The 127,819-nt window shown below is 37.0% G+C and overlaps 1 protein-coding gene across 4 annotated transcripts; it reads right to left on the bottom strand.

The window, feature by feature from the left end:
• Positions 1-6,719: 6,719 nt before the first annotated feature.
• Positions 6,720-85,859, bottom strand: LOC143037022 (uncharacterized). Of its 4 annotated transcripts, none has more exons than XM_076205128.1 (7): positions 85,611-85,859; positions 77,826-77,888; positions 38,314-43,302; positions 37,866-37,961; positions 24,697-24,774; positions 24,488-24,550; positions 6,720-16,903 (listed from the first exon to the last, which is right to left on the bottom strand). In XM_076205128.1, exons 2-7 carry the CDS (start codon positions 77,832-77,834, stop codon positions 7,172-7,174), a joined length of 14,967 nt encoding a protein of 4,988 aa, XP_076061243.1. In that variant the 5' UTR covers positions 77,835-77,888; positions 85,611-85,859; the 3' UTR covers positions 6,720-7,171. The 4 variants fall into 4 exon arrangements, with proteins under 4 accessions (XP_076061243.1, XP_076061255.1, XP_076061249.1 ...); XM_076205140.1 differs by lacking the exon at positions 85,611-85,859 and adding an exon at positions 85,266-85,283; XM_076205134.1 differs by lacking the exon at positions 85,611-85,859 and adding an exon at positions 84,731-85,235.
• Positions 85,860-127,819: the final 41,960 nt, after the last annotated feature.

The following is a 127,819-nucleotide window of genomic DNA, read 5'->3' as shown; positions in this document are numbered from 1 at the left end:
AATCTCCGTATGTCATGTTGTGGAATAACATACATAATCTATAAATAAGCCAAAACGCGTTTTCACACCTCTTGGTGCTTCCTCAGTGGCAGGTACGAATCTAAGGGCTGGGCTGGTGCGTGTGGGTATATATGGGACAGGCTGTGGGATTTTGTCTAGTCGTCGGTGTGGGATTTTGTCTGGTCGTTGGTGTGGGATTTTGTCTGGTTGGCGTCGCCGGAGCTCCGTGTCGTTCTGTAGGTTGGAGGGTGGCGTGCATCTGTGTTTTTTGTCTCATTTTCACTGGGGAAATGATCTTCTCACACTTGGTAGGATTTTTAAGTCCTCGAGTTGGGTATTCATTCCGGGGATAGATCCTTGATATACAAAGCCTCTAATATAAGGTAAACGTCGTTGGGTCTTTGTTGTGATCTATAATCTCCGTATTCTGGGTTAGGTCTTCTCTTCTTAATTTTGCTTGATGGGACTTCGCGATGATGATTTTTAGGTGCTCCTGAGTTTAGGTGATATGACAGACGACGCGAGAGCCTCATGGTGGTCATGCCGATATAGGTAGTAGGGATGGGTTTCACAAGTTTCCCATATTTGCAGGTGTACCTATATACGACATGAGATTTTTTGAAGCTCATCGACGATCTGCCTGGTGTTGTTCCTTAGGAGTAGGTTCGATGTTTTTTTTGTTTTGATAGTAAATAATGAAATTAATTTTGGAGCTTGATTCAGTGGGCTTGATGTTTCTCTTTATGATTTGTTGCATCAACTCTCTCATCCTCCTTGTATGCAGTGGAGAAGAAGGATTTGTAATATATATTTATAAACGTTCTGCGCTGGATTGTCTGATGCATTTGCTGATTTAATTTCCTCGTACCAATTTTCCATTATTTTTCTTGGTCACTTTTTTCAATGTCTCTATTGCTAAAACCGTTGTTGATTATGACTTGTGATGGTTTTAGCAATAGAGACATTGAAAAAGTGACCAAGAAAATAATGGAAAATTGGTACGAGGAAATTAAATCAGCAAATGCATCAGACAATCCAGCGCAGAAGAACGTTTTAAATATATATTACAAATCCTTCTTCTCCACTGCATACAAGGATGAGAGAGTGATGCAACAAATCATAAAGAGAAACATCAAGCCCACAGAATCAAGCTCCAAAATAAATTTCATAATTTACTATCAAAAAAAAAAAAAATCTAACATACTCCTAAGGAACAACACCAGGCAGATCGTCGATGAGCTTCAAAAATCTCATGTCGTATATAGGTACACCTGCAAATATGGGAACTGTTGAAACCCATCCTACTACCTATATCGGCATGACCACCATGAGGCTCTCGCGTCGTCTGTCATATCACCTAAACTCAGGAGCACCTAAAAATCATCATCGCGAAGTCCATCAAGCAAAATTAAGAAGAGAAGACCTAACCCAGAATACGGAGATTATAGATCACAACAAAGACCCACGACGTTTACCTATATTAGAGGCTTTGTATATCAAGGATCTATCCCCGGGAATGAATACCCAACTCGAGGACTTAAAAATCCTACCAAGTGTGAGAAGATCATTCCCCAGTTGAAAATGAGACAAAAAACACAGATGCCACGCCACCCTCCAACCTACAGAACGACACGGAGCTCCGGCGACGCCAACCAGACAAAATCCCACACCAACGACCAGACAAAAATCCCACACCGACGACTAGACAAAATCCCACAGCCTGTCCCATATATACCCACACGCACCAGCCCAGCCCTTAGATTCGTACCTGCCACTGAGGAAGCACCAAGAGGTGTGAAAACGCGTTTTGGCTTATTTATAGATTATGTATGTTATTCCACAACATGACATACGGAGATTTAATTAAGGTTACTGCCTACAGAAGGCAAGATCACTCTAAGAAAGAGAGAAAAATACGACAAGAAGCTCTGTCATAACAAGCTTGCCATTCATTTTAATGAAGTATGCTTGAGGGAAAACCTCCTGCCCATTTACACTATGAATATATATATATATATATATATACATATACATATATATATATATATATATTATATATATTTATTTATCCATGGCGAGAACGTGCGTGTGGATGCAATGTTTTCTGAATGCAGTGTGGGGGCGTGGCCAGAGAAGGGATAGAGTGGCAACGTCGCTCTCTCCCGCACATATGCCATGTCCACGAATCGAGGAAACGAAACCTTTGTATAGAAAACATTGCTTTGATTTATACCTCAGTGGTGGTGTGTGACAAAAAAAATATAATATAATTATATGTGGCAACATTATAAAATCATAAAATAAAGTTTAAAATAAAATAGAATTATAAGATAATTATATGTGGCAACACAGGGGGAATCTCCGTGCTCCGCCCTAATGGCCAGTTTTCGATGCACCGAGTATAGGCAGCTCCATATCTATAACCACCTGTCATCCCCATTCATAAAGTAGTCTATTCCATTCGTTGACCACCCTATTAGTAAACCAATTCTTGCCTATTTCCTTCTTAAATCTAAATTTGTCCAGTGTAAATCAATTACTGCGAGTCCTACCCTGTTGCTTTAATATGATGACCTTGTTTGCATCACCCTTGTTAAAGAACTTCGATCCACTTGAACACCTCTATTAGATCATCCCGCACTCTGCGTCTTTCCAGAGAGTGTAATTTAAGGTGCCTAAGCCTCCCTTCGTAAGGTAAATTTCCGAGTCCATGTATCATTTTGGCCATTCTTCTCTGTACCGATTCTAGTGAATTGATGTTCATTCTATAGGACGGAGACCAAAACTGTACCGCATAGTCAAAGATGGGTCTAACTATAGCTAGTTTGATAATTACCTCTGTACTTCTATTCGTTACCGCCCTAGCAATGAAACCTAATGCTCTGTTAGCTTTATTGCTGGCGCTAATGCACTGTCTCCTGGTTTTAAGGTCCGAGCTCACTAGAACTCCCAAGTCTCTCTCGCACCCAGTTTTCTCTAATAGCGTGTTATCTAAGCTGTATCTATTTATGGGATTGTGTAGCCCTACGTTTAACACACTACACTTAGAGATATTGAAGTTCATTTGCCATTTCACCGATCATATGAACAATTTGTTAAGATCATCCTGCAGAATCTCTGCGTCGTCTCCTGACCTAATTAGGCGTCCTATTTTAGTGTCGTCCGCAAACTTACTAACATCACTATTTATCCCATCGTCTAAGTCGTTTATGTACATAATTAACAACAAGGGACCCAAAACCTAGCCCTGGGGAATCCCACTAGTAACATTGCCCCACCTGGATTTTATTCCATTTATGGTGACCCTCTGTTTTCTGTTACTGATCCAAGCTCTAATCCATTCTAACACTTTTCCTCGTATGCCATGGGCTTTGATTTTATTTAGTAGTCTCTGGTGGGGCACCTTGTCGAACGCTTTGCTAAAGTCAAAGTAAATAACATTGTAATTAACATTTTTTATCTGACGCCTTATATACTTTAGTGTAAAAGGATAGATTAGTCACACATGACTTACCCTTGGAGAAACCATGCTGTGTGTCACAAATCAAATTATGTCTCTCGATGTGGTCTCAGAGTACCTTTACTATTATTGATTCAAGCATTTTACCTATAACCGATGTCAAACTGATTTACCTGTAGTTGCATATACAGTACACGATTTATCTCCCTTCTTAAAAACAGGAACAACGTTTGCCTGTCCCCAAGTAGTAGGCACAAAACCAGTGTCTACCGATTTATTAAATATTTCTGTTAACTGGTCTTAGATTTCAAATTTACACTCCTTAAGTACTCTCGGAAAAAATTCGTCTGGACCCGGGGATTTTGTAGCTTTAAGTCTTTCAATCTGCTTGACTACTTCTACCTTACAAATGCTGATATTAGTCTACTTTCTACATCCCCACTGAAAATCAGATCGCAGTCACTCTAACCTCTCATTAGTAAACATCGAGAAAATATTTGTAAAACTCCTCACTCATTTTTTCCTCCGATTCTATCATGAAATTTTCATCGTTTTTAATTGGGCCCATTCTTTCTTTATTTTCTATTCTGTAGAGATGAAAGAAACCCTCTGGGTGGATCTTGCTTGACTGGCAACCTAAATTTCAGTTACGTTTCGCTGCACGTGTATTCTTATTAACCAGCTTTGTCATTTCGTTATATCTTGATCTTAGCTGTGATTCCCCGTTTTTTTTTTTGTTTTTTTTTTTTTTACGTAAAGTCCTCTTTTCATTCCGATCTCATGTTGCATCCTGTCCGTCATCCATTTGGGAGTAATACTACTCTTCCGTATTGACTTCAGGGGGATAAATATATTTTGTGCATTAATAATTAACTCAGATTGCAATACATTTCATCTAAATCGCTGACCTGGCTGATTATCCCCCACCACCATGTGGCCTGACCCAAGGTATGCATATTACCTTCCGTGACCCGACCCTTGGTCATGACCTGACCCATGGTCATGACCTAACCCCTGGTCATGTTCCGAGCCCTGGCCGCGTCGATTATGTCTGAACCATCCGTATTGCATTACATATTCGTCGCCTGTCCCACTGCGGTGAGGAGGTAGCGGTGTCTCTCTTCCGGTACGGGGGAGAGAGGGGTCCTACGAGGTCCACGGAGAATGAGGAGAAAGGCTCGGTAGTGGAGTATGTAGGGGATGGAATGGGTGGGAGTGGTTTCTATGCCTTTTTCTTTTTGGCTACCTCCAGTGTAAGGGGAAAAAAAGCCTTTGGTATATATAAGGAGTAAATAGGCAAGAACTGGTTTACCAATAGTGTGGACAATGACTTAGTAACCATGTAGCGAGTGCTGAAACTATCGGTTGTTTTAACTAAAGGTTAGACAACTTTATGAATGGGGATGACAGGTGGTAATGAACACAGAACTTCCTAATGTAAACCTTATGGTCTCCTGCAGTCTCCTTCATTCTTATTGTACATAATTATACATACCAACAAGACAACATATATCCTATAGCAATTTATGGTAAAAGCCTGTTCCAGCCATGGCATTCCTCAGGGAGACGGAACTACTATGCCAGACAACCTAGGGAGGCAGCCAGCCACCCACCCCTTCAGGTTGCATCAATTTATCATCCATTCACAACTATTCTTTACCTTCTCTTTTCCATGCTCAACAGACAATCTTCTTTTACTCAAGGCCTCCTTCACTCCATCTCATTCTTGGTCTTCCCTCAAGTTCAGTCCATCCACCTCTATTCTCCATACTTTTTTTGTGGTCTTTCTTCACTCATTCTTTCCATATGCTCAAACCATTCCCATATTCTTTCATTACCCCTATCTGCTAATTCCTCTTTCCAACCCTCCTCTCTACACTCCATTTCTCACTCTCTTCATCCTTGTAACCCCTACCAAACCTTTCATCTCACACTCTTTTAACTTTTTTCCCTCTGCCTCCTAAAATTCCAAGTCTCCACCCCATACTATGTTGCAGGTACTATTACCTTTTCATTTAATCCCTGAATACTTTCCCTGATTATTTCTCATGATACTTTTCATTTCCCCCTTGACATTTACTACTACGCCCTACAGTTAACCTCCATTCACTGCTGGATTTGACCCTAGACCAGTGGTTCTTAACCTTTTTTCAGTGCCCGTACCCCTTGATATCTCGGAAAATTTCCTCATACCCCCTTCCAATACAAATACAATGCAAACATATGAAAAGGATGAGTGATACAAACCTTATTTGCTTTCTCACTGTAAATACACAGTACCATTGCACTGGCTATCATGTATCGTACCCCCAGGTTCAAGGTTTCATACCCCTTGGGGGTACAGGTACCCCAGGTTAACCCATTCAACTCCGATGACAAGATGTCTTGTCATTTGGTCAAATAAAACAAAAAATCATAATAAAACAACAAAATGTTTGATGATCAAACAGCACCAGAAAAATATGACGTCATCAGTCCTCCTCGAGGAGGACTGATGACGTCATATTTTTCTGGTGCTGTTTGATCATCAAACATTTTGTTGTTTTATTATGATTTTTTGTTTTATTTGACCAAATGACAAGACATCTTGTCATCGGAGTTGAATGGGTTAAGAACCACTGACCTAGACACTTGAAACTATCCACTTCCTCTAACCTCTCTCCTTTAAGACTTCCCTCCAACTTATTTCTCCCCACCCTCGCACATCTTAAAACCTTAATTTTGTCTCATTTACCTCTTGTACTTGCCCCATTCATGTACACATTGAACAGTCATGCCAACACTCCCACCATTTTCAACTTCAACATAAGTTCTCTCATGAAAAAAAAAAATTGACTGCCCTTAACAGATTTTCCCCTACCTCATATATCTGCAATATCTACCACATTCTCTTCCTGTCTACCATGACAAAACCCTTTTCCATATTCATAATGCCCACCCACCCACAAAAATATCAATCAATCAATACATCCACACTTTTCCTCACAATCCCTGTTCCTCTTCTGATCCTCTCATCATCCTCCCACATGTCTTCTCAAATACACTCAACATGCTGACCCCTCTAAAACTACATTCCCAAATGTCCCCATTTCCTTTGTAAAGTGGAATTATAAAGCCCTCCTCCAGAAGAGTTTCCTCTCTTAGGTACAGATTAAATAATCTCACTAGCCAATCCACAACTGCTCCTCCCTTTGTCAGGCACTCCACATGACACACATCCAACCCAAGTGAAGAAATAAGATAAGGACTAAAAAACAAATTTTGCATACACTTCAGGTTTATTATCTACTCTAGTATTAATATTGGGAAAAATTTTAATTTCACCTCGATATGTCTTCTTACCTATTTCAAGTCATATCATTAACAGTCAAACTGTCAAAAGGCATGCCTATACCACTAAATTTGTTAAATATTCTAGAAATCTATGTACAAAGAAAAATATATGGATACAAGACTTTTTGTGTATGTTTAAGTATGAAACAATTACACAGATGTAAATGAACAGCAATTTTGTTTGGTGCTGCCACAGTGAGGGAAACATTGTAAGACACTTTGGCACAGTCTTAGTCAACTCCAGGAAAAATCCTTATATTGTATGAACAATTACATTTCCAAAAGCCAACTGCATCTTCCACTTTTCTAACTCGACCTGCACTTTTTTCTCACATAAAATACTAAAACATAACCCTGAAGTCTTGTACTCTTTTAAAGTTATTCATAAAAGTGAATCACAACTTCATTTCTCGATTCATCAGTATCACCAAACATGACTATGTCCTTCATAACATCTTTATTATCATCTACCTCGTGATGCAAAGTGGCATCTTGTCTACTATGTGTCAAATGATGTCTTCTTTCCTTGTACACCTGTGACCTCTCCACAGAGGTTGTTGGAGTTGCACACACACTAGAAGTAGAAATCTCTCCCTGCTTGCCAACCTGCACACTATTTATAGGGTAACAGTACTCATGTGGATGAATCAAAGTGGGGTCCTCCTTTGCGAAACTATGCTCCTCACCTAATAGATTTGTTCTTTCTCTGGATGTATAAGCCACTTCTTGATGTACAGACTGAAGTGATGTTACTGGATGTTGTGTCTGGGTAACCTCTTCTGCTGCTACTTCAATTTTAACAGAAAGTTTTTCTCCATGGCCTTCAGATTCTCTTGTCTCTTCAACATGGCTCAATTTTTCTCTAGGAGAGACAACACCTTTGATACTGAGCACCTCCCTATGAGAGGGGCATTTGTTATGAGCACGCATTAACAGGTGTTTCTTGACGTCTTCCTTGCTTTTAAAACTCTCTTTACAATGAGCACATTTATAGTCCTGGTGAGCTGCAGCATGAGCTTGTAGCTCTGACTGGTGCGTGAAGGAAGAATCACACCGAGAACACTGGTGCGGATGCAGGTTTGAGTGCAATCTCTTATGTGCTCGTACCTGATCTAAAGTGTGCAGAGTTTCATGGCAATGCAAACATTGGTGGGGCACCTTGTGGTGTATTCTCTCATGATCCTTAAGCTCTTGTTGAGATGCAAAATATTCTAAACATTCTGAGCACTGAAATGGATTCATGCTACACTCCTGCTGTGGCTTGTCCCTATGCACAAGAAGGTGATGCTTGAGGTCACTCAATCCAACCAAACTCTTTGGACAGTGAGGACATTTGATGGACTGCTGACTTTGCTGGCTTCTATGTTCAATCATGTGTATTTTTAAATCCCACAGAGATAAGCATTCTTGTTTGCACTGTAAACAATGAAATGGTCTCTCCTCAGCATGACCAACTATGTGACCCTGAAAAATGTTCACATCCTCAAATGTTAATTGGCAGGAAAGGCACTTGTGTGGATGTTCTCCAATGTGGTACATCTTGTGCCGATTTAAATTTGCCAGATCATTAAAAGATGCATCACAATCCACACAGAGGTACTCCTGCTTCTCTTCATGAATCATATGATGGTCTCGAAGCTGATAAAAGGATGCAAATGTTCTAGTACACTGAGAACAGTGATGTGGATTACTAATTTTATGAACCAATTCAAGATGCCTTTTAAGTTGACTCGTTAAGTGAAAAGCTTCACTACATTCACAACATTCATGTGGATGATCTCCACTATGAAGCAGAACATGCTGTGGAAGATTATCAATCTTAACTAATTTATTACACTGTGGACATTTGATGGATTCTCCAATATGCTCCTCCATCATGGGCTCATCGTCATACGACGCTGCCATTGTTTCACTTTGACTATGTTGTGTGCTTTGGTTTGGTTCGTGAATAGCGACATGAGCCTCAATGCTATTTGCTTGACTGAAAAGTTTATCACATATGGCACATTGATATAAACTGGTTGTGGGATGGATCTGCAAGTGTGCACAGAGCGCTGCCAATTCATGAAACACAGCACCACAACTGGAGCACTTAAAGCACCCTTTGTGTACCGCCTGGTGTGCCTTCAGTTCGGTTCGCGAGATAAAAGAGGAGCTGCACAATACACATTTAAAGGATTGTCCACTTAATGACCTTTTGCTGTCCCAGCCCTGTATAGAGGTTACATTCTCACTCTGACCACTATCTGAAGGTTCTTCCATTTGATGAGTAGTCATATGAGTCTTGAGCTCCTCTGGATGGGAAAAGCTCTGTTCACATTTTATACACTGGTAAAGTTTTCCGACAATATGAGACTGTACATGCGCATTAAAAGAATGAAGTTCTATGTCCACAGATGCACAGTAAGGGCATATATAAAGTTCCTTGTGCATTGACATATGTGCCTTCAGGTCTGACAATAAAGAGAAACTGCTCTCACACTTAGGGCACTGATGCTGCTGATCAGAAAGATTTTGTTCATGCATTTCTAGCTTTGGAGTGGAGAACCCTGTATCACGTTGATCACCCTTAAGATGACCTTCTCTGTGAGTTCTAAAATGTTCTTTCATCTTGAATCTGGAAACAAAATACTCAGAACATTCTGGACATTGATGAAGACTTGATGTCTTATGAACTTGTGTCAAGTGTTTTTTTAACTGCTGGGGTAGGCGGTAAGCCTTATTACAATATGGGCACTTACATGGACACTTACCTTCATGTGTCCGTAAATGGTATCTCAGGGCAGAAATGTTTCTGACTGACTTTTCACAATGTGGACATTTAACTGGTCTTTCTCCAGTATGTTCCATGATGTGTAGCCGTAACTCCTTGGTCTTTGAGTACGATTTGTCACAAAGAGAACATTTATATGGCTTGATTGTTGTGTGAGTTATAATGTGAGACTGCAACACACTATGACTCTGGAAAGACAGGTGACAAGTGGCACACTTATGTGGCCGTTCTCCGTTATGGTACAACTTATGTTTCTTCAAACTGCTGCGCATACGAAACGTTGCATTACACTCTGTGCAAGAGAAATTCTGCTTTTTTCTGTGAACTATCATGTGTTCCTTCAACTGGTAAATAGACACAAATGCCTCTGAACACTCAGAACAGTAAAAGGGGTCTTTCATTCTGTGGATCACTCCAAGGTGCTTCCTTAGCTCATCCGGAAACCTGAAGGCTTTGTCACACTGACAGCACTGATGTGGTTTTCTACCATCATGTGTTGAAATGTGATACAAGAGATCAGCAGCATCTTTCAACACTTTGTCACACTGAGGGCACTGCACCGATACATCCTCTGGTTTCGCTGTGGGTTGGTCATCTGGGTCATCAGAGGATAAGAAAGATTCACTTCCCTGTGAACGCACATCATAAGTCGGACGCACCACACTACGACTGGTCAAGTTGAACTCATCCTTTCTAGCATGGATCAACATGTGTGTTTTTAACAGATTTGCAGAATAAAAGGCCTTGCCACACTGCAAACACTTATGATTTCTTTTCCCTTTGTGATGTTGCATGTGCTCAGTCAGGTCTCGCTGTTTGGTGAAGCTTATGTCACACTGGGAACACCTGTACAAATTTTCAACATGAATGACCTCATGAGTCTTCAAGGCTGCTTCAGTTGAGAACTTAGCCTGACACTGACTGCAAGAATATAATCTATGCACTTCTTTTTGGACAGCCTGGTTTGCAAATACAGCATCACGCTCATGATACTGAAATTCAGAAACATTATGAACATTATCAGTTGGGTTCCCTTCATGAGTTGCAACCTGCGATTTTAAGGCAGTGACATGGCTAAACTCCATGTTGTCCTCTTTAGGTTTGACATCTTCACCTTTATTCTTAATCACTTCCACAGAAATCTTCTCCCTTCTCTCATGACAGAATCTTTTATGTCTTAAATCCATTCTTGTTGCATCTTCATCTAACAAAGCATCAGCACTCATTCGTTTCATAGTCAGGCTTCTACTCGACTTCTCCTCTCCATGAAATTCTAAATCAAGTGGCTCCTGTGATACTTGTGGCAAGTTGGTTTGCACCACAACATTCGCTCCCTGTGACGGAATACCAGTATCACTGGCAATGCTAGCAAGAGTAGCAGCAGCATCCGACATTTCAATGGCAGCCTGAACCACATCCCCTTCTGCAGAAATCACAGCAACATTAAGATTAGTCATATGAGGGTTGAAGATGTCTTCGCTATCTGCATGTCCAGATGAAACTTGGCTACTGTCAACATAAGTACTTGGAACATCCACAGATCCAGCTGGGACCACATTTTTATTTTCGCTTGATCTATATGTAGTGTCGTAACCAAGAATGCCACCTTGGCCTGAACAACCTCCTGGGACTTTCATATCAACTGGACTAGACAAGACTTTGATGTCACTTCCATGGGTGGTAGCCTTGCCATCCTTAACCAAGGTTTCCATGATCTTGCCATCATTTACTTGGCTATTTTCAGGGCAGTTGAATGAACTCTTCACCTCACTGACATAGCCAGTTGGGAGTTCATCAATGTTTTCATGGCTTGTTAAAACTTTCTCATCAACATTTCTACTTACGTCCTTTCCGCTGACTTTTCCTTCAGTTATATGGCTAACTGAGACCCTATCTTTATTTGCATGACCAGTTATCTTTACATCAGTGCAGCTTGCTGGTACCTTCCTTTCACTTCTGTAACAAGCTTGTAGTGTATCAGCTCTGTTATCTGACTCAGCATCACTGCTAGTACGGCTGGCAGGGATTTTATTTAAAGTCTGTGGGTTGCTTGGCATTGCATTAACACTTGTTCTGTTAGTTTGGGTCTCATTGCCATCATCTTGATTAAATGTGATCAAAGCAGCTTCTGAATATGAAAGTGTGACATCTGCGTGGGATGATGAAGGTACATCTATGTGACTAGTTGACACCAAATCAGTGTAATTGTCAAGAACAACATTCTCACAATTGTCAGGCATGGCTTGGCTTACACTATTCTGGCCAGGAATTGATTCAGGCATGCTAGTTGTATGGGTGGATTGCTCTTCCTTACTTTCAAATGTGGCCAAGTCTTTGACTTCAACCAAATGGACCGCAAAATGGTCCTCTAGCTCATTATCTGTTGAAAATTCAGCCTTACATAGACCACATGGATGAGTTTTCTTTTGCATTTCCTTGAGACCAATGACTGGTACAGTCACTATCTCTTGCTGAGAGCTCTGGGATGCACATGGCACAAGAATTACACTTTCCAGACACTTTCCATCTGGATTCATAATCTTGACCTTGATTTCCTTGAAGGATGCCACATCCCTTTGTTTTTGCTTGGATTCTTTTGCCTGTTTTGCTTCCTCCTTATTCATTAAGTCTTGATTAGCACTGTAATGTGCTTCTTCATCTCCTCCAGTACCAGGATTCTCAATACTACCACTCTCCCTCTCAGCTTCATTATCTATGACACTCTGGTCTTCCAAGGGTTTCTTTTTCATTTCACTCCTACTGTAACTCTTTAGACTAACTGGAGTTGCTGTCTTTGTTGGAGTACTTGGCTGGGCCAAGGATACGGTTGACTCTATTACCACATTGCTACCAAGAGCATTCCTTAGAATACCACCATCACTAATTTCATCCACACAATCATCATTTGAATGGCCAGCTGTGCCAGTTAAAAGTGCATTCTCGTCTGTGGTACAAACTTGAACTTGCACACTATCAACATCTGAACTTGCTATAGCTACCTCATCACCTCTGTTTACATCTACAACTGGTGCATTATCACTGTGAACAACTGGAATCATGCCATTATCTTCATATGAAACACCATCTGTGACCACAGTTTCAATGTGACTTGTTGTAAGCAAAGAACTAATAGGACTTCCTGCTATGACATCTATGGGGCCTGCGTGATCTTCTACATAAGTGGGAGGGCCAAGATGGTCAATAATGTCAGAAGCTCGAGTTCCGCTCATTTCTGAATGTGAATCAGTAGCCACGTCTTCACCTTCATGTTTGACTGATATACTGACCTCATCTGATGCTGCTCTATGATCATCTCCAGCCCCCCGGGATACCGTTTCCACTCTCTGGCCGCCATTGGCCTTGGAGACCAGTTCTACAGAGTGCAGTGCGGAAATTGTCTGTGCAGCTTTATCTCCCTCCTGCATTATATTGTAATCTGCTATGGTCTCACCTACTCTGGCATTGTGCTCTTTGGTCACAGCTGATGGGCAGAAAAACCCTGGCTTGTGTCCTTTGACGTGATCTTTCAGATCGGCATGGTCCAGGAAAGTTGCCCCACAATACCGGCATGGGACTGGTGACCTGATTCCATGAGTCCTTGTCAAGTGTCTCTTCAAGGACTTTTCAAGTGTAAAAGCCTTGTGGCAATGAGTGCATTTAAACGGAAGGTCTTGCATATGCGTCTTCATGTGAAGCTTCAAGTCCTTCTTGTACAAAAAGTCTGCAGAACACTTTGTGCATTTGTGAGACCGCTCTTTCAGGTGAGTATTCAGGTGGCTAGTGAGGTAACTGGCAGTGGAAAACTGCTTTTCACAATGGGTGCATTTGAAGGGAAGAGGTTTGCTGTGGAGCATCATGTGGTTCTTGAGTGCAAATTCAGATGAAAAGCTTTTGGGACACTGAGGACACTTGTGCGTCTTAACTTCCTTGTGAGTCTGCATGTGCCTCTTCAATGATGCCGTGGAACTCAAAATCTTACCACAGTGTGGACATTTATTCTCATCATCCTCATCAGAACAATGAATTGCCCAATGCGACACTAAATCATTTTTAGTCGAAAACACTTCTGCACACTGGGGACACCTGTAGTTTACACAGACATAACGGCTAATAGATGAAGAGTAGTCAGCCTTGACAACAATATTAGTATCTCCTGCATCTTTGTGAATCAACATGTGGCCCTTTAGCTCTTCCTGACTACTAACGAATGCAAAGCACTCCATGCACTTGTAACGGCCCTTTGAATCCTGCTGCTCTATCCCCTTAACTGGAATTCCTACGTTCTCTGAATCCGTTTTATTGTCTTTAACACTTACGTTATCTACAGTTGAGGAAGCAGCATCTGACTGTTCTGTAGCTGTAAATTGATCCTTTGTTTTAGAACCATCATTTTTGGGCTGCTCAACACACTTGAAAACAGTCTTGCTGGAATCTTCATAAAGCTTCGAAAGAATGTAGCCTTTCTGTTCAATGGGCCTGAACACAGTCACATTTGGGTTATCACGCATTTTGGAAACTGCCGAGTCATTAGGTGAGGCACATCTAAATACTGTCATATGTTCTAGGTGTTTGACAGCCCCCGCATCTTTTTTATCAATACGTCTAAAGACTGTCTTTTCTTGTTTATGTTTGGAATCCGTCTGATCAGACTGCTCTAAAGGCTTGGAAATTGTAGGTTTTGTAGAATGTTCAAGACCTTCAGACTCTATCTGCTGAACAGGTGGCTGTGAGGGAGTTTGTGTCTTCTCATTATGATTGGAATCTGTGGTCTTAGGAACTTCACCCTCTGATACTAAGGTGTCCTCTTTCTTTTCTTTTAACAGGGGTTCACTGCAAGCCTTAACATCAGTAGAACTATTCTTTTTGATAAGAGGCTTCACAGCAGCACCTGGGACATTATCTACATTGTCTTTTGTAACCAATCCACTTTCATGAGATGCTACATGATTCCTTAACATTTCAACGTCTGGGAGCTTTTCACCACACAAATGACAAATTAGATATTCTGCTCCCACGTGCATAAGGATGTGCTCATCCAATTCCTTGGTCAAGATGAAAGGGGCATCACAGTGAAAGCAAGCAAGCAATGGTCCTGAAGTATGTGTCATTAAATGATCCTTAAGTAAAAAGGCATAGGAAAACTTGGCTTCACATCGAAGGCAGGAGAAGGGCATTTCTGATGCATGTTCCAACATGTGTTTTTTCATAAGGCTCCTAAATTTGAAGGAAGTACTGCAAATGCTGCAATTAAATTTGTGTAAATCCTTATGAGTCATTAGATGTTGTGTGAATATGGCATACTGATTAAAAACGGCATCACACTTCGGACATTCAAATAATGCTGTCTTCACTTGCAACTCAACATGATCCTTGTCACTGGATGCCTCTTCTGACACAACTTTCCTTCCTGCTTCACTCAACTTGCCTGGGTTGTCAATTGCTTCAACAGAATAAGCTGTTACACTGCAATCATTAGCTAGAGACTTTTGTACCTTCTCATTTTTAACTACAAATTTTTTACTTTCTGTATCACATACTTTTTCTGAACTACTTGGTAACTTTTTAGGAGAAGAATCTGCAGTCCTTCTCGGTAACTTTTTAGGAGTAGAATCTCGACTCCTACTCCGTAACTTTTTAGGAGTAGAATCTCGACTCCTACTTGGCAACTTTTTAGGAGAAGAATCTCGACTCCTACTTGGCAATTTCTTAGGAGATGGATGACTCTGGTCTACTTCATCTTTACTCCTGGATGAATGATCTCCTTTCAGATGCATCCCTTGTTCTTTACGAGAGTCATCAAGTGAAATATTTTCCGTTTTACTTTCCCTGCCTTTTGTTAATGTTGACTTAGTAGTATCATCAGCAGTACATTCCTTAAAAGCATCAACTGATGCACTTACATTTTCATTGTCTCCATCTATCTGTGATTTATTTTTCCTTAGAGCTGACACTATTACAATGGGTGAATCTGTTACTTCATCTTTAAACTGTGATGGGTCAATGTTGAAATCAACATTTGGATGATCATTCGGTTTGATACGCTTAAGACAGATCTGTACTTCTCGTAGGCACCGTGGATCCACGTCTATCGAGTGCTTCTCTGGTTTGGGCCTCGTCCCAATAACAGGACTTTTTGGTCGGGTATCAGCAGAATGTATCTGCAAGTGTTTGGTTAGATGTCTCATTGTATTGAACTCTTCTCCACACAAATAACAAGTATGGAGTTTCGCATTATGAGCTGCCTCATGCCATCGCAGCTGACGTTTTGATGGGAAGAATTTTTCACAGCTGGGGCAACGATAGGAGAGGCTATAATGAGTGGAGTTATGTCTTTTCAGTCCCACAGTGGTCCAGAATGACGCATCACAATGAGCACATTTGTATGGTTTTTCGTTGTGCATTTGTCTGTGCTCCTTCAGTAATTTCATGGTTGCAAAACTGGCACTACATACCAAGCAAAAAAGTTCCTGATGGCGTGTCTTCGTCGGATGAGCACCAAGTTTTGCTTTTTTATCTTTTGAATGCAACAACTTGTGTTTCATAAGTCCTCTCTTAGTTCTGAAAGACATTGGGCAAAATCCACATTTGTAACGCATGTCAGAATGTTTATTCCAGTAATGTCTGGCAAGGTCAACCCTTGCCTTGTAGAAGGTATTACATATTTTACATCTCATGAGCCCTTGGCCATCTTGTGTCAATTTATGGCTACTTGGACTCTTTGGGTTAACCTTGTGCTTGGGTATTTTATTGCAAACGGGACAAATGAATAGCTGTCTACTACTATGCCTAAAGGTGTTCTTACAAACTGGACATGTGAAGGGTTTTTCGTTACTGTGTACGACCTCATGTTCTGAAAGTTTATCACTACTTTCAAATATGGCATCACACTTAGAGCACTTAAAGCTGCCTACTGAGATATGTACCAACTTATGACTCTCCAATTCTACCAGTGAGGAGAATTTAACCTGACACGTTTCACATTCATGTTCAACTTCTGATTTGTGTGTCTTTCTGTGGTTATTCAAAGCCAAAGGACTACCACAAAATCGTCCGCATTCAATGCATTTGTACTTAGCCTTTCGCATTGGGTGCTTTCTCATGTGTCCTTTCATGATATGAAGCTTTGAGAAAGTCCTCCAACAATACTTGCATTTAAACGGCTTTTCACCAGAGTGAATCAGTACGTGTGATTTCAGATCATCATCATCATCTAAGTTTTCGTCCTCTTGAGAACACGAATCGGCAGCTCCAGTCCCGTGGAACTCCTCTGGCAGCTCTTGTTGCTTAGATGATCCTAAACAGCTTTCACTATTGCCACTTCCTTCCTGCACATCCATCTGAAAAAGTGATTAAAGAAGTCAAATAACAACTACATTACAAGTCATCACTGTATACAATACCGATACAATATTCAACATCTTTATTCTCAACATAACTCCTATATAACAACTTGTAACAGGGGTGGCCAAATCAAAATCTACATCCACCTTACACCCATACCACACTCATCTGAAAAATATGTTCATTGTCCCTCCTATCCTGTTTCTCATGGATTAAGGATCATCCCCTCTCCAAATACACACACAATCTAGGAATGAATATACAAGAATTCACAGGGAGAAAGAAATCAATTTTGAAAGAGGTGTGATAGATAAATGAAAAGATGAACCAAAACTGTTATATAGGTTTATCAATAGTAAATTGAGACACGGGGAACTGATCACCAAGTTAATAGGATGGTGAGATCTCTGAAGAAGCCTCAGCTCAGGCAGAAAGAATGAATGAAGGTTTTCCAATCGGTCTTCATGAACGAGAAAATTTTTTTTGGAGGAAAGTGAGGGGAGCTAAAAACCAGGTTTAGAAGATGCAGGGATGACCCGTCATCCAGGAGGTGCCAAGATAAGAGGGAGGGAGGAGGGTGGAGGGGAGTGGAATATATAGGAAATGGAATGGGTGGGAGTGGTTTCTATGCCTTTTTCTTTTTGGCTAGCCCCCATGTAGGGGGAAAAAGCCTTTGGTATATGTATGTAGAAGATATAAATGTAGAAGTGAGGAAAGTGCTCAGCCTCCTGGTATCATTGGATGTGACAAAAGCTTCAGGGCCTGACAAGACCTCAAACTGGATACTCAAAGAATGTAGGGAGCTAGCGGACATTATCCACAGTCTTATTACATGTTCATTGTAAGAAGGTATTGTGCTGCTTGGTTGGAAAAGGGCAAATGTGGTGCCAATTCACAATGTGGAAATTAGGAGACATCACTAAATTATAGGCCACTATCACTGACCAGCACAATAGTGAAATTATGTGAAAAGATTGTGAAATATTGATGGATCAAATATCTTGAAAAAGAAGAACATTCTGACAGACAGATCTGGAGGGCCACGTGTGTTGATCCTTAAAGTTTTCATGAGAGATCAATCAATATACTGCTGAAGAGGAATAGGTAGATGGACTGTGTATCTCAACCAAGAGACAACATTTGATTAAGTACCTCACAGTCAACTTGTGTGGAAATTGGAGCACGTTGGAGGACTGAGAGGCAAACAACTAGAATGGATGAAAGATTTTTTGAAGGAAAGATACAAGAGGGCAGTAGTGAAGGATAAGATGTAAAAACGGAGAGTAGTAACTAGTGGAGTTCCACACGGTTCAGTGCTTGCACCAATAATGTTTTTTGTCTATACCAATGACATGATGGAAAGAACAAGCTATACATATTTGCAGGTGATGCAAAAATCATGAAAAGAGTGAAAAATGAGGAGGACAGTAGACTATTTGAATAAGATCTAGACACTATTTTTGCGCACGAAGTCAAGAATGGGAATTAAGTTCAATACCAAAAAATTCAAAGTACTGGAAATGGGAATTAGTGGCAAAAGACCATCCTTAACCACTTCGGTACAAAGATTCCTACATAGGCATCATGAGGCACAAGTGGGTACACAAGGATGCAGGCATCGTCATCTTGATTATATTTTTTGTAGTTTTACATGAGTTAATCCTGGGCAGTGGACAGGGTGCAGGGATGACCCATCATCTAGGAGGTGCTAAGATGGGAGGGAGGGTGGAGGGGTGTGGAGTGTTTTCGGGGATGAAATGGGTGGGAATGTTTTTGTGCCTTGTCCTTTTTGGCTACCCCCCTGGTAAGGGGGAAAAAAGCCTTGGTATATGTATGTATGTACCCCTGGATTCTGCAAACTGGTTTGATCACATTAACTGTGTTCATTATTGCTCAAAGTAAAAGAGAATGAGTAATACAGCAGTGACTTTATATTTTATAATCCGAGTGGTGTGATGCAAATTACATATGGCAGCCAATCCTGCACACAAGGATTTGAGTCATACTGAAGTGATTAAACTATTCCTTGTGAAGTGAATCCATAACAAAACCAAAAGAGGAGAAATATCTAGGAGTGTTGATAAAAGACAACCTGTCACTTGTCAGACATATCAGTAGGATTGTGGGAAAGACATATAGACTACTGCAGAAGATTAAAGTGGCATTTCACTATGTAGATGAAGAGATGATGAAAAAACTCATAGAAACCCTGATCCATCCAAGACTGCTATGTGTCAGTAGTATGGTCCCCACACAGAGTGAAGGATATAAGCAAGACTGAGAGAATACAAATGACCAGCCAAACTGGTTCCTAGCTTGGGAGATAAAGAGTATCAGGAAATATGCACTGGGTCTGCCAACTTTGAAAGATTAAAAAGAAAGAGGTGATATAATTACAGTGGTCAATAAATGTGACAGATTTCACTGACAGAAGAGATCTGATTAAAGATGGGGGAGGGGTTTTAAGAGGTTGTGGAAACAAATTAAGAAAGACCACATGTAGGTTGTGATGAAATACATTTTCCATAAAGATGCATAAATACTTGGAATGGCTTAGGAAGTAATATAGCCCAAGTTCAAACAATACAAGAGTTCAAATATAAATATGATAATTGGAAATCAAGGACATAGATTAGTTTGGAATTGTACATGAATCTAAGATTAGGTATGATAAAAAATTAGAGAAAAAGGAGAGGGGACCCAATAAAAGTTGCTCCTTTCCTTTATACTACAATTAGGTAAATACACACACACACATGTCAAGGGAACACAGAATACAGAGGATATAGAAATGGCTGAAATTATAAACAAACATTTCAAATCTGTATTCACAAATGAAAACATACACAATTGGGTTGAAGGAAGGGTATTCCCCCCCCCCCTAACGGGAGGCTAGGATGGTGCCCCACACAGAGGGCTTTGTAGCATGGAATTTAATGAACCATGCCCTTGGTTCAACTTTGCCAGTGGCAGGATTAGAACCACCATCGCCTCGAATTTCGTCGCAAGTTACGATGCCCTAACCCTCTCAGCCACCAAGCTTCAGAAAGAAATAAGGGACTAAATAATGAACCTTGATGTCAGAAAATCACACGGCCTGGAGAGAATTGCAAACTGGATACTAAAAGAATGTATAGATGAACTAATGGACAAAATATGTAATGAAGGAAAGGTACTGCAAGGCTGGAAAAATGCCTATATGTAAAGGTGGAGACAAGGAAGACCCAACAAACTATAGACTAAATCTGAAACAAATCGGTTTTAAACCGGGAAGATCATGTGCCACAAATTTTATTTGTTTCTATTCAAGGTCAATAGATATTATGCAAGAAAGAGACAGATGGGCAGACTGTGCTTTCCTGGACTTACAAAAGGCATTTGATAAAGTACCACACAAAAAACTATTAAGAAAACTTGAAACAACAGGAGGTATACATGGAAAACTATTGAAATGGATGGAAGATTTCTTGCATGGGAGAAAAATGAGAGTGGTGTTCAGAGATAAAAACTCTACTTGGGAAGAAATGATAAGTGGAGTCCCACAGGGTTCAGTATTGGCTCCGATAATGTTTGCTATATATGTAAATGACATGGATGGTGTAGAATATTACATGAACTTCTTTGCAGATGACACAAAACAACTAAAGAAAGTACATAAAAAGATTGTGAATCACTACAGAGAGACCTGAACAAGGTCTGAATGAACCCCTGGTCCAGAGATATCTATTAAAAGGTGCTGGTTGGCATGAAACCAACTTAAACCTCCCATCCATTTTTACTTTCCACATTTTAGCAAGATCATGAGCATAAAAAAAAAGGGCAGGGGAGATGTACCACAATCAAAATCAAATTAATGCTCTATATTTGCAAACACAAGATTTTGACAGCTATTTACATCTATATACCAAAGGCTTCTTCCCTCTTGTAAGGGAGGTACCCCCACCTAATCCCACTCTATCCATCCCCCATTTGATTCCCTTTTTACTTAGCTCCTCATGGATGTGGGGTCATCTCTGTTTCCCATCCACTGCCCAAGTCAGAAGCAATACAACAAGACACAGCATGTTCACGGCAAAGCCCCACAGATTCATTTACACAGCAACCCTCCCTCCTTGTCCCCCCATAAGGAAATTGTGAAGACATGGGGAAACCCCTCTGGGCCACATCAATTTATCATCCACTCAAGTCCATTCTACACTCACACATATCTCTTGCCTTCTCTCTTCCCTGCCAAGACATTTCCCATTTATTCAAAGCCCCTTTCACTCTATCCATCGCATTCTTGGTCTACCTATCAGGATCACTCCATCCTCCTTAACCTTCCATACTTTTTTCTTCCAAGTCTTCTTCATTCATTCTTTCCATGTGCCCAAAATATCCCAATATTCCTTCGTATACCTCATTTACCAGTTCCCTTTCCACCCTTGCTCTCCTAATCACCTCATTTCTCACTCTATCCATTCTTATAACACCCACCAAACTTCTCGAACATTTTATCTCAAATACTTTTAAATTTCTCCTTTCTGTCTCCTTTAAAGTCCAAGTCTCCATCCCATATAGTGATACAGGCACAATTACTCCATATAATCCCCTCTAAACATTCCTCCAAGACATTTATTTACTTTCCTCACTCTACAGTTTACCTACACCCCTACTCCTACATTCTCTGCTGCATGTGACTCTAAATACTTAAAACTATTTCCTCTAACCTCTCAATCTTCTAAAAATTACCTCAAACTTTCAACCACCCTAATCTCTTGCACATCTCATCAACTTGCTTTTACCTACATTTACTTTCAACTTCCTCCAATCACATGCCTACCCAAACTCCATCAATAACTACCTTAGAAACTCCTCTGATCCAGCCACAAAAAAGTGTCATCAGTAAACAACTGGTTCACTACCTTCCCTTCACTCTCTTTATCATCTCCAATCCTCTGGCCATCACCCTCACATTTACCTTCCATTCACTGTTTGCACTGAACAGCCATGGTTACATATCACAACCCTAGTGTAGCCCCACCTTCACCTGTAACCACTCACTCTCACCTTTCCTAACCCTACCACAAGCTCAACTACTCATGCAAAAGCTTTAGACTGCCCTTAACAGCTTTTCCAAAACATTCATGTCCATTGTCATAAGCCTTCTCGAAATCCATAAAGGCCCAAAAGATATCCGCCTTACTAAAAACTTTTCACAAATCTGCCTTACCTCAAAAATTTTATCTGTGCACCTTCTACCTTCCCTAAATCCATACTATTCCTCACCAATTATTTCCTCTGTTTCTCTCCTAATCCTCTTGGCTAACACCCATATGCCTTTCCAAATATGGTCAACCAATGGATTCTTCTAAAATTGCTACATTCACATTTGTTACCTTTTCCTTTACAATGTGGACCTATACATGCACTCTTCCAGTCCTCCAACATACTCCCCTCCCTTGCTAATCAATCCACTATAACTATTCTTCTCTTTCTCAGACATTATACATGACACCCATCTAACCAAGGTGCTTTACCAGCTTTCATAATTTTCAATGCTTTTGTACCTCATCTTTTCCTATAGCCCTCTCATTTTCCTCTCCCATTACAATTTTCTAGCTTCTCCCACTTCTACAATCAATTGCTCCCTAACCTCTTCCACATTCAACAATTCTCTAAAATATCCTATTAACTTCCTATTACCACTTTCTCTTCCATTATCATCTGTCCTCTTTACCTTATCAACTCCTCCTCACTCTCTTCATTCCTTCCAGAACATAATTTTATTTTTTAAATGTTCTGTCAAACTCCTACCCCATTTTAGATCTGCTCTCCTCTTTACCTCCTTTACCCTACATTTTCGTTTTTCCTCTATTCTTCTTGTACCACTCATATGCTTTCCTAATTTTTTTTTCCTTGCAACCAATCCACATATGCTTGCTTCTATTCTATTAGTACCTTCACCTCTTCATCCCATCGATCATTACCCTTTCTTTTATTTTTTTCCCTCCTCTTCCTCCCACATACCATCTTTGCACATCTTGTCATTTCCTCCTTGAAACATATTCATTCTTCTTCTACTCCTCTCATTTATCCTTCACCACATTCCACACTTCAATCAGCTTCTGGTTTTCTTTATTTTTCCTTCTCATTAAATTCACTAACTCTCCGCACCTCTCTACTTCCCATGTTTTTCCTCCTTTAGACAACAAAAGCATTAATTAAAATGTATGTGTTTGAGATGAGGTGTCTGAGAAGTATGGTGGGGGTTACTAGGCTAGATAGAGTGAGAAATGAGGAGGTGAGGAGGAGAACAGGGGTGAAAAAGGATTTGGGTGAGAGGGTTGATGAAAGAATATTAGGATGGTTTGGACACATGGAAAGAATGAGTGAAGAAAGACTAGTAAAAGAGGTATGGAAGGCAGATGTGGAGGGAGTGAACATGAGGGGACGTCCTAGGATGAGGTGGATGGATGGGGTGAAGGGGGCTTTGGGGAAGAGGGGAATGTCTGTTGAGGAAGGAAGGGAGAGGACGGAAGACAGAGGTGAGTGGAGAATGGTTGTATATGGATGATGTTGTGACTGCATGAGGAGGAATGGGCGGGGGGGTGGGGGGTGGGGTAGTATGTGTGAGTAAATTTTGATGCAGCCCGAAGGGATTTCTCCCCGTCCTCTCCTTATATGCAAAGGGGGACGGAGAGGGGGGGTCGCCGATTAAATGAAGCGGCCTTGCTGTGGATGTACAGTGTCTTGCGACACTGCTTCTGACCCAGGGCGGTGGGCAGGGTGTAGGGATGACCCGTCATCCGGGAGGTGCTCAGATGAGAGGAAGGGTGGGAGGGGTGTGGAGTGTATTTAGGGATGAAATGGGTGGGAGTGTTTTTATACCTTTCCCTTTTTGGCTACCTCCCTTGGAAGGGGGAAAAAGCCTTGGTATATGTATGTATGTATGTATGTATGAAGGACTCTTATGAAAAAAAATCAATATGAAGCCTAAAGTGTGCTGGGTGGATTAAAACAATGCCAGAAGAACATCTAATTCAACCCGAAATCTTCCTCATACAGCAGCTGGGAATAACAGGCACAGAATTCTATGCCCTCACCTCACACAAAAAAAAGCTCCCCAAATGCAACACATAAACAATTACAGTAGCATTTTCCTCAAACATCTACAACAACCTCCCCTCAATATTTCCATACAAAAACAAATGTACACTCAGATCACAAAACATACATTCCTTATCAAACAACCAAACTTCACAAAACACCCAAAGAAGTCAACCCAACAGAGAAATCATTTCCCAAGACGAGCAAGAATTAAGATTGCCCCAGATACAACCACCACATGGAAGTAACAGTCGACATCGTGCTACAGTGTCCGACATTCACTCTTTTCAGACAGCTCCACAAACTCTCTTCAAGTGATCTATGGGCTGAAACAGTGACCATAGACAGTTTCTGTAGGCTGCAGGTCTCATCTAAGAGAAAACTGGGGGCAGTAATCTAATTGAAATTTAACTACACTTAAAAACACTCTCTTGGTTCAATTCTAGTACCAGAAAGAGTAACGACAATTGTAAGTAGCCCTAAGTACTTACGTTTACAACTGACTTCTTGTTCACATCTTGTGCCATTTCTCCTTCGAATTCCCCCTCACTACACTAAAAATGAGAAAAATACCAGATATATATAAAGTATATTAGTAATCAAACAATTTCCACATTGAATAATTCAACAGAGTAACAACCATCAACTATACCAAAGACTCTTTACCAAGACCTTACAAACAACCTAAATCAGAACTTACAGTGGACAATGTAGGCTCCTCGTTGACAGAACTTTCTACGGGTCCTGCACCACACTTTGTCTGCTCTCCAGAACTTTGCTGCAAATAGAAAATAATTAAATGAAGAAATGCAGTGATAAAAAGTTATACAAAATTTTGGTTAACTATGCAACAATAACAAACTGTCACATACTCACTGAATTCACAAAAGAAGAGAGGAAAGGGGAATTGTAGTTAGACGGCATGAGAGTGTAAGGGAGGTTAGATAAGGTAGAACAATGAATGTCGAGATGGTTTGGCCATATAAAAATAATGACCAAGGAAAAACAAACAAATCTATAGAGTGCAATAGTGGATAGAATAATCTTGTTAGGAAGACAGAGTATGTGATGGATGGATGGAGGGAAGAGGGCTTTGAATGCACATGGAATGTCTACTCAACAGGTATCAGCCCTTCCACTCTTCTTTAACACATGTAAAGAAACAAAAAACGCTAACAGACAACAGTGATATAATGATAGTCCAAACATAGGTAAAGAAAGCAATTTACATTACACATACAGTAGAGGCCCAATTGAGCAAACAAATTTAGCCAAAGGAGTGTTTGCCAAATCAATTTTTCTGTTCATTACTGATAATGGCTTTTTCAGTTACAGTATATTGAGTCTTTACACTAAATACCATTGGCCCTTAGAATAAGAAAATGGTAAGAAAAACATATTATAGCAACAGTGTACTGTACACAATTACATTAATGTATATAAATCTACTGTACAGTACCATTATGGGCTGCATTATAATGATCCCACCTGCACTGCCAGATACCAGAAAAGTGCCCCATTTAATGAAGATGTTTCTGCTAAACCAGAATATCCTACTATTGATTTAAAACTTCTATTAAATCAGGCTTCCACTAAATAAGGATTCATTAAATCAGGCTTCTACTGTACTGTGGAACTTAAATTTTTCAAAATTTGATTAAACAAAATGTGCAATATCTGAAGGGTTTTACATTCTGGTTCAAAATCAAATTATCTGAAAGAAATGACAGATAAGATATTGTAAGTTTGTTGGTGCAGGCACTCCATAGTAGTTGCCTATCTCCTCACTAAAGTGGCAAGCTATATGATTATGACTTTTGTTCACTGCTGTCTATGACAGACAAGTGAGCATTTGTTGATAGTTATTTACCTTAATGAATTACTTAGTATTAATCAGTATGTTGATCCTGATCTCTCTTGCAAAGACCAGCCCTCAGGTAAGCAATGACCTCCAGGTGGATCCACAAGCCACTCAAAGAAAACATATTATGTTGTTGTCAAGGGACTGTTAGTGTAGGGCACTGTGGTATAAAGTGTACTATGTCCTCTGTGTGGTGGCTGAATCTGGGATATTTTCAATCTGTGGCCAGGCCTATTATGTGTTGGTACAGTTTCAATGATGAATGGTATACCAAGTGCAAATGTGCCAATGTGATTCTCACAAAATGTGAGAGGGTTTTTTTCTGGGGATGTATATGTCTGGGGCATGTTTTCAGTTTGGTGATCTGTCTTGAAGGGCTCATTTAGTGATCTGAATGTGTGTGTGTCTTTATGTGGATATTTTGTGTGGTACAGGTGGTACATTCTTATAAATGTTTGAGTATTATGCTGCTGGTGTAATTCTTTTGTTGCATTCTATTGGTGGTGCTTGTGAAATGAAGTGTGAAGGGTTCTGATGTAAAATTGGGTTGTCATTTTCATGTGGTGTATTTGGGGAGGGCTTTGAGTTCGGTATGCAGGTTACAATTGGGTTGGTTTTGTTACATCCTAATATTACCCTCAGTGCTCCGATATGTCTTTCTATCTACATATGGCTTCTTCCCCATAATAAGGTCACACACCCACTCCCACCCATTCCACTCCTGTCCACCACCTTTGTCTAATTCTTGCCAAACTCCTCATGGATGGTCATCCCCGTTTCCTGCCCAATGCCCAGTTTGGAAGTACAGTACTACCTCTCATTAACAGACGTTAATTGGCTGTGTATGCTGTGTTTTTGCTGTGTTTTCGGTGTTTTTGGTGCTGTTGTTTAGTGCTGTGCAATCACTATGCCACCCAAAAACCACTCCAAATCAATGGATTATTCACATCAACGGACACAGTTACCCCCCTTTTAGTCCATTAATGAGAGGTCATTCTGTAATGCAATAAGACACAGTACATTCACAACACAGCTGCTTCACTTACACAGCAACTGCCCCCCCCCTCTCCCCATCCCCTCATGCAGAAAATAGAAATGGAGAGAAATACCTTTGGGCTGCATCAAAATATCATCCATACACAACCATACTCCACTCACCCTATATCCTGCCTTCTCCTTTCTTTGCTCAACTGACATTCCCTCTTGCTCAAAGCCCCTTTCACCCTATCCATCTAATCCTTGGTCATCCCCACATGTTCACTCAATCCACCTGCCTTCCACACCTCTTTTGTCAATTTTTCTTCTCATTCTTTCCATGTTTTCCAACCATCACAATACTCTTTCATTAGCCTTATCTGCCAATTCACTTTCCACCCCTGCTCTCCTCCTTACCTCCTCGTTTCTCACTCTATTCAACCTTGTAACCCCTACCATAACTCTCAGACACTTCATCTCAAACACATTTAAACTTTTCCTTTCTACCACTCTTAAATTCCAAAGCTACACCCTATACAGTGTCTTTGGCACTATCCTCCCTTCTTACAATCTTCTTTTTATACCCATTCCCAGATGCCCCTATTTCTCAAAAAACTTTTCAAAAACCCCCAAGATATTTACTTACTTCACTCAATCTACAGTTCATCTCCACCCCAACTCCTCCTTTTCCTGCCACATGCATCTCCTAATACTTAAAACAGTCCACTTCCTCTAGCCTCTCTCCTTTAAGACTTGCTTTCTACTCACTGCCATCCTTTCCCCTTGAACATCTCACCACCTTACATTTACCCACATTTACTCTTAACTTTTTCCCACTGCATACTTTCCCAAATTCCATCACCAACTGCCTTAATCCTCTGACCCTACTACAAGCACAGTGTCATCCACAAACAACTAGCTCACCTCCTATTTCTCACTACTATCTTCAACCACTTCCAATCCCCTACTCCCATTTCCCTTGCATGCACCTCCCATACCATCCCATTCATGAACACACTGAACGGCCATGGTGACATGCCACACTTCTGACATAACCCCACCTTTACCTTAAACCACTTGTTCTCTCCATTTCCAATCCTTACACAGGCATTACTGTTCATGTAAACATTATTGACTGCCCTCAACAACTTTCTCCCAATCCCATATATCTGCAATACTTCCAATAGTGCCTTCCTGTCTATCCTGTCATAAACCTTCTCCAAGTCCATAAGCCCAAAAAACATCATTACCTTGTGCCAAAGCCTCCTCATAAATCTGCCTTAGCACAAAAATCTGATCCACACATCCTCTACCTTTCCTACACACTAAAATCCTCACCAATTACTGTTCCTCTCACAATCCTCTCAATTAAAACCCTCCCAAAAGCCTTTCCAACTACAATCAACAAAATCCATCTAAAACTACTACAATCACATTTTCCTTTATCCCCATTTCCTTTGCAAAGCAGATCTATATAGGCACTACTCCAGTCCTCCAATACTTTCCCTCCCCTTGGACACACATTAAACAACCTCACTGGCTAGTCCATTATCATTGTACCTCCCTTCTTCAGATACTCCACATGATACCCATCTAACACAGGTGGCTTACCAGCTCCCATCATTTTCAACGCTCCCTGTATATCTTCTTTCCTTACATCTCTTCCATTTTCCTCTTCAATCTCCATCATATTCTTAATCACTTCAGTACAACTCTAACTCTTGCGCGCAGCATCGGCTGCCATATGTTATTTGCATTACACTATTCACATTATAAATTATAAAGTCACTGCTGTATTACTTATTCTCTTTCACTCTGAGTAATAATAAACATAGAAAACATGATCAAAACAATTCACAGAATCTGGGGGTAACTTATGTACAGCTACAAAAAAATATATGATCAAGACGCCGATGCTGGCATCTTTGTGTACCCACTCACACCTCATGATGCCTAAGTAGACGTTCTCGAATTGAAGTGGTTAATGCCTCCCGTTACCACAATCAATCCCTATCCTCCTCCACATTTAACAGCTCTCTAAAATGCTCTACCCTTACTGCTTTCACTTCCATTAATATCTAATTGCACCTTTTACCTTCCTCTCTACCTGACTCACCCCCTTCCTCTCTAACCTCAAAAAATATATACTGTATATACATTTTTATTCTTTTAATTTCTTTTTTCCTGTTATACTCCTACCCCAATCTACATCTGCTCTTCTCTTTGCCACCTTTATCTAATGTTTTGCTTACCTTCTTTTTTCTTTGAACCTCTTATGTGCTTCATAAGTCCTACTTTGTAACCAATCTCAAAATGCTTGCTTCTTCTCTTCTACTACTTTCTTCACTTCATCCCAATACTCACTACCCATCCACCCTCCTTGTTCCACATACCATCTTTGCACACTCTGACATTTTCTCCTTGAAATACACCCATTCCACATCTCTATTCTTCAACACCTCCCATTCTTCTCTCAGCTTCTACTGCTATTCCTACTCCTTTTCTTTCTCATTTGAAATACTGACTCTAAGCACCTCTCTACCTTTTTCCTCTTTCTCCACTTATCCTCCACTCTCAACTTACCTTCCCCCAGAAAATTATCTGACTTTCTCCAATTCTCTGCCCTAATAACAAGGACATCCAGAACTCTTTATATCCTTCCTTTGGATACCACTACATAGTCCATTAATGCCTCATCAACCACTTTTCATCCACCACCCTTTCCCATGTGTACTTACACTTGACTTTCTTCAACACTGTGTTGGCTATCATGAACTCTCCACCATGATTTTTACCAAGCACTCCAAAATTCCCAACCACTCCATCCCCTACTCTAGCACTAAGATCTCCCAGCACTACTACACTGACATTCCTCCCAAAACTCTATAAAGCACTCATTTAAATCTATCCAAAAAATCTTTCTTCTACACTCTTCTCACTACCAAACCCATATGCACAAAAAGAGCACATCTCCCTTCTCAGTTTCATCTTCATTCACATAAACCTTCCCATATGATACCAACTGCGTGTGTGTGCTCACACAGGCCTATCAAATTTTTCCCTCCCAGCTCCCCTGTCTTATTCTCCATCTCACTCTCTATCAATCCCTCTCTGTGTCAACCCTTTGGTTGCTGTAGTAATATGAGGCAGGAGTTGGCCTTTTCAGGTATTACATGGTAAGGAAGCTTTGTTTATCAAGTGACCAAAATGATATAATAATTTCACTTACTGGTTAAAATATAAAATGGATGATGACGATGAAGATAGACAAAAATATAGTAAACCAGCAGAAAAGACTGGATGTAAGGAGGGTTGAATCTAACTTATGTCATAAAAAAAGTTGCACCATGGAAACACAGAAGACAAACCAAAGGTATGAAAGTGTAACACTTTCAGGGTTTGTAAAAAGAAAGTGGAATACTAGGTAGAAATATAGATTTGGAAAGTGAAACATGGTATAAAAATATTCTAAGAAATCAGGATATTTCAGAACTAATAAATTAAATTATAGATCTGAAAGCTGAATACAGGGCAACGTATAAAGAAGTGATTGATCTGAAAAGAAGAAATGTTTAAACAAACAGGTAGCTTAATGATATAAAAAAGGAATTAAACATAGTCAAAAGTGAGAGAAGAATGAAAAATGAAGATACAAACAAAAACAAGGCTTTGAAAAAGGAAATAAAAGAACAAATACAAGCAGTGACCGAGAATGGAGAAACAATAAAATGACAGTTTTCCAAGAAATAGAAAATCAATGGATAGTGGAACAAGCAAACAAAAAATTAACTTTTAAAGGAATTGTACAAGTGGAAGAAAATGCAAAAGAAACAGTCATTAAAGTAATTAAAGACAAAGAAAATTGGGTCAGACACAAAAAAAACTGTATAGAAGTTTATGGTATTAAAGAAAAACACAATGTAGCTAGATATGAGAAAAAGAGAAAGAAATTGCAAAAGAAATTCTGAAAGAGATACAAGAGGATGGGCAAGAAATGGAAAAGGAAATAGAGGAAGTGCATAGAATGGGACTCTATTCTAAAAGGAAAAAAATAGACCACTAAAAATTAAACTAAGGTCTCAAATGACAGCAGTACTAACAAAAACAACAAAGTTGGTAAAGAGCAAAAATTACAAAAATATACAACTAAAAAAAAGAAATGAGCAATGAAGAAAAAGAGATGAAAAAGACAATAAGAAATGAAGCAAATGAAAAAAAAACTAGAGAACAGACCAAAAAGAAGGATTTTTTTTTTAGTACTGGGCCTGAGGCTGAGAAAATTGTATATATATTTAATATATATGTATATACATTTATATTTATATATATATATATATATATATATATATATATATATACACATATATATATATATATATATATATATATATATGGGAAACACAGGAAACAAAAAAGAAAAAGGAAAAAAATAAAAAATTATGTATACCAACATAGATGGCTTGATTTCAGGACTGAATTAACTAAACTATCTGGCAAAAATGAAATCAGATATACTGGGAATTGTGGAGATACAATTAAAAGGTCCACTACCACCTAATACTGTGGGACACAGTTTATATAATTACTGGATAAAAAATAGAGAGGAGAAACAGTGTGGAAGAGTCATGTTTTTTACTAAGAAAGGCTTAAATATGATCAAGATAACAGAAGGAAATAATAATGTGGAATTGATTATGATAAAAGTTAAAAACAAGTGACATGAAAAGTAGAAAATTTGTAGTGATATATGTGCCCCCACTAATATATTCTTGGACAGAGAGTGACCATTCCAAAATGTTGGAAGACACAAGGCATGCATTAAATGAAATTCTGGAAGAAACTTAGTAATTATGGGTGACCTTAACTCTAAAGAAATATATTGGGAAGAGATGACAGTGAAAGGTGGAGAGGACCTTTAGGGAAATATACTACTGGACATGACCATTGAATACACAATGACTCAACAGGTAAAAGAAAATACCAGATACAGAAATAATGAAGTACCATCAAGATCAAAATTAATATTTACATCAGAGCCTGAAATTGTGGATAAAATGAAATACATGACACCAGTTGGGAAAAGTGAGCATATACTAATTGAGTTCAAACTAAAAGAGGAGGTTTATTTGGGAAGAAATGAGAAAAACAGAAAGGTAAGACTAATGTTCAACAAAAAGTGAATTGGGAAAACAAAGATGAAAGAGAAATGGACAATAATAGAAGAAACCTATAATGAAGGAATAGATAAATATGTACCAAAGCAAAAACAGAAAAAGGCGTACATTAAATGCTGGTACAACAAAAAATATGAGGCAAAAGATAGAAACAAAGCTTGGAAAAGATAGAATATAGACAAAAAAATGGCTAAGTGGCAAATATATATCAAACTAAGAAATGAATATGTAAAAATATCAAGGGAAGAAAAAATAAACTATATAAAAATAAACATAATAGACAAATGTAAGGATCAACCTAAATTATTCTACAGATATGTAAATGGTAAGTTAAAAAAATAAACAGGAAATAGAGAAACTGCGGCAAGGGAATGTGGAATATATAGATGCAGAAATGGCTGAAATTATAAACATTCTAAATCTGTATTCACAAAGGAAAATACACAAAATTGGGATGAAGGAAAGGGAGAAAGATCCCCCAATAAAAGAAATAATTGTGACATAGAATGAAATAAGGGACCTAATAATAAACCTTGATGTCAGAAAATCACATGACCTGGACGGAATTACAAATTGGATACTAAAAGAATGTATAGATGAACTAACAGACAAAATATTTAAGATAATAGACTGCTCACTCAAAGAAGAAAAGGTACCACAAAATTAGAAAAATGGAAATATTGTACCAATATATAAAGGGGGAAATAAAGAAGATCCAACAAACTATAGACCAGTCTCCCTTACAAGCACAATAGCTAAAATATGTGAAAAAGTTATCAAAATTAGATGGATTAAACATCTGAAAGAAAATATACTGAATCCAAAACAATCTGGCTTTAGACAAGGAAGATCATGTGCCACAAACTTTATTTATTTTTATTCAAGGTTAGATATATTGCAAGAAAGGAGTGGATGGGCAGATTGTGCTTTACTGGATTTACAAAAGGCATTTGATAAAGTACCACACAAAAAACTATTACAAAAACTCAAAATAACAGATGTACAATGAAATTTATGGAAATGGAAGATTTCTTGCATGGGAGAAAAATGAGGGTGGTACTTAGAGATAAAAACTCAACCTGTATTAGCTCCAAAAATGTTTGCCATATATATAAATGACATTTATGAATGTGTGGAATGTTATATGAACTTCTTTGCAGATGACACAAAACTAATAAAGAAAGTACTGTACAGAAAAAGACTGAATCACTGCACCTGGACAAAGTCTGGGAATGGAATCAAAAGTGTGAAGTGAACTTCAACATCAAGAAATGTAGTATAATGGAATTTGAAGTATATAAAAAAAAAAAAAAAAAAAAAAAAAAAAAAAAAAAATAAAACGACAATATAAATTTGGTACAAAGGAGGTAAAAAAAAAAAAGTCAGTTCTGAAAAGGACCTAGGAGTAATTATCAACAAAGACATGTCACCAAACGTATATATAAACAAAATAGCGAAACCTACAATTTACTAAGATCAATAAAGGTGGCTTTAAATTACATGGATAAAGTAATAGTAAAAAAATGTTAGTCACACTGATAACACCAAGATTGGAGTACACTGCAACACTATGGACACCCAGCACTAAAAATAATATAAAGAAATTAGAAAGAATCCAAAGAGAAACAACAAAGATGGCACCAACACTTTCAAAATTGACATACAAAGACTGTCTAAACTGGAACTACCAACCCTGGAACAAAGAGGAGAAAGTGGAGATCTGTTGGCAATTTACAGAATCATGACAGGCATGGAAGTCCTTGACAGAGAAGACTTATTAAGTGGGATAAAAGAAAAATAAGAGGACATGAAAAGAAACTCAAAAAGGAGAGTTATAGAAGAGATCTGAAAAAGAATGTTTTTTCACACTGAGTGGTGGATGTCTGGAACAAATTGGACAAAATAATAGTGTGTGCAAAAACCATACAAGAATTAAGAACAAACTAGATGCTGAGAGATACAAAGACGGGTCACTATGGGCATAGCTCCCCTTCCCATATAATATAATTGGGTAAATACAACCTGTCATATGAGGAGAGACTGGCTAAATTGAAATTACCGACTTTTGAACAAAGAAGAGAAGGAGGCGACCTAGTGACCATCTACAGAATCACGAAAGGCACGGAAGTCTTTGATAGTAAGGACTTACTAAACTAGGACAAGAGAAATACAAGGAATAAAAAAATTAAAAAAATTAAAAAGGCCAGTTATAGATGAGATCAGAGAAAAAAAAAATTCACACAGAGTGGTTGACATTTGGAACAAACTGGACAAAACAATAGTGTGTGCAAAAACCATACAAGAATTTAAGAGCAAACTAGACACTGCAAAATACAATGACGGGACACCACGAGCATAGCTCCCCTTCCTGTAAGATACAACTATGTAAATACATGCAGCGTAGAGATTATGGTTTACTTATGCAAGCTTGTCATAAAAAGCATTTCTCAGTAAAAGCTGATTATTACTACATGAATGAATAAAGGAGATAGGACTGCTATAAATAGTCACGGTGAAATGTTCATAAATCATCACACACACACACACACACATTTTCTCCTTTCATTGCCTTGTCTTTTCATAACACGTATATTGTGATGCATCACTGAATCATCATACATCAGGCAGCCTAACACTTGCACATGAATATTCGACTCATATTAAAGAGGTTAAGAGAGAACAGCATAATGGAGGCATAGTTGCACTACAAAAGCACCATTCCTCTTTTTGATATTTCACTCTAACATAGAAAAAATTATGCATGACTCTAGTCTGTAAGGGCAACCCTTACTATACTATTGTGCAATTATAATACTGCACAATAACATGCAGTCAATAGCCCAGTCTGGGGATTGGATATCTATAAATGTAATATAATAATAACTGTGATCTTTGTGCTGATTGTTAGAAACCATGCTGTGGAGGCATACCCAAGGTTATGAATTGCTTGATGATTTATCTGTGATATTCTTGCTGTCTGTTAGAAACCATGCTGTGGAAGCATAGCCAAGATTAAGAATTGCAGTGATGATTTATTAGTTTCTGTTGTCAAGTCAGTGCTTGCATTAGTTTAGAATAGGCTAGTTTTCTTGTTGATTCTTGCTGTCAGGTGTTCGATATGTAGGCTGAAATTCATACAAGTATCAAATGTGAGGCCCAGAAATTAAGGGTTCTTTTCCAATGGAAGGATAAGGCCATTTCATTTTACTATATGGTGCATTATTTTTTCATTTATTATTATTATTATTTTAATTCATAGTTATCTGGTGTGAGCAACACCCCTTTTGATTTCTTGGGTAGGCTTCCATTCTGTTATTGTTGAACCATTGTTCCAGTTTGTTCAAGTACGCTTGGGTGTTCTTGACTGCTTTTTGTATTTACTGCAAGGTTGTTATTGTCAGGTCATCTGGATATGAGAGAACATTGGTCTTTAGTTCTGGTTTTGGAGTTGGGAGATCACTCATGAGGAGGCTGAACAGTAAAAGTAATGCACCTTCAGGGTCTGCACCGTACTGCATTTTTATTCCTGAGATTTGGTTGTTTAGAGTTATTCTGCACTGCTTTCCTATGGGCAAAAGGTGATGAGTATACAAGCAATGATGACAGTGGTGGGTTGCAGGTGAAAGGCTGGATGAAATGAAGATTTTTAACTATTTGGGGTCACATGTGGGAGTGAGTAGTGGTGGTGAATTACTGAGCAAGAGAAGCAAGGCATTGTGTGAGGTAGTGCAAGTATAAGCAATAGAAAGAAAGCTGTTTAGGGCAGTCAAAAGCTCCTACACGAGCAGTAAAGCTTGTGTTAGGGTAGGGAATAATGAGAGTGAGCAGTTCAATGTGAAGGATGGGCTGCACCTTGGTTGTAAAATGTGTACATAGATATGGTAGTATAGGAGGTAAGAGATGGTTAGAGAGAGAGGATGAAAGTAGATGAGCCATTCATTGCTTGTAGTTAATCATAAAGTTTGTGAAGGTATGTGATAGAAAGTTGACAGTGGATGTGGGTGAAAATAAGGTGATGAGATGTACGAGTGGTGAGGGTAGCATTAAGTTGGAGGTAAATCTTAAAGGAGAAAGGTGAGAGGAAGTGGATAGTTTCAAGTGTTTTGAGTCATATGTAGCAGGGAATGGAGGAATGAGGGTGGAGGTAAACTGTAGAGTGATGGAAGCAAGTATATGTCTTGGGGCAAAGAAATAGGCATATGATGACGGATGTAATGAGATTATATGAAGGGGTGATTGTGCCTACAACACTGTACAGGACAGACTTTTAAAGGAGGCAGAAAGAGAACTCTAAATGTGTTTTAGATGAAGTCTTTGAGAAGTGGGAGTTACATGGATGAATGAGTGAGGAATTAGGTGCTTGACAAAAATAGTGCCTTTGAGAGCTACTGTGTGACCTTGAGGTTTTCAAATGCACTGGGCCCAAGGTGATCCAGAAGGACAGTGCCCCTGTGTCAGTGGCTTAATAACTGCCAGGTAACTTTTTATATAGGACCTTCCAGGAACAGTCCTGATTTAAACACAACAGAAAATCTCTGACCATCAAGAGAAAGAGGAAGGATGTCAGCTCTGTACCCAAACTGCAGGTAGCCATCCAAAAATCCTCGGACAATCTAAACTGCCAGCACATTGAAAACCTTGCCCCATTCTACCAAGATGTTTACAGATGATAAAGAAAAGAAAAGGCCTCCCTACCATGTATTAAATATACTGTCATGAATTAATTATCATTATTTGAATTGATTATTTACATTTCTTTTGGGTGGGCACAGGGAGCAGGTACTTCTTTTGTTGAATACTGGACATTCACTGACTCGATTACTTGAGTTTCTTGTTGGAATCATCCTTCAAGAACCCCCCCTTTCAGCAAAACTTCTTACAAAATAAAAAAGGGGCCTGCCAGTCTCATCATTATACCCCCATTTAATTGCCCTTCAACCATAATGTTATGGTTCTGCTGCCACAGCAATACTATACAAGGAAGATAAAGAGGTGGAGTCCATGGTGTGGTGCTGGGGTGAAGGAAATTTAATAAGGGCAGCAGAAAAGAATGGCAACAATGTTAAAAGTATTTCAGCATTCCTCTACGAGGGCAGATTAGTCACCTAACATAACCGAATACTGTGACAGATCTACAAGGATATGATGAAAATCCTTGAAGTGAGTTGATATAACCTGTACAATGGGAGCAACAATGAGTACCTCCAAGAGATGGTCCAGCAAAGTGAACCACCACCTCCTATCCATCTTCAAAATTTGTCAACAGCCTTGTTTCACTTTGGGGCACAACCCCAAGAGGCTGATGTTCAATCTCTGGACTAGGCCCAAGACCTGTCTCTATCAACTGTGATCATGTTTTGTCCATTTCACAACTGGCAAATATTCCCTCCTACTACTAGTTATATAGTGAAATATATTTGAGATATACACTACCATGATATAGAAACAGCCCCACACTTATACAACACCGACCCACCCCAGAAATGTATGGAAGGGCCCAAAGTCTGTTGCTGGCTACTGTGAGGATGTGCACTTCCAATAAGTGAAACTGAAGGTGACAATTATGACCAATGTTATCATAACTTACACAATCACCCAACACAGGGTGATTGTAGACAAACATAATTTTAGCCATATGGACAGTTCTGCTTTAATTTACTGATATATCAGTGTTAATTTTCTACATGCATTACAGTGGAATACATTACACACAAGCCTTTGATAAAAACAAATGACAAAGCTTTTATGAGGAATCTAAAGAAAAATGTCAACTATAATGCACCATTACTATAAAAAATCAATTGCAAGTTCTATGTAGTATACATCACATACAGGGAGAAAACATTCATCTGTGCTCACCTTAGTGCCTTCAGCTTGCTGATGCTCAGGTGAGTCCTCTGACTTAAAGGCATTGTGACTCTGACTATTTACAACTGACACTTCAGGTCCAACCTTCTGCATAGAAAAGAAGAAAGTCTGGATTTTTTCTTCCTGTTGGTCTTGCAGGTTTAGTGATATAACACTCTTCTGGCACAACTACTTCATGTTAGGGCAATTTTATACACATCCTCACCCCACCCCCTCTAATTTCTGTTATCAATTTTATCAGTGCAAAAAAATGACTGGGACAATCTAAGACCTGATTATTGTAATGTTTCCATATTTCTAAGGGGAATTGTATAATCAAATATAATTAAAAATTAATTAATTCTCTAGCTACATTGATAGATCAGTAACAAAGCTGGTTTTGAAATCCAAATGGCCAATCCATCAATAATACTTCTTTATCATTTTCCACCTCACATACCTTAATCTCCTGTGAATCCACCTGAACCATGTTTAATCTTGCTGCAGCAGATGGACTTTCAGGTAAAGCCTCTGGGTTTTGCTGCTGCCTCAACTCATCCTGTATTTCTACCGTGCCACTATTTTCTCCTTTCATGCAGCCTCCATTCTGTTCCCTTATATCACCACTCTGAACACTCGTATCAATGTTATGTGCACCTGCATCATTTTCAACATGAGCCACTGGATCAGTGCCACTCTGTATTACCAGACTGCTCTTATTCTGTTTCACCAAATTTTCACTTTTCTGTACACATACATTCCTTGTCTTGCTTTCTGTTTGGTCACTACTCTTTGTTCTTGGATGCACTGGACTTGTCACATTCTTTACCTTAACACTTGTTGCCATCTTCCTATTACTTTCTACTTTTTCCTTTCCTTCTCCCTCCATCTCTGAGTTATCCTTAGCTTCCACTTTTACATTACTACTAGTCACCTCTTTCAGGTTATCATCACAAGACATTTCTATGTTACTATCACAGTCAATCCCAGCTTTAGGATTATCCCCATCATGTACCTTCGCTTTACTACAGCTCTGGGTATCCTTCAAGATAACAGAACTCTGTACCTTTGGGCTATTAAGCTTCTTTGGTCCATTACTTTGTGCTTTTGTGCTATTACAATTATGACTTTTTGCATTCTCACTATTTTCTATTTGAGGATTTTTTGGACTTGGTGTCCTTGGGTTACCATCGCCACTAGTTTCCAGACCTTCAGAATGTGCTTTTGGATTCTCTTTCTCCTCTTTATCTTCAGAATGAGCTTTTAGGTTCTCTCTCTCCTCTTTTTTTGGGTTCCTATCATTTGAGAGCTTTGATGAGCCACTATCCTGTAATCTGAGGTTTGTACTACAGATCTTGTCCTCTTCCTTCTCAACCCTGGGATTGTCACCTGTCTGTTCTTTTGAATAATCACCTCTTTCCCCTTCAAGATTATTGCCAGTGTATCCCTTCTGGTTGCAATCACTTTGAATTGCTGAGTCATCACTCAGCCCTTTTTCATTAGCTTCCCTCTCTGTCTTTGGGATGTCTTTTAGGCTACAATTACTTTGCACATTAGAATCCCCTGCAACAAGCTTTTCTGGATTACTACCACTCGGCATTTGCTGGTTCCCTTCATTCTTATCTTCGTCTGGCACTTCCAGATTAGGATGAGCTTCTGCATTCCCCTCACTCAAAGTTCGTACTTTATGATTACCCTCTGGCTTGTGCTTGACACCATTTTTGGCCTTAATGTCATTAGACTTTGATTTTCTACTACTTGATACATCCAGTTTATTGTCACCCTGTGCATCTGGAATTTTGTTGATCTGTACCTCTGAATTATCACCACTTTGACATTTGTGAGTCTTCTTTTTATCATCATTCTGAGTCTTAGCGTTACCAACACTCTGGGCCTTAGATTTGCCGCCGCTCTTTTTCTTAGAATTACCGTAAGTATGACTCTTAGCATTATCATCACTCTGGCTTTGTGATTTATCGCCATTTTTATCTTTAAGGTTATCACAACTCTTGCCCTTAGAATTATCACTACTTTGACTTTTAGAGTTATCACTTCTGCTAGTCTTATGGTTTTCATCCCTATTTACCTTTGGATACTCACCACCCAAATTCTTTGGATTATCCCTGTCATTTGACTTTGAATTATCACTCTTGTTAGACTTTTGTTTGTCACTACTTGGAGTATTTTTGGTGCTATTCCTCTCTGCTTTCTTATTATCATTACTTGAAGCAATTTTGGTGCTACTCTTTTCTGCTTTCATATTATCACTACTTGTAGCAATTTTGGTGCTACTCTTTTCTGCTTTCACATTATCACTACTTGAAGCAATTTTGGTGCTACTCTTTTCTGCTTTCACATTATCACTACTTGAAGCAATTTTGGTGCTATTCCTTTCTACTTTCATACTATCCTTATGCTGTGTGCATGGGTTATCACCTATCTCTAACTTCTGGTTATCCCCATGCTGCTTTTTCGAGCAATCACCATTTGGAATTTCTATATTTCCTTCACTAGCTATCATTGACTCACTCTTATTCAAATTTTTCTGGTTACCTTGATTATGTGCTTTCATGCCTTCATGGCTCTGTCCTACCTTCGGACTCTTGTCACGTTGTCCACGTCTGGTACTCTGCGACTTTGGGCTGCTCGTGTCACTTGTCTTTGACCTCTTACCAGATGCCTTTGGGTTCCTCTCTCCATGTATCTTAGAGGTCTTTTCATCAGTGACTTTCAAATTTCCTTTGTCAAGATCTTTGGTTGAAGCTTTCGAGTTCTCATCACCTACAGTATTTGGACCACCCTCGTTATTGCTCTTCAGGCTTCCTTTTCTATGAATTTTGGATTTCTCATCTTTGCAGGGTGCTTCACTGTGGATTTCTGGGCTCCCTTCATCGGAGGCTGCAGAGTTTTTCTGATCAACTGCTTTTGTGCTTCCCACTCCAAACACCTTTGTGTTCTCACCATGCAACATCAGATTCCCTTCGCTACTCTTGAAATTTATGTCAACATAAGCTTTAGGGTTTTCTGAACCATGGACCTTTAATGTTTCTTTACTGGATCCCTTACTATGACGGTCTTTCTGGCTCCCCTTACCAGAATGAGCTGGGCTCCCCTTACCGAGTACCTTCAACTTTCCCTCCTTTGGGTTCCCCTTATGGACATTTGGCCTCCCATCACTTGGTGATACTGACTTCCCCATACTATGAGGCTCAGATCTGCCCACATCAGGTGCTTTCTGATGTCCCTCACTGTGTATTTTGGCATGTTGCTGAAGGACACTGGCATCGGCAAATGAAGCTCTACATATGGAACACTGGTGCAAAGTTTTGATGATATAATGATCATGTGCTAACTTTATGACATTCTCTTCCTTAGAAGATATACTTGATTTGCCTGGACTTTGTACAATAACCAGAGTTTTCACTCCAGGGGGAGGGGTATGCTGTACTTTTATGTGCTCCTTCAAAGATACGTCATCCTTGAACAATGACAAGCATAGCTGACACTGATGCAAAGTAAGCACACCTACCTCATTGAAATGTTTCCCTACAAATTCTTCTTTTTGATTTTCTAGTTGAGTTTTAGAGAGCTGTTGTGCAGCAGCCAGAGCTTGTGTAGCAATGTGCATTTCTTGATGCAACTGCAATTCTGTTTCATCCTTGAAGAACTGATTGCACAAGGAGCACAGGTGCATCACACTATAGACTACCTCTTCCTGTAATGTGGATTTCACCTCACTTTCTTCCACGACATCCTGTTTAGAATTAGAAGGATTTTGGTCGTGTGGTGCAGCAACTGAATTCCCTGAAGGATGAGTAATTGCCTGAGATGTTGCATGAACTTTCATGTGTTCCTTCAACTTGGTATGATCCTTGCATAAAGCATGGCACTGAGAACACTGAAGTGGATTCATATTGTGATTTTGAATCAAGTGACGACTAAGGGTCCCTTCTTTCATAAAGGCTCTCTTACAGTGAGGGCATTTGTGAGGAGGTGGTTCCCGAGAATGAGTTTCCTTTTTGTGCTTCCTCAAATCTTTCTTAAAAATGAATTCAGCATCACATTCCCCACACTTATGAGGGCTCTTCTTGTTGTGAATAGATTCATGATGTTTTAAGGATTTGCTATTTTTAAATCCTTTCTGGCAGACTTCACATTTAAATGGTAAGTCCTCATTATGGTTCATCATGTGGGCATTTAACATGACATCCGAGTCAAAAGAACTGGAACATCGAGTACACTTAAATGGTTTACAGGCACTATGAATCATCATGTGTCTTTTCAATGAAGATGCAGAACACAGAATCTTTAAGCAATATGGACATTTGTGCTCTTTTTTCTCTTCTGAGCAGTGCGAAGCCCAGTGTGATGCTATCTCCTCTTTACTAGTAAATACATCTCCACACTGGGGACACCTGTAAGATAGAATGAACTCCTTGTCTGATGCCTCTGAGGCTCCGTCCTCGAAACTTCCGTCACCTTCCTCTCTGTGGCTTAAAATATGGTCATTTAGTTCATTATGGTTATGGAAATCTTGACTGCATTGAACACAGCGCAGCATACGACCCCCTTTTACTTCAGCAGACTCCGACTCTTCTTTGGTTGCATCTTCATCAGTTAAAGCCTCTTCTAGGTCTGCTGATGACGGACTATTAGGCAAAATATTTAGGGCCGGGTCTTTGTGAGTCAATAAGTGTTCTTTCAACACTTCCAGTTCAACAAACCTTGCATCACATCTATTACACCCATACGATGCTTCACCCACATGTTGCAACAAATGTTCTTCTAGTTCATCACGCCCAATAAAGGGTGATAAGCATACAAAGCAGACCAAGGGTTGCTGTTTGGAATGTAACAAGAGATGGTCTTTTAGGAGAAATGGGAAAGAAAAACCTGTACCACAACGCACACAAGTAAAGGGAAGGTCAGCAGCACAATCCACCAAATGTTTCTTCAGGAAAGTCTTCAACCTAAAATCTTCATTGCAATGGTTACATCTATACAAATGCCCCAAACTATGGCTAAGCAGATGAACACGATAAATGTTGTACTGCCGAAATACAGCCCTACACTTACGGCATTCAAACCTACGTGATTCTTTCAGGTTTGTATTCTTTGCCTTTGTCTGTAAATCTGTTTTATTGGAACTGGTCACTGGTCTGCCAATATTTTCATTCTTAATGGAATCAATTAATTCAGCTAACACTGTCTTACTACAGGTGGGGCAAAACGTTGGCTGATTAAGGTTCTGGGCTCCAGAATGCTGTTTTGGTTTAGGTTTTGCTTTGAACACCTTACTACACTCTGAACATTGATGAGACACTTCTTGTGGCTCTTTCCTTTGGGATGCTCTTCCTGACTCCACAACTTCTTTGGCTTCCTGGGTTTCTGGCAAACCCTTCGACAGAGAGACACTTTCAGTTACAATAATTTCCTCTTGCTTGTCTATCTGCAACAGGAAAGTGTGACACATATAATCCAGTATTACATGCAGTAGATGCATCAAATCAATTTGTATTTCTTTGCTCCTTCATAACAGAGCAATCCTATATCCAACTTGAAGTCATTTTGTGGAACCAGCTCAAGTAAAATACACCCTCACTTCCATATGTAAAGCTTATTTCACCTGCCAAATATTACTGAAATAGTGTTTCTTCTAAAATAAAGTTGTTACAATATAAACTATTAGAAAAATATACAGTAGATGAGCCAACAGATGCTATCATCATCTCTTTTAATGGAGAAGTTTAAGATGTGTTTGGAAAATGAGTTGATTTATCGCAGTGTTTATGAAAAGAGCCAAGCATAAGTATACTGTACACAGATAAGGGTAATGGAGAGAAACATGTTGACAGAACATTAATGGATTAAGTAGTGGTGCTTAATGGGAGGACTGTAAGAGTTTTGAACATCCATGTTTTCAGGGGAGAGTGGGGGCTTGTCAGACCATTTTTTCAAGGAAGGAAAATTGTGAATTGAGGAAAAATGAAGGAGAAAAGGGGAAGTAGGAAAATGGAAACAGGTAGAAAAGTGCTGAGAGTAACCATTTTGAATGAGAAGCTGAGAAAAGTGTGAGAGGTGGTGAGAGATAGAGGAGAGGTAAAAGAATGGTTGTTTTAAGAAAAACATGATAAAATGTGAAAAGATGGTCCTGTATGCAGAACGAAGAAGGCAGGAAGGAACAGAGGGTGAGGTGGCAAATATAGGGATGAGAAGGCAAAGGCAGTATGGTAAAAGAAACAATCATATGAGGATTGGTCCCAAGATAAAACTTGGGAAGCATATAAAAGGTATGAAGAGAGAATCAAAACACAAGGTGAAGGAGGCAAAGAGGAGTTTGAGAGAGAATTTTAAAAAGAATAAAAAGAGGTTCTGGAAGGAAGTGAAGACAAGGAGGGGGGCAAATCAAATAGAGGAAAAGATAGAGGATGTAGATGGACTGATGTTAATGAAAATAAAAGCAGTAAGAAGATAAGTAGAATATTTCTGGTTGGAGAGGTTGGAGAGGGACTGGTCATGGCAGTGGGAGGTGCTAGGAAGGTGACTGGAATGGAAGAAGAAAACAACAGGGCTATAGAAAAAGATGAGATACAAAGAGCATCCAAAATTATGAAAGCTGGTAAGGTGCCTTGGACAGATGGATGTCATGAGGAGTGTCCAACAACAGGAGGAACTGTTACAGTGGATAAGCTAGTGAGATTGTTTAACCTCTTTGATACAATGACACTTATGTAGGCATCATGAGGCGTGAGTAGGTATACAAGGATATTGGCATCGGCACCTTGGTTTGGGCATATGGAAAAAATGAATGTGGGAAGGCTAGCAAAAAATGTAGAAGGCGGCAATGGATGGAGAAAATTTGTGGGGTAGACCAAGAATGTGCTGGATGGAGTAAAGGGTCCTTCAGTATGAGAGGAAGCCTTTCAAACAGGAAAAGGAAAGGGCAATGGATGGGTGTTAGTGGAGGATGGTTGTAAGTGAATGATAAACTGACACAGCCCAAGGAGATTTCTTGTCTTATCTAATAACTCTTGAGTGGATGAGGAGGTAGATTTCCCATGTAAATGAAACAGTGGAGGTAAATCATCTTTGGCTGTCAGGCCCTGTTATGGTGCTGTGTCTTGCTGCATTACTTCTGACCCAGCTGCTATCTGACCACAGTCACCTCTGACTACAAATATACTATATGTGGATACTTTTAGTTCTTTCAATGTTTACTTGTTACAAATTCAGTATAAAATGATATCTCAAGCTGGTAAAACTTATAACCAGAGTGATTTCATAAGAGGTTATAGAATGTCTTCAACCATAATGATAAAGTCAGACTTTTTCTTATGACAAGGTTACAAAGCCAACTATTACCAGCGAATTTATCCATCCCCTAAAATCAAAAGGAACGAGTTAAATTGAAGCCAATTTCCTCACCTCTTTAACAAAATTAACTAAAACATTAACTTCCTTCTCCCTCTCCTCTCTTACTCAAGAATTTGAACTTCACTTCTTTACTTCCTACCTTGCACCCTTTCATAGGGGCATTCTCTGTGACTGACAAAAAAAAAGTTCCAATTAACACCCTCATCTATCCAATTCTACTGAAATTTGGTTTATAGGTAGTTTGAGGGCCCTAAACACATTTCTGAAATTTGAAGGTTAATCCAAACTGTTCCGGAAATATGACTTCAGATATTTTGAGGTCATAGGAGAGGTCACTAACAGTAACCAATAACTAGAGTGATAAAAGTCAGTTATATATATGTATATCTATTAAGAATCAGAAATACACAAGAAATCCAAATATCAAAGGTTTAGAACTCTAGGTTGAATTTTTTTAAATCAAACTTTAGCAAAATTTTGGGTATCAAAATTGGGAAAAAAAAAAAAAAAATTACAGATGAGAAAAATAAAGGCATATGCTTTGGTTATTAGAACCAGTAAAAGACTATTGTTTATGCTAGTATTTTTTTTATAATTAACACATAAGAGAGCGCCGTATTAATATGTTGTCCGTCAACTGTACATATTTTTCACAATTTATGTGTTCATTATATAAAACATACTAGCATAAACAAACTTTATTTCTACTAATTCTAATAGCCAATGCATATGTCTTCATCTTCCTCACCTATAAATTCTTTTTAATTTTGATACCCCTGGGATCAAACCTTGACCTCAAATATTTGCTTAAGTGGATTTTTTTTTTTTCAACTTAGAGTTCTAAACCTCTGATATTTGGATTCCTTGTCTTTTTCCTATTCTAAATATATATACATTTATATAACTATGACTTTTATCACCCTAGTTGTTGGTCGCCAAATGTTAATGACCTCTTGTATGATCTCAAAATATCTTAAAACATACCTCCTGAACGGTTGTTCAGATTGACCTTACAATTTCAGAAATACATTTAGGGCCCTAAAAATACCTAAAAATAAAATTTCAGCAAAATCAAAGAGATGAGGGCATTACGCACTTGTTGATCTGACAGAACGCCTCCATAACCTCCATTTTCTTATCTGTATCACTTCTCTTCCCCTTCCTTTCACCCCCATTTACTCCGGTCATGTGCTAGCTCGTCTACTTCCTCCCGTTATCTGTTTACTAGTGACACACATTTTCACAATTTTCATAGGACCAATGTTGGGTATTTGTTTGTGGTGGTCATGTAAAATGAAATGATCAATGTATTGCTTTGGATCTTTTTTGCTCAAGGCCTACAGCCCCAAGAAATCAGCCCATGGCCACTGTATCAGCCTACAGGTCACTAAGAGAAGAGTCTGTGGTATTGTCTGATAGAAGTGTAGTATATGATTATGTGTTCTATGTCTTATATGTGGTTGCATTTGGAGTACTTGGTGTTTTGTGCCAACCAACAAAACCTAACAGAACACAGAAAAAACAACTGTAACAATTGAACAAAAACACTATTTTAATAAAAAAAAATAGGCAGGGAAAAACTGAAAAAATATATATAAAGAATAAATAAATATATAAATGAAATACATGGGAACACAGGTAATAAATTGTGGAGAGCAGTAATAAAAATAAATAAAAAATTAAATAAATAAATACAAATTAAATCCTCTCACCCACCCATTCACATCAGGGGTTCTCAAAATGGTCGATGGATTCAAGGGGTCAATGAATAGCCAGGGGATCAAAAGTAGGTCAATGAATGTTCGCTGCTGGAGTTGAAGGGACCATTGAAGCCTCCAACTGGAAATTATAATAATTTGTAAAATTCTGAAGAATATAAGACACCATTAGATTAAAAGAAATTATAATCATTTCTCAAGTTCAAACAATAAGTCAATTTTTTTTTCAGTAAATCTTCAAAAAATTTCAGCAGCGCTGGCAACACTACTTTCAACCAACCCCTCTCCCGCACCTTTACTATCCCACACTAGGGCCCATGCAGGATTCATTCTGTATGACCTCGACACCAGAGATTTTCACCAAATGAGAAATGAAATGGTCATCAAATATAATGGGCACATACTTTGTTTTGAATGAAGAACAAAATTGAGGAATATCAGTCAGAATAAATGTCAGAAAATTTTTTAAGTTTCCACATCACTTTGCTTTTGATTTCCTTTTATAGGTTTACTGTGACTGTCATGATGTCAACAGTGAAAGAAGAAAAAGTACCTTAAACTGAGAATTATGTTACATGTACTCATACGCCTCGACATATTTTCTTACTGCGTGTTACCTTTGTATCATATTGGATGTCAACTATTACTACTGTACTACTATTACTACTGCTCGTACTGATTTTGCCACTTCTATCCCCCCCTTGAATAAAAAACTAGGGCTTCAAGAGAAAATCTGAAACTTCATGGGGGGGGGGGGCACAAGATAAAAAGTTTGAGAACCCCTGTATTACATAGTTGAAGCAAGGGAAAATGCCATCACCAAAACAGCAGTGCAACATCAACTGTTCTCCAAAACAAGTTTCAAGTCCACTACTCCACAAAATAGAAAAAAAAATAAAATAAAATAAAATAAAACTAAATACAAATGCCTCACCCACCTCCTCACCAACTAAAATGTACATACATATACCAAAAGCTTTTTCCTCCTTATAAGGGAGGTAGCCAAAAAACAAAGGCATAATCCACTCCCATCCATTCCAACCAACCCCACATAATCCACTCCTATTCACCCCCTCCCTCCCTCTTATCTTGGCTCCTCCTGGCTGACGGATAATCCCTGCATCTCACCCACTGCCCTGGGTCAGAAGCAGTACTGCAAGACACAACACATCTACAGCAAGGCCACTTCATTAAATTGGTGACCCCCCCTCTCCATCCCCTCATGCAGAAAAAGAGAAGATGGGGAGAAATCCCTTTGAACTGTGTCAAATTATTTTTTCGTACATACTCCCTCATCCTCCATCCCCCATCCACTCCCTTTCATGCATCACAGCATCATCTATACACAACCATTTTCTATTCACTCCTATCATCTGTCTTCTCCCATCCTTCCTCAACAGACATTACCCTCTTTGCCAATGCCTGTTTTACCCCATCCATCTCATCCTTGGTCACCCCCTCATGTTCACTACTTCTACCTCTGCCTTCCACACCTTTTTTACTCATTTTTCTTCACTCACTCAATGTGTCCAAATCATCCCAACACTCTTTCATTAATCCTATCTCCCAATTCCCTTTACATTCCCGTTCTCCTCCTCACCTCCTCATTTTTATTACTTTCAAAATTTTCGGTCATACCCTTACCCCATTTCACATCTGCTCTCCTCTTTGCCTCCTTTGTTTTATGCTTTACTTCTTTTCTCTTTTCTTTGTACCACTCATATGATTCATCCCATTTTGTAATAAATCTGTGAATGCTCACTTTTTCTCTTCTAAAACCTTATTTGCTTCCAGAGCAGACCGCTGTTTAATTGTAGCTAGCAAGTGGCCAAATATCTTGCAGCCAATTGTGAGCTACTTTGTGTATTTAACTAGTTGTATTTACTTAGTTGTATTATACAGGAAGAGAACTATGCTCATAGTGACCCATCTTTGTATCTTTCAGCATCTAGTTTGTTCTTAAATTCTTGAATAGTATTTGCATACACTGCTGCCTCATCCAATTTATTCCAGATATCCACCACTCTGTGTGGGAAACTGTTCTTTTTCAGATCTCTTTTATAACTATCCTTTTTGAGTTTCTTTTCATGTCCTCTTGTTTTTCTCTTGTCCCACTTTAATAAATCATATCTATCTAGGACTTCCATACCTTTCATCATTTTGTAAATAGTCAGTAGATCTCCTCTTTCTCTTCTTTGTTCCAGGGTTGGTAGTTCCAATTTGGACATTCTTTGTTTGTCAATTTGAAGAGTGTTGGTGCCATCTTTGTCACCGCTCTTTGTATTCTAATTTCTTTATATTCTTTTTAGTACCAAGTGTCCATAGTGTCACAGCATACTCCAATCTTGGTCTTATCAGTGTAACTAATATTTTTTTCACCATTTCCTTATCCAATAGTCATAAGCCACTTTCATCAATCTTCATAAATTTAAGGTTTCTCCAACTATTTTGCCGATATGCTTGTCTGGTGACATGTCTTTGCTAATAATTACTCCAAGGTCCCTTTCCATCTCACCTTTTCGACTTCCTCTGCACCAGTTTTGTATTTCTTCGATATACTATTTTTACTTTTTCCAAACACCATTATACTACATTTCTTGATGTTAAAGTTCACTTCCCACTTTTGACTCCATTTCCAGACTTTATCCAAGTCTTTCTGTCGTGATTCACAATCTTCCTCTGTACTTATTTTCTTTAGTATTTTTGCATTATCTGCAAAAAGGTTCATAGAACATTCCACACCTTCATCCATGTCATTTATATATATGTATGATACGATGTGACATACATAACACAATCAACATGATTATATGTATAATGTGTACATGCATACATGTACGTGTGTATCACCATCGTAGGCATCGCCAAATATGTAAATTCTATGATGATTATATAGACCTACATGGGATTACATGTGCTTGATTGAATGCATGCTCAAGCTGCTTTTGATATCACTTAGGTGTACATTACAACTTATGATTCCAGGCCACCACATGCACATGACATACCAATTTATTATGAGGGAGATAAGAGGTAGGCATGTGCATGTGCTTGGTCAGACCACAAGTTGAAAAAAAAATAATAATAATAATTCCCAGAGTGTGGGCATGTATTTTCAATCAGTAAATTGGTTGTTTGAAAATAAGAAAATTAAACATCAATTTGAATTTCACTGATTGTGTCTTGAGTGTGATTCCTGTGGTAAACGAAACACCTCTTTAATATAAACAAGTCCACAAAGCTGGGCACATTACCACTGGGCAGGTGGTGCATTACCGAAAAATCTGCATAGACATAATGTGTACAGGTATATACATATACAAATATGCAGAAACGCGGACCACCCTAAGGAAATTAAAATCGGTGAAGCACTGACAGATATGCACCCCAGATTTTTTGGTAATGCACTACCTGTCCAACAGTAAAGCACCCAGCACTACAAGTCTGAGGTATTTGCTTTCTACCTGCAAAACAATTTAACCATGCCTGTCACAATACCGTCACAATGTATATGCTAATTATTGATGATTATCATAATATAACAGTAAAAGGAAAAGGAAAAATAAATACTATAAGATTACCATGAAGTTTATAAAATAAAAAAAATAAAATAAAAATGTGCTGCGGATATAATATAGAACTATTTTCAAATTTGTATAAAAAAATATTATCCCCTAAATATCTGGGATATTCTATTTTTCTTGTAAGTGAACTGATGATGGCAACACTCAATTCATTTGTTAAGTTGGGGGTTTTGTTAGGTTTGTGAACTTTTCTGCAACTTCGGTTCTTTGCGTAACATGTGCATATCTTTATTCCATGGTGTGGTGAGAGTGGGGAGGGAAGAAGGCTAAGGGGCTGGTCGCTAGACCAGTGCAAATAGGTATTTCTATTTAGTGGCCCGAACTATATCTGGTTCATCAGACAAGCACAATAAAAACAGTTTTCCTCTGCTCTTTATTCTGCTTTCTAAATCTATTACAAGGGTACTTCTTTATTTTATTCTAATGAACTGAATCTATAGGGAAGTGAATTTATTTTGTCAACTATCAAATCTATATCTAATGATTATTTAACTGATTACTTTACTAAATCCTAGTTTATGAACAACACTGTAATTTTTTTCATATTTTGGTTGATGTATGTTTTAAAAGGTCCTCACAAGTTTGTGTGTATATGCCATGGCAACAGTATCCTACTTACCAAAAAATAATTGAACATGATAATCTAATAACATCTTATTTCAAAATACTTCTCTTTTGGTGTGTATATATATATATATATATATATATATATATATATATATATATATATATATATATATATATAGATATATATATATATATATATATATATATATATGTATTGGGGTCTTTTGTTTACTCTGGCCGATCCATCCTCCAACATCCGATCCCTTTCACGTTCACGCACGTGTCGGAACTTCATGTGGGGTACAATCAATTCAAATATGAGCTAGGCTTGTTAAAAATCTATATCTACTAGTAGCAGCGAGTTGAATATTAACACTGCTGACAAACATTTTATTAGAGTTCTACTTGAGCTAGTCTTCTCAATAAATCTCTTATTAGTGCAATAACTGGTGACTAAGTTACTCTGTATATTAAACAAACTTCCAAAAACATGTTTAAATTGAAGCCTTAAAGACAAAATAGGCATTGTGTTCCATCTCTGTCTTGTTTAAATATCATAATCGCAGCTGTATGAAAAAATCTATCATGAAACCTGCATCAATAAATGCAAAAGCCGTTTAATTGTTGAACTGAACTGCAGTATATATTTTTTTTCAAATGACAATGATTTGTTGTATAGTGTTATTAATCGAGTCTGTAGTTATAGTATGTCATGTGATTGCCATGTCCATGTACTTAAATTTTAACCTCACTGTTCATTGTCGACTATGAATGGATTTCCTTTTGCTAAACACTTGCATGCATTTATGTCTTCATATGGTCTAGATTAAAGTCTAGACCCAAGTCCAAGATATCTCAGTCTCAGCCTAGGTTGGTAGCCAACAGGTTAATAAAGCAAAGTTTTTGATTGTCACTCAATCTGAAATCTCATGACGTCTGGTGACAGGTTAGGGGGCCGGGGTAGAATAATGTTTATGTTGGGTTGTTGGATGTGAATTAATGATTGAAAAGTACCAGAGATCTCCTAAAATTAACGTCATGCAATTAAAACACAAGGTGGACTAATCAATTTTTTTTGGTGGACTTGTCAAAATTCTTGTGGACTTGTCAAAATTGAATCTAATTAGTAACCCTGGCTAGTTAAAATATATATATATATATATTAAGCACAACCCCTGCTCTGCTTTCCACACTCTTCCTATTAGTCCTTCATTCAATCTTTCCAAGTGCCCAAATCACCCCAGTATTCTCTGATCAACCCTATCAGCCAGCTCCCTTTCCTCACCTCCTAATTTCTCACTCTAACCATCCTTGTAACTCCCACCATATTCTCAAAGACCATCTCAAACCCATTTAAATCTCTCTTTTCTCCTTTACATTTAAAGTCTCTGCCTCATACAGTATTGTAGGCATAATCACACATTCTCCCATACCAATTTAATCTTTATACACCATATCCAAACTGATGGATAAATACCTGAAAGCACTTACCTACTCTAACCAATACATGTTCAAAGACAGCCACTACATCACTATATAGTTACTGCTCACAAATATCACTCAACAAGTATTGCAGGGATTCAGATAAAATGCTCCACCATAAAGAATGGTTAACATAGCTACACACACAAATTAGGTATTTTATTGTTTTCAGGCATAAACTATCAAAACATCATAATCACAGACATTCACAACAAATAACACGGAATGGATTACTTCTTAGCAGATGCATTGAAGAAAATCCAAACTAACCCAATTTCTGGGAGATAAAGACTCTACGGAGCAAGGAGCAATAATCTAATACAAACTATTCAAATTCTTCACAATCTCCGAACACCAGACACAGAACTTAACACCAATGCACTCACTTATGCAGATGATCTGATAGTTATAACTTAGCATAGAAACTATAAAATAGCAACAAAGAACATCTAAGTCTACTCCAGACAAATTACAGCAATGGTTCCGAAACAACAAAAGTCTCACCCTAGAAATCATCAGTAACAATGTTCACTACTGACATCCATAAATCAAATTACTATAAAACCAAGCACCCAAACCCTTCAAATGGGAAAGAACACAAATTCTAGGCTTGATTTTCAATAACCATATGACTTTCAGACTTCACATTAAAGACATAACAGTGAAAACCAATATCAAAATAAACCTATTAAAATAAATTGCAAGCATGATCTTTGGATAGAAGGAATCAAATAACTGTCTACAAACAATTCATAAGAACACCACTTGACTAAGCTTCTACAACATGGTTTCTAATAATTAGCATTATACAGACAATTTACAAACATTACATAATAAAACAGTGAGAGTAACAACAGAAGGCAACAAACAGGAGATGGGACTGCTCGGACAGACAGTCTAGGGAAAAACAACAACAACAAAACCACTACAGTAGGACATCTGCACAGCACAAAGAAACTAAAATCTTTCCCATAGAATATTAGATGAAAATGAGAGGTACACAGGTTTTTTTTTTTAACCCACTCACCCATCTCATTAAACCAAAAAAACACTACCAGCTGAACTTAACAAAAAACTATTCCAGCATTTAATAATCATATACAATCTATCCCATGCACAAAATACACCCACACAAAAACACATTCACTCCCCAATCACTAAAGAAGCTATACAAGGCAGACCACCTAACTTAATACTTCAACCCCAACCCAGAGATGAGCTCCACAGAAAAATCCCCCTCAAGAGAAACAAGAACCACATTGGTATGCTTGCATTCAGGACACCATTCAGCTCTACGGAAGTTCAAGCACAGAATAGGCTTGGCCACAATCAAACTACCCTAGATGCAACCACCACACAGAAGACATTGAAAATACCTCATCTCACAGTGTCCCACACTATCAATCTCTAGACAAAACAATATTTCTTTCCTCCAAGTGACCTATGGGTTCTGCCAGTTGCCACAGCCAGTTATATAGGGGAAAAGAATGACTGATTGACTGCCACACTTCTTCCAAAAGGCTCCAGTGCTTCCAGTTATCAATATAATAATTGTTGCCTTAATTTTGACTAACTGGAAACCTGTAGCCCCACAGTAGCTAACAATGGTCCTTGGGTCTTTCCAAAGATATCTTGGATACAAAAATTGGACTACTGCCATGCTGTATTGGTGTGGGACCGTTTCTATCACCACCTGAGAGTCACATAAGATGGGGAACTTTTGACACTTTTCAGCTCACCATGTGTGAAAAGGTGTAAGAAATACACTTGAAATTGAAAAAAAGAAATGTTGGTCACAGCCTAAAGCCCGAATGTTGGCCCTTCAAGGGCTGACACCTTCTATGGAGGTGAGTGATTCGACAAATCTTAAAAATGGACAACTCCATTCTACATTCTGCAGAACCACCATGTATGATGCTTTATATACCTGGAATTGGGCACTCAAAAATACGTCAGATCAATCAATCAATCAATCCGTGGTCCCCAGGTAACCAGCAATGGTCAATGAACTGGCCCATAAGTCATTCAAGTCATAAGTCATGTCAGATACAACTCATCGGAAACTTATTAAAAAGAAAAAAAAAATCTTACTAAGATGATATACTTGTAATAAAGTCACAGTTCATTCACCATTAGTGGTTACCTAAATAGGGTCTCAAGTTCTTGTGCAGTAATACTTACCTAAGGGTATATCCAAAAACTTGCAAGTTGATTCTCATATAGAAATACACATTGAATTATGGAAACTAATTCAGAAACTGCTTATACTGTGTAAATTCACTGCATAAATCTTTAAATTTTATGGCATCACACTGGCTAATGGCTACAATGTAAAATCTATAAATGAAAACAGTTTGAAAATCCAAATTACCTTTTCCATCAGTGTCTTCAACAATCACAATTTTCAACAAAAATTTTGGTTCTGTACTGCTATACCCATTAGTGCATTCAAACATGATACAAACTTATTGATGATGAAGATTTCACTAATGTTCTTGAGTAATTATGGCTACCAGCATGACCCTACTTTGAGATGTAACAAGGAGCTTCAGATGACAACACCAAGGAGAATGAAGAAAAACCCCTAAAGGCACATTCAAAAGCGGGTCCAGCCACTTGCTCTGAATAACTAAAAAACCTCCATCACACATACACACATCTTTTCACTACAACTGCCACTCCTGGATCTATGTAGAATATGGACTTACATATACATACATATACCAATGGCTTTTTCCCACCTTACAAGAGAGGTACCCTAAGTCAAAGGCATAAATCCATTCCCACTCATTCCATCCCCACATACTCCATTCACATTCACCATCCCTCCCTCCTGCTTTTCTTGACTCCTCCTGGATGATGGGTCACCCTTGCATCTCACCCACTGCCCTAGGTCAGAAGCATTGCAGCAAGACACAACATCCACAGCAAGAATGTTTCTTTTAATTGGCGACCACCCCCTCTCTGTTCACTCATGCAGAAAATGAAAAGACAGGGAGAAATCCCTTCAGGCTGTGTCAAAATACTGTATTGTTCACACATACCCCCTCACCCCCCACCCACTCCCTTCCATGATCACAGTATCATCCATCCACAACCATTCTCCACTCCCCCTTATCTTCTGTCTTCTCCCTTCCTCAACAGACTCCCCCTCTTTTCCAATGCTCCTTTCACCCCATCCATCCATCTAAACCTTGGTCACCCCATCACGTTCACACCCCCACCTCTGCCTTCCACACCTCTTTTACTGATCTTTCTTTACTCATTCTTTCCATGTGTCCAAACCATTCCAGGACTCTTTCATCAACCCTATCTCCCAACTCCCTTTCCACCCCCACTCTCTTCCTCACCTCTTTTCTCACTCTATCCAGCCTAGTAACCCCTATAATACTTCTCAGGTATTTCATCTCTCATATTTAAACTCTTCCTCTCTTATGTTCCATATTTCTGACCCATACAGTGCTGCTGGCACAATCACTCCTTCATACAATCTCCTCTTAGCATCCATTCCCAAATGTCTATTTTTAATTACCCTTTTTAATCCCAAGGACTACCTGCTTCTCTCAATCTACATTCTACCTCCACCTCCACTCCTTCCTTTCCTGCCACATTCAACCCCCCAAGTATTTAAAGCTATCCAATTCCTTCAGTCTTTCTCCTTTATTACTCATTTCCAATTTGCTGCCACCCTCGCCTTGTACATCTCATCACCTTACTTTAACTTACATTTTTCTTCAACTTCCTTCTTTCACACACCAACTAAAAAAAAAATGCACAACAAACTACACCACTATACAAGTTTAACCTAAATACCTTACAAATAAATATAAATGACATTACTAACAAGTGCAGAGCTGCTGGACTTTCAACACAGACTCCATGCACATGACACTAACATTAGAAAACTCTCCTCACAGACCACACTACCAGTCTTTACGGATAACAAAATAATCTGAAGACAAAACACAAACCAAAGGTGGACTTACAACATTTTACACAATAATATCCCATTCCCCAATGAAATTAATCTAGCAACCACTCACATACAGAATAGGAAAAATAGGCACCATACAAACACATACAAGGAAAACTATACATCACATTCATCTACACACCAATAATTACAACACCCCAATTCCAATACAGTGAGTCCTCCTTATACAGTAATTTTTATCCGGTAAATTCACAGTTACGGTATTTGGTAATTACTACCCTCAATTCTATTTACAGTAAGAAAAATTCACAGATACGGTATCCGCTCATGTTTTGAAGAGGAAAGAGCAGGGAGAAGGTACGTCTGCCATATCCTATTATTACATGCTATAATGGGTTCGGTATATGGTAATTTCAATTTGCGGTAAGGTTTTCAGGAATGCATATGTACTGTATAACAAGAACTTACTGTACTTCAATAACTTTTTTTGCCCAAGAACCCAAGGGCTTATAATTATATATATATATATATATATATATATATATATATATATATATATATATATATATATCTATATATATATATAATATATATATATATGAGAATACTATCAAGTATGGAGGTGTGTCCAGCTTCTTTCCTGTTAATTCAGAAGTAAGGCAAGGATGTGTCCTTGCCCCAACACCATACCTGTCAAGTCTTATGTAACTTCTATGATTTTCAAGTCTCACGCTTTTTCTCCGCATGCAATGTTTTTTAATGTGTTTGTTTTAAACAATCTGAAATAAGTTCCCCTTTTCAAGTATTACATAACATCAAGTCTTACATTTTTTTTAATAAATCTTACATAATTTCTATGATTTTCAAGTCACATAACATTGTATGAGCACCACATAATGAAAAACATTACTGTTTACAAGAATCTTTGTAAACAGTACTGTTTTTCATTACGTGGTGTTTATACTGTCATGTGTTTACATTGTGTTTTCATTCTGCATTTGTTTTGAAACAGATATTGAATGACAAAAAAAAATATGGTTTTCTTATGGTTTAATTACCATTTTATAAAAAAAAAAAACTTGTTCATGGCCTCTACTGCAAAATCTTTTGGCAAGACACTACAGTTAACTTGACTGGTATGCAACATTTTTCAATTCAACACCTGCATGGACTTGGTACTAGACAGAGTTGTTGATCAATGTCACTGTGGAGCATCTATTGGCAACACCAAGATCACTGGCCTTGTATTTGCTGACAATCTGTCCTTTTTACAGAGTTGTTGGAGGTATTGTTTTGCAGCCCTCGAGTCACTGCATAGGGAAGCAAGACCAATTGGATTTGAGGTCTCCTGGACCAAGATCAAGGTCCAGGAGTTTGGGTGGTTTACTATGTGACAGTTCAGTCTGTCCATGCATGTGTTGACATTCAGGTCTTGGAAAGCTTTGCATACCTTGGTCATGTAATGCATAACAGTTGTGGGTCATGTCAGGAAGTACTTTGAAGAATTGCCATTGTCCATGGTGTTATGGACTCGATCAACCAGAATATATGTCATTATTTATGCAGGAGGGCAAAGATTCAAATATTCAAGCCACTTGTGCTCCCTGTCTTGCTGTTTGGCTGTGAGACATGGGGGACATTAAATACTGACCCTTGATGTTGATCCTACTTGTAGGGTTGTCTCCTAAGAATTCATGGCTGAGCCAAGTTGAATGATCCTGTTGAGAGTTGTTTAAAGTGGGAAGGATGTATTTACCTAATGGTATTTACCTAATTATAGTATACAGGAAAGGAACAACACTCATTGGGTCCTGTCTCCTGTTCTCTAATTTTCTAACATACCTAGACTCAGATTCATCTATGGTTCCAACTTACTCTAAATCTTTGATTTCCAATTACCATATTTGGAATTCAAAGATAAAGATTAAGTTGGAACTGTACATGAATTTGAGTCTAGGTATGTTAGAAAATTAGAGAATAGGAGACAGAACCCAATGAGCATTGTTCCTTTCCTGTATACTACAATTAGGTAAATACATTTAGGAAGCTTGATCTGAAAGACCATAGAGACTGACACTAGCGTGGGAGTGAGGCGACAAGCTTCCTGGTGAATTCCCCCAACTGATTTTATATATATATATATATATATATATATATATATATATATATATATATATATATGTATATATAAATACATATATAATATATATTCATATACATATATACATTCATATATATATATATATGTGCATAAATATATATATATATATATGCATACATATATATATATATATATACATACACGAGGGGGTATCATAAAGTTTTAATTATCACCCGAAAGTTATTCAGCTATGTCAAAGAAATTTTGTCAGTATAATCACTGGTCCTCATGTGCATGATGATGCAAAAATGTTCTCTTAAGTTTGTTCATTTTTTTTACTGGTGGCACTAGATGTCATTAACCCGCAAGATGGAGAAGATTGAGGCTCGCAGCATGGTTAAGTTCCTGCATTTGAAGGGTTATAGTGCCCGCCAAATCCATGATGAAATGAAGGCTGTCTATGGTGATGATTGCCCGTCATATGACACTGTTGTGAGATGGAAAAGGAATTTCCAAACTGGCCACATGCCCCTCACAGACAAGCCAAGAACTGGACGACCATCACTCATGGACAGTGCGACCACAGTGAAGAAAGTGGAAGATCTTATCCTGGAAGACCGACAAGTAACCATCCATGTGATCATGCATGAGACTGGTCTTAGTTATGGCAGTGTGTGGAAAATTATTCACGACGAACTGCACATGTCTAAGGTGTCAGCACGCTGGGTTCCGCGCTTACTGACTCCTCTCCAAAGGCAAACACGGCGTGACCTGTCGAGGCAGATGTTGACTCTTTTGGAGCAGGATGAAGAGGATTTCTTTGGTCGTCTGGTAACTATGGACGAAAGTTGGATCTATCTGTATGATCCAGAGACCAAAGAGATGAGCAAGGAGTGGAAGCACACCACATCCCCTCCCCCCAAGAAGGCTAAGGTGCAGAAGTCCGCAGGGAAGGTCATGCTGTCGGTTTTTTGGGACTGTCGTGGAGTCATCCTCACAGACTACCTTGCAAAGGGTCAGACCATCACTAGCGCATACTACTGCACACTTCTGAACAAGTTGCGAGATGCTCTGAAGAGATGTAGTGGTATGCTCACCATAGGAGTTTGTCTCCTTGCCAACAATGCACCCACTCACTCATCTCAAGCTGCAGTTGTGGAAGCAAGGCGATGTGGCTATGAAATTTTGCCGCATTTTGCCCCAAGCAACTTTTTCTTGTTCCCAAAGATGAAAAATCCACTGAGGGGTCGGTGATTTGATGACACAGATGTCATTCATGAGGTGGAACAGTGGTTTGAACCACAATCTGAGGACTTCTACAATGGCAGCCTGCAGAAGGTCGAGAAACAATGGGAGAAATGTGTAACTCTGGACGGTGACTATGTAGAGAAGTCTTAAGGACCACCAATAAAAATTAAGTTTCTGACTCATTCACTTCATGGTCATAATCAAAACTTTACAATACCACCTCATGTATATATATATATATATATATATATATATTAGTGTATTTTGGGAGCAGGTTTTCTTTAATACAGGTTTGATTAGATAAATAAATACTAAAATGTTCTGAAAGTTGCTGATTTTCTTTCATGCGTTTTTAATTTTTCTAATTATCCTCTTCCCTTGGATAGGATGGGCATAAACTAATTCCTTTTTTACACAATGTTTCGTCTTAAGACATCTTTTGGTATTTCTGTTTTAAAGATGCAATAAATATTTGTGATACTACAAGTTTGAATTTAAATTACAAATCAAAGTTTAGAATTACAATGAAGTTTAACATAGTAAAATTACATTTCAAATTTAACAAAAAATAAAATAACTACCACATGCCTATAAGATACAACTAGGTAAATACAGGCATACACACACACAAACAAACCACAGGCTGGAACAGACATCTAGAATGAGTTCTGGAGCACAGCACTTTTTTGATAAGTTTGGAGGAAACACCTAGTTTTGTATTTCAGGATAGGGAGATTTGTTTATTAAGTGACTAAAATGATAAAATAGAGTATCTTCACTTAGTGATCAATACACAAAATGGAGAATGATGAAAAAGACAAAAATATGGTGAAGCAGCAAAGAGAAGAGTGGATGAAAGCAGGGTTGAATCACCATAAGGTGTCATCCCAAAAAGGCATTGCAACATGGAAATGCCGAAATCAAATCAAAGGTACGAAAACATTGCATTTTCAGGGTATGTAAAAGAAAGTGGAATACTAGGTAGAGGTTTAGAATTGGAAAGAAAATCAAGGTTTAACAATATCCTAAGAAATCGGATTACAGAATTAATAGATGAAATTATAGATCTGAAACCTGAATACAGGGCAATGTATAGAGAAGTGAACCAGTTGGAAAAACAAAATGCTGAAACCAACAGAGTGAGAACAAAAGAAAAATAACAACACAAACAAAAATAAGGTTTTCAAAAAAGAAGTAAAACAAATACAAGCACTGACCAAGAAAGTTGGTGAAACATTAAAAGATACAGATCTCCAAGATATAAAAAATAAATGGAAAGTAGAACAAGAAAACCAAAAAAATAACTTTTAAAGAAATAGTACAGCAACAAGTGGGAGAGAATGCAAAAGAAACAGTAATTAAAGTAATTAAGGAGAAAGATAATTGGGTCAGAGACACAGTGGATAGAAAAAAAAAAGTTCATAACAGTTTATGGTATTAAAGAAAAACATAATTTAGCTAGATACCAAAGAGAAATAGAGGAAGAAATTGCATAGGAAATTCTGAGAGATACAAGAGGGGAAAGAAATGGAAAAAGAAACAGAGGAAGTGCATAGAATGATACTATATTTCAAAGAAAAAATAGACCACTAAAAGTTAAACTAAAGTCTCAAATGACAGAGTACTATCAAAAGTGGCAAAGCTGGAAAAAGTGAAAATTACAAAAATGTATGGATATAAAAAAAAAAAAAAATGAGTGATGAGGAAAAACAGAGGAAAAAGACACTAAGAAACGAAGCACATGACAAAAACGAGAGGAGAACAGAGACCAAAAAGAACAAATAGGAGAAAGGAAATAATTCAAAATAACATATACCAATATACATGACATGATTTCAAGGCTAAATGATACTCTGAAGATGACTAGCAGGTACATCAATGAGGATTTATTCTTGGGATTTAGGAGGCAAGGGGAAATAATGGATAAAAATTTAGACACTGATATAGATATCTTACCAGAGCAATAAGGAATCAAGAAATTAACAACTTAGCAGATGAATTGATTGATTTAAAATTAGACCATAAAGCTTTACAACTAGAGGTATCCAACTTACGCACAACTAACAAGGTGATACCAAGACATTAAATGAGCTAAAAAGTGAACTAAGTGTGATAATAAGAGAAAATGAAAGAAAGGAAAATGAGGTTAGAAATACAAATGAAGAACTGAAGAAAGAGGTTAAAGAACAATTACTAGCAGTAACTGAAAAGATGGAAGAATCAAAGATACCGATCTGAACAAAATAAAAAATCAAAGGAAAAAGGAATGTGAAAATCAAAAACTCTCATTCAAAGAAATAGTACAACAGCAGGTAGAAGATAATACAAAGGAAACAGTGAGCCAAATGATCAAGGAAGGGGACAATTGGGTGAGAGAGACAGTGGACAAAAAGAAATGCATTGTGGTTTACAGTATCAATGAAAAACAAAATGTACACAAATACCAAAGAGAAAAAGAAGAGAATGAAATTGCGGAGATGCTAAAAGCGGTTCAAGACGAGGGACAGAATCTGGATAGGGAAATCAATGACATGCATAGAATGGGTACATATTCAAAAGAAAAAAAAAAATACACAGACCAATGAAAATCAAACTAAGAACTCAAATGATAGCAAATGAAATACTATCAAAAGCAGCAAAGCTAGCAAACAATGAAAAATACAAAAATGTGTGAAGAAAAAAGGAAATGAATGAAGAGAAAATAGAGATAGGGCACTGAGAAGTGAAGCTAAGGAAAAAATGAGAAGAGACGGAAGAACTAGTTGGTTTTTTTTGGAGAGTGCTGGATCTGAGACTGAGAAAATGGTACATCAGAAAGATGGAAACAAACCAAAAAAGAGAAAAGAAAAAATTAAAAGTGCCATATACAAATATGGACAGTATGATTTCAGGAATAAATGAATTGAATGACAATTTGTCAGAGAAACCTGACATAATGGGAATTGTGGAGACATAATGGGAATTGTGGAGACAAAACTACAAGGTCCTATATACAATCAAGTATGGTGGGACAAGGTTTATACAACCTTTGGTCGAAAAACAGGATTGACAAACAGGGGGGAGGAGTCATGCTATTGACTAAATGTAATAAAGGCAACAGAAAGAAAAGACAATGTGGAATTAACCCCTTCAATACGGGGCACATCGCACGTCTGGCAGCATTAGCTGCCAGACGTGCGATGTTGAGTCATAATACTCGCATTATAAAAAATAAAGTCACTGCTCTATCGCTCATTCTCTTTCACCCGTGAATTTTGATAACCATAGAAAATATGATGAAGCCAGTTTACAGAGTATGGGGGTTACGCAGGTACGACTACAATAAATATAATCAAGACATCGGCATCCTCGCGTACCCATTTGCTCCTCATGACGCCTACGTAGACGTCACCGTATGGAAGAGGTTAATCACAATTAAAGTTGAAAATAGCGGTATGAAAAGTAGAAAGTTTATAGTTGTATACGTACCACCAAACACTAAGACTTGGACTGACAGCAAGCACTCAAAATTACTAGAAGACACAAAGAATGAATTAACCAAGACACTGAAATATGGAGAAAATACAGTAATTTTGGGTGATTTTGGGTAACACAAAGGAAATAACATGGGAGGAATTGACAATGGGAGGTGGAGAGGAACTCTGGGGCAACGTTCTACTGGATATGACCATCGATTACACATTGACTCAATGAGTTCAAGAAAACACTAGATATAGACAAAACGAAGAACCATCAAGACTAGATTTGATATTCACCTCTAAGCCTGATGTTGTGGAAGAAATAAACTATAAAACACCAATTGGAAAGAGTGACTACATACTAATAGAGATCGAGCTTAAGGAACAAAATGTTGCGAGAAGGAATGAAAAACATAGAAAAGGAAGATTAATGTACAACAAAACTGACTTTGTAAAACTTAGAAAAAAAAAATAAAAAATGCCTGTTGGGATAAATTTGCAAATGATTAAATAAAGATGGAAGAGAAATGGAACATTTTTAAAGAAATATATAAGGAGGAAACAGACAAACATGTGCCTAAGCAGAAACAGAAACATAAAGTGCTGGTATAATAAAAAGTGTAGCGATGCTAAAGATGGAAGGGACAAAGCTTGGAGATAGAAAAAAGACAAAAAAGTGACTAAATGGCAAACATACATCAAACTGAGAAATGAATACATAGACATACACTGAGAGGAAAAAAGAAATTATGAAAAAGATATAACAGCAAAATGCAAAGATCAACCTAAACTATTTTACAGATATGTAAATGATAAACTAAAAGACAAACATGAAATAGTGAAACTGCATGAAGGAAACAAAGAATACACAGAAGATATAGAAATAGCTGAAGTAATGACCAGACACTTTAAGTCTGTATTTACAATGAAAGCTCATAAATGTGGGCTGATGGTCACCAAGAAGGATCCCCCAAAATGAAAGAAATAACGGTGACATAAAATGAAATAAGGGACCAAATAAAAAAACTCAATGTCAGAAAGTCACATGGGCCAGATGGAATAGCCAACTGGATATTAAAAGAATGCATAGATGAACTCACAGACAAAATACACAAGATAATTGACTTCTCACTCAAAGAAGGAAAAGTACCACAAGAATGGAAAAATGCAAATATTGTACCAATTTAAATGGAGGAGATAAAGAAAATCCAACAAATTATAGACTGGTATCCCTACAAGCACAATTGCAAAAATATGCAAAAGTTATCAAAAATAAATGGACTAAACACTTGGAAGAGAACAAAATATTAAACCCCAACCAATTTGGATTTAGAAGTGGAAGATCATGTACTACAAACTTAATATGCTTTTACTCAAGATTGGTAGATATAATACAAGAAAGATGGCTGGGCAGACTGTGCCTTCCTGGACCTAAAAAAGGCTTTTGACAAAGTACCACACAAAAAACTACAAAGAAAAATTGAAACAATAGGTGGAATACAGAGAGTATTATTGGAATGGATGAAAGACTTCTTGAAAGGAAGAAAAATTAGTGGTACAGGTAAACGTCGACTTACGATGGTATTAGGTTTCGATAGAGCCATCGTAAGACGATTTCATCGTAAGTCGATCCCCAATTTGTGTATCACTGTTCCGTGGTCACTGTACCTAGCCTACCTGTATATTAACCACCAGAGATACTGAATATAGCCTATTAAACATGTACAGTAGTTTATTTAATTATTTTTATCCTTTTTACCATATTCAAACACTATAATATGTATTTTCAGTACGAAACTTAAATCTCGCGGGCAGCAGCCAATGCCAGCCGTACGACGTGACGTAATAATACTCGCATCATAAAATATAGTCACCGCTTATATCGATCGTTCTCTCTTTCACCCGCGAATTTTGAAAACCACAGAGAATGGGATTCAAGGCACATTTGAGAGAATGTAAAAACACAGGGGCGACTACAATAAATATAATCAAGACGCCGATATGGCAGCGTCGCGAATCCACTTGCTCCTCATGACGCCTACGTGTGCGGCACCGTATGGAAGGGGTTAAATTATCATATCGTCGTCGTCATCGTAAAGTCGAACAATCGTAAGTCGCGGCCATCGTAAGTCGACGTTTACCTGTACTTGGAGAAAAGAACTCAAACTGGGTAAACATGTTAAGTGGAGTCCCCCAAGGCTCCGTGTTGGCTCCGATAATGTTTGCTGTTCATATAAATGACATGGATGAGGAAATCGAATGTTATATAAACTTCTTTGGAGATGATGCAAAACTATTGAAGAGAGTAAGTAAAGAAAATTGCAAATCTTTTCAAGAAGACCTAGACAAAGTCTGGAAATGGAGTAAAAAGAATGAAGTGAATTTCAACATTAAGAAATGTAGTATAATGGAGTTTGGAAAAAGTAAAAATAAAATATCTGAAAAATACAAAATTGGAACAAAAAAAGTTACAAAAGTAAACTCAGAAAGAGACCTAGGAGTAATTATCACCTGATACTGTGTGACAAGGTTTATATAATCATTAGATAAAAAATAGAGAGGAGAAACAGGCTGGAGTCACATTTTTTACTAAGAAAGGCTTAAATGTGACAAAGATAACAGGAAATAATAATGTGGAATTGATTATGATAGAAGTTGAAAACAGTGACATGAAAAGTAGAAAATTTGTAGTGTTATATGTGCCCCCAAAAACATATTCTTGGACAGAGAGTGATCATTCCAATATGTTGGAAGACACAATGCATGCATTAAATGAATTATTGAAAGGAAGAAACATAGTAATTTTGGGTGACTTTAACTCTAAAGAAATATGTTGGGAAAAGATGACAGTGAAAGATGGAGAGGACCTTTAGGGAAATGTACTACTGGATATGACCATTGAATACACAATGACTCAATGGGTAAAGGAAAATACCAGGTATAGAAACAATGAAGAACCTTCAAGACTAGACCTAATACATCAGAGCCTGAAATTGTGAATAAAATGGAATACAAGACACCAATTGGGAAGAGTGAACACATACTAATCGAGTTTGAATTGAAGGAGGAAATTGATTTGGAAAGAAACAAGAAACACAAAAAAGGAAGACTAATGTACAACAAAACCAATTTTGAGAAACTAAGAGAATTCTTTCAAAATCGTGAATTGGGAAAACATCTTTAATGAAGAAACAAAGATGGAAGAGAAATGGAATATACCAAATGAAAGTTATAAATAAGGATTAGATAAATACATACCAAAGCAAAAGCAGGAAAGGGTGTGCATTAAGTAATGGTACAACAAAAAATGTACCAAGGCAAAATATGTAAGACACAAAGCTTGGAAAAGATGAAAAAAAAAGTGGCAAATATATATCAAACTAAGAAATATGTAACAATACACAAGGACAAAAAAAGAAACTACAAAAAAGACATAATACACAAATGTAAGGATCAATCCAAATTATTCTGCAGATATATAAATGGTAAATTGAAAAATAAGCAAGAAATAGTAAAACTGCATCAAAGGAATGAGGAATATATAGATGCAGAAAAGGCTGAAATTATAAACATTTTTAAATCTGTATTCACAATTGAAAATACGCAGAATTGGGATGAAGGACAGAAAGATCCCCCCCCCCCAATAAATGAAATAATTGTGACACAGAAAGAAACAAGGGACCACACAGTCCGGATGAAATTGCAAATTGGATACTAAAAGAATGTACACATGCACTAATGGACAAAATATACAAGATAATAGATTGCTCATTCAAAGAAGGAAAAGTACCACAAGATTGGAAAAATGCAAATATTGTACCAATATATAAAGAGGAAGATAAGGAAGACCCCACAAACTAGAGACTGGTCTCCCTTACAAGCACAATAGCAAAATTATGTGAAAACGTTATCAAAAGTAGATGGATCAAACATCTCAAAGAAAATAATATATTGGATCCAAATCAATTTGGCTTTAGACAAGGAAGATCACGTGCCACTAACTTTATCTGTTTTTATTCGAGGCTAATAGACATAATGCAAGACAGGGATCGATAGGCTGATACTGCTTTCCTAGATTTGCAAAAGGTGTTAGATAAAGTACCACAAAAAAAACTATTAAGAAAACTCGAAACAACAGGCGTACGAGGAAAGTTATTGAAATGGATGGAAGATTTCTTGAACGGGAGAAAAGTGAGGGTGGTACTTAAGAGACAAAAACTTGACCTGGGAAGAAATAAGTGGAGTCCCACAAGGTTCTATATTAGTTCTGATAATGTTTGCCATATATATAAATGACATGGATGAAGGTGTAAAATGTTATATGAGCTTCTTTGCAGATGACGTAAAACTACTAAAGAAAGTACAGAAAAAGACTGAATCACTACAGATAGACCTGGACAAAGTCTGGGATTGGAGCCAGAAGTGGGAAGTGAACTTGAACATCAAGAAATGTAGTATAATTGAGTTTGGAAAAAGTAAAAATAGAATATCAGGGCAATATAAAATTGGTACAAAGGGAGTAAAAAATGTTAGCTCGGAAAAGGACCTTGGAGTAATTATTAACAAAGACATGTCACCAGACAAGCATATTATCAAAATAGTTGCAGAAACCTACAATTTACTAAGATCAATAAAGGTGGCATTTAACTACTTGAATGAAGTAATGGTAAAGAAAATATTAGCCATACTGATAAGACCAAGATTGGAGTATGCTGCAGCATTATGGACACCCAGCACAAAAAAGAATATAAAGAAATTAGAAAGAATTCAAAGAGAAATGACACAGATGGCACCAACACTTTCAAAATTGACATATAAACAAAGATGGTCCAAACTGGAGCTACCAACCCTGGAACAAAGAAGAGAGATCTACTGCCCATTTATAGAATCATGAAAGGTATGGAAGTCCTTGACAGAGAAGATTTATTAAAGTGGGATAAGAGAAAAACAAGAGGACATGAAAAGAAACTCAAAAAGGATAGTTATAGAAGAGATCTGAAAAAAAAAAAAAGTTTCCCACACATAGTTGTGGATGTCTGGAACAAATTGGATGAAACAATAGTATGTACAAAAATCATACAAGAATTTAAGAACAAACTAAATGCTGATAGGTACAAAGATGGGTCACTACGAGCATAGCTCCCTTCCCGTATAATAAAACTAGGTAAATACACAAACACAAACACGAAGGAAAAAAGAAACTATGAAAGACACAATACAAAAATGTAAGGACCAATGAAAACTATTCAATAGATATGTGAACAGTAAAAAATAAAAAATAAACAGGAAATAGTGGTATTACACCAAGGGAATAGAATACAGATATAGAAATAGCTGACGTCATGAGCAAACACAAGTCAGTGTTCACTACAGAAAATATAAAGTATTGGGACAAAAGGTATGAGGAGAGATCCCCCATAAGGGAAATAATAGTAACATGAAGAAATAATGGACCAAATAATAAACCTTAATGTCAGGAAATCGCATGGCCTGAATGGAACAGCAAACTGGATACTAAAAGAATGTACAGATGAACTAATAGACAAAATATATATAATAAACTGCTCACTCAAAGAAGGAAATATACTGGAAGACTGGAAAAATGCCAATATCGTTCCAACATATAAAGGGGGAAACAAGGAAGACCCAACAAATTACAAGCCAGTCTCCCTTACAAACACATTAGCCAAAATTTGTGAAAAAGTTATTAAAAAATAGAAGGATAAAACATCTGGAGAAAAATATACTAAATCCAAGACAATTCGGATTTAGACAGGGAAGATCATGTGCCACAAATTTGATCTGTTTCTACTCAAAACTAATAGATATATTACAAGAAATGAACAGGTGGGCTGATTGTGCTTTCCTAGACTTATAAAAAGCTTTTGATAAAGGAGCATACAAAAATTATTAAGAAAACTGGAAACCATAGGAGGGATACAAGTTAAACTGCTGAAATGGATGGAGGATTTCTTGCATGGAAGAAAAATGAGAGTAATGCTCAGAGATAAGAGTTCTACTTGGGAAGAGGTGATTAGAAGAGTTCCACAGATATCAGTATTGGCTCCAATAATGTTTGCTATTTATGTAAAAGTCATGGATGAGTGGGTGGAATGTTACATGAGCTTCTTTGCAGATGACACAACATTGCTGAGGAAAGCAAGTACTGAAATGAACTATTAAGTCACTGCAGAGATCTGAATAGGGTTTAGGAATGGAGTCAGAAGTGGGAAGTGGAAGAAGCAAATCTTAAGTGACGGCAGGGTTGAAGCAATTCACCTAAAGATCAGTATTAGAGGTCACAATAAAAGAGACTTCATGGTGGCATATGTTCCCCCAAAGACAAGAGCTTGGGATGAAACTAAATATAAAAACATTCTAATGAATACAGCTCTTTTCCTAATGAAAAATATTGAACAAAGTAGTAACATAGTCCTTATTAGAGATTTTAATTGTGGTGAGGTAAACTGGGTGGAATGGGAAGCAAGCAGCAAAGCAGATTCCTGGGGAAATACCCTGTTGAGTATACCAATGGAGCAACTAATGACCCAGAGGGTGTAGGAAGTGACCTAAGTAAGAGATGACACTCCCACAAGATTACATCTGTTATTAACAAAAGAGCGAGACATCATCGGTTCTTTGAACTACCTTTACCCAATTGAAAAATGTGACCATGTTACAACTGAATTTCAGTTGGAGGATGAGGAAATAGACCCAAGCAAGGGAGACTCAATTTCAGAAAAGCAGATTAAGAGTTGAGAAAATTCTTTGAAGAAACAAACTGGGAGGAATTCATGAATCAGGAATAATGAGAAAATGGGAAATATTTCTTGACATTTACAAACTAGGAGTGAACAAACATGTCCCAATGACTAGAGAAAGAAGCAAAAACAGCAATGGTTTAACAAAAATTGTGAGATTGCTTGGGGGAAATGAGAAAAAAAAAATACAAACTAGAAATGACTATACCAGAATTCTCAGGAAGAAAGAAATTTTGAAAGATGTGTAGTAGAATTTTGCAAAGATGAACCAAAAATTAATGAAGATTTCCAAACGGTCTTCACAAAAGAGCACAACTTTTTGTAGAAAAGTGAGGGGAGCAAAAAACCAGGTTTAGCAGATATAAATGTATATGTGAGGGAAGTGCTTTATCTCTGGGATAGCTGGACGTAACAAAAGCTTCAGGGCCTGACAAGACCTCAAACTGGATACTTAAAGAATGTAGGAAACAACTAGTGGACAAGATCCACAATCTTATTACATGTTCAATGAAAGAAGGCATTATGCCACTTGACTGGAAAAGGGCAAACCTGGTACCAATTCACAATGGTGGAAACAAGGAAACACCACTAATTTATAGACCAGTATCACTAACCTGCACAAAAGTGAAATTATATGAAAGGATTGTGAAAGATCTGTGGACCAGATATCTTGAAAAGATGAACATTCTGATAGACAGTCAGTTCGTCTTCAGATCTAGAATGTTATGTGTGTTGAACCCTTTGAGCTTTTACTCAAGTGACTGATATGCTGCAAGAGAGAGGGGGGTAGGTGGACTGCTTGTACCTTAACCTAAAGAAGGCATTTGATAAAGTACCTCACAGTCGACTTGTGTGGAAATTGGAGCATGTTGGAGGACTGAGAGGCAAACTACTAGAATGGATTAATGACTTTTTGAAGGAAAGATACATGAGGACAGTAGCAAAGGACAAGATGTTGAACTAGAGAGCAGTAACAACCAGTTCCACAGGGTTCAGTGCTTGCACCAATAATGTTTCTTGTCTATGTTATTGACATGATGGAAATAACAAGGAAGTCTACTTCCCACTTTTGGCTCCATTTCCAAACCTTGTTTAGGTCCCATGTAATGATTCACAATCCGTTCCAGTATTCACTTTCCTCAGCAATTTAGCATCATTAGCAAAAAAGCTCATGTAATAATCCACATCTTCATCCATGTCATTCACATAAATAGTGAACATTATTCGAGCCAATACCAATCCTAGTGGAACTCCAATTATCACCTCCCAAGTTGAATTCCTTTCTCTGAGCACAACTCTCATTTTTCTGCCATGCAAGAAATCTTCCATCCAGTTTAGTAATTTACCTTGTATTCCTATTTTTTCATTTTTTTTTTAATACTTTTTTGTGTGGTACTTTGTTGAAGGCTTTTTGCAAATCTAGGAAAGCACAATCAGCCCATCCATCCCTTGTATTATATATATCTATTAGTCTTGAGTAGAAACAAATTAAGTCTGTGGCACATGATCTTCCCTGTCTGAACCCAAATTGTCTCAAGTTTATTATATTGTTTTCTTCCAGGTGTTTTATCCACCTATTCTTGATCATTTTTTCACAAATTTTGGCTACAGTGCTTGTAAGTGAGACCAGTCTGTAATTTCTTGGTTCTTCTTTGTTTTCTCCTTTATATATTGGTACAATATTGGCATTTTTCCATTTGGTATTTTTCCATGAGTGAGCAACTTATTATGTTATATATTTTGTCCATTAATTCTTCAAATAGAGGCTTCTCAACAAAGAAACAATGCGAAGTCAATGATTGACTTATTCCTTACCAACAAAAAAAATCTATTTAAAGATGTAAAGACTCTGATCACAGATTGGTGGTGGCTAAGTTAGGAATTGGAAAACCAAAGGGAAGAGCCAAGAAAAAGCAGAAGAGATTAAGATTGGAAAGACTGAAAGATGAAGAGACAAAGTAAACACTACAACTGATAGAATTGTGAAAACTGACAGAACTTGAAATGGGAGAAATGAGTAGAAAGGAGAAATGGGTACAAATCAAAGAAACTGTGTATGGGGCAGCTAAAGAGACAGTTGGTATTAAAATCAAATATGGTACCAAAAAGAAAAACACGGCATGGTGGACTGATGATGTGAAGGTAGCAGTTAAGGAAAAAAACAAGATCTTTTAGAAAATGGATGAAAATAAGAGACATTTGAGACAGGCAAGTTTATGAAGATAAACAAAACAATGCAAAAGCAATCAAAAGAACAGCTAAGGAAGAGATGTGGATCAGGATTGGACAGGACCTAGAGACATAGAAGGAACAAGAAAATCATCGTACAGTATGGCTAAGAAGTATAGGAAAGGAAATAATGAAACAACATATGCAGTAAAGGATAAAACAGGAACAGAACTACTGACAGAACCAAAGGAGATAGAAGAAAGATGGAGGGAATATTTCGAAGAACTCCTAAATGTGAAGGATATGGAAGTGGAGGAAGAAGGTAATGTGGAAATACAGCAGGAGAAACATGGAGAGGACCTAAATGAGATTACTATACCAGAAGTGAAGGAGGCACTGAAGAAGATGAGAAGTGGTAAACCCCAGGTGATGACAAGCTACCTATAGAACTATTTAAAGCTGCTGGAGAAGGATGTGTAATGTGGTTGAGACACATCTTGAATAATGTATGGAAAGAGGAAAGAGTACCAAATGATTGGCACAAAGCAATAACATCTCCAATTTATATGGAAGCAAATCAGATTGTGCAAATTACAAGGGTATATCCTTATTATCTCATGTTGGAAAAGTATATGAAAGAATAATAGAGAAAAGATTAAGATCATGTGTTGAGGAAAAACTAGGAACATGGCAACATGGTTTCAGACCCAATAGGAGCACAACAGACCTAGTGTTCACACTGAAGATGATACTGGAAAAGAGCTGGGAATGGGACATTGACAATTTTGTGGATTTTATCAACCTGGAAAAAGACTTCCATAGAATTAATAGAAACAGCCTGTGGAGAGTCTTACAATATCAAGACTATGGCATAAACCCTAAAATGATAAGAACAATTAAGATGTATATATGAGAATACAGAGAGTAGAGTCAAGAAGAGAGCTGGTGAGTGAATGGTTTACCATAAAGACAGGAGTGAGGCAAGAGGAAATGCTCTCCCTTTTGTTTTTCATAATATAAATGGATAGATGCCTGAAGGAAGTGTGTATACTGGAGGAAAACGAGATTACACTGGCTCATGCAGACGATGTAGCTGTTGTGACAGGAAACTAGTACAAGATCTCCAAGAAGCCATGACAAGATGGAATGACACCTTAAACAGGCTGGGGATGAAAATGAATACAGTAAACAAAAGACAGAAATAATGAAAGAAGGTAGAATTACAGAGGAATGCAATATCTATATTGAAAACATTAAACTGAAGCAGAATGAGAAATTTAGTTATCTTGGAGTGCTTTTTGATGAAGAAACAGACAAAACATAGAAATATCAAATAGAATTAAGAAATACAATACAAATGTCAATGCATTATATCCCATACTTAAGGATAGAAACATCCCAACAAAGGCCAAAACCATTATATTTACAACAGTATTAAGACCAGTACTTCTTTATGGGTCAGAAACTTGGACACTGACAACAAGAACATCTTCGCAAATACAAGCAGCAGAAATGAGAGTCCTGAGAATGATCCGAGGAGTGACTAGACGTGATAGAATTAGAAATGAAGAAATTAGGGAGAGATTAAGATGTGCTGAAGATAATTGAAAAGATGTGCTGAAGATAATTGAAAAAAACAAAGCGAGATGGTATGGTCATGTTAAAAGAATGCAAGACACAAGAAACACAAAGAAATCCTTGGAGTGGGCTCCTCCTGGTAGGAGCCCAATAGGATGCCCTAGGAAACAATGGATAGGAGTGGAAGACGCTGCTGAACAAAGAGGAAGAAAATTGCAAGAAATAATTAGAAATGAGGGCTTTTGGGACAGAGACCTTGCATCTGGTGATGAGAGGTGAGAAAGGTGAGAATTCTTCTTTACATTCTTTTAGTATCCAATTTGCAATTCTGTCTGGGCCAAGTGATTTCCTGATATCAAGATTCATTAGTTGATCCAACTTTTTATGTTACTTCCCTCATGGGGGGGGGGGGTGATTGTACTTCAAATCCTTCCTCCCAATGCTGTACTTTTTCTCTAGTGAAAACAGACTTGAAGTGGTTGTTCATGACTTCAGCCATTTCTAAATCTTCTTTATATTCTATATTTCTGTGGCATAGTTTCACCATTTCCTGTTTATTTTTGAGTTTACCATTCACATATCTATAGAATAGTTTGGGCTGATCTTTACATTTTTCTATGATGTCTTTTTTGTAGTTTCCTTTCCCTCTCAGCTCACTTTTACATATTCATTTCTTAGTTTGATACATATTTGCCACTTACCTCTTTTTATCTTTTTTCCATCTTTTCCAGGCTTTATCTCTTCTTTTCCTTGCCTCACTGTATCTTCTGTTGAACCAGCACTTAATGTACACCTTTTCCTGTTTCTCTCTTGGTACATATTTATCCACTCCTTCATTATAAAATTTCATTACAATCATCAATTTCTCTTCCACTTGTCTCTTCTTTGAACAAGTTTTACCAATTTGCATTTGGAGAGAATTTCATAAGTTTCTCAAAGCCCATTTTGTTGTATACCAGTCTTCCTTTTCTGTATTTCTCATTTCTCTCTATATTTCCTCTTTTAGTTCAACCTTTATTAGTATTTGGTCACTCTTTCCAAATGGGGTCTTAAATTCAATCTCATCCTTAATTTCAGGTTCTATTGTAAATATTAAATCTAGTCTCAACAGTTCTTCATTATTTTTATATCTGGTATTTTCTTTTACCATTGTGTCATTATATGTTCTATAGTCATGTCAAGTAATACATTTACCCATAGATCCTCTCTGCCTTTCATTGTCATCTCTTCCCAACAGATTTATTTGCAGTTAAAATCTCCTGTAAGAACCAGGTTACCCTCATCCTTCAGCATCTCATTTAATGAATGCCTTGTATCTTCTAACATTTTTGCATGCTTGCCCTCTTTCCAAGCTCCTGTTGGGGGGGGGGGCACATAAATCACCACAAACTTTCTACTTTTCATGTTGTCTTCAACTTTTATCTTGATCACTTCCACACTGTTTTTACCCTCTGTAACCTTTATCACATTTAAGTTTTTCTTGGCCAAGAACATGATTCCTCCCTGTTTTTCATTTCTGTTTTTAATCCAATAATTATATAACCCATGTCCAACATTATTTAGTGGAAGTGGACCCCTTAACTTTGTCTCCACAATTCCCATGTCTGGTTTTTCTTCTGACAGGTAATCATTTAGTTCACTCAATCTTGAGATTAATCTGTCAATATTAGTGTAGGCCACTTTTATCTTTCTTTTTTCCCTCCATCTCGTTTTCTTTTCCTTTTGTTTCACTTTCCTTTGTGTACTATTTTCTCAGCCTCATGCCTAAGACTCTTTAATAGAGCTCCTTGCTTTCAGTCTCCATTCTTTTTGGATTTTTTCTTTAGCTTCATCTGTGTCTTCTTTCTCTTTCCTCATCATTCATTTCTCTTTTATCCATATATTGTTGCTATGTTCTCTCTTGGCTAACTTGCCTGATTTTGCCAGTATGTCTCCTGCTACCATTTGTGATCTTAGTTTTATCTTTAGGGGTAAATTTCTTAAGAGTATTGTCCCATACTATATACTTCCTCTATTTCTTTTTCTACTTCATGGTCATCTTGTACTTCCTTTAGAATTGTTTTTGCCATTTCTTTTCTTTTTTCTTTAGTACCTAACCAAACCATGTTTTTCCTTTAGTCCATATACAATACACTTTTTTTCTATCCACAGTATCTTGGTCTTATCAGTGTGACTAGTTTTTTCTTTACCTCTCAATCCAGAATTTAACACCAATCACTCACATACACAGCATAAAAACTATAAAAATAGTAGCTAACATTGCCCAAGCCCATCTAGACAAACTAGTAGTGGCTCAGGGATAATAGAATGGAAGCATCACCCAAGAAACCATCGGTAACACTGCTCACTCCAGACAACCCTGCTTGAACAAAACACCTTACAGTAAAATTAAAAGGCCAAGTCCTTCCACTGGAAAAGTGCACTAAAATTCTGGATCTCACTTTGGATACTTATGATCTTCTGCCAATACATCAAACATTTAACAATGAGAATCAACAAGAAAATAAACCTACTAATATCCATCGCAAACACTGGCTTTGGATAACAGAAAGAGACTAACCAATTTTCAAACAATTCATGAGAACCATCACATGTTTCCTACCAGGAAAACATGCTAACATTGAAAGTAACAACAGGTTGTACCAAAACCACTCCATGAGGACTTATGCACACAAAAACAAAAATACCCCCAAAGAAGACCACATGATCATAATAGGTACACAGTTCTTTGCAAGATTACTCAATTCCACACATTTGTCTTATCATACCGGTATCACATAACCACTACCAGAAGAAAAAACATAATACTTTTACATATACAACCTACCACCAGTTTCACATAATACATCCACACAGAAATATTCAAACCCAGATCACAGAAAAATCTCTACAAAACCACCAGACCCAATATTCGACAACCAATCCCCAGACATCAACCCTACAGAAAAATCCCTCCCATGAGAATTAAGAACCACATGGTATGTTTGCATTCAGGACACCATCCAACATTAAAAAATTATAATTACAGAATATGCATGGCCACAGGATCTAACTGCCCAAGATGCAACCACCACAGAGGCCACTGAACACATCCTACAATGTTCCACACTAACAATACCTTGGCAATAATACAATATCTCTTCCCTGTGAGAATTTTGGGCCTACCCTAAGGTCACAGCCAGTTAATCGGGAGCTGTGAGTCTCCTGCAAAAGACTTGGGATAATGGATTGTACTGATTGTTGTGTGTGTAAAGGTTGATGAGTGTTGGATACCATTACCCTTTGGGAAATATTTTTGCACAGTTTTTTGCAAGCCAAAGGGTTTGTCATTCATACATTTATGAGTTTTCTTGACAGTGTGTCTTGGGACTGTCAAAACCTTTATTTCTATACATGACCAACAATCCCATTTTATCCAGCTGAACTTGTCATTTATCATTTATTAATTATATGTGAGCAAAGTGGTGGTGGAATCCTTCTCTGAACCTGTGTTGACTTGGTAAGGATGAGTTCTCTAATGCTTTCGAAGGACATTTCTATCAGTTCTTAAATGATAAAAAAGGAAATAATTAGATCTGTTAGATGCTGGGTTCTTAGGTGAATTTATTTGTTTCCACTGGGATCATGGATGTACTAATTTTCCATTTTTTAGTGAAAATAGCATGTACATCAGCAATTATAAAGATTCCAAAATAAGTTTTTGTTACACCTCATGTATATATACATAAAACTTTTCTTTCCAAGGAGCCACATCTAAAGATGTCATATAAAAAGACACTCAGAATGATCATTTTTGTTTCATTTAATCAAACATACAGGTTCACATATATACACCACACCTGACAAACTAAGTTAAGAAACTGTTCTGACTAGTGGCAACTTGTCTTAATCTACTGACTCACATATGGATTGAGGGTGACTTTCAAGTGGACATAGGATTTCAAATCCAAATTTATACCTCCATGAAGGCCTTCTGATGTAAACTATTATATACTTACCTCAGCCATGATTTGATGATGATGATTCTCCAAACTTCCATTTATTTTCTCACTTTTCTATTACTGCAAATGAGAAAACAAAAATACAAATAATAAAATGCACTATACAGAAGCTACATTACAAATTCTTTCATATAAGCTCTACTTTAATGTCTGAACTTAGGTTCCTACATCAATAATTGCAGGCTCCTAAATCAGTGCTATAAAAGTACTGGTACCATGCAATAACTAGCACCCCACAGCCCGAATAGTAACAGCTGCCCAGGATGTAACACTTCACCCCATACCATACAACACATAATGGAAGACTGCATTATACACAATCATGCACGCGAACAACACAACATACACTCTATAAAGGATTTGTGGGAAAACCCAGTTTCGGCTGTGGCCTTCCTTGGGGAGACGGGACTGCTCGGACAGACAGTCTAGGGAACGACAACAACAACAACTTCAGGATTAATGTCATGGAAACAGTACTCAAACCCTCAGTTTACCAGTCATCTATACACCAAAAGGCCTCTTTTCCCTAGGAGAGGGAGCTATATTGTGTACCAACCCTTCACCCATATCACACCCATCCAACATACATTTGTTATCCCTTTCATCTCAGCTACTTGTGGATAAAGGGCCATCTCTCCTTCCTACTCACTTCCTGTGTCAGAAGCAATGCAACAAGACAATACACCTCCACAGCAGGGCCCAAGAGCCAAAGCTGGTTTACCCCTACAGTTTCATTACATGGTAACCCTTCTTCTTCATCCACTCACAAGTAATTAAAGAAGGCAAAGGGAAATTCCTCCAGGCCACACCAATTTATCATCCAGTGATAGTTGTAGAAAAATCTATTATCCCAGACTTATTGATAGGATTTGCAACTATGAGAAGAGAGCATGATTACATGTCCTGCTGAGTTGGAGATCTTAGTGAAATCATAGTTAATCCCAGTTTTAAATCAATGAAACTTAGAGCCAGTATCAGTAATAAGAGAATCTCTTGAAATAGATAGGGATGATAACAATGATAGGTTAACCACTTCCATACGGTGACGCCTACATAGGTGGCATGAGGAGCAAGTGGGTACTCGATGTTGCTGACGTCGCCATCTTGATTATATTTATTGTAGTCGTACCTATGTAATTTTCATTCTCTCTAAACTGGCTTCATCAGTTTTCTATGGTTATCAAAATACACGGGTGAAAGAGAACGAACAATTGAGCACTGACTTTATTTTTTATAATGCAATTATTATGACACAACATCGCACATCGGGCAGCTAATGCTGCCAGACGTGCGATGTGCCCCGTAGTGAAGAGGTTAAATGATGGCAGGATAAAGCAGTCCAGACCAACAGAAAATAATCTCATATAGTAAACCCAACTCAGATGTTCAAGAAATTGTGTTGGTTCCTTGTATGATGGCAGTTTCCATTTTCTACGGATCTTGTCGGATTTGTGTACTACAAGTTCTGCATTTTCCCAGTCCATCAAGTGGTTGTTACTGTTCCTATGTGCAACACACGCATTGGTGGTGACATAATGACAGATGTTGTATCAGTGTTCTCGTATCTGGGATTTTAGATCACATGAAATTGTCTTTAATGTTCCAGATTGCTCTCTGGTCTACATATACAATGCAACCTCCAAAGGTTGCCATATATACAAAAAATATATATATTTGTGCCCCCAAAGACAGGTTCTTGAGAGATGCCAATGGAGGAAACATAGTACTTATAGGAGATTTTAACTGCAAAGAAATATGTTGGGAAGAGATGATAGTGAAAGGTGGAAAGGACCTTTGGGGAAATATATTACTTGACATGCCTAAAGAATATACAATGACACAATGGGTAAAAAGAAAATACCAGATACAGAAATAATGAAGAACCATCTAGACTAGATTTAATATTTCCATCAAAGCCTGAAATTGTAGATAAAATTGAATACAAGACATCAATTGGGAAGAGTGACCACATAATACATGAGTTTGAACTAAGTAAATATATATGGAGAGATGAGAAATACAGAAAAGGAAGGCTGATGTATAACTAAACAGACTTTGGGAAACTTAGAAACTTATTTCAAAAAGTGAGTTGGGAACAATTCTACAATAGACATGTGGAAGAGAAATGGATGATTTTGAAGGAAATTTATAATGACGGATTGGATAAATATGTACCGACAAAAACCGGAAAAGGTGTATATTAACTGCTGGTTTAACATAGGGTGCAGTGAGGCAAAAGATAGAAGAGATAAAGCTTGGAAAAGATGAAGAAAAAAAAAGAAAAAAAAATGGAAAATCACTATAAGACATAATAGAAAAATGTAAGGACTAACCAATATTATTCTAGGCAAACAGTTAACTAAAAAACAAACGAAATAGTAAAATTATGCCAAGGGAATATAGAATACACAGAAGATATAGAAAAGGCTGAAGTCATGAACAAACACTTCAACTGTGTTCACTAAATAAAATATACAGTATTGGGATGAAAGTGGTGAAATGAGATCCACCCATGAGAGAAATAATTGTAACAAGAAATAATGAACCAAATAATGAACTTTGATGTCAGGAAATTGCATGGCCTGGATGGAATTGCAAACTGGATACTAAAAGAATGAAAAGATGAACTAATAGACATATATAAGGTAATAAGCTGTTTACTCAAAGAAGGAAAAATATCAGAAGACTGGGAAAATAATGTCAATATCATACCATTATATAAAGGGGAAAACAAGGAAGATCCAACAAATTATAGACCAATCTCCCTTACAAGCACAGTAGCCAAATTTTGTGAAATTTTTTTATCAAAAATAGATGGACAAAACCTCTGGACAACAATGTACTAATCAGAGACAATTCAGATTTTGACAGGGAAGGTCATGTACCACAAATTTGATCTGTATCCACTCAAGACTACTAGATATAATACAAGAAAGGGATGGATGGGGTGATTGTGCTTTCCTAGATTTACAAAAAGCTTTTTCTAAAGTACCACACAAAAAAATTAAGAAAACTGGAAACCATAGGAGGGATACAAGGAAAACTATTGAAGTGGATGGAGGATTTCTTGCATGGAAGAAAAATGAGAGTAGTGCTCAGAGATAAGAGTTCTACTTGGGAAGAAGTGATTAGTGGTGTCCCGCAGGGATCAATATTGGAGTTCTATTGGAGAGTATTGGACATGAGGCTGAGAAAATGGTACACCAAGGTAAGCAAAATGAAAGGAACAGAAAATAAGATATAGAAGAAAAAAATAAATAAAAATAGCCTATACTAATATAGACTGATTATTCTCAGGATTGAGTGAACTAAATGATTACCTGTCAGAAGAAAAATTACATAATGAGAATTGTGGAGACAAAATTAAGGGGTCCACTTCCACTAAATAATGTTGGACATGGGTTATATAATTTTTGGATTAAAAACAGAAAAGAGAAACATGGAGGAATCATGTTCTTGGCCAAGAAAAACTTAAATATGCTGAAGGTTATAGAAGGTAAAAAGTGCGGAAATGATCATGATTAAAGTCGAAGACAGCAACATGAAAAATAAAAAGATTATGATGATTCATCTGCCCCCCAAAACAGGCTCTAGGAAAGAGGGCAAGTATTCAAGAATGTTAGAAGATACAAGGCATTCATTAAATGAGATATTGAAGGATGGAGGTAACCTGGTCCTTATGGGAGATTTTAACTGCAATGAAATCAGTTGGGAAGAGATGACAGTGAAAGGTGGAGAGGATCTATGGGGAAATGTATTGACATGACAATAGACCATACAATGGCTAAAAGAAAATACCAGATATAGTAGTGAAGAACCATCGAGACTGGATTTAATATTTACAACAGAACCTGAAATTGTGGATATAATTGAATACAAGACACCATTTGGAAAGAATGACCACATATTAATAGAGGTTGAAATAAAGGAGGAAATTTATATGGAGAGAAATGTGAAATTCAGAAAAGGAATATTGCTGTACAACAAAACGGACTATGGAAAACTTAATAAATTCTTTCAAAATGCAAATTAAGAAAACTTTTGTAAAGGAGAGACACAAGCTGAGGAGAAATGGATGATTTTTATGGAAATTTATGAAGTGAATAAATATGTACCAAGACAGAAACAGGAAACAGTGTACATTAAGTGCTGGTTCAACAAAAGATGCAGATGGAAGAGATAAAGTTTGGAAAAGATGATAAAAAGATAAAACCCAGGAAGTGCCAAATATATATCAATCACAGAAATGAATATGTAAAAGTGTGCAGAGAGGAAAAAGTAAACTATGGGAAAAACATCATAGAAAAATGTAAAGATCAATTCAAACTATTCTATAGATATGTGAATGGTAAACTTAAAAAATAAACAGGAAATAGCAAAACTATACCACAGAAATATAGAATATAAAGAAGATTTAGAAATGGCTTAAATCATGAACAACCACTTCAAGTTGGTTTTCACTAGAGAAAGTACAGCACTGGGACAAAGAAATTGAAGTGCGATCACCCACCCATGAGGAAAATTACAATAACACAAAAAGAAATAATGGATCAATTAACAAACCTTGATGTCAGGTAATTACACAGCCCAGACGGAATTGCACATTGGATACTAAAAGAATCTAAAGAAGAATTAGTGGACAAAATATATAACATAAGTTGCTCACTCAAAGAAGGAAAAACACTAAATCCAAAACCTTCTCAGTTGACCTTTAAACTTGTGTTTACCAACCTGTCAATCACTTAAGATGCTACCTAGCAAAAAATTGCCATTTTTGATAAAGTGCAATTAACCTATCCTGCTATTTTCGATAGTGCTATTAACCTAACCTTTAATCCTATATCATATATTGTACCAATAGGCAATTGTGATATTTGATTGGAGTGATGGACCCCTAAATTTACTAACTCACCTAACTTTACCTAACCAACCAACCAACAAACCAACCAACCAACCAACCTACCTACCTACCTAACCAACCAATCTATCTACCTTACCTAACCAAGTAATTTCCCTCAACTACAAACATCAGAATTATTGAAAACATGCAAAATCAACAAGAAAAAATATTTCTGGAGGCCATTTGTCAGCAACTAGGCATAACAGATTTATTGAAAAAGCATAAAATTAACAAGAAAAAAACAAATTCTGCAGGCCATTTAAACTTGTGATTACCAACCCATCAATCACTTAAGATGTCACTTTGCTAAAAACAGCTATTTTTTATATAGAGCTATTTCAGTGCTATTAATCGCTTCAATACGAGTCAAAATCTCGCAGGCATCAGCAGCTACCTGATGTACAATGATGCATCACAATACTCACATTATAAAATATAAAGTTACAGCTGTATTACTTTTTCTCTTTCACTCTGAATATTAATAACCACAGAAAAGATCAGGCGAGTTTACAGAATATGGGGGTCACTCACCTACAACTACAAAATAAATACAATCAAGACATTGATGTTCATATCCTCATATACCCACTCATACATACTTCATGATGCCTATGTAGGCATCATTACATAGAAAGGGTGAACTTAACCTGCTATTTTTAATAAAGTGCTATTAACCTAACCTGACCCTGTTGTATATTCTACCAAAATGCTATTGTGATGAATGATTGTAATAATGGACCCCAAATTTTCAAACTTAACCAAGCAATTTCCAACAACTATACACATCCGAATTGTTGAAAACACATAAAATCAACATGAAAAAATATTTCTGGAGACCATTTACCAACAACTACTCATGTCAGAATTACTGAAAATGCATAAAATCAGCAAAAATATGGAGGCCATTTAAACTTGTGTTTACCAAATGCTACCTTGGGGAATATAGACTATTTTTATAAAGTACTATTAACCTAACCAGGATTGTCATCTGAGGTATTGAGGTGGTACTCTGGATAATTTTCCTATTGATTCCCTTGTGGCTTGTACAGATTATCAGAAGTAACCATAAATTGATCAATTTCAGAATCCTAAAAGGAATGGATGAACAAATCTCACAAAATACTGTTGCAAGTATTTGCTCATCATTATGATCATACCAGGGCATTTCGTCCACTTTATGATCTCCAACATATAATCGTATGGACAGCCAGAACACGCAGTTGACAACTGCTATAGTGACACTCAAATTCAAACTGAGCTAATGAGCATCTCGTCACTGATTGGCCATGACATCATGAGTGAGTGGTGCATGTTTCTGGTAAACAAACAAACAAACACACAGGAGTGATTTGAAGACACAGATAGGTAGTCCGAGGTGGTAGGATCCACAAATTTTATTTGGATTAAATTATCTTATTATTGGTTTGCCCAATATGATTCAACAGTTCAAAGTCATTGTAATAATGGGCTCTACCATACGATACATTAGAAGATGTGCTATCACGTACTATACAGAATTGGAATTATACCAAATCTTTTCAAGATCCAGATTATTAGTGTGCCTAATCTGCCAGTAATTAACCAGTAGAACAAGTTGCCAAATCATGTGACTGCCGCAGGATCAGTCCAGATATTAAGTCCAGACTTGCTAAGTACCTAAAAGACATGGGCATATACTATTATGCCAGGTCTTTTAATCAAGCCATTATCCTGAGGATGTAAAATAAAAAACATTTTACTCACAGCCAGTTTACAATCACAAATTTGAAAAACCTGTGCACCTCTGTACAGATATGGATGAAGTACAAATTTAATTTCCTTCAATCTTCACAGAGCTATTCCATATTTGTTGGTCTATATTTTCTATTATGCTTTTTCCAACAATGATAAGGGTGGCATATAGTTATTCTAAAATATACTTAAATTTAAACTTTAAACTAAAGGCCACTTTTAACATATATTCATTTATACTATTATCTCAGGGCAATTCCATCTGACTTACCATTACAGAAATAGTTATAGTAACACTGATGAAGTTCTAGGGGGTATGGTAAACAAGCTTGAACCCAGAAACTTTCTTTTGTAATTAATTTTTAATTTATTGTCTTCAAATGTTCGATACACACATATAAGGTACAGCATTTAGTTTCCTGTGTATTTTAATCTCAAAGACCGACACGTGAATAGGGCCTTTTAAACCTGGACGAATGTAAACAAGCTTGAACCCACCACTCATTTGCTCTTCATTTCACGACCAAATTAGAAGTCACATGGTTAAAAATACTAACTCTACGGCCGTATGCTATGTATTCTATTTTTTTTATATCATATTCACTTAAAAAACATTAAAAGTGCTCAAAACATACAATTCCTGGCCGCACTGAATGTAAACAAGCTTGAACCCACCGCTCTTTTCCTCTCGTTCTACTGCTAATGCTTCGCGGTATAATTCAGTATTTATCCGTGCGGCAGGACTCTTAACTACTACATATGAATGTCACCATAACTATTATCTACATAGCCATTAATTAAAATACCTTTAACCATTCAAAATGGCTGCCTCCCTATACACTAACACAGTGTATTACTATTACCACAGGGAAAAGTTCCAACCCTACCTCCTAAAAATATGGATATTCCAAGTCAACACTCAGTACATTTTTTCATCAAACAATGTGTCAGATGTATAATAAAAACCTAAAAATGTGTTTTCAATAATGATTTACTCATATAGTAATAGTTAACCAACATCGTTCATTTTTAACTTGACAGCTAAGATATCCCCGTTACAAAGCACCATGCCTCATGATCTAACAAAGATCAGTTAAATTATCCATGACTGGTCATGCTTTAAGTTTAAGACATTTATTTATGTGACTTACGTCTACAGATGATGGGTCCATGACTGATTTTCAATTCATTTGAGACTTGAGCAATTATACTTTCTACTCAATTGAGCTGTAAATCATATGGATTCTTGAGAACAAATGCTATACGTAAATATATATATAAATACGTATATGTATATATATTTATATAAATCGTGTACTGCGAGTTTTAATATATTTCACAGACCACACTTATTTACGTACGACTTGCTCTCTTCAGCACAACACAACGATGTCCACTAAAGCTCCCGTTTTACAAATGTAGTAGTACATTAGTGATAAATGAGAATGTTTTTATGCGTGTTGTACAAACATTTGCAGATTCGAACTATTCAGCACAGACTGATGTATTTGGAATCACATAAATATTTCAGGTATTTTATTAGAAAAGAATATGTAGATCATAGACAAAATATTTACGACAGTTCTATTCACTGTCCAGGGCAGTAGGCAAGATGCAGGGATGGCCCATCATTCAGAAGGAGCCAAGATAAGAGGAAGGGAAGGGAGTGAATGGGAGTAGAGTATGTTGGGATGGAATAGGTGGGAGTGTTTATCTATTCATTTATTTATTTTATTTTATTTTTGCTACCTCCTTTGTAAGGGGAATAGCCTTGGGTATGTATGTATATTCACTATAGTTTATGATGTACAATTGAAATATATAATTCTTGAGTTGTGACGCTATGATTGTCAATGAAAACTTGATATATTGATGATACTATTCGTTCAAACAATGCTTGGCTATCATGATTCTATGAATGATGCTATGAAAATATAATAGAAAAGTAAGAAGTGGTCTTCTTGTGGTGATCCCCACTTCTATAACCTGTCAGCCATCTATACCCAGATTGATATCCCTATCGTATCTAGCCTTGAATGTGGCTACTGATGGAGCAGTTACTACACTCTCTGGCTGTGCACTCCAAGGGTCGATAACCCTAAGGACAAACTAATTCCCCTTCAGAGTAGTGCGCCAATGGTCAGGTTCGCTAAGCCTCTTGGAGTGGCCCCTGAGCTGGTTTGTGTTCAACTGGAAGAACTTTTTGAGATCTTGAAGGTCTTCTTCTTCTCTCCCCCAGTGACTGTAGTCCAAGGGGGCGACAGCGTGATTCATAGGGCAGCTGGGCAATGTCCGGTACCAGTTTCGTTGCTACCTTCTGTAATCTCTATAGGGCCTGGATGTCTCGTGCCAAGTAAGGGGACCATGACTGGGCTCCATAGTCCATAATAGGCCAGACCAGAGATAAGTAAAGGGTAAACACGATGTACTTGGTGAGCACACTGAAATTCCTCTTGATAATGCCCAGTCTGCTGTTTGTCTTGACTGTTATCGCTGCTACATGGGCCGAGAGCTTGAGATCATTGGATACAATCATGCCAAGGTCATTTTCTTGGGTTGACTTGTTCATTGGCTCAAAGAATCTCAATCGACCCTGCGTTTTCGGTTGGCAGCCCTGCTCACCCTTCGCTACGATGCAACTCACGAACATTTTCATATCTACATATTTCAATTTCGATCAGAGTATCACTCTTCCGACCATATATGTTGGTACAACCGTATTCAAAGACTCAAGAAGATAATGAATATTAGATGATGAAAGCCGTAAACTAATCGAGATCGAAAAACCATGAGCGATATGTACTCAATTCATGTTCAATTTTGACTCATTAGATTGATTGGGGTGGAGAGAGGGAAGGAGGAAGCAAGACGCTGTGCTTCCTGCCACCCGTCCAGTATCAAAATATAATCATATAAACCTTTCATTTTCTCTTTTATGTGTCACTTTATGGGGTGTTTGAAAGCACAGTCATATTTATGACTATTTTATATCACAGAAGTCATGTTAAATTCTACAACCAGCCTCATTGTGACTGGACACAACGATAATAAGTAAAATACTGTATAAACATTAAAATGATATTCCTTATCTTATACTCGCTATAATTACTTTCTTTGTACTATCGAGATGGAAAGCTTTGAAATAGGTGAACAAGGACTGATTCATCCCTAGATGTATATGAAATTCGTGTAACTCGTATAGTCACTGAGCTAAGTGAAGAAATATGAAAATATTTTAAGGAGGCTTGAGGTTTCAGCTAGCTCAGCGGGTGAAGGGTGAGCAGGGCTGCCAACCGAAAACGTAGAATCGATTAAGATTCTTTGAGTGGATTGCCTATAGTTTACTGCCATTCAGCTGATAGTCTGTTTGCTGGTTGCTGCAGCCTATGTGCATGGATTTGTACTTGTTTATGTTAAACGTAAGCCGCCACTTACTCCTCCATTTTTGTAGGGGTTCCAGGTCACCTTGGAGGGCCTCTGAGTCCTCCTCTGTCTCCAAAATTCTATAAATCTTTGCGTCATTTGCAAACAAACTAGCTGTCGACTCAAGGTCATTAACTAAACCGTTGATGTACACCAAGAAAATGACCGGTCCCAGGACTGAACCCTGTGGCACTCCCCTCAGCACTGGCAGCCAGTCTGAGCATTCCTTCCCCATGCATACCCTGTGACACCTGTCTGCAAGGAAGTTCCTAATCCAATCCATAGAATTTCCTTCCACTTCTAAGGCTCTCAGCTTGACTAATAATCTCTCATGGGGAACTCTGTCGAAGGCTTTCTCACAGTCCAGGTAATTTACATCCACACAGTGCCCACAATCCACAGCATTGATCAAGTTATCCAGATTGCACAACATATTTGTGAGACAGCTCCTGTTTTCCTAAATCCTTGTTTTTGGTTGGTTATAAGTATTTGTGAAGTGCTGTGTAATGTTTGCCCTGATGATCTTTTCCAGGACTTTGGATGCTATGCTGGTCAATGACACTGGTCGATAATTGAGCGGGTTTGTCTTGTTCCCTCTCTTGTATATAGGTGATATGTTGGCCTTCCTACAATCAAGTGGGACTTCACCAGTCCTCAGCGATGTTGCATGTATGTCCATAAATGGAACACAAAGTATATCAGCACGCTGTTTTAGTACATAAGGTGATATCTTGTCAGGTCCTGGGGATTTGCTGTAATTTAATCCAGATAGTTTCCTCCTGACATTTTCCTTGGTTATGTGGATGTACAATTTGAGTCCTTGGAATACTTGACTTGGTATGGGTATTCCTTAGCATGTGACTTCCCTCACAAACACAGTGTTGAATGCTCTATTCATTACCTAGGCAATCTCGTTGTTGTTCTCTATGTCTATTCTATCAGTGATCTTCAGTTTCACAATGGTTTTCTTTATTGTTTTTTTTATCTTACACATGCCCAAAAGTGTTTTGTGTTGTTTGTTGCATCAATTGTCACCTTTTTTCATATTCATATTTTGCTGCCCGTGTTGCCAAAGCTGCTATCTTTCTTGCTTTTTTATACAGTTCGCGGTTTCCTGCTGTCTTATGTGTCCTGTATCTGTCCCACGTGTCTTGTTTCCTCTTCAGTTATCCTTCTAATCTTGTGTTCATTCACTTTGGTCTTGTTGGCTGTTGCTTTTTTTCTCTGAGTAGGGAAGCATAGCTTCACAATTTCTTTATAGTGATCTCTGAATATATTTCATTTCTGGCTGGTAGTTCTGTCCTTCATGTGGTTGACCCAATTTCACCCAATCCACCTCCCGGAACAAGTTCCTCATCTTTTCATTGTCTGATTTATGAAAGTTAAGCTTCCATGTACACTCCTCTTTTACCTTTGGTTTTGACTCTCTTAGTAAATTGAAACAATACTGCATGTTTGCTTAATCTTAATGGTGGTAGGTACTTGATGTCTTCAATTTCGGTGGGTGTCTTCATGAATACAAGGTCAAGTCTTGATGGATGGTCTGTCTCCCGTAGATACGTCCAGTCCCTCACATTTTGTGTCCAGAAGTTATCGTTTACTGCCTCCAAGAAATTTCTTGTTCGTCCTGCACTTTAGACTCCTTTCATAACCCTGTTTTCCTTCCAGTATATGTTTCCATTGTTGAAGTCACCACAAACTAAAATTTGACTGTTTCTAGAGTAAGCTTCACTTAAATTAATGACATCATATATGACAAACTCCTAGTTTCTCATATATGATGTCAACTGGCATTCCCCTCTTGCTCAAAGTCCCATTCAGCCCATCCATCCATCTCATCCTTGACCGTCCCCGCAAGTTCACTCCATCCACCTTTACCTTCCACACTTTTTTTTATTTTTTTCCACTCATTCTTTCCATGTGTCCAAACCATCCCAGATACTCTTTCATCATCCTTATCTGCCATCTCCTTTTTCACTCCTGCTCTCCTCATGTCCCTGTTTCTCAATCTATCCAACCTTGTATCACCTACCATACTTCTCAGACATTTATTCTCAAACACATTCAAATTTCTTTCTGCCTCTTAAATTTCAGGTCTCCATTCCATACAGTGCTGTCGGCACAATCACCACTTCATATAATATCTTTGCATCCATTCCCAAATGCCTCTTTCTTATTATACTTTTTAATCCCCCAAAACATTTACTTACTTTTTCCCAATCTACAGATTACTTTCATTCCCGTAGGCGTTATGAGTAGCTAGTGAGTATACGATGATGCCAGCATCGGCGTCTCGATTATATTTTATAGTTGTAGCAGAGTGATCTCCGAATTCTGTGACCTGCTTTGATTATGTTTTCTGTGTTTATTATTACTTATTGTGAAAGAGAACGAGTAATACAGCAGTGACTTTATATTCTATAATGCAAGTAGTCTGGTGCATCGTACATTAGGCATCCGATGCTGCGCGCAAGAATTTGACTCGTATTGAAGAGGTTAAGACTTACTTCCAACTCAATGCTGTCCTCTTCCCTTGTATTTCTCATCACCTTACTTTTACCAACACTTACCTTCAACTTTTACTCTGTCACCGTCTTAATCCCCACGCTACGGAATACCTCTCCCAATTCCAACCACGTCAGTATAATAAGGTCATTTGAGCACTATATTTTCACACCCCTGAAGACAGTCCTAGGACTAGGACCGAAACGTCGGGCATTAAAACTCCCACTTTGAGTCTGATGTTTACGCTTCTCCCCTTTCAACATAGATCCCAGACTCCATATCTTCTCATATGTATATATATATATATATATATATATATATATATATATATATATAAAATTTTCTCAGCCTAAGGTCCAGTTCTTATTGGTCTCTGTCCTCTTTTTTTTTTTTTTTTTTGTTCTTCTTCATTTCTTAGTGTCTTTTCCTTCTTTTCCTTATCTTTCATTTTTTTTATCCATATATTTTTGTAATTTTCGCTTTTTGCCAACTTTACTGTTGTTGTTAGTACTTCTTCCGCTATCATTTGAGACCTTAGTTTAATTTTTATTGGGCCTTTTTTTCTCTAGATTAAAGTCCCATTCCATGCACTTCCTCTATTTTCTTTTCTATTTCTTATCCATCCTCTTGTGTCTCTTTCAGAATTCCTTTTCTATTTCTTTCTCCTCTTTTTCTCTTAAGTATGTAATAACATTGTATTTTTCTTTAATACCATATACTATACACTTTTTTTTTATCAACTATGTCTCTGACCCAACTTTCTTTCTCATTTATTACTTAAATGGCGGTTTCTTTTGCATTTTCTTCCATTTGTACAATAAAAAAAAGTCTTATTCCAATTTCCATTTATTTTTTTCTTGGAGATCTGTTTCTTTTATGGTTTCTTCAACTTCTTCGGTCACCGCTTGTATTTTTTTTTTTCAGAGCATCATTTTGTTTGTATCTTCATTTTTCATTCTTTCGGTCTCACATTTGACTAGGTTTAATTCCTTTTTAGATCATTAAGCTCCCTTATTGTTTCAATATTTCTTCTTTTCAGCTCAATCACTTCTTTGTACATTACCCTGTATTCAGCTTTCAGATCTATAATTTCATTTATTAGTTCTGAAATCTCCTGATTTCTTAGAATATTTGTATGCCTTCTTTCACTTTCCAAATCTATACATCTACACAGTATTCCACTTTCTTTTGCAAACCCTGAAAATGCAACACTTTCATACCTTCGATTCGTCTTCGGCGTTTCCATGTTGCAACTCTTTTTTGGGATGACACCTAACGGTGATTCAACCCTGCTCACACCCAGTCTTCTCTTCATTGGTTCACAAAGGATTACAAAGGCTGAGCATACCGACAGGAGACCTTTTGGTCCATAACTAGGTCGGATGCGAAAAAATATATATAATGATAAATGAAAAAGTAATAAATAAATAAATAAATAAAATTATAATAGTATAAATGATAATAAATAAAATAAGTAAATTCATATGTATAGTTAAATAACAAACAAACCGGTAAATAGTAAAGAATAGTAGATAGATAACTAATAATAAATGAAAATCAAGCAAATAATAAACAGACAAACAATAATAAAAAAAATTATATAAAATAAATGACAGTACAGCATCTTGCTTAGGTGTTTATCTAAACGAATCTTAAAGCTTCGAACTGAACTACATTGCATCGTCCCTTCATCCTCCTCCATTTTATATTTTAACCAGTAAATGAAACTACTCTACAGCATTATATCATTTCGGTCACTCGACAAACAAAGCCCCCTTCCCATACGATTCCAACTAGGCATTTGTTCCAACTGAGCGAAAAAGCGCTGTACTTCAGAACTCGTTCTAGACGTCCGTTCCGAAGGGTGATTCGTCGGTGTGTGTATTTACCTAGTTGTATTTTACGGGAAGGGGAGCTATGCTCGTGGTGTCCCGTCTTCATATCTCATTTTATCTAAACTATTTTTTAAATTCATGTATTGTTTTTGCACACACCACTTTCTCATCTAACTTGTTCCAACTGTCTATTACTCTGTAAGGAAAGCTGTTCTTTTTCAGATCTCTTCTACAGCTGTCTTTCTTGATTTTCTTTCCGTGTCCTATTGTATTTCTATCATCCCATTTTATCAGATTCTCTCTATCAATAATTTCTATGCCTTTCATGATTCTGTAAATAACCATCAAATCTCCTCTCTCTCTTCTTTGCTCTAGTGTCTGTGGTTCAAGTTTTGCTAGTTTTGAGAGTGTTGGTGCCAATTTTGTAATTGCTATTTGTATTCTATCAAGTTTTGTTATACATTTTCTTGTATTTGGTGACCACATCGTTGCTGCATATTCCAATCTTGGTCTTATCAGAGTAATTAGAATTTTCTTCACCATTTCTTCATCCAGGTATGTAAATGCCACTTTGATTGTTCTTATCAAATTATAAGTTTCTCCAAAAATCTTATTTATATGTTTCTCAGGTGACATATTATTCATAACAATGACTCCCAGGTCCTTCTCATTTTCTACTTTTTTTTATTCCTTCTTCTCCCAATTTATATGATCCCGTTATTCTGTTTTTGCTTTTTCCAAATTCCATTATACTACACTTTTTAGTGTTGAACTCCATCTCCCACTTGCTACTCCATTCCCATACTTTATTTAGATCACTCTGTAGTGACTCACAATCTTCTTCCGTGTTCACTTTTTTTTAATAGTTTTGCATCATCTGCAAAGAAGCTCATATAACTTTCAATTTCTTCATCCATATCATTAATATATATAACAAACATTATTGGGGCCAGAACTGTTCCTTGTGGAACACCGCTTATTACTTCATCCCATTTTGAGTGTTTGTCTCTTATCACTACTCTCATTTTTCTTTCTTGCAAAAAGTCTTCCATCCATTTAAGCAGTTTGCCCTGCATTCCTCCTTCAGTTTCTAATTTCTCAAGCAACTTCTTATGTGGTACTTTGTCAAAAGCTTTTTTTAGGTCTAGAAATGCACAATCAGCCCATCCACCTCTTTCTTGTATTATATCTATTAGCCTTGAATAGAAACATATTAAATTGGTGACGCATGATCGTCCTTGTCTGAATCCAAATTGCCTTGGATTTAGCACGTTTTTTTTTTCTTCTAAATATTTTACCCATCTACTTTTGATAATTCTTTCACAAATTTTTGCTATTGTACTTGTTAGAGACTGGTCTATAGTTGGTAGGGTCTTCTTTATTTCCCCCTTTATATATAGGTACTATATTTGCTTTTTCCAATCGTCTGGAACTTTTTCTTCTTTCAAGGAACTGTTTATTATGCTATGTATTTTGTCTGCCCGTTCATTCCTGCATTCTTTCAAAATCCAGTTTGCTATTTCATCTGGTCCATGCGATCTTCTGACATCAAGGTTACTCAAGTGTTTCATTATTTCATTCGTTGTTACTTCTATTTCTTTCATAGGAGGAACTTTCTCTTTCCATTCGATCTCTTCAGGTTGTATGTTCTCCCTTGTAAACACTGATTTAAAATGCTTGTTCATAATTTCCACCATTTCTATTTTCTCTGTGTATTCAACTCCTCCTTGTCTTAATTTATCCAAATCTTGTTTGTTTTTCAGTTTGTTGTTTACAAATTTGTAAAATAGTTTTGGTTGATCTTTACATTTTTCTATGACATCTTTTTCATATTTTCTCTTCTCCTCTCTGCACGCTTGTACATATTCATTTCTATAACAAGTATATATTTTCAATTTTTCAGGTATTTTGTCTTTCTTCCATTTGGTCCAAGCTTTGTCTCTTTTGTCTTTTAACTCCCTACAACTTTTGTTGTACCAGCACTTTACATATTCTTTTTCTTGTTTTTGTCTTGGGACATACTTTTCCACTCCTTTTTTTTATATATATAAATTTTTGTCAAAATATTCCATTTCTCTTCCACTGTTGTTTCTTCTTTGTATATTCCTTCCCAGTTTTCTTATTGAAAGAATTCTCTTATTTTATCAAAGTTTGTTTTTCATACATCATTCTTCCTTTTCTATATTGTTCATTTCTTTTCATGTATTTTTTCTCATTTAGTTCCAGTTCAATCCATATGTGGTCACTTTTACTTATTGGTGTTTTATATTCAATCTTTTCCACTATTCTAGGTTCAGATGTGATTGTTAGGTCTAGTCTCGATGGTTCTTCTTCATTTCTATACCTTGTGTTCTCCTGCATCCAATGTGTCATTGTATGTTCAATAATCATCTCGAGTAGAACATTTCCCCATGAGCCGTCTCCACCCTTTACTGTCATCTCTTCCCAGCAGACTTCTTTGCAATTATAGTCGCCCATCATAACTATTCTTCCTCCATCTTCCATGATCTTATTTAATGTTATCCTTGTGTCCTCTAACATACTTTTATGTTCACTCTCTTCCCACGAGGCTGTTTTCGGAGGCACATAATTTATCACAAACTTTCTGTTCTTCTTATCTCTGTCTTCCACTTCGATCATAATCATCTCTACTGTATTCTTTCCATGTGTGGCACACCTCACGTTTATATCCTTCTTAGTCAGGAACATAACTCCACCCCCTTGCTTTGTCTCTCTGTTTCTAATCCAATAATTATATGCATCATGTCCTATACTGTTGGGTGGTAGTGGACCTTTTAATTTCGTTTCTACAATTCCCATTATGTCCGGTTCTTTTTCCTTCAGATAATCATTCAGCTCATTCAATCCTGTTATTGATCCATCTATGTTTGTGTAAGACACTCTTAGTTTTCTACCACTTTCATTGTATTCTCTGTTTCCCTTTTGTTTTTCTCTAGTATGTCGTATTTCCTTACTTTCATATTCACTACTCTCCAATAGAACTTCTCTTTTTCTGACTCTGTTCTCATCTCGTTTTTTTCCTTAGTTTCATGTCTTTTCACTTTTTCCTCCTCTCTTTCCTCTTTATTCATTTCTCTTTTTATCCATACCTTTTTGTATTGTTCACTTGCTGCTAGTTTCCCTGTTTTTGCTAAGATATTCTCTGCCGTCGTTTGTGACCTGAATTTAATCTTAATTAGTCTGGTCTTATCTGTGCTATACTTTCCGAGTCTATACATCTCTTCAATTTGTTTCATGATTTCTGGTTCATCTTCCTGAACTAATTCTAGTAAACTGCTTACTTTTTCTTTTTCCTCATTGATTCTTGAAGTTCTATCTAGGTTATGTTTCTCTTCCATTCGTAATATAATTATACATTTCTTTTTATCTGCTAAGTCTCTTACTATATTCTCCTTCTGTCTCATCACTTTGGTAACTGAGTCTTCAGTTTGTTCTTTCATTTGCTGTTTAATTATGTCAGTAAATACAACTTCACTGTTTTCCTAGATTTTTTTCCAACCCTTAGCTTCTTTAGCTATGGCCTCTTTGTTGTCTTTATCATTCCTCTTTAATTCTTCATTCTCCTCTTTTACTTCTTTTAACTGTATTTTTAATTCTTCTATTTCATTAGTTAATTTTTTGTTCGCCTTCTCTATTTCTTCCAATTTTTCAACTCTCTGCGCAATTTTGGCTACGTTACCGAACCTGTTTTCCCAATGTTTGTTCATCTTATCAAATTTCTCCTCTAGTCTTGCCAATCGGGGGAGGTTGGTATCCCCCCCACCCTCTTTAAATCCCTGGAAACTACTATCATCACCATCCACTGTGCTGCTCTTATCTATACTTCTAATGTTTGCATTTTTGTTGATCCCGTCGTCACCAAAATCATTATTGTCGGTCCGCCTTTTGTTTACAAGACGCCTGGCCTCCTGAACCATGTCCCTCTCTTCCTCATTTCCCTCCATTTCCCTCAATAATCCCTTCCCTTCTCCTTCCCTATCACTCCCTCACTACACGACGAGCACTCCCCTTCCCTATAAATACAATAAGGCACTTCCTGGACGTTGAGATCCACGTAGATTTTCCTTTTTCTTCGGTACACCAATTCTCGCCGTCCATTCGACGAAAGTGTGTGTGTATTTACCTAGTTGTATTTACCTAGTTGTATTTTACGGGAAGGGGAGCTATGCTCGTGGTGTCCCGTCTTCATATCTCATTTTATCTAAACTATCTATAAATTCATGTATTGTTTTTGCACACACCACTTTCTCACCTAACTTGTTCCAACTGTCTATTACTCTGTAAGGAAAGCTGTTCTTTTTCAGATCTCTTCTATAGCTGTCTTTCTTGATTTTCTTTCCGTGTCCTCTTGTATTTCTATCATCCCATTTTATCAGATTCTCTCTATCAATAACTTTATGCCTTTCATGATTCTGTAAATAACTATCAAATCTCCTCTTTCTCTTCTTTGCTCTAGTGTCTGTAGTTCAAGTTTTGCTAGTCTCTCTTCATATGATAGTTTTGAGAGTGTTGGTGCCAATTTTGTAATTGCTCTTTGTATTCTTTCAAGTTTTGTTATACATTATTTTTTGTACTTGGTGACCACATCGTTGCTGTATATTCCAATCTTGGTCTTATCAGAGTGATTAGAATTTTCTTCACCATTTCTTCATCCAGGTATGTAAATGCCACTTTGATTGTTCTTATCAAATTATAAGTTTCTCCAAAAATCTTATTTATATGTTTCTCAGGTGACATATTATTCATAACAATGACTCCCAGGTCCTTCTCATTTTCTACTTTTTTTATTCCTTCTTCTCCCAATTTATATGATCCCGTTATTCTGTTTTTGCTTTTTCCAAATTCCATTATACTACACTTTTTAGTGTTGAACTCCATCTCCCACTTGCTACTCCATTCCCATACTTTATTTAGATCACTCTGTAGTGACTCACAATCTTCTTCCGTGTTCACTTTTTTTTTAATAGTTTTGCATCATCTGCAAAGAAGCTCATATAACTTTCAATTTCTTCATCCATATCATTAATATATATAGCAAACATTATTGGGGCCAGAACTGTTCCTTGTGGAACACCGCTTATTACTTCATCCCATTTTGAGTGTTTGTCTCTTATCACTACTCTCATTTTTCTTTCTTGCAAAAAGTCTTCCATCCATTTAAGCAGTTTGCCCTGCATTCCTCCTTCAGTTTCTAATTTCTCAAGCAACTTCTTATGTGGTACTTTGTCAAAAGCTTTTTTTAGGTCTAGAAATGCACAATCAGCCCATCCACCTCTTTCTTGTATTATATCTATTAGCCTTGAATAGAAACATATTAAATTGGTGACGCATGATCGTCCTTGTCTGAATCCAAATTGCCTTGGATTTAGCACGTTTTTTTTCTTTTCTTCTAAATATTTTACCCATCTACTTTTGATAATTCTTTCACAAATTTTTGCTATTGTACTTGTTAGAGAGACTGGTCTATAGTTGGTAGGGTCTTCTTTATTTCCCCCTTTATATATAGGTACTATATTTGCTTTTTTTCCAATCATCCGGAACTTTTTCTTCTTTCAAGGAACTATTTATTATGCTATGTATTTTGTCTGCCAGTTCATTCCTGCATTCTTTCAAAATCCAGTTTGCTATTTCATCTGGTCCATGCGATCTTCTGACATCAAGATTACTCAAGTGTTTCATTATTTCATTCTTTGTTACTTCTATTTCTTTCATAGGAGAGATTTTCTCTTTCCATTCGATCTCTTCAGGTTGTATGTTCTCCCTTGTAAACACTGATTTAAAATGCTTGTTCATAATTTCCGCCATTTCTATTTCCTCTGTGTATTCAACTCCTACTTGTCTTAATTTATCCAAATCTTGTTTGTTTCTCAGTTTGTTGTTTACAAATTTGTAAAATAGTTTTGGTTGATATTTACATTTTTCTATGACATCTTTTTCATACTTTCTCTTCTCTCTGCACGCTTATACATATTCATTTCTATGACAAGTATATATTTTCCATTTTCAGGTATTTTGTCTTTCTTCCATTTGGTCCAAGCTTTGTCTCTTTTGTCTTTTAACTCCCTACAACTTTTGTTGTACCAGCACTCTACATATTCCTTTTCTTGTTTTTGCCTTGGGACATACTTTTCCACTCCTTTTTTTTTTATCAATTTTTGTCAAAATAATCAATTTCTCTTCCACTGTTGTATCTTCTTTGTGTATTCTTTCCCAGTTTTCATTTTGAAAGAATTCTCTTATTTTATCAAAGTTTGTTTTTTCATACATCATTCTTCCTTTTCTATATTGTTCATTTCTTTTCATGTATTTTTTCTCATTTAGTTCTAGTTCTATCAATACGTGGTCACTTTTACTTATTGGTGCCTGGTATTCTATCTTTTCCACTATTTCAGGTTCAGATGTGATTATTAGGTCTAGTCTCGATGCTTCTTCATTTCTATACCTAGTGTTCTCTTGAATCCATTGTGTCATTGTGTGGTCAATATTCATCTCAAGTAGAACATTTCCCCATGAGTCTTCTCCACCCTTTACGGTCATCTCTTCCCAGCAGACTTCTTTGCAATTATAGTCGCCCATCATAACTATTCTTCCTCCATCTTCCATTATCTTGTTTAATGTTATTTTTGTGTCTTCTAACATACTTTTATGTTCACTCTCTTCCCACGAGGCTGTTTTTGGGGGCACGTAGTTTATTACAAAATTTCTGCTCTTCTTATCTTTGTCTTCTACTTCTATTATAATCATCTCTACTCTATTCTTTCCATATGTGACACTCTTCACGTTTATATCCTTCTTAGCCAGGACCATAACTCCACCCCCTTGTTTTATCTCTCTGTTTCTAATCCAATAATTATATGCATCATGTCCTATGCTGTTGGGTGGTAGTGGACCTTTTAATTTTGTCTCTACAATTCCCATTATGTCCAGTTCTTTTTCCTTCAGATACTCGTTCAGTTCATTCAGTCCTGTTATTAATCCATCTATATTTGTGTAGGACACTCAACTTTCTGTTATTTTCATTGTATTCTCTGTTTCTTTTTTGTTTCTCTCTGTTATGGTCAATTTCCTCACTTTCATATTCACTACTCTCCAGTAGAATTCTTCTTTTTCTGACTCCGTTCTGTTCTCGTTTTTTTCTTTAGCTTTTTGTCTTTTCATTTTTCTTCCTCTCTTTCCTCTTCATTCATTTCTCTTTTTATCCATACCTTTTTATATTGTTCATTTGCTGCTAATTTCCCTGTTTTTGCTAAGATATTCTCTGCTGTTGTTTGTGACCTTAATTTAATCTTAATTGGTCTGGTCTTATCTGTACTATATTTTCCGAATCTATACATCTCTTCAATTTGTTTCATGATTTCAGGTTCATCTTCCTGAACTAATTCTAGTAAACTGTTTACTTTTTCTTTTTCCTCTTGTGGTTCTATTTTGGTTAAATTTCTCTTCCATTCCTAACACAATTATACATTTCTTTTTGTCTGCTAAGTCTCTTACTATATTCTCCTTCTGTCTCATCAGTTTAATAACTGAGTCTTCAGTTTGTTCTTTCATTTGTTTAATTATGTCAGTAAATGCAACTTTACTGTTGTCTTAGATTTTTTCCAGCCCTTTGCTTCCTTTGCTATGGCCTCTTTATTGTCTTTATTATTTCTCTTTAATTCCTCATTCTCTTCTTTAACTTCTCTTCACTGTCTTTTTAATTCTTCTATTTCATTAGTTAATTTTTGTTCGCCTTCTCTAGTTCTTCCAATCTTTCAACTCTTTGTGCAATTTTGGCTACGTTACCGAACCAGTTTTCCCAATGTTCGGTCATCTTATCAAATTTCTCCTCTATTCTTACCAATCGGGGGAGGTTGGTATCCCCCCCCACCCTCTTTGAATCCCTGGAAACTATTATCATCACCTTCCACTGTGCTGCTCTTATCTATACTTCTAATGTTTACATTTTTGTTGATCCCGTCATCACCAAAGTCAACGTCATCAGTCCGCCTTTTGTTTACAATACGCCTGGACTCCTGGACCATGTCCTCCTCTTCCTCATTTCCTTCCATTTCCCTCAATAACCCCTACCTTTCTCCTTCCCTGTCACTCCCCCCCACTATATCACGAGCTCTCCCCTTCCCTATAAATACAATAAGGCACTTCCTGGACGTTGAGATCCACGTAGATTTTCCTTTTTCTTTTGAATTCTAGTTCTCGCCGTCCATTCGACGAAAGTGGTGTATTTACCTAGTTGTATTTACCTAGTTGTATTTTACGGGAAGGGGAGCTATGCTCGTGGGGTCCCGTCTTCATATCTCATTTTATCTAAACTATTTTTAAATTCATGTATTGTTTTTGCACACACCACTTTCTCATCTAACTTGTTCCAACTGTCTATTGCTCTGTGAGGAAAGCTGTTCTTTTTAAAATCTCTTCTATAGCTGTCTTTTTTTATTTTCTTTCCGTGTCCTCTTGTATTTCTGTCATCCCATTTTATCAGATTCTCTCTATCAGTAATTTCTATGCCTTTCATGATTCTGTAAATAGCTATCAAATCTCCTCTCTCTCTTCTTTGCTCTAGTGTCTGTAGTTTAAGTTTTTGTAGTCTCTCTTCATATGATAGTTTTGAGAGTGTTGGTGCCAGTTTTGTAATTGCTCTTTGTATTCTTTCAAGTTTTTTTATACATTTTTTTGTACTTGGTGACCATATCGTTGCTGCATATTCCAATCTTGGTCTTATCAGGGTGATTAGGATTTTCCTCACCATTTCTTCATCCAGGTATGTAAATGCCACTTTGATTGTTCTTATTAAATTATAAGTTTCTCCAAAAATCTTATTTATATGTTTCTCAGGTGACATATTATTCATAACAATGACTCCCAGGTCCTTCTCATTTTCTACTTTTTTTATTCCTTCTTCTCCCAAATTATATGATCCTGTTATTCTGTTTTTGCTTTTTCCAAATTCCATTATACTACACTTTTTTGTATTGAACTCCATCTCCCACTTCCTACTCCATTCTTGTACTTTATTTAGATCTCTCTGTAGTGATTCACAATCTTCTTCAGTTTTCACTCTTTTCAGTAATTTTGCATCATCTGCAAAGAAGCTCATATAGCTTTCAATTCCTTCATCCATATCATTAATATATATAGCAAACATTATTGGGGCCAGAACTGTTCCCTGCGGGACACCGCTTATTACTTCATTCCATTTTGAGTGCTGATCTCTTATCACTACTCTCATTTTTCTTTCTTGCAAAAAGTCTTCCATCCAATTTAGCAATTTACCTTGTATTCCTCCTTCATATTCTAATTTCTTAAGCAACTTCTTATGTGGTACTTTGTCAAAAGCTTTTTTTAGGTCTAGAAATGCACAATCAGCCCATCCATCTCTTTCTTGTATTATATCTATTAGCCTTGAATAGAAACATATTAAATTGGTGACGCATGATCGTCCTTGTCTGAATCCAAATTGCCTTGGATTTAGTACGTTGTTTTTTTTCCAAGTATTTTACCCATCTACTTTTGATAATTCTTTCACATATTTTTGCTATTGTACTTGTTAGAGAGACTGGTCTATAGTTGGTAGGTTCTTCTTTATTTCCTCCTTTATATATAGGTACTATATTTGCTTTTTTCCAATCTTCTGGAACTTTTCCTTCTTTTAAGGAACTGCTTATTATGCTATGTATTTTGTCTGCCAGTTCATTCCTGCATTCTTTCAGAATCCAGTTTGCTATTTCATCTGGCCCATGCGATTTTCTGACATCAAAATTACCCAAGTGTGTCAATATTTCATTCTTTGTTACTTCTATTTCTTCCATAGGGGGGACTTTTTCCTTCCACTCAATCTCTTCAGGTTGTATATTTTCCCTTGTAAACACTGATTTAAAATGTTTGTTCATAATTTCTGCCATTTCCATTTCCTCAGTGTATTCAACTCCTCCTTGTCTTAATTTCTCTAAGTCTTGTTTGTTTTTCAGTTTATTGTTTACAAATCTGTAGAATAGTTTTGGTTGATCTTTACACTTTTCTATAACATCTTTTTCATATTTTCTTTTTTCCTCTCTGCACTTTTGTACATATTCATTTCTAAAACCAGTATATATTTTCCATTTTTCAGGTCTTCTGTCTTTTTTCCATCTGTTCCAGGCTTTGTCTCTTTTGTCCTTTAACTCCCTACAACTTTTGTTGTACCAGCATTTTACATATTCTTTTTCTTGTTTTTGTCTTGGGACATACTTTTCCACTCCTTTTTTGTAAATTTTTGTCAAAATATTCCATTTCTCTTCCACTGTTGTTTCTTCTTTGTATATTTCTTCCCAGTTTTCTTGTTGGAAGAATTCTCTTATTTTATCAAAGTTTGTTTTTTCATACATCATTCTTCCTTTTCTATATTGCTCATTTCTTTTCATATATTTTTCTTCATTAAGTTCCAGTTCAATCAATATGTGGTCACTTTTACCTATTGGTGTTTTATATTCAATCTTGTCCACTATTCTAGGTTCAGATGTAATTATTAAGTCTAGCCTCGATGGTTCTTCTTCATTTCTATACCTAGTGTTCTCTTGTATCCATTGTGTCATTGAATGGTCAGTAATCATCTCAAGTAGAGCATTTCCCCATGAGTCATCACCACTCTTTACTGTCATTTCTTCCCAGCAGATTTCTTTGCAATTAAAGTCGCCCATCATAACTATTCTTCCTCCGTCTTCCATTATTTTAGTTAATGCTATCTTTGTGTCCTCTAACATACTTTTATGTTCACTCTCCTCCCATGAGGCTGTTTTCGGAGGCACATAATTGATCACAAATTTTCTGCTCTTCTTATCTCGGTCTTCCACTTCTATCATAATCATCTCTACTGTATTCTTTCCATATATGACACCTTTCACGTTTATATCCTTCTTAGTCAGGAACATAACTCCACCCCCTTGTTTTTTCTCTCTGTTTCTAATCCAATAATTGTATGTATCATGTCCTACACTGTTGGGTGGTAGTGGGCCTTTTAATTTTGTTTCTACAATTCCCATTATGTCCGGTTCTTTTTCTTTCAAATAATCATTCAGTTCATTCAATCCTGTTATCAATCCATCTATATTTGTGTAAGACACTCTTAGTTTTCTGCCACTTCCATTGTATTCTCTGTTTCCCTTATGTTTTTCTTTAGTATGTCGAACTGCTTTATTTTCATGTTCACTACTCTCCAATAGAATCTCTCTTTCTCTGACTCCGTTCTTTCCTCGTTTTTTGCCTTAGCTTCAATTCTTTTCTGCTTTTCTGCCTCTCTTTCCTCCTTATTCATTTCTCTTTTTATCCATACCTTTTTATATTGATCATTTGTTGCTAGTTTCCCTGTCTTGGATAGAATTTTCTCTGCTGTTGTTTGTGACCTGAATTTAATCTTAATTGGTCTGGTCATATCTGTACTATATTTTCCGAGTCTGAATTTTTCCTCAATTTCCTTTATAATTTCTGGTTCATCTTCCTGGACTAATTTTAATAAACTGCTTACTCTTTCATTTTCCTCCTTGATTCTTGCGGTTCTATCTGGGTTATGTTTCTCTTCCATTCCTAATATAATTATACATTTCTTTTTGTCAGCTAATTCTCTTACTATATTCTCCTTCTGTCTCATCACTTTAATAACTGAGTCTTCATTATGTTCTTTCAATTGCTGTTTGACTATGTCAGTGAATGAAACCTTATTCCCTTCTTGAGTTATTCTCCAATTTTTAGCTTCTGTAGCTATTTTCTCTCTGTTTTCATTACTATTCTTCTTCAATTTCTCATTCTCCTCCTTTACATTTCCTAACTGTCTTTTTAGGTCCTCTATTTCTTCAGTTAAGTTTCTGTTAGCCTTCTCTAGTTGTTCCAACCTTTCAATTCTTTGGAAAATGGAGTCTACGTTACCTAACTTACGCTCCAAGTCCTCGATCACCTTATCAACTCTCTCCTCTAGTCTTATCAGTCGGGGGGGGGGGGTTGTGTCCCCCCCACCCTCTTTAAATCCCTGGAACATATTCTCGTCACTTTCTTCTGTATTGCTCCTCTCTATACTTCTAATCTTTACATTTTTATTAGACATTTGATCCTCGCTAAGTCTTTTGTTTACCTTCCGCTTGTCTGGCTGGTCAAAGTCTACTCCCTCCTCATTTCCTTCCATTTCCCTCAGTAATCCCTCCCCTTTTCCTCTTTCCCTACGTTCCCACTACTCCACGAGCAATTTCCCCCCCACCCTGCAAAAACACTAGGCACTTCTCTTTGCGTTGGGATCCACAGACTTCACTTTTCTTCAGAACGTCTTCTAAGCCGTCCATTCGTTGAAGTGTATTTACCTAGTTGTACCTAGTTGTATTTTACGGGAAGGGGAGCTATGCTCGTGGGGTCCCGTCTTCATATCTCATTTTATCTAAACTATTTTTAAATTCATGTATTGTTTTTGCACACACCACTTTCTCATCTAACTTGTTCCAACTGTCTATTGCTCTGTGAGGAAAGCTGTTCTTTTTAAAATCTCTTCTATAGCTGTCTTTTTTTATTTTCTTTCCGTGTCCTCTTGTATTTCTGTCATCCCATTTTATCAGATTCTCTCTATCAGTAATTTCTATGCCTTTCATGATTCTGTAAATAGCTATCAAATCTCCTCTCTCTCTTCTTTGCTCTAGTGTCTGTAGTTTAAGTTTTTGTAGTCTCTCTTCATATGATAGTTTTGAGAGTGTTGGTGCCAGTTTTGTAATTGCTCTTTGTATTCTTTCAAGTTTTTTTATACATTTTTTTGTACTTGGTGACCATATCGTTGCTGCATATTCCAATCTTGGTCTTATCAGGGTGATTAGGATTTTCCTCACCATTTCTTCATCCAGGTATGTAAATGCCACTTTGATTGTTCTTATTAAATTATAAGTTTCTCCAAAAATCTTATTTATATGTTTCTCAGGTGACATATTATTCATAACAATGACTCCCAGGTCCTTCTCATTTTCTACTTTTTTTATTCCTTCTTCTCCCAAATTATATGATCCTGTTATTCTGTTTTTGCTTTTTCCAAATTCCATTATACTACACTTTTTTGTATTGAACTCCATCTCCCACTTCCTACTCCATTCTTGTACTTTATTTAGATCTCTCTGTAGTGATTCACAATCTTCTTCAGTTTTCACTCTTTTCAGTAATTTTGCATCATCTGCAAAGAAGCTCATATAGCTTTCAATTCCTTCATCCATATCATTAATATATATAGCAAACATTATTGGGGCCAGAACTGTTCCCTGCGGGACACCGCTTATTACTTCATTCCATTTTGAGTGCTGATCTCTTATCACTACTCTCATTTTTCTTTCTTGCAAAAAGTCTTCCATCCAATTTAGCAATTTACCTTGTATTCCTCCTTCATATTCTAATTTCTTAAGCAACTTCTTATGTGGTACTTTGTCAAAAGCTTTTTTTAGGTCTAGAAATGCACAATCAGCCCATCCATCTCTTTCTTGTATTATATCTATTAGCCTTGAATAGAAACATATTAAATTGGTGACGCATGATCGTCCTTGTCTGAATCCAAATTGCCTTGGATTTAGTACGTTGTTTTTTTCCAAGTATTTTACCCATCTACTTTTGATAATTCTTTCACATATTTTTGCTATTGTACTTGTTAGAGAGACTGGTCTATAGTTGGTAGGTTCTTCTTTATTTCCTCCTTTATATATAGGTACTATATTTGCTTTTTTCCAATCTTCTGGAACTTTTCCTTCTTTTAAGGAACTGCTTATTATGCTATGTATTTTGTCTGCCAGTTCATTCCTGCATTCTTTCAGAATCCAGTTTGCTATTTCATCTGGCCCATGCGATTTTCTGACATCAAAATTACCCAAGTGTGTCAATATTTCATTCTTTGTTACTTCTATTTCTTCCATAGGGGGGACTTTTTCCTTCCACTCAATCTCTTCAGGTTGTATATTTTCCCTTGTAAACACTGATTTAAAATGTTTGTTCATAATTTCTGCCATTTCCATTTCCTCAGTGTATTCAACTCCTCCTTGTCTTAATTTCTCCAAGTCTTGTTTGTTTTTCAGTTTATTGTTTACAAATCTGTAGAATAGTTTTGGTTGATCTTTACACTTTTCTATAACATCTTTTTCATATTTTCTTTTTTCCTCTCTGCACTTTTGTACATATTCATTTCTATAACCAGTATATATTTTCCATTTTTCAGGTCTTCTGTCTTTTTTCCATCTGTTCCAGGCTTTGTCTCTTTTGTCCTTTAACTCCCTACAACTTTTGTTGTACCAGCATTTTACATATTCTTTTTCTTGTTTTTGTCTTGGGACATACTTTTCCACTCCTTTTTTGTAAATTTTTGTCAAAATATTCCATTTCTCTTCCACTGTTGTTTCTTCTTTGTATATTTCTTCCCAGTTTTCTTGTTGGAAGAATTCTCTTATTTTATCAAAGTTTGTTTTTTCATACATCATTCTTCCTTTTCTATATTGTTCATTTCTTTTCATATATTTTTCTTCATTAAGTTCCAGTTCAATCAATATGTGGTCACTTTTACCTATTGGTGTTTTATATTCAATCTTATCCACTATTCTAGGTTCAGATGTAATTATTAAGTCTAGCCTCGATGGTTCTTCTTCATTTCTATACCTAGTGTTCTCTTGTATCCATTGTGTCATTGAATGGTCAGTAATCATCTCAAGTAGAGCATTTCCCCATGAGTCATCACCACTCTTTACTGTCATTTCTTCCCAGCAGATTTCTTTGCAATTAAAGTCGCCCATCATAACTATTCTTCCTCCGTCTTCCATTATTTTAGTTAATGCTATCTTTGTGTCCTCTAACATACTTTTATGTTTACTCTCCTCCCATGAGGCTGTTTTCGGAGGCACATAATTGATCACAAATTTTCTGCTCTTCTTATCTCGGTCTTCCACTTCTATCATAATCATCTCTACTGTATTCTTTCCATATATGACACCTTTCACGTTTATATCCTTCTTAGTCAGGAACATAACTCCACCCCCTTGTTTTTTCTCTCTGTTTCTAATCCAATAATTGTATGTATCATGTCCTACACTGTTGGGTGGTAGTGGGCCTTTTAATTTTGTTTCTACAATTCCCATTATGTCCGGTTCTTTTTCTTTCAAATAATCATTCAGTTCATTCAATCCTGTTATCAATCCATCTATATTTGTGTAAGACACTCTTAGTTTTCTGCCACTTCCATTGTATTCTCTGTTTCCCTTATGTTTTTCTTTAGTATGTCGAACTGCTTTATTTTCATGTTCACTACTCTCCAATAGAATCTCTCTTTCTCTGACTCCGTTCTTTCCTCGTTTTTTGCCTTAGCTTCAATTCTTTTCTGCTTTTCTGCCTCTCTTTCCTCCTTATTCATTTCTCTTTTTATCCATACCTTTTTATATTGATCATTTGTTGCTAGTTTCCCTGTCTTGGATAGAATTTTCTCTGCTGTTGTTTGTGACCTGAATTTAATCTTAATTGGTCTGGTCATATCTGTACTATATTTTCCGAGTCTGAATTTTTCCTCAATTTCCTTTATAATTTCTGGTTCATCTTCCTGGACTAATTTTAATAAACTGCTTACTCTTTCATTTTCCTCCTTGATTCTTGCGGTTCTATCTGGGTTATGTTTCTCTTCCATTCCTAATATAATTATACATTTCTTTTTGTCAGCTAATTCTCTTACTATATTCTCCTTCTGTCTCATCACTTTAATAACTGAGTCTTCATTATGTTCTTTCAATTGCTGTTTGACTATGTCAGTGAATGAAACCTTATTCCCTTCTTGAGTTATTCTCCAATTTTTAGCTTCTGTAGCTATTTTCTCTCTGTTTTCATTACTATTCTTCTTCAATTTCTCATTCTCCTCCTTTACATTTCCTAACTGTCTTTTTAGGTCCTCTATTTCTTCAGTTAAGTTTCTGTTAGCCTTCTCTAGTTGTTCCAACCTTTCAATTCTTTGGAAAATGGAGTCTACGTTACCTAACTTACGCTCCAAGTCCTCGATCACCTTATCAACTCTCTCCTCTAGTCTTATCAGTCCCCCCCACCCTCTTTAAATCCCTGGAACATATTCTCGTCACTTTCTTCTGTATTGCTCCTCTCTATACTTCTAATCTTTACATTTTTATTAGACATTTGATCCTCGCTAAGTCTTTTGTTTACCTTCCGCTTGTGCGCAAAGTCTACTCCCTCCTCATTTCCTTCCATTTCCCTCAGTAATCCCTCCCCTTTTCCTCTTTCCCTACGTTCCCACTACTCCACGAGCAATTTCCCCCCCACCCTGCAAAAACACTAGGCACTTCTCTTTGCGTTGGGATCCACAGACTTCACTTTTCTTCAGAACGTCTTCTAAGCCGTCCATTCGTTGAAGTGTGTGTGTGTGTGTGTGTGTGTGTGTGTGTGTGTGTGTGTGTGTGTGTGTGTTATAGAGAAAGCGAAACAGGATACATATGATAGTTTGTGGGTAGAATTAATCCAAACAAATGGGCAAAGAATTAATGTAGGTGTAATATATAAGCCAAAAACATTACCATTAGTAGACGAAAAACTGTTGTTTCAAGAACTGTCTAGTTTCTGTAACCGGGACTTATTGATAAAGGGTGATTTAAATTTTACTGACATTGATTGGGTAACCCTGGAATATGGCTATATAGGTAGTCGCTTGATAGATTTTCTCGGTGACAATTACTTAGCCCATCGTGTAAAAGAGCCCACAAGACATGGAAATTTACTCGATCTATTGATTACTAGCAGTGAAAGCATAATAACCGATGTAGAAGTTGGTGAAAATATTGCAAGTAGCGATCACAACTTAGATTCAAACTGCTAAAAATAGAATAGATACTTGTGTATCTAAAATACCCGATTTCAATAAAGTCCAGTTTATAGGACTACGTCAAGAGCTTCAGCTTACAGATTGGGAGGCAAAATTAAGCGAAAGACCTGTAGATCAGACGTGGGAAATGTTTCAAAACACGCTTACCAAGATGATTTAAACTTACATCCCGTTTAATTAAGGACAGACGCCCCCCAAATCAGGCTCGCCCAAAATGACTTGACAAAGAAACTGAAAAAAGTATTGCTAAAATGAGACAGGTTTATAAGAAATACAACTGCTCGGGTGCACCTAATGAATATTAAAGTTATGTAATAATACAGAGAGATTTAAAAGACATTAAAAAACGAAAACGATAATACGAAATGAATATCGCTGATAAATCTAAAGAGAATCCCAAAGAATTCTATAGTTACATTAGAGATAAAAAGGTTATTAGGCATTACATTGGCCCACTATTATCTGCTGACGGCTAACTTGAATATTTAAATGAAGGAATGTGTGATATTTCAAACAACTATGTTAGCTCAGTATTCGTAAACGAAACACCTTAAAGTGAACTCCAAACTGAAACCTGTGAAAAGTCTAGGGTAAACTTACTCATTATGGTAAATATAACAAAAGAAAAAATTAAAAGGTAGATAGATAGATAGACTTTATTTGGCAATGAATCAATGTACATGAAGTGCAAATAATGACAAGAACACATAGTTCGAAATAATAAATGCAAATTGCCGAGGATAACACAAAAAGCATGTACGCTTATTTCCATTGTGGTCCTCACCAGGTTATTATTCTACACTAAGTCACACGGACAACATACATAGGGGGTTGAGGGGACCAGAGACACTCATGAGTAATACCAGTCAGTACACATATGACACATAAACATTGTTATAGTTTTGCTAATATTACTGAAATGTTTGTACACATAGGAACATTGAGTCCAAAAAATTTAGCACCATCCAAAAGGAAAATTGCATTAAGCAAAGGAACAACAAAATAATGTTAAACTGTAACAAAACAGTATGAGTGAGTACTATATCGGAGTAGTACCATTAATAATATACTGCATTTTTCTACATGTTTCAACATGTATGAGTGAGTACTATATCAGAGTAGGACCATTAATGATATACTACAATATTCTACATCTGTAACAACATGTAGTTATAGTGAATCCTACACTGCAGTTAGGGTCACCTATTAATTAAATCTAACAATTTACCTGAATCTCAGGACGGAGTGGGCAATTACTATGAGCACCAAGGAGTAGTACATTATAACCTGAAGCACCAGAGGTAGGGTACAGGGGACCAGTACTCGAATGAGTAAAACAACAAGGAGAATGAGGAAAAAGGTCAGATCATAACTGTTGTCGGAACCTACCTGAGACATATACCATATTATGACTGGCAAAACAAAGGTGGAAACCAATTTGTAAACATCAATCATTGTTATGCTGAACTAAACTTCTGAAGAAAAAAAAAAAGGGGGGGGGAGGGGAGGTCAAAACAGTTATGAGTGAACGCAGATATGGATGGTATTACTCATGGAATCAGGTATCCCTCACTAAGCTAGTAGTACACAAAATCAAGGTTGTTCTCTGTCCATAGCTGAGACAAATAGTAACCCTTGACTTTTTTCTTGAAGGTAACCTTGCTATTTGTCTTCTTAATGGAAACAGGTAATGAGTTCCATAGTTCAGCACCTGTGAAGTGAAAAATGTTTTTGGTGAAGGGACCTGCATGAGGTACAATAAGAGACTCTTGACTGTTCCGGGTTCGGTTCTCAGCCGATAATGTAAAATTACAGCTCACATATGAGGGAGCAGAATTATGAATGACATTGTAGACCTGGTTTAGTTTCAGCTGCTGGACACGATATTTTACAGGTAACATTCCTACCTTGCTAAATTCTTCAATACCAATATGACTACGTTGAGGTAGGTTTAGTATGAATTTAATTATCTTATTCTGTGTAACCTGTAGCCGAGACTGGTTTTTTCTGCTCAGACTTCTGTACCAAGAGCTACAAGCGTAATCAAAGTGATGTAACAAGGCTGAGACCAGAAGCTTCTTTGTTTCTAGATCAAAATTTCTGGCTTTTCTGTACAAAAATTTGACTTTATGTGAACACTTGGAAACAATCTTATCTGTTATAGCATTCCCTGAGAGGGACTTATCTAAGGGTATTCCAAGATAGGTTACCTCTTGTTTTGACTCCAAGACATTAACCCCACATCTGACCTGTACATCGCTGCGTTTCCTGAGGTTGGGTTTGGATGCGAAGACAATACTTTCCGTTTTACCGAGGTGTAAGGACAGCCTATTATCTATGAGCCAGTTTCTCCTCTACTTCAACTGGGTTCCTACCTGGGACAATTTGAGCGGAGTCGTCTGCAAATAGCAGTAACTTACAGTTCACCGCACCTGGCATGTCGTTGATATAGATCAGGAACAGTAGCGGTCCTAGAATTGAACCTTGTGGTACACCACAAGTTATCTCTCTGTCATCTGAGCAGGCTTCATTTACCTGTACTAGTTGATTGCGACCTGTAAGGTAGGACTTGAACCAGCCAATATTCGCCACTCCTAATGACTGAAGTTTTATAAATAAAATATCATGGTCCACTGTATCAAATGCCTTTTGAAGATCCAACAAGACTAAATCTGTGTAATTACCTCTGTCGCATTCCTGTTTTATCAGATCGTAAAGGTATATTAAGCTGGCGTCTGTTGAGTAGTTCGTTCTAAAACCAGATTGCATACCGTATAGTAGATTACGTTCCCTGAGGTAGGTATCTAACTGATTGTATACGGTACGTTCCAAGACCTACGAAATAATACCTAGAATTGAAACAGGCCTGTAGTTACCTGCCTCAGTTTTTGCGTTTTTCTTGTAAAGAGGTGTTACCCGAGCCCTTTTCATGTCACTTGGGATAAATCCTGAACCAATAGACAAATTTATGTGGGTTATTGGAGGAGTAATAATTGAGGCTCCATCCTTAACAAACCTCGCAGGAATGTCATCTAACCCTGTAGCCTTATTGGCACTTATGCTAGCCAGTAATTTTAACACTTCTTTTTGAGTGGTCTTATGCAGTTTGAAACACTTTGAGGACTTGTCCTTATAATACTCCTGAACGTACCTCAGCCCAAACTTCCCAGAACCTATTTTTGTGGCAATAGTTGTGAAAAAGGTGTTGAAGTGATTGGCTATGGTGCTCCTATCAGAGTTGAGCTCACCGTTTATCAGGAGTCCTATCCTGTCTACTTTGTTACTAGGCTTTGTGTGAACTTCTAGGGTCTTCAGTTCTTTGCCAAAGCTTCCTTGGATCGTGTTTGTTCTGGTGCACCATCTTAGTACAATAATCAGCTTTGGCTTTATCCTTCCAATAATTCACCTGATTCCTATAGTACAGAAAGCCATTACAGTCCTCCTGATTTCCACTTTTCCTAAATCTGGCAATAAATCTATCTCTATCTCTAATTAAACCCAATATTTCGTTAGTCATCCATGGCTCCGTCCTCTGTTTTATACGTATCTCTTTGAGAGGCGCTACTCTATCTATAATAGTAAGAAATGTGTACTTAAAATTAGACCAAGCCTTATAAACATCGGTACAATTTAGAACTGGCGACCAGTCTGTCCTACCCAGTTCATCTACAAAATGTTCTCGTGAGTAATGCTTCATGGAACGAAGCTTCACTGTGTTGTGCTTGTTGAAAATCGTCTTCCTAGCTTTCCTAGTACAATATATGAGCTTGTGGTCACTAAGACCATAATCACAAGCACCAGACTGCGTTATCTTGTTACGATCGGAGACCATGATAAGATCTATGATGGACCTGGATGTGCCTGTTATTCTAGTGGGCTCGGCAATCAGTTGTGTCAGGCCATGAGATATTAGCAAGTTTCTCATTGCCTTAATAAGGTTATTATTTGTACTTGCCAGATTCGTATTAAAATCACCTAGGATAATAATTTCTTGGTCATGCATATTGACCCGATTGAAACAGGTGGATTCTAATGCGCTATAGAAGGACATCTGTATAAACTCAAAGTTAATAAAACACAAGGGCCTGACGGTTGGCATCCAAGAATCTTAAAGAAATGAAAAACGAGATTGTTATTCCATTAGAAATTATTTTCAAGAAATCCATCATATCCGGAGATGTCACAAGAAAATGGAAGCTAGCTAACGTTACTCCCATATTAAAAAATGATGACAAAAAGAAACCAAATAACTACAGGCCTATAAGCTTGACTTCAATCGTAGGAAAAATAATGGAAACTGTCATCAGAGATACTATCGATCATTATTTAGAAAGTAACTGTTTGATAAATGATAGCCAGCATGAATTCAGACAGAAACGTTCTTCCGTGACTTACACGAATTCTACAACACAGTTATCTCGAAATATGACAAAAGAAACAATATAGATTTAATATATCTATACTTTGCAAAAGCTTTTGACACCGTTCCCCACGAAAGACTACTTACTAAATTAGCTTCACATGGAATAAGTGGTAGCCTATTGGCTTGTACTGATCGAAAGCAGAGTTGTTCTAAATGGCAAAACTTCTAGATGGAAAATGTTACGAGTGGAGTTCCTCGGGGTTCCGTTCTTGGGCCACTTCTATTCATAGTATGTATAAATGATATAGACTACGGACTAAAATCTATTGTCTCCAAATTTGATGATGATACAAAACTGTGCGGAATGGCAAATGATCACTTAAACCAATTAGATATTCAAGAAGATTTAGATAAGCTACAGCAATTGTCTGAAAAGTGGCTAATGAAATTTAACACAAGTAAATACAAGGTTTTGCAAATAGGTAAAAATAACAGTATGATTACAAATTATTTGAAAATTCGTTAACAAAAGTGGATAATGAGATCTCGGCGTGATTATCAGTAACGATCTCAAATCATCTAAGCAGTGTATTTCAGCCTCTGAGAAAGCAAATAAAATTCCAGGACTGATTGGGCGATTTTTTTTTGTTTTTTTTTCAAAAGTCTATCTCTTATTAAGAAGCTATATAAATCGTTAGTTCGTCCCATTTGGAATATGCTGTTTCCGTATGGTCACAGAGTCTCATTAAAGACACTGACAGCAGTGGCGGACTTAGCGTACATGGCGCCCTGGGCGAACCTCACCTTCGGCGCCTCCCTTCCACAATGCACATAAAATGCTTGGCTTCTTCCCCTCCACAATGTAAATAAGAAGTTTAAGACGACCAAAACTTTCACAAAACAATTTTTTATTGAAATATTTATTGCTACTACAGAATAAAAGTAAATCATTTGCGAATTTGGAAGGAGGCAATGCCGCCCCCTCCCACGTGCCGCCCTGGTCGACCGCCCATAGGAAGAACCGCCACTGATTGACAGATTGGAAAAAAATACCGATTCCAAATATCAAAAATAAATCATACGAAAATCGACTAAAACACACGAATCTGTTTTCCCTAAAAAAAAATTAGACTAAGGTGACTTGATACAGATCTTTAAGATTCTAAAGGGAATGGACAACATCAAAAGTGACAAAATTTTCACATTGTATGAGAATCCAACAAGAAATAATGGTCTCAAACTGTCAGGAAATAGATTTAATGAGGAAGTGGGTAGAAACAACTTCGCCAACCGCGTAGTTAATGAATAGAACAAGCTTCCTGCAGAAACAGTACAATGCAGTTCAGTTCGAAGCTTTAAGATTAGTTTAGATATACACCTAAGCAAGATGTAATGACTGTCACTTATTTTATATTGTTTATTTGTGTTTATTATAATTTATTATTATTTACTATTTGCCTGTTTGTTTATTATTTAACTTTACCTACTTATCACTATTTATATTATTATAATTTTTATTTATTTGTTTATCCTTATTATATTTTTTCGCATCCTACCTAGTTATGGACCAAAAGGTTTCCTGTTGGCATGCTCCTCCTTTGTAATGTATGTAATTTGAAGCCAACTTTTTTTTCTTTCTTTTGGGGGATGTGGGGGAGTATAAAACCTTGCTTGATCCAGGCAGTGGTTGGGGGACAGGGAGAGTCTTTCAGCCACAAGGAGTTAAGAGAAGAAGAAATGGGTGTTGATGGGTGAAGGGTAGGAACCTGCTTTGTCACTTTCCACCCACTCCACAGAGGGTAATAATTGATACATTTGATGTTATCAACAGGCCCAAGCACCACAATCAATAACTACAACCCCATTCCCACAAGATATATTGCATTCCTGAGCCTACCCAGTCCCACTAGCCACCAACTTGATCCATCCCAAAATTAAGTGGACCCTGGCTTCGACTACCTAAGATTATTAATCCTGAAGTGTACCAAAAATGGGGAAAGGGACAACTGGCAGTAGTTACCTTACCGTCTGGCTGTGGGAAACTTGTTGCGGGCAGTAGGCCACAGATTTTTGCATATATATATAGTAAAAACAAAGGCATAAGAAGGCCTGGGAGGAGTTTTCCAACCAGAACCCTAAGGTTTTGGCCTTTTAATGTGCACGAGTGTGGTACAGATGAGAGTAAAAGTGAAGTGATAGGCAGTATGTTTGTGAGAAGATGGATGTGTTGGGATTAAGTAAATCTAAGTTGAAAGGGAGGGGTGAGTTTGGAAGTGTAGAGGGGAGGGTGTCAGGAGTGAAAAGAGGATGAGGGAAAGAAGGAGTGGCTATATTAGTAAGTGAAGAGAGAAGTAAGCGTGTGGTGGAGTGGATGGAGGTTTCTTCAAAGTTAATGTGGATGAAGGTGAAATTGGAAAGGGAGATGTGGGTCTTTGTAAGTGCATATGGACCTAGTAGTAAGAAGAATGTGGAGGAAAGGAAGGCTTTTTGGGTAAATTTAAATGAGTGCATAGAGGGTTTAGGGAGAATTGTCAATGTAGTGGTATTGGGAGATCTAAATGCTAGGGTAGGTGATGAAACAACAGACAGAGTGGTTGGGAAGTGTGGAGTGTCAGGAAAAAATCATAGTGGAGATATGTCTAGAGAGTTAATGATAGCCAACACAGTATTTAGGATAAAAGTCAAGCATAAGTACACATGGGAGAGGGTAGTAGATAAGTCTTTAATAAACTATATAGTGGTACCCAATAGAAGAGTAAGAAGAGTTCTGGATATACATGTTCTTCGAGTGAAAGTGAGGGAATATCAGGTAATTTTTTGGTGGAAGGTAAGTTGAGAGTGGAGGATAGATGGAGAATGAGGAAAAGGACAGAAGGCAGGGAGGTGTTTAGAGTAAATTGCTTAAACGAGAAAGAAAAGAAGCTGAAAGAAGAGTGAGGGATAGAATAGAACTAGGAATTGGGATGTTTCAAGGAGGGCGTCACAAGGTGTATGAAAATGGGAGTTGCCGACAAGTCTATCGAAAGAAACACCACAGGTGAGCATGGAGCCTTTATTAGTACAACGTTTGACTTGTTACAACATTTTTTTAAGTACATAGTCATATAACACATGACTGAGATTAAATAACAACTGGGGGAACGAGGTCACTGAATAATAAGAAAGGTTAAGGAGATGGTGGACCAAATGTCTGGGAATGGGAAAGGTTAAGGATGAGATGGAACATTTGGTTGGGTGAAGGCCATTAGCTCATGACTAAGGAATAAGAAAATAAGAAGGGTGAACAATTGCAAACTGAGGGTGGACAACAACTTTGAGAGGAAAAAAGGGGATCTTGGAGGGCAATTAGGGATAGCTTAAAATTTTGTAAGCAATGGGTATTAAAGGAATTAGGTGGGGTGAGATATTGAACATACCCATATTTTGTTTATTTTTGTTGGTTCCTTGTAAGATGGCTGCTTCCAATTTTTTTTCAATGGATCTTGTCAGGTTCATGTACCAGAAGTTCTGCGTTTTCCCAATTCATCGAGTAGTTGTTGTTCTTGTGTGCAACACACACATTAGTGGTGGTATTATGGCGGAGATCGTATCGGTCTTATCATATCCGGGTTTTAGATTGTGTGATGTTTCCCCAACGTAGGGTTTTTCATATCCCGATCACACAATAAACACCACCTTTATTGTGTGGTGTTTTGCCACTTTATTTTCATCCTCGTGATGCCCTTCATTGTCCTACTGGTCTGGCACACTACTTCCAAGTTGGTGGTTTTTAAAATACGAGTCAGGTTGGTGGCAACGTCGCTGGTTAACACAAGACGTTTGGCTGTCCTGCCCTACTGCCTACGGCCATCCAGTATTTTAATGGCCTATTTTCTGGATTTATCTACAAGGAAATATGGAAATTTTAATCTAAAAAAAAATATATATATATATATATATATATATATATATATATATATATATATGTAACAGCAGTCTTCTAAGTATTCTTCACTGCGTATTCTGAGTGCCCTAAGGAGGGAGCCTATCACCAATACTTTCTTGATCCTGCTGTCATGGTAGGAGTAGAAATTAATTTACTTTCAAGTGGGTTTCCGGTATACTTTAAAATTCAGCTGGTTACCATGTTTTGAGATGTGTGTGTCCAAGAAATGAAGGGAATCGTTAATTTTTCCATTAAATGAAGTAGATCCCACCATTCAGTTTTTCCTGGAAGAAATTAACGAAAATTTGACCTCTACTGAAGAAACTAAAGGAATTAGGTGGGGTGAGATATTGAACATGCCCATATTTTGCTTAATTGTGCTGGTTCCTTGTATGATGACTGCTTCTATTTTCCCCTACGGATCTTGTCGGGTTCACGTACCAGACGAATAAATTATTTTGTGGACGTACGCTTCTCAACGGTCGTATCGTTGGCGGACCAGGTGTCCCTAAGGGTCAAGATCTGGTCGGCCTAATTACAATTAAGTGGTCTCTGGTCGTGTTTTGGTTAGACCTGACGCTCAGCTTATCCAATCTAGCATTATTATCTTCCCTATCTCAATAGGTCCTCTTATCACAGATACTGGTTCTAAGTCTGATTTAAAAATGGGATTAGATGTGATTTCACCAAGATTCTTAACTCAGCAAGACATATGATCATACCCTCTTTTCTCATAGTTGCAAATCCTATCAATAAATATCCTGGGGAAATAGATTCTTCTACAACTACCACTGGAATGTGTAAGTGCTCATTTCTATAAAAAGGCATCTAGCTCAGTCTTACTCAATATTTTTAACAGACTTCCTGTTACTCCTTGCAATGAGTAATGGATGGGTTACAAGATTTTCACTCCCGGTTTCAATTGGTTTAAAAATTTGCTTGCTATAACATTGACTACGGATCCCGTATCGATATTTGAATAGTTCTATTGAAAACTCTACAAGCAATGATGGGTCCCACGATGTCCACGATGTTATAGTTAATCACACAATACTGTCTGTTGCTCTAGGGCTAGCTCTGTAGTGTTGTTTTATTTTATGTATTGAGGTTTTCCTCTTGTTTCAGAGTGAATACGAAAACTTGGCATTGCTTTACAAACCTGTGTTTTATGTCCTATTCTTTTGTGATACAGAAAGATGGGTTTCTACAATGATACTCATCATGACCATCATATTTGTAGTCCTTACAAATACTCCCATTATAACACTCTTGAGCTTTATGCCCCCAGTTATTACAATTAAAACATTCAAATCTATCTTTCTTTGGACTGCATCTGACTCTAAGTTCAGATCCTCTATTTCTGTAATGACTCCTGGAGTTTCTATTTTCTCTCTGTTGTTGCATTCCTGTTTTCATAACATATAGACTAATTGCTTTACTTTCACTATAATCTTGAAGGTAATCTATCTCCCCTAAATCCATTGTTTCTTTAAGAGCCTTGTACAGCTTTTCTGCAGCCATCTCATCACAATTATGTATCAATAGTGCAACTGCTATTAACTTAACGTAGTAACCTGAGGAGCTTTTAACTTAGTTGTTGTGGGTTATTGATATCCCCGTCTGGCGACATGTGGCAACTCGCATGCCCGGGGTAGGCATGCATGGTGCTTAGCAACAGTGCTTGAGTGAGAGACCGTAGGCGTAGAGCAGTGGTCGGGGAACAGGGGTAAATTACCCCAAATGGGGTAAATTAGAAATTTTGGGGGGTAATGAACGTGCTACGGATGTGCAGAGGTAATTATTAAACTCTATCTAGCGTTAGACTCACTCTTGAATATGTGGTCCATTTTTGGTTTTCGTCTTATAGAATGGACATCAATTCACTGGAATCAGTACAGAGGAGAATGACCAAAATGATACATGTGCTCAGAAATTTACAAAGGATTACAAAGGCGGAGCATACCGACAGAAAGGATAAACATTTTTCCCCATAATAGTGGATTCAATAAAATTTTCTTTTGTTATTGTATGAATTTGAAATACATGATGGTCAATAGTTTTGCTTGTGTGCCATGTAATGCTAAAAAGAGTGTTTTATTTCTGTTTATAAATGTGATTCCTACGTTTTTTTCTTGTGTGCTATTTCCATGCCAAAAAGACAGACTTTTATTTCCTATGATAGATGAAATTAACAATTAAACATTTTTCCAATATACATTTTTTGTTTATTTATTACTATCCATGAATTCTATAAGTAAATTGGTTTGTCCACCAGAGTACTTCCAAGTGTGGGGGTAAATTCATTTTACTACAAATTCTATTGGGGTAACACCCAAAAAAGTTACCCGACCCCTGGTCTAGAGGGACGCAGAGGTACACATGGGCGCTATACTTAAATATGTTATTCTATTGTATCTTCTTGTAACTGTATCAACATTAAGGCTGAATGTACTTAAGAACCTACAGTGTGTATTATTAGCCCTCGACCAACACACACATGGCGCAGTGATATACAACATTGACAGTGCATACAGGGCAGTGCAACGCAAGGAACTCAGCCTATACCTGCATCATTTTGGTGTACCGTGACCCACATATCGTAATTGTGTGCGACAAGGGCTCACAACGTGTCAGTTGTCACTAGATTTTTTTTGTCTAATCTGAATCCTTTAACATAGAAATCATGTCCTTAGACCATCTGTCTAATTTTGCTAAATATTCTGTGTTTGCTTAAATTTGTTTTTGTTTTCTTTGTCATTCTAACCAAAGACCTGATAGGATCCTGGTCACACTTTGACAATGTAATTCTGTTTGTTATACATTTTACCCACACTTTTATATATTAGGCAATATAATTAAGGGAAATATAACAAGAATTTTATATAAAATCGGCGGGATAATTTTGTTTAATTGTAGATTTGAAGTTTTTAAGTGGGTTTAGGCAAACTGTCACTGGTGTTAAGTTGCAAATCAAATCAAAACATCGTGTCAACGAAAGTAGTTCTCGGAGCAAATATGGCGCTGTCATATGTACGTCAGAATTACGATGCGCGTGCAAATACCGAGTTCCTTCGTGGCATCAGCTACAATCTCCGAGGAAGACAACCCCACATCTCAGCCACAGTTTTATTGTGATATGTATTTACTTTGATTTAAATATACTTATAGTATCTGTGATATGTATTTCATACGATCATTGTGATATGCAATAAAGTGATAACATACTAAAATGTATTATTGTCATATTTTCTTTATTTATTTGGCCTAATATATAAAATTCTTGTCATATTTTCCCTTAATTATATGGCCTAATATATAAAAATGTGGGTAAAATATATAACAGATAAAATTAAATATTACTTAAAATGCGTGGACGAGTTGTCCAGGTTTGCAATTTTGTGAACTTGTGTGTGTGTATTTACCTAGTTGTATTTTACGGGAAGGGGAGCTATGCTCGTAGTGTCCCGTCTTCATATCTCATTTTATCTAAACTATTTTTAAATTCATGTATTGTTTTTGCACACACCACTTTCTCATCTAACTTGTTCCAACTGTCTATTACTCTGTGAGGAAAACTTATTTTTCAGATCTCTTCTATAGCTGTCTTTCTTGATTTTCTTTCCGTGTCCTCTTGTATTTCTATCATCCCATTTTATCAGATTCTCTCTATCAATAATTTCTATGCCTTTCATGATTCTGTAAATAGCTATCAAATCTCCTCTCTCTCTTCTTTGCTCTAGTGTCTGTAGTTCAAGTTTTGCTAGTCTCTCTTCGTATGATAGTTTTGAGAGTGTTGGTGCCAATTTTGTAATTGCTCTTTGTATTCTTTCAAGTTTTTTTTTTTATACATTTTTTTGTATTTGGTGACCACATCGTTGCTGCATATTCCAATCTTGGTCTTATCAAAGTGATTAGAATTTTCTTCACCATTTCTTCATCCAGGTATGTAAATGCCACTTTGATTGTTCTTATTAAATTATAAGTTTCTCCAAAAATCTTATTTATATGTTTCTCAGGTGACATATTATTCATAACAATCACTCCCAAGTCCTTCTCATTTTCTACTTTTTTTTATTCCTTCTTCTCCCAATTTATATGGTCCTGTTATTCTGTTTTTGCTTTTTCCAAATTCCATTATACTACACTTTTTAGTGTTGAACTCCATCTCCCACTTCCTACTTCATTCCCATACTTTATTTAGATCACTCTGTAGTGACTCACAATCTTCTTCCGTGTTCACTTTTTTTTAATAGTTTTGCATCATCTGCAAAGAAGCTCATATAACTTTCAATTTCTTCATCCATATCATTAATATATATAACAAACATTATAGGGGCCAGAACTGTTCCTTGTGGAACACCGCTTATTACGTCATCCCATTTTGAGTGTTTGTCTCTTATCACTACTCTCATTTTTCTTTCTTGCAAAAAGTCTTCCATCCATTTAAGCAGTTTCCCCTGGAATCCTCCTTCAGTTTCTAATTTCTTAAGCAACTTCTTATGTGGTACTTTGTCAAAAGCTTTTTTTAGGTCTAGAAATGCACAATCAGCCCCTCCATCTCTTTCTTGTGTTATATCTATTAGCCTTGAATAGAAACATATTAGATTAGTGATGCATGATCGTCCTTGTCTGAATCCAAATTGCCTTGGATTTAGCACGCTGTTTTTTTGTTTTTTTTTTTTCTAAATATTTTACCCATCTACTTTTGATAATTCTTTCACAAATTTTTGCTATTGTACTTGTTAGAGGGACTGGTCTATAGTTGGTAGGGTCTTCTTTATTTCCCCCTTTATATATAGGTACTATATTTGCTTTTTTCCAATCTTCTGGAACTTTTCCTTCTTTCAAGGAACTACTCATTATGCTATGTATTTTGTCTGCCAGTTCATTCCTGCATTCTTTCAAAATCCAGTTTGCTCTTTCATCTGGTCCATGCGATCTTCTGACATCAAGATTACTCAAGTGTTTCATTATTTCATTCTTTGTTACTTCTATTTCTTTCATAGGGGGGACTTTCTCTTTCCATTCGATCTCTTTCGATTGTATATTCTCCCTTGTAAACACTGATTTAAAATGCTTGTTCATAATTTCCGCCATTTCTATTTCCTCTGTGTATTCAACTCCTCCTTGTCTTAATTTCTCCAAATCTTGTTTGTTTTTCAATTTGTTGTTTACAAATCTGTAAAATAGTTTTGGTTGATCTTTACATTTTTCTATGACATCTTTTTCATATTTTCTCTTTTCCTCTCTGCACGCTTGTACATATTCATTTCTATAACAAGTATATATTTTCCATTTTTCAGGTCTTTTGTCTTCAATTTGGTCCAAGCTTTGTCTCTTTTGTCTTTTAACTCTCTACAACTTTTGTTGTACCAGCACTTTACATATCCTTTTTCTTGTTTTTGTCTTATGACATACTTCTCCACTCTTTTTTTTTTTTTATCAATTTTGTCAAAATATTACATTTCTCTTCTAGTGTTATATATTCTTTGTGTATTCTTTCCCAGTTTTTGTTTTGAAAGAATTCTCTTATTTTATCAAAGTTTGTTTTTTCATACATCAATCTACCTTTTCTATATTGTTCATTTCTTTTCATGTATTTTTTCTCATTTAGTTCTAGTTCTATCAATACGTGGTCACTTTTACTTATTGGTGCCTGGTATTCTATCTTTTCCACTATTTCAGGTTCTGATATGATTATTAGGTCTAGTCTCGATGCTTCTTCATTTCTATACCTAGTGTTCTCTTGAATCCATTGTGTCATTGTGTGGTCAACAATCATCTCAAGTAGAACATTTATGCATGAGTCTTCTCCACCCTTTACGGTCATCTCTTCCCAGCATATTTCTTTGCAATTAAAGTCGCCCATCATAACTATTCTTCCTCCATCTTCCATTATCTTGTTTAATGTTATTCTTGTGTCTTCTAACATACTTTTACGTTCACTCTCTTCCCACGAGGCTGTTTTTGGGGGCACGTAGTTTATTACAAACTTTGTTCTTCTTATCTCTGTCTTCTACTTCTATCATAATCATCTCTACTCTATTCTTTCCATATGTGACACTCTTCACGTTTATATCCTTATTAGTCAGGAATATAACTCCACCCCCTTGTTTTATCTCTCTGTTTCTAATCCAATAATTATATGCATTGTGTCCTATGCTGTTAGGTGGTAGTGGACCTTTTAATTTTGTCTCTACAATTTCCATTATGTCCGGTTCTTTTTCCTTCAGATACTCGTTCAGTTCATTCAGTCCTGTTATTAATCCATCTATATTTGTGTAGGACACACTTAACTTTCTGTTATTTCCATTGTATTCTCTGTTTCTTTCTGTTATGGTCCATTTCCTCAATTTCATATTCACTATTCTCCAGTAGAATTCTTCTTTTTCTGACTCCGTTCTGGTCTCGTTTTTTTTCTTTAGCTTCTTTCCTTTTCATTTTTTCTTCCTCTCTTTCCTCTTCATTCATTTCTCTTTTTATTCATGCCTTTTTATATTGTTCACTTGCTGCTAGCTTCCCTGTTTTTGCTAAGATATTCTCTGCTGTTGTTTGTGACCTGAATTTAATCTTAATTGGTCTGGTCTTATATGTACTATATTTTCCAAGCCTAAACATCTCTTCGATTTGTTTCATGATTTCAGGTTCATCTTCCTGAACTAATTCTAGTAAACTGCTTACTTTTTATTTATCCTCACTGATTCTTGAAGTTCTATCTAGGTTATGTTTCTCTTCCATTCCTAATATAATTATACATTTCTTTTTATCTGCTAAGTCTCTTACTATATTCTCCTTCTGTCTCATCACTTTGATAACTGAGTCTTCAGTTTGTTCTTTCATTTGCTGTTTAATTATATCAGTAAATGCAACTTTACTGTTTTCCTGGATTTTTTTCCAACCCTGTGCTTCTTTTGCTATGGCCTCTTTGTTGTCTTTATTATTCCTCTTTAATTCTTCATTCTCCTCTTTTACTTCTTTTAATTGTCTTTTTAATTCTTCTATTTCATTAGTTAAATTTTTGTTCGCCTTCTCTAGTTCTTCCAATTTTTCAACTCTGCGCAATGTTGGTTACGTTACCGAACCTGTCTTCCCAATGTTCGATCATCTTATCAAGTTTCTCCTCTAGTCTTGTCAATCGGGGGAGGTTGGTATCCCCCCACCCTCCTTAAATCCCTGGAAATTATTATCCTCACCTTCCATTGTGCTGCTCTTATCTATATTTCTAATCTTTACATTTTTGTTAATCCCATCACCAAAATCATCGGTCCTCCGTTTGTTTACAAGACGTCTTGCCTCTTGGACCAAATCTTCACCTTCCTCATTTCCTTCCATTTCCCTCAGTAATCCCTCCCCTTCTCCTTTTTCCTCACTTTCCCACGACACCACGAGTTATCCCCTTCCCTGTAAATACAATAGGTACTTCCTTTGTGTTGAGGTCCACGAAAATTTCACTTTTTCTTCAGAACTCTAATCCTCGCCGTCCATCCGACAAAAGTGTGTGTGTGTGTGTGAAATTGGGAATTAAATTCCTACGGGCTTTTAGGGTGAGCCCGTTTGGAGGGTGATTTTTAAATTATGAGTGGGTGTGGGTTTAACCACACACACTCATACATTCACAAGATGCATACGTACGAATATGTGATGTACGCATGCACATCTCGGTGAATGCACCCTTTCTAATATGATCGATGTTCGATGTATGCAGTGGATATGTGTGTATAGCTAATGGTGTAATAATTTTTAGAGGGGGGTGATTCAATGTATGAGTGTGTGTGGCTTTGGCCACGCCCACTCATACATTCACTAGATGTGCATACCTATGTGAAATACGTATGCATATCCCGGTAAATTCACCCTTGCCGTTCGCTATGGTCGAGGTGCGTGCGAATGTCGTCCGGAAATAGCCGAGCACAGCTGATGATGGCGTCGATTGTTATCATACTTTTAATCCAAGAAATCAGATAAGATAATTTACAAATTTATATTCCAAGTTTAAATTCATGAGGAATCTCTTTTTTTTTTTAACAAATATCTAAATCGAACATAATTACAAAATTCAAATATGAGCAAAGACCTACAAGCCTCTTAACCATCAGCAGTAATCATACATTGAGACTAGGTTTGGGTAAACATATTGTAAGGCTTCAGAAAAGAAATTTGTAGCCAGATTTTACTGTCACTCACTGAACTTTGGAATTAGATAATTCATAGAATTTCATTTTATATTTGTCCTATAATACTTGTGAATTTACAGGATCTGCATTTATAACTGCTCAAGACTTTCGCATTCGAAAATAAAGTGATACTCATCACCAACACCTCTAGTTTACGATATCTTTCGCAAACCACAAGTTATCTCTTATGAACTGGTAATGCCCCTGGCGGAGGGTGATTAAACCAAACTAAAACTAGCATAGATGTCGACAAACAAGTACAGTGTGTTGTCGGCAAGCTAAACTTGAACATATTACATAATCTGTTCATCCAAATGTGCTAAATCTTCGTACATTAACAGAATATAACACAAAGAATTGAAAACAAGCAATCTAGTCAGTTATCGGCATTTTTGAACTTGTTTTCGGCTTTTACCATAACCATGACCGGAATTTCAAACTACAGTGAAACTACTACTGGATATATTGCAGTACGTTATCATGCACGGTACAATGACAGATGAATCATAGATTATTTCTAATAAGGATTTGCATTATAACTTGAAAAATTGTAATAACGACTTATATTATGATTATATGTATTGGCATTAAAGGTTAAGTTGAGTATTACTAGATGAATATGAAATTGTCATGGGCTAACAGTAAAATTCCAGTCACGCTAACAGATATTAACATGGAACTTTTGTTGTTATACAGCGTCTAATCTAATATAACAACGTAACGTAACCAAACATAACTATTCCATAAAAAAAATCAATGCAAAAAAGAAAGATGTGAAACGTGTGCATAATATGCCACTGGAATAGAACAGCTAACAAGCGTTGAATATAGAACTTTTTGTACGTAGGCTTTAAAAGACAGGGTAGATAATTATTTTCTCTAGTAAAAATATAGAAAATACTTCATGATGTTTTTCGAAAAACGTCCAATACATTTCCAGTTTTTGCCAATTTTGTAAAAAAAAAAAAAAAAAAAAAAAAAATAGAAGTACACACCTACAATGCAAAAATTAAATATTCACTTTGTAAATTACAATACATCAACATTATATACGTTTTCTTGACGGAAATTAATAACGGGAAAAAGGCTGCTAAAAGTGATGTAACAAACAGAGGCATGATGACTAACATGCCATCTTTGTTTTGATAGATGTGGAAGTCGAGGAAACGGGTATGCTAGATTCACCTGACCTAACCTAACCTGCATTTAGTAATGCATGGCCTGTACTCAGAGAGGTCAATAGGGTTGTTGACGGCTGGTTTTGGCATTTGATCGGACTGCGGTGGTGTAGAGGAGATTCTTACCATGAAGAAAACATGAAGTTCAACTCCATAGCACTGTTTTAAAACATGAAGTTCAACTCCATAGCACTGTTTTAAAACATGAAGTTCAACTCCATAGCACTGTTTTAAAACATGAAGTTCAACTCCATAGCACTGTTTTAAAACATGAAGTTCAACTCCATAGCACTGTTTTAAAACATGAAGTTCAACTCCATAGCACTGTTTTAAAACATGAAGTGCAACTCCATGGCACTGTTTTAAAACATGAAGTTCAACTCCATGGCACTGTTTTAAAACATGAAGTTCAACTCCATAGCACTGTTTTAAAACATGAAGTTCAACTCCATAGCACTGTTTTAAAACATGAAGTTCAACTCCATAGCACTGTTTTAAAACATGAAGTTCAACTCCATAGCACTGTTTTAAAACATGAAGTTCAACTCCATAGCACTGTTTTAAAACATGAAGTTCAACTCCATAGCACTGTTTTAAAACATGAAGTTCAACTCCATAGCACTGTTTTAAAACATGAAGTTCAACTCCATAGCACTGTTTTAAAACATGAAGTTCAACTCCATAGCACTGTTTTAAAACATGAAGTTCAACTCCATAGCACTGTTTTAAAACATGAAGTTCAACTCCATGGCACTGTTTTAAAACATGAAGTTCAACTCCATAGCACTGTTTTAAAACATGAAGTTCAACTCCATAGCACTGTTTTAAAACATGAAGTTCAACTCCATAGCACTGTTTTAAAACATGAAGTTCAACTCCATAGCACTGTTTTAAAACATGAAGTTCAACTCCATAGCACTGTTTTAAAACATGAAGTTCAACTCCATAGCACTGTTTTAAAACATGAAGTTCAACTCCATAGCACTGTTTTAAAACATGAAGTTCAACTCCATAGCACTGTTTTAAAACATGAAGTTCAACTCCATAGCACTGTTTTAAAACATGAAGTGCAACTCCATAGCACTGTTTTAAAACA

Source organism: Oratosquilla oratoria, chromosome 2 (assembly GCF_046742065.1).
Source record: "Oratosquilla oratoria isolate Oo_2021 chromosome 2, ASM4674206v1, whole genome shotgun sequence".
Taxonomy (NCBI): Eukaryota; Metazoa; Arthropoda; class Malacostraca; order Stomatopoda; family Squillidae; genus Oratosquilla; species Oratosquilla oratoria.
Note: the sequence above shows the minus strand (reverse complement) of the source record. Positions and strands in the feature narration are given on the sequence as shown.

What these genes read in the sequence shown, in the direction of transcription:
- LOC143037022 (XM_076205128.1), bottom strand. An exon ending in TGGATTCACAGGAGATTAAG is followed by an intron (nt 37,962 to 38,313) that starts GTATGTGAGGTG and finishes TTTTCTATGCAG; the next exon opens with AAGGTTGGACCTGAAGTGTC. An exon ending in ACAAGAAGTCAGTTGTAAAC is followed by an intron (nt 16,904 to 24,487) that starts GTAAGTACTTAG and finishes TCACTTTTTCAG; the next exon opens with ATGGATGTGCAGGAAGGAAG.